The 135,068-nt window shown below is 40.9% G+C and overlaps 12 protein-coding genes and 3 long non-coding RNA genes across 21 annotated transcripts; 7 read left to right on the forward strand and 8 right to left on the reverse strand.

Annotated features, from left to right (window-relative positions):
• The first annotated feature begins 3,004 nt into the window (after positions 1-3,004).
• Positions 3,005-7,944, forward strand: rlbp1a (retinaldehyde binding protein 1a). The gene is made up of 8 exons (XM_047580514.1): positions 3,005-3,126; positions 4,079-4,121; positions 4,530-4,658; positions 4,782-4,986; positions 5,861-6,039; positions 6,144-6,302; positions 6,963-7,073; positions 7,154-7,944. Exons 2-8 carry the CDS (start codon positions 4,113-4,115, stop codon positions 7,298-7,300), a joined length of 939 nt encoding a protein of 312 aa, XP_047436470.1. The 5' UTR covers positions 3,005-3,126; positions 4,079-4,112; the 3' UTR covers positions 7,301-7,944.
• Positions 7,945-8,440: 496 nt separating this feature from the next.
• On the reverse strand, positions 8,441-25,418 carry LOC125005018 (monoacylglycerol lipase ABHD2). The gene is made up of 12 exons (XM_047579914.1): positions 25,245-25,418; positions 22,885-22,960; positions 22,434-22,468; positions 22,065-22,280; positions 19,054-19,229; positions 17,837-18,004; positions 17,445-17,628; positions 16,584-16,676; positions 15,771-15,872; positions 15,497-15,566; positions 15,304-15,388; positions 8,441-12,497 (listed from the first exon to the last, which is right to left on the reverse strand). Exons 4-12 carry the CDS (start codon positions 22,271-22,273, stop codon positions 12,289-12,291), a joined length of 1,296 nt encoding a protein of 431 aa, XP_047435870.1. The 5' UTR covers positions 22,274-22,280; positions 22,434-22,468; positions 22,885-22,960; positions 25,245-25,418; the 3' UTR covers positions 8,441-12,288.
• A 2,502-nt stretch (positions 25,419-27,920) lies between these two features.
• On the forward strand, positions 27,921-38,440 carry LOC125005781 (lactadherin-like). Of its 2 annotated transcripts, none has more exons than XM_047581352.1 (10): positions 27,921-28,122; positions 31,419-31,544; positions 31,634-31,765; positions 34,150-34,263; positions 34,446-34,627; positions 34,705-34,860; positions 34,964-35,108; positions 36,533-36,717; positions 36,819-36,974; positions 37,829-38,440. In XM_047581352.1, exons 1-10 carry the CDS (start codon positions 28,047-28,049, stop codon positions 37,970-37,972), a joined length of 1,416 nt encoding a protein of 471 aa, XP_047437308.1. In that variant the 5' UTR covers positions 27,921-28,046; the 3' UTR covers positions 37,973-38,440. The 2 variants fall into 2 exon arrangements, with proteins under 2 accessions (XP_047437308.1, XP_047437307.1); XM_047581351.1 differs by having other exon boundaries at positions 27,922-28,122; positions 36,515-36,717.
• On the reverse strand, positions 38,146-41,187 carry LOC125005783. Of its 3 annotated transcripts, none has more exons than XR_007112486.1 (3): positions 41,038-41,187; positions 40,720-40,894; positions 38,146-39,553 (listed from the first exon to the last, which is right to left on the reverse strand). It is a non-coding gene; the product is annotated as an uncharacterized LOC125005783 (long non-coding RNA). The 3 variants fall into 3 exon arrangements; XR_007112485.1 differs by having other exon boundaries at positions 38,146-39,736; XR_007112487.1 differs by lacking the exon at positions 38,146-39,553 and adding an exon at positions 40,009-40,608.
• LOC125005782 (hyaluronan and proteoglycan link protein 3-like) lies at positions 39,608-43,605 on the forward strand. Of its 2 annotated transcripts, none has more exons than XM_047581354.1 (6): positions 39,608-39,965; positions 40,482-40,637; positions 40,739-40,961; positions 41,070-41,215; positions 41,790-42,092; positions 42,405-43,605. In XM_047581354.1, the coding sequence occupies exons 2-6, from the start codon at positions 40,520-40,522 to the stop codon at positions 42,692-42,694; spliced, it is 1,080 nt and encodes a 359-aa protein (XP_047437310.1). In that variant the 5' UTR covers positions 39,608-39,965; positions 40,482-40,519; the 3' UTR covers positions 42,695-43,605. The 2 variants fall into 2 exon arrangements, with proteins under 2 accessions (XP_047437310.1, XP_047437309.1); XM_047581353.1 differs by having other exon boundaries at positions 40,485-40,637.
• LOC125005784 lies at positions 41,971-44,422 on the reverse strand. The gene is made up of 3 exons (XR_007112488.1): positions 44,355-44,422; positions 42,305-42,672; positions 41,971-42,102 (listed from the first exon to the last, which is right to left on the reverse strand). It is a non-coding gene; the product is annotated as an uncharacterized LOC125005784 (long non-coding RNA).
• A 6,044-nt stretch (positions 44,423-50,466) lies between these two features.
• mibp2 (muscle-specific beta 1 integrin binding protein 2) lies at positions 50,467-53,036 on the forward strand. The gene is made up of 8 exons (XM_047581401.1): positions 50,467-50,742; positions 51,369-51,459; positions 51,656-51,704; positions 51,909-52,101; positions 52,193-52,264; positions 52,382-52,488; positions 52,591-52,681; positions 52,763-53,036. Exons 1-7 carry the CDS (start codon positions 50,717-50,719, stop codon positions 52,674-52,676), a joined length of 624 nt encoding a protein of 207 aa, XP_047437357.1. The 5' UTR covers positions 50,467-50,716; the 3' UTR covers positions 52,677-52,681; positions 52,763-53,036.
• Positions 53,037-60,855: 7,819 nt separating this feature from the next.
• bloc1s6 (biogenesis of lysosomal organelles complex-1, subunit 6, pallidin) lies at positions 60,856-65,881 on the reverse strand. Its single transcript, XM_047580551.1, has 6 exons — positions 65,730-65,881; positions 65,428-65,528; positions 64,039-64,198; positions 62,599-62,686; positions 62,440-62,526; positions 60,856-62,366 (listed from the first exon to the last, which is right to left on the reverse strand). Exons 2-6 carry the CDS (start codon positions 65,489-65,491, stop codon positions 62,247-62,249), a joined length of 519 nt encoding a protein of 172 aa, XP_047436507.1. The 5' UTR covers positions 65,492-65,528; positions 65,730-65,881; the 3' UTR covers positions 60,856-62,246.
• A 19-nt stretch (positions 65,882-65,900) lies between these two features.
• Positions 65,901-76,488, forward strand: slc30a4 (solute carrier family 30 member 4). The gene is made up of 8 exons (XM_047580549.1): positions 65,901-66,053; positions 66,367-66,892; positions 67,868-68,014; positions 69,196-69,349; positions 69,573-69,807; positions 71,250-71,355; positions 71,482-71,616; positions 75,164-76,488. The coding sequence occupies exons 2-8, from the start codon at positions 66,499-66,501 to the stop codon at positions 75,316-75,318; spliced, it is 1,326 nt and encodes a 441-aa protein (XP_047436505.1). The 5' UTR covers positions 65,901-66,053; positions 66,367-66,498; the 3' UTR covers positions 75,319-76,488.
• Positions 76,489-79,879: 3,391 nt separating this feature from the next.
• Positions 79,880-81,623, reverse strand: c3h15orf48 (chromosome 3 C15orf48 homolog). 2 transcript variants are annotated; one of them, XM_047581634.1, is made up of 5 exons: positions 81,470-81,623; positions 81,302-81,360; positions 81,076-81,164; positions 80,848-80,908; positions 79,880-80,433 (listed from the first exon to the last, which is right to left on the reverse strand). In XM_047581634.1, exons 2-5 carry the CDS (start codon positions 81,338-81,340, stop codon positions 80,365-80,367), a joined length of 258 nt encoding a protein of 85 aa, XP_047437590.1. In that variant the 5' UTR covers positions 81,341-81,360; positions 81,470-81,623; the 3' UTR covers positions 79,880-80,364. The 2 variants fall into 2 exon arrangements, with proteins under 2 accessions (XP_047437590.1, XP_047437591.1); XM_047581635.1 differs by lacking the exon at positions 81,470-81,623 and having other exon boundaries at positions 81,302-81,463.
• Positions 81,624-81,770: 147 nt separating this feature from the next.
• Positions 81,771-85,725, reverse strand: spata5l1 (spermatogenesis associated 5-like 1). The gene is made up of 11 exons (XM_047581633.1): positions 85,590-85,725; positions 84,742-85,360; positions 84,476-84,661; positions 83,878-84,162; positions 83,600-83,785; positions 83,204-83,362; positions 82,897-83,106; positions 82,591-82,818; positions 82,362-82,496; positions 82,089-82,214; positions 81,771-81,997 (listed from the first exon to the last, which is right to left on the reverse strand). Exons 2-11 carry the CDS (start codon positions 85,333-85,335, stop codon positions 81,860-81,862), a joined length of 2,247 nt encoding a protein of 748 aa, XP_047437589.1. The 5' UTR covers positions 85,336-85,360; positions 85,590-85,725; the 3' UTR covers positions 81,771-81,859.
• A 714-nt stretch (positions 85,726-86,439) lies between these two features.
• On the forward strand, positions 86,440-98,893 carry LOC125005103 (NAD(P) transhydrogenase, mitochondrial-like). The gene is made up of 22 exons (XM_047580100.1): positions 86,440-86,602; positions 87,299-87,450; positions 88,219-88,448; positions 88,554-88,753; positions 88,843-88,930; positions 89,035-89,123; positions 89,230-89,417; positions 90,270-90,403; positions 90,501-90,692; positions 91,233-91,383; positions 92,048-92,209; positions 92,298-92,408; positions 92,517-92,662; positions 93,097-93,292; positions 94,037-94,270; positions 94,786-94,946; positions 95,047-95,226; positions 95,317-95,476; positions 97,251-97,332; positions 97,791-97,909; positions 98,270-98,385; positions 98,489-98,893. Exons 2-22 carry the CDS (start codon positions 87,321-87,323, stop codon positions 98,633-98,635), a joined length of 3,216 nt encoding a protein of 1,071 aa, XP_047436056.1. The 5' UTR covers positions 86,440-86,602; positions 87,299-87,320; the 3' UTR covers positions 98,636-98,893.
• Positions 98,894-99,064: 171 nt separating this feature from the next.
• Positions 99,065-103,082, reverse strand: dtwd1 (DTW domain containing 1). The gene is made up of 5 exons (XM_047580101.1): positions 102,943-103,082; positions 100,817-101,119; positions 100,556-100,693; positions 99,591-99,864; positions 99,065-99,446 (listed from the first exon to the last, which is right to left on the reverse strand). Exons 2-5 carry the CDS (start codon positions 101,072-101,074, stop codon positions 99,217-99,219), a joined length of 900 nt encoding a protein of 299 aa, XP_047436057.1. The 5' UTR covers positions 101,075-101,119; positions 102,943-103,082; the 3' UTR covers positions 99,065-99,216.
• LOC125005106 lies at positions 102,993-123,434 on the forward strand. Its single transcript, XR_007112419.1, has 4 exons — positions 102,993-103,110; positions 104,533-104,748; positions 105,769-105,858; positions 123,290-123,434. It is a non-coding gene; the product is annotated as an uncharacterized LOC125005106 (long non-coding RNA).
• fgf7 (fibroblast growth factor 7) lies at positions 109,791-119,560 on the reverse strand. Of its 2 annotated transcripts, none has more exons than XM_047580103.1 (4): positions 119,418-119,560; positions 113,820-114,443; positions 110,821-110,927; positions 109,791-110,736 (listed from the first exon to the last, which is right to left on the reverse strand). In XM_047580103.1, exons 2-4 carry the CDS (start codon positions 114,103-114,105, stop codon positions 110,521-110,523), a joined length of 609 nt encoding a protein of 202 aa, XP_047436059.1. In that variant the 5' UTR covers positions 114,106-114,443; positions 119,418-119,560; the 3' UTR covers positions 109,791-110,520. The 2 variants fall into 2 exon arrangements, with proteins under 2 accessions (XP_047436059.1, XP_047436058.1); XM_047580102.1 differs by lacking the exon at positions 119,418-119,560 and adding an exon at positions 114,754-114,992.
• Positions 123,435-135,068: the final 11,634 nt, after the last annotated feature.

Raw genomic sequence — 135,068 nt, forward strand, 5'->3', positions numbered from 1 at the left:
GTGATTCTGTTTGCATTTGTATCTGACTGTGTCCCAGAAACAGCAACAAGAAAAAAAAAACATTAAATTGTGTCTGATGAGATGCGCGGAGGCCTTGTTAACCCATGTTTGTCTCTGCCAGGGAATAGGAGGCTATTCATGAGCATCCACTAATGAGAGGTGCTGATGGAGGAACAATAGTACAGTAAGTCTGCCAGTTCTGGACGACAGAGGCCTCAGTGTGTGGAGGACGGAGCCCCAGCAGAGCTCTGAGTTTTAGTGCGGGATGGACGCTTTCTCTGTTCGCCCTCAGCTCATTAACTTCTTCTCACTGATGCCACTCAATACTGCAGATTGTTTTAGTAAGTGTGGATAAAGCCTGCTTTTTCAGACACACGGTTCATCATTTAAAAAGTAGGTATAGAGGTTTGATAAATGCACAAATATAACTGGACTTACATGTGTCCAATTAGTAAGAAGACAGACCCAGAAAGTGGTTAGCTGTTTAAAATTCTGTAATATGGTGAATTAGCTTAGTTTTTAGTTAAATAAAGTTTTCCACTGTTCATACAGGATTCTGTATTTCAAATCTGTCCCATCAAAAGAACAACTGGTGGTTTAGGAAATCTGCCTTGTCCACATGAAGCCAAAATGTTTCTATGTTTATGAACTTCAAATTTACCTCGTCGATACTGCTGATAGCAACAGAGGCTGGTGACTCAAGAAAACCACTTATAAAACATTAGGAATAATTACAAATAACAAACAATAAGGAGTGACTTTGTGAGATGCTTATTGTCTGTTATTTATTTACAGATAGAGGCAAACATGTAGTTTTCTTTATTCCAGAACAATACATAAAATGCTTTAAACTCTCAGGAAAAGCTGGGAATGCAGAGCTGCCAAAATATTCAAAGTAAAATAGTTTGTATGGAACAATGAGGGGAAGACTGTAACTATAGGTGGATCAGACAGGCTGGCTGGTTTCATTGGAAATGCTGGTAATAAAGGATCACAGAAAGGCAAACAGTCTGAAGTGGGTTGTTTACAGGAACAAAACAGTCCATGAGGAAAAAGAACGACATGACAATCTGTCAAAACACTGGGGAAAAAGTGTGAAAACATAAATGTCGGCTGTTTAGGAAATGGAAAACAAGGGATATGGAAAGTGGAATGTGGGCAAATATGTTAGGAAAAAGGTGAGTAGGTAGGTGGACTGTGACGAGGAGAAAAATCCGAGGACATCTGGTGGTCAGAAAGAGAGTGGCAGGAGGCAGAGGGCAGGGGAAAATGGTAGAGGAATAGTTTTAGTATTCCAACAAGATTGACTGCAGAGTTTCCACGTACAGTACATGCACTTAATGGATGGATGTGAAACACAAACTGGGCTGGAACATGAGGCATTATAGACATTTAATATAAACTTAATGAGGAAAATGTGTGAATGTCGTTTTAAAGTCTCTTTGTCTGTGTTGTGTAGCTGCCTCGGGAATACGGCTGAAAATTAGCATCTGTGCTAAGACTGGCGCATTTACACTGATGTTGATTAATGTGCACTGTCCCAATTCAGTAAATTAATAATAATAATAATAACAAACAGTAAATTAACATCTGAAACACACCAACACACACATATTTGCTCATATATACTTATAGCTAAATGCTGACATTGACGAAATTCTGTTAAACAGCAGGTTTGCCACGTTAGTTAGCATGTTAGCTCCCTAGCATTTGTTAATTAGCACTAAATGCAAAGATCACATGAGGCCAGTGGGAATGTCATTGTCCTGAATGTTTGTTTTGACCAGATGATATTGAGTTAGAAACTGGCCTATATGTAAAATATAAAGGAATTAGTAAAGAGAAATGGTTAGAAATGACACAATGCTTGCCATTTAATTCCTCAGCCATGCCTGGCTATCTTATAAAAGTAAAAGCATAAAGCGACAGGCATATGTGTTTAATAAAGACTCAAATTTTAAATGTGAACCCTTTAAATGATTAAAGTCAGTAGGGCAAACAGCTGTCACCAATGCTAAATTTTTAATTTCTGCTGCAAAAATGACACCAAGAGAATTAAGGACAGTAAAAAAACAAAGATGGAGGTAAAATTACATTTAAAAAAAAGACCCCAATCCCCCCAAAAAAGGGCAAAATTAGGAGCACATTAACTAGTATAATTGATTTTTAATTACACCAGTTAATGGCTGGCACAAAAAACAGAGGCCGGTCTCTCTCTTTGATGCTGTGCAGTCATGGGGAATGAATCCGTAATCTGGGACCCAAAACAAGTGGTCCCCTCTGAGGAGGATATTTCAAAGAATGTGCAGAGAGGAATGTTCGACGTGAACACGTTAGTGCTCCTTCACAGGCGGTCGTCTCGCTCATATGACATTTGCACATGAGCATCGAGTTGAATTCCCACCTTTCATGTCACATGCGCCGGGGATTAACTTTCAGTCTGACACAGAAGACGGAGCAGCGAGAGAACAACAAGGAAACTCTCCAACAGTTTTGTGTGTTGTGTGATGTTTTGGGAGGTAGAGATTGTGGAGATGAAGGCAACCCTTAGGCCTTAAATGGTGAATGGTCTTTTTATTTGGATGACAACAAACCTGCTGCAGTGGTGCTTCTTTGTTGACCATCAGTCCAGAGTGCAGTGGACTGGAGGAGCTGAGCAAAGGCCAAACAGGACTGTGTTTTCTGAACTAATTAGTTTTGAGAAATAATGATATTTACCCTGATCAGGCATAACATTATGACTACCTTCCTAATATTGTGTAGGTTGTGTGCGTTGCGGAAGAACATGGTCACAGTGTTATTTACCTCTCCTGGTTCTAATCTTGTGGCTGATCCGTTTCTATCACTATGTTGTTGTGTTGCGTCCCTTAACATCACCACACACCATTTAGTAGTCCGAGCCTGTGCCCATACCCCTCTTCTTCTCCTCCACCTCCTCCTCCTCCGTCCCAGCTCCCTCTTCACTTCACGGTTTGCATTATGTAGATTAGCCGCTCGTTGTAATCCACTGTGTCATTTTAATCCTACTTTGATTGACGTTTTTGCTAACTCCTCCCCTCCTGGTCCTCCCTGCTCCTGCTGTCTCCTCTGCCACTCTCCGAAGGTCTCTCATCCCGGCTGCTTAAGGTAAGGCTGCTCTTTAGCCAAAACAACCTCAAGATAGACCAGGAAATAAAGGCAAATGCGTGCAAATATTATACAGGTTTTGGTTTGAAGTAGTCATCAGGTAAGGTAAAAAAAAAAAGTACATCCTCTCATTGGATGCTGATAACTAGTGTTAAAGGTAGTGGATCATAAACTGCATTGTGTGTTTAGTATGTTCACATTTTTAGTTGGATAGATATGACCTGTCCCATGATTCTTGGTTGGCAAATGAACATTTTTTTGGACAAAATGCATTATTTATTTATTTTTTTTAGTAACTTCTTTTGCAAATCCCTCCAGTTGCCTGTTTGCTCCTCTTGTGCATTAATATTACGTTTAAGTCAGAAACGGAAGCACTAACTCACAAACCGGGGGCACTTTCAGAAACTCTCGTACTAGTTTTAGTTTAGAAATATTCTGCCTCACTAAATAAAACAAAGATGCCAATGGCATTTTTTCAATTTGCACCAAAAAAATTATGAAATCAACAATTAAAGAAACAAAAAACAATATTATATCATACATTATGATGCTTGTGCTTTACATTGTGTGTTTTTTGGCATTTCTTGCCATTTGACAATGGCAACATTTGTCAAATTAAGCATTTTAACTCATTCATTTTGCCAAAACAACAGGATGCTTAGATCTGTGACTCAGATTTTACTCCATTGTGTCGGCCCATTATGTAACAGGAAGGCTACTCCACTAATGAGCAACTCTACATTTGGGCTTCACTGAACCATGATATTCTCCCCCTCCTCAACCTGTTTATGCAGTTTCTCTATGTAACATATCAATAACTAGAGTGATGTTTTTTTTTCCCTCTTAGACATAAAAAACAACTTGTGGAAAGTTTTGGTAGAAAAACTGCGGACTCTCTTCACGGTTTGATGTGCTCATGCTCTGTTTGTGCCAATTCTTCTTTTCTTCACAGCGTTTTAGCGTAGCTGTTGTGAGACGCTGCAACCATGGCTGCTGTAAGTTCAATCACTCTGCAACAATTCAGAGAGACGTCTCACTTTGTTCATGCTGGCCCCAGGTTCAGCAGTTAAAATTATCTGGGGCCGAGCTTTGTAGGTTTGACTGTCAGCGCATGATGCTGCTTAACACTGTTATTGTGCCAGTAGATGCTGGCTCTGGGATGGACCCTTAAGCTGTTTTTAAGAAGTGACTTTAGAAGTTCACTCTGTAATCATGTGAAGCAGATTAACCGGCCGTTCGCTGGTGTGCATTGTTTGAGATTTGGTTCCGGCTCAGATGGGCTGGAGGTTCACGTGTGTGAGCACCAATACATGCTTCCAAAAAAAATTCAGACAGCGATTTAAAAGATTTATGGAAACACCAGCTCACCTGCATGAGCTCATTACACATTCATCTTTCTGCAGACTGGATCTTTCCGTATGGTGTCGGAGGAGGAGCAGGCCATGAGGTCAAAGCTGGAGCATTTGACGGTGAAGGATCATGGGCCGGTGTTCGGGGTGTGCCACAAACTGCCCGGTCACACCATGCAAAAGGTGAAATAGTCTCATTTCTAAATGGCAGCAGATCCAAACATATGTAAGGCTCGTGTTGTGTTTTTCCTTTTGAATAAAAGAGTCTGTTTTAGATGTTGTTGTTTTTTTTTTTTAACCCTGCAGGCGAAGGATGAGCTGAGTGAGACGGATGAGAGACGGGCGTCGTCCCTGAAAGACCTCCGGGCCACGATGAAGGAGAGGGCGGCGGAGGGAGACGACCTGGCCAAACTGGTGCTGGAGCGCTTCGGGGACAAGCCGGACTCTCTGCTGCTACGTTTCCTCAGAGCCCGCAAGTTTGATGTTGTCAGAGCCCATGAGCTCATGAAAGGTGAATAACAGAGGCGTCCACACAACTTCCCAGGTTAGATATTTCTACTTGTGGAGAGAGAAACCAAAATCTCCAAAAGGTAATATTTGATTCAGTTTCTTTCCAACGAGCTTCGGTAATTGAGGGCGGGACCTCTTTTGTGCTCCTCGTCTGCATGAACCCCGTCCATCTCAGGGACAGGGAGGCAAGTGTTCATTAATTGGAGGCTTTGAGATGCCTCCGAGTTTCCCCCAGACAAAGCCCTCCTTTGTGCCCAAATGGGACACAGCGAGTTGACTTTATTTGTGAACCCCCGGTGTTCGGCTGGGAACTCGACTCGCTGCTCTGGGAGATTTAAAAGCAGAGCAGTTTGACACGAGCACGAGTGGACGCCGTACGACCTAGTTAGTGTTCATTTGTACGCTTTAGACTTGCACTAAATATTTTTGTCCATTTCATGTTCATGTACAAATACTGCTAATTGTTGTTGCAGTTGATTAATTATCACAACTGTAACATCCACTCATTAGATAAACCGACACCTTCATCCGATATATTTACTTTCATACACAAGCACATTTTTGCTTTTGTTGTTTGAATATTTTCTTCCTCATAAAAACATGAATATTAAAGAGGGAGAAGCTGTTAGTGTGAGAGGGGAATGTGAACCTCCTCCCTGGGGTTAATTGCTCCCCGCTGAACGCATGCACACACACACATTTACTGTACTGTGGGTTAATTGGTGCCTCAGTGGTAGTAGACAGTAGCCTCATTGTGTTTTAACATCAGTGATGCTCTCAGTCGAGGTCCGGAAGTAGAACGTGGTTAACCTTTTAAGTTGTCATGCTTTTTTTATGTGTGTGTGTGTGTGTGTGTGTGTGTGTGTGTCCTCTAGGCTACGTTCGCTTCAGGAAGGACTATCCTGAGCTGTTTGAGAACCTGACCCCCGAGGCGGTCCGCAGCACCATCGAGGCCGGCTACCCCGTGGTCCTACCCAGCAGAGACAAATATGGCCGCGTGGTCCTGCTCTTCAACATCGACAACTGGGACCTGGAGGAGATCACTTTCGATGAGGTAGCCGTGCCACACAAATGAACCTTAAAGAACCTTAAACTCCTTTTCCAAAGGACTTTGTGGAAAAAAAAACAAAAAAACAACAACACATCTCTGTTTACCAGATCTTGAGAGCCTACTGCGTGATCCTGGAGAAGCTGCTTGAGAACGAAGAGACCCAGATCAACGGCTTTGTCCTGATTGAGAACTTCAGAGGCTTCACCATGCAGCACGCCTCAGGAATAAAGCCGGCGGAGCTCAAGAAGATGGTGGACATGCTGCAGGTCAGAAGAGGCTCAAAAAGACATCTGAGAATTTCTTGTAGCGACGTGTGGATTTATACTGAAATATCGATACCGCCAATACCAGATCTTTATGCCCTAAAATCAAAATATCGACACTTTCGATACTTTTATTCGAGGTCATGTATGAACACAGTGGAAAACAACTAAACTATTGAGTTGTGGCAACACAACAAACCTTGTGAAACACCTCAGGTTAAACCACAACACAGAATACGAGACATTTATGATGAGGACAGAAGAGGAGAGGACAGTGGCAGAATTAAGATGAAAGTTTTCACTTTTAAAGTGAACAATTAAACAGTCATTTATTTTAAAACTCTCATTATTTTACTTATTCTTTTTTTTACTGTTTGAAATGCCATTTTCACATATTTTATGTTCTGTTTGTTTTATCTGTTGTTGTATTATCTTGGCTTTATAGTAAATGAGGCCACTACCTCAATAATATACTTCAGAGTTTAAATAAATTACTCCGTTGTCTTGTTTTCTTTATGAAAAGTATTTGCATCAAGCATCGTATCGGATCTATATCGGCGATAGCAGCCTGAAGTATCAGATCGGAAAGGAAATCGGTCGTATTTTAATTTCTTGACTTTAAGGCTTGGGGGATGTTTTTAAATCTCAATCTGTTCTCTTCAGGACTCGTTCCCTGCCCGTTTCAAGGCCGTCCACGTTACCCACCAGCCCTGGTACTTCACCACTACGTACAACGTGGTTAAACCCTTCATGAAGAGCAAGCTGCTGGAGAGGGTAAGGACAGGGACTAATCACACTCCGCTTGATCCACTGTAATTTACATCTCCTCTGAATATTCTTTGAACTTCCCCCAGGTCTTCGTTCACGGCGACGAGCTGGACAACTACCTCAAAGAATTCGATGCCGACATCCTGCCAGTAGATTTTGATGGAAAAGCCTCTGTGACTGACTGTCAGGCCATCGCTGCCAAGCTTTTTGGCTCCGAAGACACTGCTCTCTAAAGGAGCGACGCTCTGCTTTCAAACCCAAGAGTAGAGCCCTTCACCTCAAACGCTTCTTTTGTCATCACATCAGACATGTGGTATATTTTAAGATAGATTTTTTTATTATTATTATTTAGTTTCTAAGAGCAGAAATAAGTATCTAGAGTTAGAAGCAAGGGGTGGTTCATTAATGAGCCATATGAGATACAAATGGGAAAGAAAAAGGATGTTTAGATATCGTGGAGAGAATAATCCATAGTAGCCAGAACTGGCTTTTCTTGTCATTGTATGAGCGGAGGAGGAACGGGAAAGTTGGTAAAGTGATGATGTAGATCACAGCCAGAAGAACAGTCATGTGCCTACAACACTGTCAGATGAATGAGTTCAGAAGATGCTGTGGTACAGTTTCTGTCTCAAGGGTGGATTTTAGAGCTGTGTGCAGAGGGAAAACCAATAAGGGAAAAGGCCGCATTAGATTAGTGTTTCAGGAGCAGAGGCCTCCCGATGCAGTGCCTTTGGAGACGTTTCATTACGAGCCTTGTTTCAAGATCTGCAAGTGTCATGTGGGTCGTGATACTCAAGATGCCTGAAGTACCATAAAGACCTATTCAGAAATGTGCATTGGATTGAGAAATGTTCATTAAAATAGATTTCTTTTGTCAGCGTGTCTGTTTCTTTAACAGTCTTCTGGTTCTCGTGCTCGTGTTCTTCCATCTAACCCAGGAGCAGGATTATAAAGGTTTAATTTAGAAGCATATCCTGCTAATTCAGTTTAATGAAGCAGGTTTAAATCAGTTACCATGGAAACCTTTTTTTTTTTAATTTAGTTTTGCACACATCCTTATATTTAACTGCATCTAAAATGAAGATACGACAATCATACAATGCATTTCCTCCATTTAAGTAACACATTTACAAAAGCAGAGAGAATATTAAATAAAAGTAGAGAACAGCAAATCTCAAGATAATTAAACTGTGTAAATTACGGGATCTCATGTAACTTGTTCTAAATAAAAAGCAAAACTATGCAAGCTGAAAAAAATAATAGGGCTTCAATTCAGTCATCATTCACAGGGTTGATCCACATCCCCTTGACTAATCCCCACATTTTACATCAAACTAATCTAACGGATAACGAAAATGAAGAGGAAACATTTCTTTTCTTTTGAGAAAATAATTTATTTTGGAACACAATAACCATTTCCCTCACATATTTAGATCACACACACATACACCACTGGTTTTCTTCAACAAAAACGCCCAGTGTTCGGTAACGACAGTAGGTACATCATGTTGTGTGACGTTGTGTGCCCTTTTCTATTCCTCACCGCGCCTCTTAACCGTCCTTTAGCAGGTTTGTAAACACAAAATTAAAGCTGTATAATGATCAATATAGGTTAACACACTGCTGGGCTCACATCCTCTTGCTTGGGGCTGTTTTTTAAAAAAATGAATAGTTTGAAGAACGACACTCTGAAATACAATGCGCGTTTTTGTATCTGCTGACATTTATGGTCATGGGAGATAGACTATTTGAATTTTTCAGTTTCCAAGCAATTAAACATGAGCCCACAATCTTAATGCCTGAAGCATGAGGGTTAGGATAAATACAAAGGAGCACATTCTTTTTATCAATACAGTAAAACATTTCAGAAACCACACTCCATGGGGAAATTACCCTAATGTACGTGACATGTCTAATATACTTTGACACAACACATTAGTGCTGAAATAATAAGATTATCCCTCCTGGTTTGTTATTGCCTTTATTCTTATGCCCTGGTCACTGGTCCCTATTCAAATATACAATATCTTTATATCTCTATTTTGCCGTTTTCACCGTCAAAGTGATCAAGTTTTGGTTTTTGTTGATCAGAGGTGGTGATATGACACAGTATCCGTACGTTTACTTATCAACACTCACACTCTGCAGCATTTGCACAAGAATATAACACGATAAGTCATCGTAACAATACAAAATACAAAAAAAATAATAATAATTCACAAAATAATCAGCTAGAAAAAAAAAATACATCTAAATAATACATCCAAACCTGCATTTTTGTGCAAAGTTGGGGCGAGGCAAAAATCTTAAAAAGAACACAGGTGGCTCTTACTGCAGAAATTGGGTTTGTGCTGGTGTCACCGATACTCATCAGATTGTTCTATGAGCCACAATAAACCCAAACCCCACCTGTTTTTTTTTTTTTTTTTTTTTTTTTGTGTTATTTTTTAATTTTTTTTAAAGAGGTTGAACCCTATTATCTGACTGTGGGTGGATGAGAACATGTTTGCCAACAATGAATGGCAGCTGTAGTTAGGTCTCCCTGACAACAGATGGCAACAGTGATTTGTGGTTTGAACAATGCTGGTTGATGGTTGTCGGAGAAAAAGACAAGAGGGTGAGTGGATCAAAAATTATCCAAGACAAACTGCAATACAGCGTTGCAGCATTTCCACTCTTTCGTGTCAATTTAAACATTACAGTACATGAAAAGGATTCAAATTAGTGGAAAGAGGACATTCGTATTGGACTGTTGCTTGGTATTAGCAGACGCCCTGAGTTGAGGGAGACCAAGTTGGATCAGTGATTTTATATAAGAAAAACAAACATTGGTGAGATTAATACCTGGATTTCATAGTATTTGCTGAGAATACTCTCCAATGTAGGAGCTTAGGTTTAAGTAAACACAGCTAAATACACAAAACAAAAGAATGGCTCTCCAAAAACTGTAGTCATGCAATACTAATGTTTGATTTCAGTAGAGAAAAAATAAAATACAAATACAGTGCTATTCTTTTGAAAAAGGCAAAAAAATCTCAACCTGAGCTACGATTTCTGAGGTAAATGAACAGCTATGATTAAAGTTTCAGTGTGTAGGATTTAGCGACATCTAGTGGTAACTTAATATCCTTTTCTTCGCCTTAATAAATCTCCCCTACTTTTCAGTGAAGGCGTCAATCTAAAATATTGAAAACATAACTACGTAAATACTGCATTGCATTTCAGGAAAAAAAAAAAAAAAAAAAAGATCTCCCTAAATCCTACACACTGTCCCTTTAAGCCACAATGCTGACGCAAATGGACACCAAGACGTTCCAGTTCCTCGTGTTTGGTTTGCAGCATCAGTGGCGACGCCAAAAAACTCTCTTTAAATTGAAATCCGTAAATACTACCACCCAGGTATCATGAGACACAAACCTTGGCCTCAGCAGCCAAACAATATTCACTGTTGCCAATCTCTTGAGCATTTCAAACCACCCTTGTGTCTCGTCACAGTGTTCAGTAGCAGGTTTTAGATCACAGATTTCTTGGCTGGACTTTGCTTTGGAAGAACCTTCCTAAGCCCTTAAAACAAGGAAGTTGTTAGTTAGATTTAGGGTTTTAAAAGTCCACAGGCCTAAGTATTGCAGTGCGATTTCTCCATGCAGGTTTGTGAACACCGTCAGTAGTTCACCTCAGATTTTCAGTCTGTGCTGCAACACACTCAATGCACAGCCCAGTCAAGAAAATCTTCAAGAAAAGTCTTCAGTACAGTCTTTAAAATAAACCCTCCCCTTTTCTTTCTCTCTTGCATGCTGCATCTACCTACACAATAAAACAATCACCAGCACTTTACAAACACTCCTCTACAACAAACGTTTGGTTTAGCTTTGGGATCTTTAGCCCTCCCACCCTACTCATCAAACCTCACAGCTTAGACTATCTTCAATGGTCATCGCATGGACCAATCAGCAGGCAGCGTTTTTTTTTTTTTTTTTTTTTTTTCAAGATTTCAAAATGACAGTATCATCTGCATCAAATGAAAAACGGTACTAAGGTGTTTGCCTCTGTGCAGTGGCAGTATGTCTGAATCTGTGCAGTAAGAGAAGAATATCTCGGCTGAACCTGCAGCTGATCAAAGGCAGAAGACAGAGTAAGAGGGCTCAAAGACACTGACAACGGACAACACGGGGAACATGTGAGTCATCTAACGTTTTGTTATCATCCTCGCTCCCGCCAGTTCTTCCTCTGTTAGAAGTAGAGCTAAACCCAAAAAAAATAATGAGGAAATAAGGGAGGGAAAAAAAGAAAAGATTGTGGCATACAGGGTGTAAAGTGCATTGAATCAAAGTGATATAATGTGACCGTGGGAATGTGCATGGACCCATCTGGGGTTGATCCCTGGTCATGTCTCAACACTTTTGTTTCAAGTGCTTAACATAAGTTCCAGGAGGATGTTATGATGTGGAAATAGTGTGTAAAATCCCACCATAACACTTTCTACTGTACATTTTCTTTTTTTACAAACAACAGAGTGACAATACACCCAAACAATCTGACATTATAAGGGCTAATAGACTAGGAACAGAGAAATCGGATCACACAAACCAATCACAAAGACCACATGGTCTGTCATGGGTCTTTAACTCTCAGTCTACACAGGCGCACACAGACATACTACATAGAAAGATGCTGTGTTGGTTAAGACAGCGGACTAGGCTATATGGCCTTGGCGGTGATAAGCAGTGAGCTTCTTACAGGTGCAATAAATGGGCACCGACTGCAGCACAGTCCTTGTTTATTGTAATAGGAGGCTTCTTGTGTGCTCTTGTTTCTCATTGGACTATTGTTTTAGTGGTGCTCTCGGGTTTCCTTTTAATTCCGGTTTGACTTAATCTCTTGTCATGATTGGTCAATGGCTCCGTCGGCCAAGTCTCATTGTTGTGGCGGTGTAGAGAAACAAAATCTTTTTTTCCCGCTTTTACAGCAGAAAGGGGCACAAAGGCAGTTAGTAACTATGTTTGTTTGTTCACATACGGTAAGGTGAGGGTGATTACAAAGAGGAACTGTGGTGAAGGCGTGTGACCGGGAGGTGTGGGTTGGTAGTGGTGAGTAGCACCGGAAGGAGAAGGCAGAGAAGAGAGAGCAGTTTAAGGTGTCTCCTCAGTGCAGTGTCGGGACAGCGGAGTCGGAGAAAGAGAGAGGTACAAGGGAAGAGAAGGAATGAGAAAGATACAGAGGTTTAAGCCTTTCCCTCCACGCAGGAGCTCTCACTCAGGGGGCCGCTTTGACACGGGGGCTTCTGTTTCTCCCACTGGCACATGGCATTGGCGTAACCCACAATCACTTTGTCCATCCAGGTGAGAGGTTGGGGGAAGAGCACAGCGCCCTCGAAGAAGCCCAGGTGGCCTCCATGAAGCGTCAGGGCAAAGATCACGTTTGGCTTCTTTGCTGAAGGAGGACACCGTAATTAATCTTTAGTACTGTGCACAGTGCCAGATCAGCAACATATGACAACCGACACTAGACGCGTTCCCAAATATGGCCTTGCTGAGTGTTACATTATGCCTGTTGAAGATAGCGAAGGCGTGCTTGCAACGGTCAAGTAGATAACAACATGACTAAACGTCTGAGGCATAATGAGGCAATCAATAAATTGCTTGATACTGCTCTAATAAAAAAAAAGACAAACACACCTCAGTGTCGGGACATAATCATACTTCTCTACTGAGATGATTTGGAAAAATCTGTCTTATAAACAAAAGTTGGTAAAAGTTTGTGGACATGCCTGGCTCTGACTCCGTGTACCCCAAAGGAATGTTATTTTGCACAGCACTTTTAACGCTCATAGTTTTTGGATACAACATGTTCAACTTGATCCAAACCTCCTTATTTGTCACTGAAGGGAAATGGTTTCATAGCTACCGCCACATATACACTGATCAATCACAGGATTAAAACCAGTGAATAACACTTATGATCTCATTTGGATGCAATGTTCTTCTGGGAACAGTTCTGGGATTATTTTCTCTGCTTCTCTAAACACACACGGCTCTTATAAAGACTGCAGTGTGTAACCTTCTCCTTGTCCTGTAACCTCTCTACAAACACATGTCCACATACTTCCGGCACAACATATTGGGTAATAGATTGAGCTTCACCAACGTGCATGATGATTGTTGCTACTCCATTCAAATTTCTATCATTTTTAATAAATAAACCGTGAAATTCAAAGCAGGCCATCTCCACACTGAACAGAAACAGTAACCCGTTTGAAATTGCTTTACAAACGTCCTCAGGGTGCTGGTGCTGTGGACGACCAGGCAGAGGGGTCTCGTGAAAAGCCTTGGCCTGGATCTCTTTATGTTCTTATCTGGGTTAGTGGGGGAGCCTGTTACGGCTGACTTGTGACTAAAGATCCCTCAGGGCCTTCACCACTGTGCACTACTCATAACAACTGCTGAGCTCAACCAGACTCCGGAGACACTGTTTCTATCTGTGCTGAGTGACAGGCAGGAACAGAACAGTTTGAAGACATGGTCATTGGAATATGACTTTTACTGCATCTATCTGTCCAGTGATACAGTGGGTGTAATTGTCTTGAACCCTTTCCTGGAAATGGTGCGTCTGAGTCACCGCGTCACAATTTAGGACAAAGTGGAAGCTGATCCACTTTTCTATAAGTGTTGCACTCTAGAGACATACATATGTACATATATATATATATATATATATATATATATATACATATATATGTATATATATATACACATATATACATATATATGTATATATATATACACATATATATATATATACACATATATATATATATATACATATATACATATACACACATATATATATATACATATATATATATATATATACATATATACATATATATGTACACATATATATATATATATATATATATATATATATACATATATACATATATATGTATACATATATATATATATATATATATATATATATATATATATATATATATATATATACATACATACATATACATATATATATACATATATATATATATATGCATATATATATATATATATATATGTGTGTGTGTGCGTGTGCGTGTGTGTGTGTGTGTATATGTATATAGTATAGAGTGGCAAGTGCTTCCTGTCAGGACACTCCCACCCACATACACTTACATGAGGAATTTTCCTTTTCCAAAATAGTTTAAGTGGTCGGTCAGTCAGTCTTAAAATAGCACCCGCTGAGGAGAAGTACGCCTTGATGGACACCATGTAATGTGCAGCCAGTCAGAGTTGATTGACTCCTTGTGTTAGTAAAAATAAGGCTCTTGCTTCACACACCGTCCACTTCAGGATCAAATGGTTTTTGGGAACCAGTGACGGAGTTAGACTCACTTTAAACAGATGGACAGTGCGTTATATTTATAGGCGAGCGTCACGGATGCCGCCGTGCCCTGTCCTGCCCTGTCCTGTCGTGTCCTGTCATGGTGAGGGTGTGAAGCAATTTCATCACAAGGCATTTTGGCCATGGAGCCATGTTTCTTTTGAGAAAGCAACTCTAGGAAGCTGACTATAACCTTAAGTCAGACGGGACAAGCCTGTTTCGTTAACCTACACTGGAATGTAAATATTAGCAAAAGGTTATGTCACATGTACAGTGTATGTACACAGATTCTAACGGTCTATTATTACATATGCACCATTTTCTGAACACTACTTCAGTTGTATTACATTATTTTTTGTCTATATGTCATTTTCCTGTGTTGCCAAAGAATCAATCCACAATTTAAGAGTAAGATTAAAGTAAGATTATTATAAAGTTAGAATACCCACTGTAAAGTTTTGTACAAGAGTTTTACTATTATGTTTTTCTATCAACTCACTGAATCAGTCAAAATCTTAGTGACAAGGGTGTGACTGGTGCCAACGGTGCAGGACACACCGGAAAAACCAGGGTCACTGACACTTAAACACATGTCTGCACCGTAAGGGAGACGCCTGGCTGCTTGGTGTGTGTCAAGGCCCTACACTCCTTTAACTTTAAGGTTATTAGAACAGCCCCACTGCCTCACTTACTGTTGCCCCGATTATTCAAACTTGAGGAAAATCATATTAAGCACTTAGTGTTAAGCAAATTAATTGCTAGTAAAATACCGAAAAAAATCTCAAAAGTGTGCTTCATGGACGCAGAGATGCACGGGTTATTAAAATCTGCAGCTATTCTCAGGACACATGCTGGTGATTACCTGCTAGTGTGCGAGGGATGGTGAGCAGCGTGTCGTGAACTAGAGGATCGTCTGCAGAGTTCACGAGCAGAAGTGGCACGTTGACCTGGAAATTTAAGAACACAGTTCCGTGCATCAACGAATAACACAAACAGACCAAAAAGAGAAAGATAATGTTAGATGGTGTGAAGTGTATACAAAACGCAGTTCTTACATTGTGAATGTAATGGACACAACTCTCCTTCTCATAGTACTCTTTGAGAGAGCTGTGGCCGTGGAATTTTCTGTTGAAACCCAAAACAAATCCACCGTCATTAATCAGTCCACAATACAGTTAAGAATTTCAGGTTCAACGTCAACAAACACACATTCATTTAGATTAAAATAGTGACAAGTAAAATAGAAACAAGTTCCAAAACATGGATCTACATTATACTATAAAAAGTGACTCCACTAGATGAGATGTTAAACCATTTCCCCACAGATACCTCATGATGTTGTCGTCGATCTGCATGAGGGATGTTGCCGTGTACAGCCGACTTAGATCTGCATCGATCGCTTTGATGGAACTCCCTCCAAACAGACTGTGCCTGTAAGATAGATGAACATGCATGTGAGATAAATTACAGCTGCATTACCAATTACCATCAGTACCAGCCACAACTCAACACTGTTTACGCTAATTAATACCAAAATATTGCAAACAGACTTCATAATGAAATCTGGCCTGCATCAGTCTTAACTTTTGTGATGAATGGTGTCATTAGGTGAAGGTTACAGCTTTAAATAGTTTCTTCATTCATAGATTATACGTTAAAATAAGTTTTGATGGAGAAAATGTTGTTTGGTAGAAATTGTAATTATTATTTAGAGACAAATTAACCAAAGGAGTAATTCACTTCTCAGAAAATGATCAAGGCAGTAGATTAACTACTGAAAGATAATAATTTTGAGTTTAGGTTGTCAATTAATTTAACTTGACATGATGAAGAATATAAGACCAAGTTTAAGGTGTTACTTAATTCCACACACTAGAGCAAAATATTAATGCATGTCTCTGCACACATATCTATATTGTACTCCAATTGAAACTATAATTATCAATATGAGTCATTTTCTCTGACTAAAGGTTGAAGTTCCATGTGGAGGTAAACGTACAGATTAGGACATTGACCCACGCTGTGTAATGAAAGCACTGCCTCCATTATACACCATAAAAACAGCAGTGATAGTCAGCTATGTGCATAAGAAAATGTTGGGAGGGAATAATTTTTGCATATTTTTTTGTGAAACTGCGATACCTGTGTGAGAGGATGATTTTCTTCATGTTGTCAGCCATGAGAAAGTTATAGAAGCGTCTGAACTGATCCCACTGTAGGAATGTCTCCTGGGCCCTGAGAGAGAGAGAAAGACAAACACACAGGAAGTTGGCTTCGTGCAGCAGGTCCACATTCCAAAAAACGTGCTGAATGTCCTGTGTAATCCACCAGACAAAGAGTCACACTGGTGGGAAATAGTGTCAGGCATCGATAACGCAGCCCCCCGACAGAGAGGGGCTGAAGCAAAACAACTGCTAGCGATATTCAATACAAGTACAACTAAAGGATAAGATGTGGCTGGGTCAGCTCTCAATGAACACGTGAAGAGGGACAGCTGAGGTCTGGACCCTGATTAGTAATTCATTAAAAGGGGAAACTAAATGCAAATCCAATTTCACATAAGGCCAGTCTGTGCAACACACCCTTCCCCCTGCTGTCTAAGTCCAAACTTTAACAGATCCAAACCGTCCAGTCTGCCAAGAGATGCTGGCTGCATTTAAAACACAGAAGGTGGGGCTCAGTCTAGACACACAGGCACACACACGCACAAACCTTTTAAGCACATCATTACGATTTGCGTTTCAGAAATGTACACAGCCTGAACACGGGCACAAATCCACCTCTCCTGTCTCTCTATTATCTATCAACCGAGATTAACTCAGTAAACACAACAGTGGAAAGAATAACTTGTGACTAATCATGTGATAATATTATGCAAGCACTTTTGTGGCGTTATGCTGACCTTCATTTAGATTTAGAAATGAGTGGGCATCAAGTGCCGGTGTTATAAAGCGGCTTTGCTGAAACCGTGCATTTAATAAGAGATGAGAGACAACAACCCACCTGAGAGCGCTGTACCCTTGACAGACGCTGACACAACACAATACTCGCTCCTGGTTTGTCCTGTTCTCGCCGAGAAACTTGCAAACAATGTTTCCACCCAGGCTGAAGCCGACTACAATGAGCTGAGTCTGCGGATATGCCCGCTTAATGTAGCCAACCATGGATGCAAACTCCCATGTGCAGCCTGTAAAAGAAACGGCATTGGGTTACGAATCAATACACACAACAATACTTCTATAGGACAGGACGGCTATTTTTTTCTCAGCACTTCTGATGGAAGGTGCTTTTAGGTCATCGGATCAGATTTGTGTCTCTGTGACCTAGGACACATTACATATGCCCAAAATAAGGCCCATGATATTATAGCATTCTTATAATAAAGCTGAAAGTACCATAGGTGAACATGCGTGGAGACGTAAGCTCGATGTTGGGAAGCGCCCCCAGGTGGTTCAGCACAGCACAACGGTAACCGTCCTTCTGCGCGTAATCCACAAAGGTCCGGATGTAATGCTTCTCGCTATGGTTACCAATGCCAGGGCATATCACCATGGTGATGTCATCTGGTGAAACGGGCAGGTGGATCACAGAAACATTTGGCAGTGAGTAACATGTAAGCACAGAAGAGAAGGAGAGCGCGTAACTCTCCTGAACAAGAGATCACCACAGTAAAGGAATAAAGGATCGATGCAAAGCACAGCAGCTGATCCACACAAAGGACGAGGTTGTCTGTCTGTCAAATATAGCTGCACCGCAACAGGATGGAAACAGTAATGCTACTTTTTTTGGGAACCGAATGTCATGTGAGGCTTAAGGACTAGACGATCAGTTTGGTAGGATTAGGGTTCAGGAGAGGACATCAAAGAAAGGAATCCGCCTTTAAAAAGGTCCTCACACATCTGTTTAACACATATTATGCCTGATATAGAGATCAATAAGTCCAGAGAGAGTTGTTTTTTTTTTAAACCAAGTGGCAAACCTTGACAAAAATCGTCACAGTCAGACGTGATACTATTGCCATAATTTCTTTTATTTTCCAAACATTTCAAGATAGACTTTTTATATTAAAAGCTCTATATAAAATCCTTCTAGGACAAACAGTTGCCCCATTCACGTCTCTGCTATCTATTCCCGTTTCTCAAATCTAATAAGGTGGAACTCTATCAGGAACAACAAAATAGGAGAAACCTCAGGACGATCAGCACAGGTGGGGTCCCTCGCTCAGGATGGACAATAGGTCTTGCATGAAAAGACTAGACAGAAGTAGCAGCAGTAGAATTATAATATTATGAAACAGAATTCAAATAAGACGTAAAATAGAGATTTGTCATGAAAATAAAGAATCAATTACTTATAACTAAGTGAAGTAAACATTAAATGAACCCTTTGGAACTAATAACACATTATTATTGTATTTCTCATACTGAACCACTGTTTAATGTCAGTGTCTTGTAGGAAAAACGTATGTGACCCTTGACACTACTACTAGACTAGACTACTACTCTGCATCCTAAGAATATACCCGGGCTGAGAACCAGGTACCTCCAAAGGGTTCATATACTTTTTATGCCACCGTCTGCTCCAAACAACAGTTCTCGATTAAAAGCATCACCTCCTGTCCGATGATCCCCCAGAGGCTCAAAGAGGTCAAAGGTCGCAGTCGCCCCGTCCTGCATGGGTAAATACTTCCTGATTCCACTGGGGTGAGGTGAGCTCACCCGACCCAGTTTCCCATACAGCGCCGTCTGGAGGTGACCGCTCTTACCCCACAGTAAGGGAGGAATGTACCTGCAAAACACAAAATGTGATTCTCCTGTTACATTTTTTTTTTCTAGCAATGTGAGTTTGTTTGCAGACGTGGTCAAAAAACAAAACAAAAACCAAAGGTCAATGCTGAGAAGTGACGTCAACACAAGGTTATCCACACCGCACACATTTGCGTTGGTGGTTTATGACACAGACATGAACTTTGTAGCACAGAGTTTGCATATTAAGTCAAATTTTTGTGGCAGCTCTGTTCCTATGTTCTGCTCAGCACTTGAAGCTACACCTCTGTAGGAGTTAACTGTAGGAGTCAAGTCTTTGGATTATGCAATACTCCTTTGAAACTCTGTAGCTTATGTTGCGCATTATCAACAATCACCATCTTATTTCTAGACTTAGGAAAACCCCCTTCACACGATGTTTTAAACTACCAACTCTCTCACATTAAGTACTTAATAAGCAGAGAGGATAACAAATCACTTATCATGAAATAGTGCAGTCATTAAAACATGCCGAAATCAATATTAAGCTCATATAACGTTATATAACATTTTAATAAAGCACAGAGAGCATGTGAAATATGTTGCATATTTAGTTGTAGGCATTTGTCCTGGAAGACTTCTCAGAGGTGATAAGATGAGATAAAACTCTTACGTCTGAGTTGTGTGTGGTGCCTTCACACATGATAAGCAAACTCATATGTTTTACTCACATCACGTCAACATGATGTTCTGTTGTTCTGTTACTTTCTGCTTCTGCACCACTAGATTTATTTCAGAGCTTCAGATAGCTTGCACGTAATAAAAAACAAAGTATTTAACAAATAAAACAGACTGTACGGACATCTGTGTTTGGAAAAATGCGGTAGGTAAGGTTGCTATCTAACTTTTACTTCACAAACTACAGACATGGCACAAGATAACACACTAACAAACTCTGCCATTATCACAAATTACAACAGGTCCCTTGGCGACACCAGTCAGCTGCAACACAGACGCTTGTGTCCATATGGAAGAAAACATGGAGATAGTAAATAACTTGATGGGGTCAAGGGCTTAGATATATCAACAGTTGTAACACAACGCCTTCCACCCTGTGTTTACACATCTTCTACAGTGGCTTCAACAATTAGTGCACCTGAGAAATGCACTCTTACATAAGAGAGCTGTCAGAAGTGGACACCTTCCACTTGACTACAATGTAACCGGTAATCACCTCCGGCATGTGCTGTAACTGTACCGCACCTTTCTAGAAGGAACTCTCCAGGCTTAATCTACGACTACATGAAGAGGATAACCTCACTGCTGTAATGTGGACAGGAGGATAAACGCACCTCCAGCTTAGCTGGGTCCATTAGTGGAAGGCAACAGACAACCCACCTCAGGAGTAACTTAAAAAGTAAAAAAAAAAAGCTACAAGTGGGCTTGTGGACATAATGAGAGGTTTTACTTAATGTTAATCCTAAAACTCAGTTTTCTCCAAATCTTAAATTAAGATACGACAGTAACGGTAGCAGGGTTCAGTGTCCATTTTCTGTTTATTTAGATCAGTGCCTGGACTTTAGAGTGGTTAATGTCACCTTGTCACACAGAATGTGCTGTTGTCCTTCATCTATTAGGCAACAGAAAATGAAAACGGATGTGTCAGTGTGGTTTGACAAAGCTAAGATCTAAAGTCCAGATCAAAGTCAAGAGTTCACTGTGTGCATGGTGACTGCATGAAGATAATTTTGCTAAAATCCCTTCAGAAAAACTAAGAATTGTACTTGCTAGAATTTTAGTTACTAGCCTGTTTACTGCTCTTTAAATATCAAGAGCTAAAAAAAAACAAGCTGTGTCCTTAACACTCAGATATATATATCTATATATATATATATATAACCTGTATTATATCAAATTAAACTAATGACGGCAAAACAAGTTTATGCAGAGAAGTGAAAAGTCCTAAAGTTCAATGAAAAGTGTTGTGTTTTCTAGTTTCCTGTGTTAGCCAAAATGCCTGTGTGCATGTCCCTAAACACAGCCAAAGCAAACCGCTCTTGACTGCTAACCTTACAACACCCCTCCACTGCTTTCCACTGTGTAATTGATCTATTATGCAACAAAGCAGGGTGTCATTACCGCTTGGAAACGTGACTTCTCTGCAAAAATGATGTCGCCAGCGCGTAGATAGGTTCCAGGACACTACTTATCAGGCAAAGTACACACTGGGGTGTAGGTATCTTCCTGCTGAACAGAATGTCTCCATTCAGGAGGGAATGATAACAAGCTAGATACAAATATAAACATCAGTGTGGCCTTTTGATTCGGTGACCCTGCAGCTGAAAGGCAAAGGAGTCTGTAACAATCGCTTTTATAAGCAAACACTTGTAATGGACGCTGGGAGAGAGTAGCCCTACAAAGCTGAAAGTTCTTATTGATCATAACAACAACAACAACAGGACGTGTGCAGTTTTACCTTCAAGTGACAGCAAGTCATTCCAATAACGGAATAATTATTTAACCTCAGAGGGAATATTCAAACAATAGCAGACATCAGAGAAACAACTTGTTTTGTCAAAAAATCCCCTTCCTGTTTGGAGAATGAGTCCGTATATATTATAATGCAAGTGTGTCCAAACAGGGTTATCTTTGGAAAAATGACAGCCTTGTATTTAATTCATGTTATAGCTGATACAGCCAGACATCTCTGGTACAGACAAGCGGCACACTCAGGAACACTGATGGCAGATGGGACCACAGCCAGGCAAACTACTGCCTTCCCCGCAGTCCCCAGATGGCCAAGCAGCAGCAGCATTAGCATCATTATTACCGAGGCAACACTTAAAATGACAAAGAGAAAATTGAAAACACAACTCACTCTTTGGTCAGCTGAGGACAGGACTTCAAAAGGAAATGGTTGAGGGGCGTGTCCTGGAAGATGAGGTCCGGGGGTGCGGTGGGACTCTTGAGGTTCAAGCAGCGGACGATGACGTAGAGCACGGTGGCCACCGCCGCCAACTTCATGCCGTCGAACATTGCCGGCAGCTCGGGTGAGATGGTGTGCACGTCTGCTTCGTGGGTATTCATGATTGTTCTGGGAAAAACAGGGGTTCATTTAGTGTTTAACACATCCATAATTGGATAAAGATTTCAAAAAAGTCTCCTCAATTTGTAAAAAAAAAAAAAAAAAAAAATTAAATCAAGCAAAGAAATGTACATAAAATATATCTGATGATTTCTGACTGACCCAAATATTCTTCTTGGTGCCCTGTAGCAGCAGATCTGTGGGAATATACAGCAAGAGAAATTCAGATAAGGCGCAGTGTGTTATTTAATACACTCAGCTTAATTACTTTACAGCTTAAACACGGCAAATAGGAAGCCAAGCTACAAAGAGGACAGAGGCACTGACATTACCATAAATAATTTACAACATACAGCAGGTAAAGGTTGGTTCCCGGATGAATATCACACATATCACACGGGAAGCAGCACATATATTTACCACCACATGTGTGTTTACTCATGTTCAAAGCAGTAAAGTCATCTGAGCTGAGAGTTAAAAGAAAAAAAAATGAGGAACTGTACAACACCGCAAGGACACGGTATCTTCCGAGATATCAAAAAATAAAAAAAAAGGAAGGGAAGTCAGTATTGTTATGACAAAGCAGCTGCAATAACAAAACTATTTTACTTACGTTTTATGTTCAAGTTTGTTTTCGGCAACAATTGTCCCAAAAGGTGTGAGGTCAAGTCACAGTGATGGGGTCAAACCTACAAAAAAAAAAAAGCAAGACAAACAGAATATGTACAGAGACACTGATTAAACCAACAGATGGATTGACTTCTCTCCTTTTTATAAAAAGGGTTGTTGTGTCTCATTATTGCTATTTCAGAGCACTTGCCCTTAAGGTCTTTGTTCCTAATTCAAAGCCTCAACGCAAATTTAACCGTTAAAAAAGAAAGAAAAATAGCAGAAGTGAAGAAAACTAGTTCTCATTATAAGAACCTGCACTCATTTTTCCACTGTTTTGATGTAATTAAACGCATATTACGAACCATTAATGTTTTGAGATTGGACTGAAATACGGTTTCATTAAAACACGTGCGACTTCAAAGCCACGTCCGGACAGAGAATGACATACACGCACTTGTCAGTTGATTAATAGGTACACTTGTGAAAACAGGTGGATTTGAATGTGACAGTCCTGCACTAAATCTAAGCTTCATGAGGGTATTCAGCATCTGCTTAATATAACGGAGTGCTTTTGTTTCAGTTGTGTCTTTCATGAAAGCATTTCACTTGTAAAAATCACTGGGGAAAATGAAAGCAATCTAATATAACGGTACCGCTTCGCCGAGTCTCCCTGAATGACTGTTGTAGCATTTAGTTCACGGTGAAACAATGCAAGAAAGGTGGCAACTCATCTGTGTGTGTTTCTCGGGAGGATTTAGTTTGTGACATGGAATTGTGATCTATTGAGCTGACACATGTTTCTATTAAATTAATAAAGTGCTTTGGCACCATGTGATCATCTTGTTGCCTTGTCACGCGACTGCTTAATTGTTGAAATGAACACAGTTGAAATCTAATCAGTAATACCATGAAGAAGACTATGTGAACGAAAACACATTGGTTATCCCTGATTATTAAAGAGTTTTGGCATTTGAAGTCTATCTTCCTTTTAAGAGAATCATGGGATATGATGATAAAAACGCCTTTCAATGGAAACACAAACAAAGCGGAATTGTACTGCATCATAATTTAAGAAAATTCGCTTTCATGTTGCGAAAAAAAAAAACAAACAAAAAAACTGTAATGGGCTTCTGAGGCTGTTTTTAGGTCTTCACACTCATAGCCAGTTCCTTTGTTTTCATCATTTCTTGCTCAGAAGAGCACCTGAAGCTATATATAAATATATATACCCACACACACACACACAATTTTCATTAGTCCATGACCTGATTTGCAGCACTGCCAACTAGTTCATCTTCATCATGTTTCTATTATTTCGAGATTTGATATAACAGCTGAGTTATGTGCAGAATGACCAGAGTTGATAGGCTGTTTACATTTACTGACAGATTAGGACAGTATGTACAGTCCACGAGCCTGGCTAAAAACAGAAACACTTTTAACTCAAGACACCACCACAAACTACATCCTCCAAAAACGATCATGAAGATGAATTACCACCGTTCTGGCAACGCGTCAACATAAACAAAACATTATAAGAGTCATGAAGAGGGATTTACTGCAGAAATGTGTTTTCAGTCGTGTAAATGCTTTTAAGGGAACTTGGTAATGTTTGCTGTGTTTTCACGAGAGGTGTGTAAGTATTAATTCAAGGAAATTTGGAGTTAAGAGTCTTTTAAAAGGACACAAACTTTGTACACATTGTAAACAAAACCCCGCTTCAGACAGACATGGTATCACCATTATCCACAGCTGCATAAAATTAGCTTCATTAGTTTACCCGGGCCCACAAAATCCAGTGACTACACCTGTCTGACAGTTTGGATAATGACAAGAGAAAGTGTGTTTTGCTATAAGCCGCAGTGTGTCCCTTAATAAAAGAGGAGCCGCTAATGTTAGCTCTTTTGTCACGACTCAACAACTAGACAGAGAGAGGGGAGTTTTACAGCCACGGGGGCACGTAGCGTTAAACCAACAAACCTAAGCGAGACAGAGAGATGTTACTGGAGGAATTATAAAAAAGAAAAAGAAAAAATAAAGCAGGACGTAAACCAATTTGTTCATCTGTGTCACGTTAAACTAAGAGAAGGCCAGCGTCGCATCTTCGTTCGTCCTGGTCCAGAAAATAAAAACCGTGTCGGGTGAATTTGCGGTCCACCCATCCTGAATAATTTCAGTAGCGTCCTATGTTTGCACGGAACAACATGATTTTCTTTCTTGACATAGTTTACATATTATAAATATTATTTTAAAACAAGGCATAGTATCAGATTACTAACGTCCGTATTTTTTTTTCCGTTAAATATCGATTTAGCATCATTTGAGCATCGAAAACTGACACGGCATCTTCAGCTTACTTACCTCAGCTGGAGAGAGAAAAAACAATCAGCTCCCTGCTGCTCGGATGCCACAGCTCTTATTTATGTTCGTGGCTTATCATTTGATTTTTGCGTGCGTCTGCGTGTGATTGTAAAGCATGGTAGGCTAATGTGAAGCTCGCCCTCCCCGTTCTGGTAGTGAGCTAGCTGAAGTAGCAACTGCCTGTAGCTTTGACGTCTCACTTCCGGATATTATTTGCATACCGCCCTCTGATTGGTGGAAACTTCGAGCAGTTTCCACGCCCTCTCGCGAAATGTCACCGCTCACATGTTCTGTCTTGTTTTTATTTTAAACACCCTGTGCATTTTGACAAGATATAAGCAATCGAGATATTAACTATATCTATAATTTGCATCGTTATATCATTTCCTTTGTCTGTTGATAAGTATTTTAGTGTATTTTTAACAAACAGCGAGATGCTTCCTGAACGTGTCAGGAACGTGACCGGATTCCTGTTACATAACATCTCAGCTACGCTTATTTCCATTTTAAAGCCTGGTGCCGATATTGTTATCATTCCCTGAATACACCTTTTTATATTTTCAGATCAAATATCTTCTTTGGTTCTTTATTAAAAAAAAATGCATAAAGCTTAATTAAAATCCAGACAATATCTACTGGAGACACTCCCTGATCAGAGGTTTCCCCTCTGGTAGGCTCAGAGTCATGACCACAGTAACTAAATGACTCAAGCACAGCCTTTTCCCTATGGCTGTGAAAAGGCTGCTGAAGACTCCCCTTGTTTCAGACAGAAATGATATGACCTCATTTTTATATTTATTAATATATTTATTATCTTATAGGCCTGGAGATTGTTGCCAACCAAAATTTTGTTAACTTTTGTGCAAGTTCTTCATCTTTATTGCCACATCCACTATATGTTAATAGAGCAGATGTCCACAGCTTTGGCACATATGTGAAAGCACTACTATTTCTGCTACTACTACCACTACTACTATTCCCACACCACTTTTATTGTTGTTACTATAACACAGAATACATAAATGTATACATGAACATTAGGTACACAAGTGGGATCTAAAAGTGAAAGCTTGCAGTGGATAGTGGATGTATACTGTTAGCGACATGTACAAGATAACTGCAAAGTATACATACAAACATCTAACTTATTATGCTGGACAGTTGTATATATTAATAAGACTGTATGACAAGCAGTTGCAAGAGCGTGTGGCTCAGAAATACTGCTATGTAGTCAGATATATTATTAACCACGTATAAAAATGTAAAATCATATGAATATAATTTTTATGTTAAGGCCAGCATTTCTATTAGACTTCCCAGTTGTAATTGCAGCATAACCTCCACTTGATGGCGACATATTCTAAAAGATTGTCAATAATCTACTGTTCATTTAACAGAAAAACAAAGGTTTAATCACACATAGCTAAACTGTGAAACGTAACAAGATTAAAATTTCCTGTTTTCCACTAACAACTTCTACCATTTATGTAGTTAGTAAAAGACGTGTTTTGTTTTTTGTAGTTAACACATATATCAGTGAGCAGAGCTGAAACAAGACCAACTGGACATATAGGATTTCTTGAAGATGTTTCCCCGTCACTCATCATCTTCAGAAATGTACAAAATAAAAAATAAATAAAAAAGTAAATGTATAAATAAAGTAGAAACAGCTATGAAATATGGCCAGCTACAGGCCTCTATCATTGATGAAAACAACTGGAACATTTCTAGTATTTAGAACACTTTTGTTTGTTTTTTTAGTTAATGATTTAGTTCATTTTAGTTAATGAAGTGGGTGACTTTGTAAAACTCCAGCAGAGACAAAGGAAAAAGTGACCTCAGAGCTAGAGTGCTGGGCATTACACGGTGCCTAATCTGCTCCTAAATAGTTATATTAAGAAAACCCAAACAGAGATTTCCCACAGGGATTAATTCAAAATAAACCACTCATTCATTTGGAATGGTGAGGTCAAGACACCACCGCTAATAATGAAATAAAATATAATAAATCGTTTGATTTAATTTTGCTCTTATGTTCTTGTTGTTGTGTGTCATTACACGTCGTTGTGACTTTCAGGTATTTTTATTTTCACCTTGAATGTCGATGGAAACAAATTCGTCAATAATCCCTGGAATTAATTCAAAACTCCGCCCACTTTGTCGATCTGGGCGTGTGCTGGCAGTGGTGCCTTCAGGTGTGCATCAAAAACACGGGATTTGGTCTCACAGGCAAATTTATCGTTCTTTAAATCGCGGGTTGACATCGAATAAAAGGCTTTAGCCGGTTTAAGTGATTTTGTTTAAGCTTTTTTTTTTATGTATCGTAGCTGTTTTATGACAAAGGGAACTAATTATGCAGGAAACAATGTCTGTGCTTGGTGTAGATTCAGACTAGTTATTGATTTAGAGTAGTTTATTAGCCAAACTTCATGATGAAAAAGATTGTAAATAGTTTAGAACAAAATTGTTACGTGGTTAAATTGAGTGTACAGCTGTTGTTTCACATTTTAAGAGTTTCTAGTAGAAGTGCGGTTTTAAGGAGCATAAATCATGATACTGTGGACAAAAGGGTTACCGTGAATGATCAGCTTCCTTCTCTTACCCCTTCCTCCTCCGAGTTTTCTCCGCCCATTAGATCACATGTCATTAACTCGGGTATTACCGAAAAATCCCGACTCCCTTATTTATCACCTGCTCCTGTCTGGATTGCGATATTTCCGACGGCACTTTAAGGCGGCATTAGTTAGACGTTTTGCGTCGCTCCTGACAAACAAACCACTGGAACAAACAGAGTAAACAAATATGAAACGACCTGGAAATGTAATCACAGTCTATTTAGGAACATTTACTCTTCTGCTTTGCCTGTATTCAGTCAGAGGTAAGTGTCCCTTTGACAAAACGACACGCATTCATTGAGAACTCCTCATAGTCTCTCTGCTGTTTATGTTGTTGACTCAGTGTCTCAGATTTTTCTTCTGCTTTTTCTTCTTCTTCTGACACCAGAAGACTTTTGTTTACTGTAATTCACTAGCGGACTTTGACACTTAGTCCGCCGCCTAGTCTTAACTTTCATGCTCTTTCTTTTATCTGGGTTATAGGCCTACTTTTTATTTGTGGATACTATCAACGTTTGCTTGTAATAAAAGAAGACATATCCAGGTTTCAATTTCATATCTATTCTACTAAGTATTTTTCTAATCAAACCCTGGTGATTATCCTTGCTAAATGTCTTCTTCTTCTTCTTCTTCTTCTTCATCGCCTTGTTTTATTATATTATAATAACAGGTCTGTTTCATTTATTTTTACAAAAACCTAGACATTTTCTGTCATTTAATTCATTGTTAATTTTTTCCCCCTCCTAAAATCAGTCTGTGTGTATTGGCTGGCCTACTCCTCAGTGTCCACCTTATTATTGTTATGGCAGAGTGACTCATTACATGTGAGTCTGCCATGTTATTTTTGCTCTTTAAGACTCTGTTATTACTATCTTCTATTGTGGTTCTTGTAAGAGGCAGGTTTGCAAACGACCCGTCCACGTGTTTTGCTTTTTCCCTCATGCACCCAAAGTACAGAGTGAAATGTAATCATATTTACAGATGCGTTTTTTTTTAAACAAACAAATGGTTTCTCCTGCTGAAATAGTTTTATACTGTCTTTGTGGATACGTCTCTGGTCACACCAGGAGGAGGAAAATTACACCATATGTGTGCTTGTCTGGAGTCAACATGAAGCAGCTGTCCACTCACCTAATTTTAGTCTGACCTGCAAATGTGCGGCCAAACTGGACTTTAAATGCGTCCGTTAATCTGTTTTGACTTGTGTATGCGACTTATTTTTCTGCTGCTGCTGTGGTGTTTGTGTACGGCCAGTAGCCTGTTTCTTTGCTTGTTGCCCACCTGTCAGTCAGGTGTGTCGTGTGTCCTCAGCCAGTGATGAGCTGCTGCACTGTCATGTTGTGTAACTACTCATTCCTGAAAGAGCCGCAATGTTTCTGTGCAGCACAGCTAATCCTGCAAGCTCTTAATCCTGCACATAGACGCATTCTGCTGTCGGCGTTAGCATCATGCAACGCCTTGAAACTGTTTTAATTGTGGTTAGTAAATCATACTTCCAAAGAAACAGGAAACACCAGCCGTTCTAACAGATAGTTTTCCAGCTCACACTGGTTCGGGCTCATTCCATCATTTGATGCACTTTTTTTGTGGATTCTGTTTCCTTGTTGTAACACACTTATTATAACAATTTTATTAAAATGCATCACATATAATATGAGTCACATTTTCCTCTAGATACATTTCTCTTTCTGACCATTTTCATTATGAAAATGGTCACATTATGATTCATCCTGAAACTTGTCCCTTCACTAGCACAGCCAGTGTCTGCCCGGCTCCAAGAACAGCCGCCAGACGACCAATGTGACAACATCTGTAAAACAGTTTTGGTGGTGCACTTTCCAGAAAGAATACAGTGTTCCCATTTTTCTTCACTTCCTGTACCAAACAACATGTCAGCACACCTCAGGAGTTCCACCTGTGGCTGCTTAAGTCTTGTAGGGTGACTCTGACGTGGCTTCTGATGAGTCAGATGGTTATTGAAAAAAAGAAAACAGTGTTTTATATGTTTGACGTCTCTGCTGTGACTCATAAATCTGTGCCCCAACTGCTCCCACTGGAGATTTTTGCCAATATATATTTTTTTTGGTTTGATCCACTGTAGATGTGTGACTCAACAGTAAAGGCTTCACAGTTAAGCTGTGGCACGACTGTTGTTGGGTCAGAAAAAACACACACAACAAACACAGTAGATGAGTCTTTAACTCTTGAGTGCAGACTCTGATAACAGTTAAAACTCATTAAATTGGCTGAGTAGTAAGAGAAGATCCAACAAAGCTGTACGTGTGTCCCAAACTCAGAAAAGGCATTTTTTTAACAGTGTCCAACAAAAATTTAATTGACGCACAGTATATTTTGTGAAAGTTTGTGAAAGTGGAATACTAAAGTGATTAAGAGTACTTTTTAAATAATTTTCAGCAGTAACATAACGATTTGTTCTCTCTCAGAGTTTATTAAGATGTTGCAGGCTGGTTTTTGTAAAGCGTCTTGAGACAATTTGTATTGTCTACATAAATAAAACTGCGCTATATAAATAAAATTGAATTGAATTGAATTGAATTGAATTGAATTGAATTGAATTGAATTGAAAATTCCCATCGAGGAAATTCAGACATGTGAATTCATATATTTTATTGATTAACCGGTGACGCACCTTCCAGACACTGTGTACAAGTCATCTCCATTTCACTTGTTGTGAAACTAGCATCAATTGACTGGAGCCCTGTTGAAGTGGCCCAGTCACTTTAAACGAAATGAACAGTTGAAATCTATTTTTACTTTGTAAATAAAGGCAATTTATACTGACCATTAAAAAAGAGGAAAATAACCAAGTGTTGTAGGAAATGTATTTAACAGGAAGTGAATGTCCAAATAAGGATGCTATTGAATTGAATTTTGGGAAATGTAGTGCTGCTGCACACTTACCCTAACCTCCTAACCCATGACCCACTCTCGAGACTCAAAGTTCTGATATGTCCCTACCCTCTGCTTCTTCAGTCTTGGCAATTTATCCTCAGAAGTTTGCAGAAGTACGATACTAAAGAGCAACGTCTGTAGACGATTCTCACGTATCCAAGTCACGGTATATGCACAAACACAAAGCAAAGGCAACAAAGACAATCTGGCTTGTTTGAGTTTTCTTGATGGTTCACCACTCATCCATGCAGCGTCTTCAGTTTAAAAATTACTGCTGGGAAGCTTTTAATTGGGGCATCTGTAGATTGGTGTCAACTTGAAACTCACTTTACCAGACAGACATTGTTTATTGGAAAAACCTAGAGGCCTCATGGATGACGGTGAAACATCTTCAAAGAAATTAAACAAAATCCAGTCAGCTGTGTTTTTTGGAAAGCAAATTAATTGACAGCTCACATGTGGAACAATTCAATTCAGTAAAAATAAACTATTTTCTGAGATTCTGCGTAGGCCTGCGTTATTGGATGCATGTCTGGTTTCTATGGCAACACGCCATGAGTGGCATTTGTAGTAGCGTAGTAGAGTTGTTTTAATTGCTTTTTAATAATTGTCACTCTTTCTCTTTCAATCTCATTCACTCATCCAGGTGACTACTGTAAAATTAATCTTTGTCACAATGGGGGAACGTGCGTGACGGGGGTAGGAGAGGACCCCTTCATCTGTATCTGCCCGGATGGCTTTGGCGGCGACACCTGCAACCTGACGGAGACAGGTAGAGAAGAAAAGAGGCACACGCCCTTAAAGGAAAAGCGTGGTTAGTCTGATTTGTGCTGACCTCTGCCCCCCCTTGCTCACGCTCAGGACCTTGCAGCCCGAACCCCTGTAAGAACGATGGGTCTTGCGAGTTCTTCAGTCCGGTCAGACGAGGAGATGTCTTCAGCGAGTACATCTGCAAGTGCCAGCCCGGCTTCGAGGGAGTGCACTGCCAGATCAGTAAGTTACTTCTGCCTTGTGCTCCTGAATCCAACATCTTTGTATTTCTTTCAAGGAATTCTGAGTTATTTGTCATTCATGTGGATATTTTACGAATTAAAAGCACAGCAGCCACATAAATGCAAAAACGAATAAATCCAAGAAAAAATTGAAGGACATAGGAGAAAGAGTGTGAGAGAACAACCCAGTGAGCAGTTTAGCACAGCTACTAGCTGCCTTCATCAGATCCTCCGTGTGAACACATGAGGAGTCTGTCCATCCTGTGACATCATTTGTGAAAGAGATGCGTTGTCCACTCAGCGGTTCCATGAAAGGGTCTCATTCAGTCAGTTCTGTGGTTACTCTGTTTGGATAATTAGTTAAAGACCACTCCAAGTCTCTTAGCATGCAGATGCTCTCCACACTGGGTCAACACTGCATCTATTGGTGTCCAAGTTTGACCCAATCAGATGAAAAACTTCCTTATCCTCTCAATAAAAGCCGCCACGGTGGCTTGTCGCTTTGTATTTGTAGAGGAAAAATACTCCTCTGAGCCGGGGCCGAGATACGTGATTTTGGATTTAAACACAGAGGTTATTTGTGTGTATGACTGCTGAGAGCAACACGTCATGTTATTGCTTACGAGGCATGTTTTTGTGAATGAACGCCTCCCCCTCCCTCCCAATGCCCACAGTCTGACCACCAATTGTAGCGTTGGTGCAGTCTGGGTCGTCCACTCCCAAACTATTTCTAATTTTGAATCCGGCTGATTTTAGAGTCTAGAAGGAGGCTGAACAAGTGCGTGCCATATAATATGCGCAGAAAATGCACACACACAAACCCATGCTTTTTACTAATGATAGTGAAGTCCTCATGTAGCATTTGAGAAGTTCACATCCAAATACGGATGCAGTAATTCATGGTTATTTAACATAAGCATGTGGAAAATAATCACAGTAAACAAATCATCACTAGTTTCTCAGTCTTACTAGCTGCCTGCGTGGTGCCAGTGTTGTCACAGCCACCCAGGCATTTGTTTTCTAAGTTGTGACCAATCCTCTTAGCGTTAACGGGAACCAAAATTAAACAGACCCATGTGGCATTACGTCAACCGGTCACCTGCTTCAGTTCTGGAGTTCCTCCAGGTTAGTAAGACAGGTGAAATGAGGCATCCACGATGCATTCACGGTTATACGGGGACAATCAAAAGCTACAGCTTTAGGCATTTAGAGTCAACACAGGTGTGTTTTTAATTTGAAGCACTTTGGGCTGCATCTTTTATAAATGAAAAGTGACATATAAATAACGTTTGACTGGTTGATTTTATATCTTTGAAGTTAGGTGGCATTCAAAAATAATATCTCATATTGTCTCAGCTACATGGATAAAAAGTATTATATTATTTGTGTAGCAGCAAAACATATAACGTAAGGAGTATAAATAGCAGTAGGAGACAGTTAAATTCCATTAGAGGATTCAGATACAGATGCAGACAGTAGCTTATTTACACATACTTATACACTTACCTCCATGAATAGTTTGATAAGTTTGCTTGACTCATTAACTCTGGATTTTGAGGGGATCATTTTAGAAGGAGCCAAGAGAGGAGCTTTAGTCAAGGCCGATCTGAATGCATTGATTAAGAGTTAGAGAACAAACACTGCAGAACAGTCTTAAACAATAATTCCCTTTTGACCTTATTTAAGATATTTATCCAGTTGAAACTGCATTTCTGTTACAGTTACAGTTTCTTTCCCTGGGCTGTCGCTCTGACGAACTCTGATTTTTATTCTTATTTATGTTGTAGTTTTCTATTTCTTCATACATTTTTATTTTATGCTTATTCAAGTGTTTGTTTGTTTTTATTTTCTTGGACCATTGAACCGAGTGACCGGAGTCAAATCCCTTGTACTCGCACAGATTATTCCACTGCACTAAAGATTTAGACGTAGAGTGTAACTGTGCCACCTTGTGGACAGTAGGGAACATTAAATGAGAATGTTGCTACTTCATCTCTTATGAATCAGCTGTAATACAAAACATATTGCATGACTTCCAGTTTGTTCATTTTGTCCTTGACCGTGAGTATTTGAGCTACTAATATCCTGTAGCTACGGTCAGTTTGTGGGTTATGATATAAATGACAAAAACAAGTAATTATCAGTTGTGACCTCTCAACTTTAACCATCTCAGGACCATTTCTGTCATCACGCCAGAGAAATTACTTATATCTTTATGTCTGAGACATAGTGAGGCTATTGTGGTCGTCCATCTGCCTGAGCCGTTTGTGTGCAGGTGTGCATCACATCCGCCAACACTCTGTTTCACACTAACACTGTTTCACTAACCTCTGATTAAAATCAGTTTGAATGACAGCAAAATGATCATGTTGTTGCGTTTTCCAGACGTGAACGATTGTGCCAACAAGCCTTGTATGAATGGAGGGGTGTGTCGAGACCTTGATGCCGACTACACCTGCCAGTGCCCGTCGCCGTATGTCGGAAAGCAGTGCAACCTACGTACGTTCACCACCAGCCATGTTACTTTCCCCCACACACTTACAGTGTGATGTCATATATATTTGTCAGAAAATTGGTGCAAAGGTTTTAAAGGAATGGAAAATGGTTAAATAAAGTGTGTGAAATGTAAGAAAAGTTCCTTGCCGGGCGTCCAGAGGCAAAAATACTGTACTGTTCCGCAGGTTGCATCTCTCTGCTGGGGATGGAAGGAGGATCAATCGTGGAGTCCCAGATTTCTGCTTCCTCCGTGCACTACGGCATGATGGGTCTGCAACGCTGGGGCCCGGAGCTGGCTCGACTCAACAACCAAGGCATCGTCAACGCCTGGACGTCAGCCACCCACGACAGGAACCCCTGGATCGAGGTGAGAGAAGTGAACGCGTTCAGATCGGCGAGGCTGATCGATGAGAGCCGAGACTGATTCTGCTTCTTGAACAACAGATTGATATGCAGCAGAAAATGCGCCTGACGGGCATCATCACCCAGGGAGCCAGCCGCATGGGCGCGGCCGAGTACATCAAGGCCTTCAAAGTGGCGAGCAGCTTCGACGGAAACTCTTACACCACTTACAAAGCGTCTGGCCAACGGAAAGACATGGTTAGAACATGACCCTGCATTTAATAAGAGTCTCTCGCTGTTGTTTTTAGTGCTTACATTCAAAATAAATGCTCTTTTCCTTCATTTCCCTCGCGTACTGCAGGTTTTCGTGGGCAACTCAGATAACGACAGCACCAAGACCAACCTCTTTGACCCTCCCATCGTGGGTCAGTACATTCGCATCATCCCCGTGGTTTGCCGCAGGGCCTGCACGCTGCGCATGGAGCTGGTGGGCTGTGAACTCAATGGTAAACACAACTAACAACATCCGGTGCATTTTTAACACTCTCAGCAAGTAACTCTGCAGACAGTAAGTCAGTTTATAAGCCAACTTCAATTGTAGCTTGAAGAATCCCCATTTAGACGGGGCTGCTGTGCATCTGACGACAAACATCATGTGGAGATTTTAGGTTCTGTCCCCACCAGTCCCAACTGGTGCAATCATAGGTCAGATAGGAGGAGGTCTAGGAGTGGGCTGTGGAGTTTGTTGTTGTGTTCTCAGGCTTAAGGGGGGTTATGCAATTGCAACATTTGCCTGGCACCCCTGATGCTAACCATGAAGCTACTCACACAGGACTTAACACGAAATGACCCAGTAATATAGAGTGTACACCAATCAGGCATAACATTATGACCACAGACAGGAGAAGTAAATAACTTTGACCATCTTGTGACAATACAATGTTCTGGATGCAGCCTGACACAAACAGTTTAGGAAAAACTCAAAAAAAAACACAAAAATAAATAGCATAAGGTGTTTCCCTGGCCTCCAGGTTTACTAGATCTCAAACTGATGCACTGGAACAAGACCCTCCCCTTGACTCATAGGACTCATAGACCCCCACTAACAACATCCTGTTGCTGGACACCACAGGACCCCCTCAGAAGTCCCACGTCTGTTCTCTGATGAGTCACAACTGTTTTAGAGGCACAAGGGAGAGACCTACACAATATCATATATCATCATATGTCATCTTCTAGCAGCAGTGTGAGGCTTTGGGTTTATTAATTAAAAAAAAATTAAAAAACAGGATGGATGACGTACATTTGATTCAAGTCAAGTTTTAAACTCTGTGAACTTTCCAATCTGGACCAGGTTAAATAAATCCCTGGAATGGTGGCGTGGTGTCTATCTTTTGTTTACGGTTCCCTCGGTCTCTGGTTTTACCCTGATGTCTGTTCTGTCTTGCTGACAGGATAAGTTACAGTCAAAGAGTCTATTTGATCTGCATAACATCCAGCCATGGTTGGACCACATAGAAAATGTGTGGTGTAAACAGTACTCTGTGGGTAGCCCTCGCTATGCAATAGGAAAAGCAGATATTCCAAGCACTCGCAGATAAAAACACACATCTGTGTCATTGTCATCTTGAATCATAACAAAAAAAAAAAGGAATTTAAAGAGAATCAGCTCCGAGCACTTTATTGCATGCTTTTTCTGGGAGCCCTTTTCCATTCCTTCCACTTGGGGGTGTTAAATTGATTTGAATCAGTCTTTGTGAACATTCCTCATTTCCTTTAAATATTGGGTGACTCTGGTTCCTCTTTTCTTTTGGTGTACTCACTTGTCTTCCCCCTCTTTCTTATCTTTCTCCTTCTGTCGCTTTGGTTTTCCCTCCCCGCCTCTGTCTTCCTGCCCGATTTTCATCCACAGTTTATTCAAACGCCGCAGGTTGCTCAGAGCCTCTGGGAATGAAGTCCCGCCTCATCTCGGACGAGCAGCTTTCGGCCTCCAGCACTTTCCGCACGTGGGGCATCGACACCTTCACGTGGCACCCTCAGTTTGCCCGGCTGGATAAAGTGGGGAAGACCAACGCCTGGTCCCCCGCTCATAACAACCGCTCTGAGTGGATCCAGGTGTGAAATCTTAGCGGGCAAAAGTCAGCATCGATTAAAAAATGGAAGCCAGCATATGCTTCAAATGATTCTTTTTTTTTTTTTCTTTGCTCTGTCTCCAGGTTGATCTTGGGAAGACAAAGCGCCTCACAGGCATCATCACTCAGGGGGCAAAGGACTTCGGGGTGGTTCAGTTTGTGTCAGTGTTTAAAATCGCTTATAGCAATGATGGCGAGTCATGGAGAACGGTGAAGGAGGAGGACACCAGCAAAGATAAGGTAAAGGACATATAAGAACACTAGAGATTTCTTTCTTTTACTTAGTACGTAGAAATACAGACATAATGCTTCTTAAGTCTTCGCTTCCTTTTATTGGTGATTTATTTTTGGCTCTAGCTGGAGGGGTGGAAAGGCTCGCCTCTTCTTAAGGAGCCCAGACGATTCATTAACACTGTGATGACAGGCTTTGATGTTTTTACTGAGCGCAGAGCTGCAGGCTCATGATATAATGATGCTGTCTGAGGGCGAGGGGGGTGGGGGTTTGGGCTGGGGGGGTATAACATTACGACCACTGACAGGAGAAGTAAATAACTAAACTAACATAATTAAATGGTGTGTGGTGATCTCAAAGCACAAAACGTAATAACACAGTGATATAAACTGATCAGCCATAACATTAAAACCACCGACAGGAAAAATAACTTTGGCCATCAGTGTTTGGACCTGACATTCATGTGGATGTTACTTAGACATGCCCAGAGCAATGACCCCAGGTGTTTGGGAATAAGTCCAAAAAAAACATGAACAACAGCACAAGGTGTTGACCTGGCCTCCAAATTCACTAGATCCCAAACTGATCAAGTATCTGTGGGACGATCCACAGAGACCCCTCCCCTCATAGACCCTCACTAACAACATCCCGTTCCCAGACACCACAGCATCAGCTATCATGCAGCTGTAGCTTGATCGTGTCCATTGGACTAGTTTGACTATTCACCCTCTCTACTCCAGCTGTTTGCTTTTGCGGCAGAACAGTTTTTCACAAATCGAGCAAAATCAATCAGACCAGATTTCACATAAATATAAATATATATTTATTTTTTTAACAATAACCCCCCCACATTTGTTGGCAGCTTTTCCAAGGAAACACTGACAACAACTCTCACAAGAGGAACCTATTCGAGTCTCCGTTCTACGCTCGCTATGTTCGAGTCGTGCCCTGGGAGTGGCACGAACGCATCACTCTGCGCATGGAGCTGCTGGGCTGCGATGACTAGAGCCTGAGAACGGACTCGTCTCTTTTGCACTCACGTTTCGTGAATAGCTTGGACTTTAACACTCGTAGCACTTTCTGATTAGTGACTTATTTGTTGGTTTATAAAAGTGTTTCATATTGCAGCTTTTCAATGCTCACACGAGTCCCCTATTGAGCTTTTAGTTATTTTCTTTTCGTCTATGTAACTTTTGCACAGATTTGATCTGTATAATTAAGTCCATCTAAGAATGCAAACACAAACTAGGATAATTATGCCGGGACCGTTCAATACAGATTCAGGAACAGGAAGTGTGTCCAAGAGTAGAAAATTGATTTCTCACTTGAAGTTTGCTTTTTTTACACACTCTGACATTTTTTTTTTCTGCTTCATTATTTCATGTAATTTCATTGTAATTTAATCCTTTTTACAACTAATGTGAAATGTGTAGAAGGATGTGTCGGGGAAATAAAAGTTGTTTTACATTTTTCAGCTGACGTCATTTATTAAATGTCAAAATAAATCCATAACTTTTCAATCAAGAGTCAGTTATACGTGTTACTCATGCTTTTTGTATGAGCTGTCACATTGGAGGGCAGCTGCTCTTGCTGCTGGTCGCAGAGAGTCCCATTTAGTCAAACGACGGTCTGAGGGGATGTTGTTGATGGATAACTTCTGCAGGAGCAGACTTGTCAGCAAAGTCACGGACAAGGTTGACAAAGTGAGACGTGAAGAAGAGGGTAAAATTAACAAAATAATAAATTGTTCACGGGGTATAAATAACAATAAAGCTGGAGAAGGTGTCTTTTTTTTACATTTAAATGGGCCACGTTTTTGCATTTCAAGACATCTTAGTGAGGTTTAACTGTCTTTGCAAATTTGTTACTTTCATATCCGTTGGTTATCTCCATCAGCAATGCCCCAACACTGCTGCAATCTTACGGGTTTTTCTTGTAATCCTGAATGCAGCACAAAGTAAGGTAAACTTCCTCCAGGACTGTGATGCTGCTGATGTGCAGAAATGTACAGTATGATAACATAGATGAGCAAAGTATTTATCCCAGGCCATACAGTAAGTAATTAAAGTGCAGAATAAATGAAGTGTTTCCCTGGTAACATTTGGGGTGCCCAATATAAGCGCATGCGTAAAAAGAGACTTGTGTCCATGTACACGCTGACTGACTTCTGTGCATCTGCAAAGACGTGACATAGATTTCAACTTTCAACTAGTTTTTTAAAAAATTAACAGCACTGTTGCTCATTCGGGGTAAAGGAATCAGTCCCCAAAGTGGACTCAAACAACCAAATCAGACAGAAGAGACTGCACAGAGCTGTATAGAATTAAAGCAGCATGTTATTAGTTCAGTCACATCTGAAGGCCCCCGACTGCAAACTCTGACCTGCTGTTTACAAGAGTAATTACACCTTGTTAGCCCCTCATCACCTGGTGAAGCTCACGGTCCTGGTATGTTTGGCCCCTGGCAACAGCTTTCATCTGAGAGACATACATGGCGTAGAGTATACCTCTAATGCATCTCTCTTCACTGTGCATGTCCAACGTATGCGGATGTGTGTTCCATGTTTTCCATAATCTAACAGGGTTTCCTATAAAAGATCACAGTTTTTTAAGACGACATAGTTTCAAGGGCAGGAAGCCAGAGGTGTGCAAAGACAGATGGAGACATGAGACATGTGTCTGTGTCTGTGCAAAGAGACTGATGTACTTCAGAAAGAGTTGCTGGTGCAAGGTCTCAGGTTTAGGGGCAGGGCTTCATTACAAGCGTGCCACTGTGAGAAGGAGAAGGATAGAATACTTCATTATTAACTGAACTGCGCCTGTTTCATCAGTTACAGACAGGAGGAGGAGGCTAAAAACACAGGACTGATGCCTGGTGTGTGAGAAGTCGTGTGTCCACTTGTTCTCAGGAGACTTTTTACCATATCTTTTTCTCCTTCAGTTCCGTGAAATCCACGTTTTCGAAAGGATTTAAAAACACAATACAACAGTGTGTTTGCGGTAAGTGGAAAATTCGATTAACAACATGATGGTGCGCTAATTTGACTTTCATTCAATTCACATTTGTTGAATAATCTTCTGAAAATCTTTAAAAGTTATATATTACAGTTATTCTGTTTAATGTGGGTATTATTTGTAATCAACCATGCTGTAAAAACTTGTCACAGCTTGACACAGATGTTGGTTTTAACAAGTCTTGCCAAAGATAGAAAAATCTAACTCAAAATCTGAAAAGGTGTGAAAATGTTGTAGCCCACTTGCTATTTACAAAACAACAACAAAAAAAACTTATAATATGATGTCAATTAACAGCATTTACTACTTTTTAGATGTTTTGTGTTTTGTAGTGGTTCAAGCTTTAACTCGCAACACGCAATTATTAAATGCATTACAGCTTCCTGGCGAATAGAAAAGGTCAAGGTAATGCCGCTTTCACGTCACAACATCCCATGTCAAAAATACAGGATGGGAGTTCATTGAAAACAAATGCCTTTAAAGTCCATCTGTGTCTGTTAGCAGGTTCTCCTCTACAGTCCTGAGGATTCAGAAGCAGGATGAAGACTCTGCTGTTTTTAGTGGCTCAGCTGGTTCTCTCATGGGCCACGACTGTCCCAACGACCCCAGACAACTTCTTCTACCACGACTTCCTCAATGAAAACGGCAGCAAAGAAAGTGTGCACATTTGACCATAACCTAAATAGACGTATGAATGAGTAAAAAAAAAAAAAAAAAAAATCAAGCTCAGTTTACTGACCTTTATATGTATCCTGCAGTTCATTTCAGTGGCGTGAAGCTCCACGTGGACACTGCTCAGCTGTCGGTGTTTGGAGTCAGAGGCGGTAATGCCACACTCCCCTGCAGGTTTTGGTATGAACCTGAGCTGAGCTCTCCAAGGGCGGCCAGAGTTAAATGGTCCTGGGTGTCTGCCGCTGGAGGACAAGAGACAGATGTGCTGGTGACTTTTGGCTCTCGTAGTCGAAGTTTTGGCAGATTCAGGTTAGTGATCCCTATTATTAATATAATATTTTATTATTTGCAACTGTACTACTTTGCCTTTTTACTATAAACCCACCTTGTGTGTGTGTGTGGTTGTCTGTCGTTCAGGGGTCGTGTGCAGCTCAGGCAGGAATTCACGGGCGATGCTGCGCTTGTGATGTCAGACCTCCAGCTGAATGACACGGGCCTCTACAGGTGTGCGGTGGTGGACGGGCTGGAGGACAAGAGCGCTACAGTTCATCTGGAATTACGAGGTGCAATGTCTCCAGCAACACCAGTGAAATATCCATTTTAGAAACAAAACCTGTTGTTTTAAGCTCAGTGCACTGAAGACGTAGTAAGAATAACTAACAAATAAGGTTTGCAACTGAGATCATAATTATTTTGCTGTTATATTTGTGTTTTAATCTTTAATGGCCATTCATGGAACTAAATGTATAATATCACTTTTTTTAATGCTTGTAAACAATCAGATTTTCTTGACTGGAATAATATTAATTCCTTCTGTAGTTGTAGCTGTAATTACAATCAATAATAAAAGTGCAGATTTTACTTATCATGAGGATAGATGTTGTATTTTTCAAGTGTCTCAGTGCAGTGAATTGTTCTTTTTTCTGCTGTAACATAATAACATGTCATAATAACAAGAGAAACACAACTCCAATGAATATAAAGCCTACTAATAGTGATAATAATAGCTGCAGCATCATTTAAACATAATGCAGAGGTACTCACAGATGGACGGTTAAGTTAACAATCAAAAACAAACTACACACTCCCACTGGATGTGACAGGACATTCTGATGTCTAATTAATTCCTCCACCCAGGTGTGGTGTTTCCCTACCAACACCCCCGTGGCCGTTACCATCTGAGTTTCCTGGAAGCCCAGCGGACCTGTGAGGAGCAGGACTCCACACTGGCCACTTTCACGCAGCTCTTTCAATCTTGGGAAGAGGGCCTTAACTGGTGCAACGCAGGCTGGCTGGCCGACGGGACGGTCCAGTACCCCATCACCCGACCCAGGACGGAGTGCGGCGGGCACAACGTGGCCCCTGGAGTCCGGAGCTACGGCAGACGTCACCGGCACCGTCAGCGCTACGATGTCTTCTGCTTCTCCTCATCACTCCGAGGTGAGGTGGTCTGTCAGTGTAAGGTTGTGTGAGACCAACATTGTCACAGTTTCAGTGAGAATGAAATTTTTTACACTATGTATCCAGAGCTCAAGATCATCAGTTACAACGTACAAGCCATCATATGATCTAAAACTGTTTTATGGCATAACTCTGAAGATAATCTAAGAATTAATCCAATAAATGTACGGTTGTGGTTGCATAAATAGTACCTCTTTTTCTGGGTGCATGATCTGGAACGAACTCTGGTCGAATGTTTCAGAATCTGCAGAAATATCTCCACATGTCACAACAAATGTGTTTGCTTCGAAGGGAGAGTCTACTATCATCAGCCATCACACAAGATGAATCTGACCGAGGCTCAGCGGGCGTGCCAGGGGGACGGAGCAGAGATCGCTAAAGTCGGGCAGCTCTATGCTGCCTGGAAGTTCACCGGGCTGGACCACTGTGACGGCGGCTGGCTGGCCGATGGAAGCGTTCGGTATCCCATCTCCAGGCCACGCACTAACTGCGGCCCATCTGAGCCAGGGGTTCGCAGCTTTGGCTTCCCGCCACCCGAGCACAAGCACGGAGTCTACTGCTACAAGTCAGAGGATGAATGAATTTAGATACTCAGTCCTCCTCTGATGGATTAGAAATATAAATCTGATCACACGTGTTCATAAACACACAGTGAACCATCACTGGAGCTGCAAAGAATCTATGGAGTCACAAGAAGGGGAAAGTAAATGTAGATGAAAGCATTAAATTGTACTTATGTTTTCACTGTAAGGTGGTAAATTTTCCAAAGAGATCAAAAGATATGACCAAAGTGAGCAGAAAAAATACTTTTACCTTTCTGTTGTTATAAATAGCACGAACAAATGCAGTGAAATATAATCAGAAAGATGGTGAATTTTCATTTGTTTGTCTGTAACACTGATGTATTCTCCTCCTGATGTCTAAATACTGTTGTATTTTATCGACAGGATGGTCTCTTTGATTTTCCTTATTTGCACATTTACTTTACTGTGATGCTGTCACATCCTCTACGGTGTGAACTGCAGACACTTGTAATGTTGTCTGTTGATGAAGGCCACACATCTGAACTACTAAGAGTTGGTTTACTTATTTTGAAGCATTTGAAGCAGGCTTGTTTTTAATGTAAGCGAAGCTTTAATGGTTATGAAAGTAGTATTAGTATGAATTAGGAACCATTAGATCCTCATTTCTGTGGCTCCACTTATATCACAAGTCCACAAATAAAGCGCTTACATGCTGCATGCCCTGAAAAATAAAAACCCAATGAAGGTTCAAGCTGAAAAAATATAACCTGTTTTAGGTCCAGTCAGTCTAGGAGCTCAGTTGCGTATGAGAAGCTCAATAGACGGTGGCCTGTGTGTCTGAGATTCAATTGCAGGTACAGAGCAGTGTGCAGAGTTTCTACACAGCTGGAGAAGTGTGTAACGGATGATTTTGCTGAAAACTGTCAAATATACCAAAGATCTTGAACAATAAACCAATGTACAAGGTTCTCTTTTTTTTCTTTTTGGAGTTGAATTGTGGGTTTGAAAAGTGCCTGTGAACAAAATGGGTGATCAAATTTGCCTTGAAAGCAGCAGCTATCTTTGGCATGGAAGAAAGGGAAAGCCCTTCTGGGTCTTCAGTCATAAACACCTCACTCATCAGCTGCAAATTATCTAGTCTCGCCCTATGCTCTTATTGAAGATGAAAATCAGACTGTAAATTTGCACATCTTGTGACTTTCCGTCTGCAGGAAGTCACGTGATGTGCACGTTTGCAAAGTGTGACATGGAAGTTTCCATGCTTTAAGCCATGAGGCTAAAAAAAATGCCTGCTTTATTAAGACTTTTTAAATTTCTTAATTTAGACTTTGTTAGCTGCTGTTGACAAGTTGAGTTATTTAATCTGGTGCACGGCCCATGATAATACACAGCCACATGTGACATTAGTTTTCTTTAGGTTTTAAGTCCTCATGGGGCCCTCCTGCTGCAGCATACATTACACGCTGTTAGAGCTAGGGCTTTAGACTTTTGAGCACTGTCTTCTTCTGCTGCTGCTGTTTTAATGTGTCACTTTCATGTGATTCCTTTACAATGCCTGTTGTCTCACTCAAGATGCCGGGTAATTAGTACTTTCTGTGCCTCATCCTTAATAAGCGGAAGATGTCATTCAGGCAAACATCATCATATCTATCATATCTCAGCTGTTTCTTATTTGTTGCCTTGTGCACATTTATCACTCTGTACCAGATATGCTCACCTTACCACCGGCGTATCCTATTTTATTCTAAAGTGTTCCTCTGTTGCTGCATCTTCCTTCTTTCTCTTCTTCTTCTCCTGTGGATTGGTACACTGGAGCATTACTGCCCTCTGCAGGACTCAGAGTTAACTAGTTCAATCGCATAGAAAAAAATGTATAAAATGACTAATCAATTAATATTTCTCATTTTGTCTTGAGAAAGATTTCAAAAACTAACTTACTTACTCACATGTGAATTACCACCGTCCACTGAACTGGAGAGGACTGATGTCGTAGTTAAACATTTGTCTGTTAAGAAGGAAATACTATTGTCCATATTGTCCTTATTATATTATATTTTCCTCCACAAGTAATAGTTCCCTTTACTTCTCCCCTCACAAGTTTGAAGTAAATAAAGACATTTGAAGGATAACTCAAGTGTGAGTGAAAGAGAAAGGAAAAAAGGAAATCAGCCCCCATTTTAGATGGATATATAGGAGTATCTTTGCAACACACGAGGGTCAATACGCTACGGACGAGCACTTCATGTGACATAACATTTCCATTCATTAGTTCATGCTTAATTTGTGGAAGCATGGAACAACTCAAGGAAGAAAACCAAGAAGTTAACAAGTTCACTTCTGTAAGATTTTGCTTTCAGTAATACCAAACCACTTCATATTCACATCCCAACACCACTCTTTAAAACAACTCAATCAACTAAAACTGCTCAGCGTCTCTCTTTGCTGCTTTTTTAATATTGACTCAGGATTTACAGTTTAAATTTAAGCCTGACTTGAAGAAAGGACAAAAAATGTATCCAACAAAGGTTTCATTGCATCCACCAGGTGGCAGTCAGATATTCGGGTGCTTTCTATCAACGGTGGAAGCAGAAGAGAAGGTGTAGAGTCTGCTAAACCGCTGCTGCCTTATTGCAACCCCACAGCCCTGAAACAAATGCAAGATTGTAAGATCACAATTGACATTTACGCAATTCTATTCATGCCTTTATTTGATACAGAAGCTGGATCATACATCCAGACTGGATAACAGAGTTCTTGGATTTCATGAATTCATAACGAGAAACTGTCATGCAGAAAATCTGTCATTTATGGAAACGCAATCACATTAAACGTGGAGAATGCAGGGTGATCTAAATGTGACAGCTGATGAGAAAGATATTGGAAGGGTGAGGAAAAATAAGAAGTCACGTCCCCCCAGACCCTGCGGTATCTCTCGGGTCTGTGAGGCATTTATATGTGGGAGGGGGGCAATATTAGCGGTGCCACTGATTCAGCATCTCAAGTCTCGTTAGATTGACATCAGGGAACACGGTTGAATGGCTGCATTAGCTGGAAAATGTCATGTGAAAGTTTAACATGAAATTTAGTTTGGCCTTTACATATGGAGCATGACACAGTATTCGTGTGAGTGGATGGAGTCATAGGGATATCCATGACTTATTATCCTACGATTAGCTTGAGTTTCGTCGTATGTTTTTTCATGAAAAGGACATATTGTTTCTGTTTGAGCATTCAGGGAAGCGTATGCTGCGATTTCTATGAATGAGTTATCAGATGGTCACAGTCTGTATGCGTTGTTTAGTATTTAGTTAACATTTCACTCATTTTTGGCCAGATATATGGTCATTTGTATTGATGGCAATGGTTCTCGTTTTTTCTTTAAAATATTAGAACACTGCATAAGCACGCATTTTGATTTTCATGTTATTTCCTGCAAGGACAAAATGTACAGTTCTCTCTAATAAATTTATCCGACCGACACAGGTACTAATTTGCTTGCAGATAAATATTTTACATGCAAAAACCTGAGCAGGTTACAAAAAATTAAAGCGTTATCGATAACTACTACTATCCATCAGTGTATAGAGCAGTGCATCAGTAATAATAATCCAGTATTGTAATAGGACTGATCCCACCCCCATCGCACTTGCCACATTTTGACACCTTATGTAAACACCAATCAGCCACAACATTAAAACCACTGACGGGAGAAGTGAATGACATTGAACACCTCGTGACAATATAATGTTCTGTTGGGAAACTATTGGACCTGGCATTCATGTGGATGTTACTTAGAACCACCCACCTTGACCAGACCAGGCACCCCCAGCCCATAGCCCCATACCCCTTGATGGCAGCAGACATCCCCAGTAGGATGCAGGCTGACACAGACACACACACACACACAAAAAAAAAATGGTTTAGGAACAACTAAAAACAAACAAACGTGAAAAACTGCACAAGGTGTTGACCTGGCCTCCAAATTTCCTAGATCCCAAACATCGAGTATCTGTGGGACGAACTGGAACAAGCCTGATCCACAGAGTCCCCTCCCCTCAACCCGTGGGACCCAAAGGCCCACCCTGAGAAGGCCACGTCCATTCTCTGATGAGTCACAGCTGTTTTGAGGCACGAGGGAGACCTACACAGCATTAGGAAGGTGATCATAATGTTACGCCTGATTGGCATATTCCGCTCGCTGTACATTACATTATCTGCAAATTGAAATTGCCTCATAAATACACTGTATATTCTCTGTATTGTGGGAAAGTTGGTCAATAGTGTTTATTCAGATTCTGGCATAATAATTTACTTATATATATAATTTCACTTTGTTGTGCAATGGTACATTTTCAGATTGCGATGTTCTAAGTTGGACTTTTACGTTTACTTTCAGTGATCTATGTATTTATTTTACTACTGGTTAAGGTCCTTCTTTAACATCACAGTATATGTAACGGTGACGGAGCCACCGCACACTTACGATTTCTATTTAGAAGCACAGGAATATTTCCTGCGACCTCCCATGCACGGCTATCACAGCATCACAAGTTTGAAACGCATGCAGATTCACGTCACTAGGATTTGTTTCTTCACCAAATGACTGCGTGACAAACGAGATTAGGCGCCGTGCATGATGAATCTCCCAGTTACACTGTCAAGGTGATTGTGTTGCCGTTTTATCACATGGAAGTCAAATGGGAAGAGAGCTTGGAAGCTGTCTCTATCGGCCTATTGTGGCAGTTGAGTCGAAACCTGAGGACTTTTAGTTATCTCGCTTTGCCCTTGTTAATAGATTATACTTATATTAGATCTGTGCATTCGATGTACAGTGTGGCAGACTTCAAGAAAATCTCTGACTCCAAGCCGAGCTGAATGAAGCCGAGCGAGACTATGAATAGAAATGTTACAAGCTGAGCTGAATTCCACACTTGGCGACTTCCTCCTCATAGTTGAGGTTCTGGAGGGTGTAAACCCCAATTTAGGCAATATTTCGGTGTAACCTCAGGAAACGGTGTCATGAAGTCGGTTGGGGAAGTTTCTAAACAAAACAGAGAGAGGTCAGCTGGCTGGTGAAATGAACACCACAGCAACGCGATTGTGTCCAGGGTATTATTTGTTTCCTTTTGTATCTCAGACTTAGACACTCCTGTGTGTCCATGGCATCAGTGGCAGACGTACCCATGTATGTAGGAGTGGGAAAAAAAAATACAATTCATCTGAACCAGCGTAGAGCTGTCTATTGTGAACGTGCGTAAGGAACAAGAGATCCTGTTTTTACGGATTAGATAAAATGTATTCATGCCTGAATGTGCTTTTGAAACTAAATGTTTTTTTACACTGCTTTCCAAAAATTTATGGTGGTTTTACGTCACATTTAAGCAGTGGTGTAAAGTAAATGTCAAAGGCAAATACTGAACTTTTTTACTCGCAGTAACACAGATCAGCCATAGCATTACGACCTAGTGCCTTGCATGGTGCCTCATCCGTCGCGGCATGAACTCCACTAGACCTCTGGAGGTGTGCCGTGGTATAGCACCGAGGTGTTATCAGCACATTGTTTGACGTCTCCAGGTTGCAAAGTGGGGCCTCTAGCACATGCAACAGTTGCTTGATTGGATAGAGATCTGGGGAATGTGGAGGCCAAGTCAACACCTTGAACTCGTTGTGTTCCTTAAACCATCCCTGAACCATTTGTGCTTTGTGGCAGGGTGCATTATAATGCATCAACCAGGACATACCATTTACATTGCAACTTTTACTTCAGTAAAATATACAAGACATCATTTCATTGTTTAATTTTATAGTGTACCGCTGTCGTATTCAAACGCATGAGGATAAAGGCTTGATCTTGTTTCTGGCGAGTCTCATCAAAGATTCAGCGATGAACAAACTCAAGTGCAAACGGCTCCAGAAGACGAGTGGCTACATATGATTTTTCACGAATCTTTCAACTCATTAACAAGTGAAAATAAAGCAGGAAAAGTTGTAGTAGAAGTAAGAACGTGTTGCTTAAGTTAATTACCAGTGCTTTAACATTGTGGTTTATTGATTGAAGAAAAATGACTTTCATCTTATGTTTATTACCACATTAAAAATGTTGGTCAACCGACGCCAAACGCCAAATTATAGGGTGGAAGAAGTATTCAAATAGCAACATGCACTTGTTATGTAAACTGCAAATGTCAGATAGCAGGATGTTTTGATTATGATGCTTTACGTCAGTCTACATATATAGATGCAAACATGTGTCCTGTGTGTTAATAAGTTAACTTTTATATTCATCTGAACTTCTTATATTCTACATTTTGCATTCACTCTGACATAATTACTTAATTATTACATCCGGAAAATAGAAAAGCAAGTTAAAAACAACATGGCAATGATAGCTAGGTGCCTATAGATTGCCAGGTAAATAAATATTGTATTGGGATTAGTAGAATATACAGTAATTTGGCATTATTTATGTGACTTTCCATAGAACAAGCTGCAGCCAAGAGTAATTCAGTGCCTGTTTTCTACACAGAAAAAGACTTTCATTGTTTTAAGCATTTGCGTGACAAGCACAATCTGGTCGGCATGTTATCCTTTCGTTTCTAAGAATTTCTCAGTCACATTTTAAAGATGGTCGTGTTACGCTTGTCATGGCAATCGAATGGGGTTGACATTTATATTTTTTTGCTTTCGGTGTTGTCTCGCAGAGAAAGTGGAAAAAGAAATAAAGTTTAAAAATGTGATGCAGATCAGTTTATACTATGATGTCTCTCTCAAACAAATAAGTTGGTTCCCACTACGACTGCCACAGATTTCTTACTGTCGGCTGAATTCAGTTATTCTGATTTAAATTTGTTTAAATTCTGTCTTAGGCAAAATCATAAATAACATCCACAAGTATATCCCTCATGTATGTAAATGTATTTTATTACTTTAACGTGGTTTTCATGCAAGAATATTCAATCAGTCAAACAAACAAAGGCAAAAAATGTCAAAGATATGAAACATTTGAGCTTACACAAGAATTATTGCATCTCTCTCAAACTAATCCTTTTGTTACCACTACTTGTGCCACAGATCTCTTACTATAGGTTCAGTCTTAGAAGGTGTAAACATGCCTGAAACTGGGGTATTTAAATATATGGTATGGTCTGTTGCAATATATAAATTTGTCACAGTGTCTGGCAGAGAAAGCGAAGAAAGTTAGAAAATGCGATGCAATTCAGTTTATTTTAATGCATCTCTCTCAAACAAATAGGTGTGTTCTCACTACTACTCAGTCAAACAAACAAAGGTGTATAAAAGTTTTAAGATATGAAACATTTCACTTTATATAATAATTTCTGCATCTTTCAAAACCCTTTTGTTGCAACTACAACATGCCACAGATCTGTTACTAGAAAATGTGATGCATTTCAGTTTATTACATCACTTTCAAACTAACAGAATTGACAAAAAAAGACAGAAAAACAACTTAAACCTGTTTAGTTTATACAATTATACCATCTTTTACGAACTAATCCTTTTGTGTGCCACAGATCTCTCACTAAAGGTTCAAACTGAGTCCCAGAATGTAAAAACATGCCTGAATCTGGGGTACTTTAAATATACGGCATGATCTAGTGATGCAAAAAATAAATTTGAATTTAAAACTGTTCTACAACCACTCAGCTGCTCTGTTTTTTATTTATTTCTGCGGTCAAGGATTAAAATTAAACATGGTTTAAGGTCAAACGGAGGGAGGAAATGGGGAGGGGCGTGGCTGTGGTGACGCTCGCCTGTGATTGGCTGTCGCGGGTGTCCAGAGGTGTTTATATAGCCAATCACGGTCCTGGTTGCAGTAGATCTAGAAGCAGCATTGAGCTCCGGGTTCTCTCTCTCTCGGTGGAAGACTGCGGTACGAGTGACAGCTCGTCTCTGCCTCTCTTACCTTAACTCAACGCAAGTGCCATGGAGGAATCAAGTAGTTGACGTTTCCTGTTGCAGCCTTCTCTTTTAAGCTTTCTTCTCGTCAGATCATTGAGCTCCTGACTTTCGTTGACGTTTCCAACTCTCGACTGACCCGTTTTTTGACCATCCGCAAACATGAAGTACATCATCGGCATCGGCGGGTGAGTTCCACTGGATGAATGGATGCTTGAGCTAAGCTAAGCTAAGCTATGCTAGGCTGCTAGGCCCTAAAAGCCCGGGACACGTGGGGGAGGGCGGTCATGACATCCGCTAAATTCATGCTTCCTTTTTTTTTGTTCTGCTATTGTTTAAGCGATTTCGTGTAAAAATATATATTTGCACAAATCAAACTGTGTCTGTAAACCGCGAAGCTAATTGATAAACAAAGGCTAAGAAGCTAACAGTTAAAAACGTGTAATAGAGACGGTTGAACTTGCACCTTGTTGACCCACCCTTTTTTTTTTGAAACGATATAGATTTTAACCTCTAAAATACATGCTTATTTTATATTAAAATATTTCTTGTTGATCTAGACGTGTGTTGAAATCGGTATTTTTTTTGTTTTGTTTGGGGATCAGTGATAGAAAATCGTGTTTTAAATATATTTTAGCCCTCTCGGACCCGGAAGCGACAAAAACGCTTTTTAAAACTAAAATTTGCATTAAAAAAAAATAAAATCTGCGATGGTCTAGTTTGTGATCGGCCTGTTTTTTTCTCTACTCTTACTTTTTATATGGATTGCATCATCCACCATTAATTTCCTCTTCATTCCCTTTTTTCCATGCAGCGTAACCAACGGAGGGAAAACCACCCTCACCAACAGACTCATCAAGAACCTGCCCAACTGTTGTGTGGTTCATCAGGATGACTTCTTCAAGGTGAGTTGCACACACATCTCGACTCAGTGAATTTTGGATCTAGTTAACCGAAAGGGTTTGCTGTGAGTAGCACAAGTCGGTGGGGTGTTACCGCTTTGCCGCTTGTGTTGCAAGATAGTGTAAAAGCCTTCCATATAGCACAGAGTGTAGCACTAGTGAAATGTACCTGGGTACATCTCATCAATGTATGTTTCAGCCCCAAGATCAGATTGAAGTTGGTGAAGATGGCTTTAAGCAGTACGATGGTAAGCCCGGGTTTTTATGAAAGGGGTGGTGTGTATGTGCGCGTGGCTGATTGTTATGTTTTTGTGTGTTTGAACTAGCTGCAGTGTGTGATCTGCATGCAATATAGATAAAGTTGTACTCTGAACACGTTTCTTACTCACTCTTTGCAACTTTCTATGCGCTTCTTTTTCCTTCCGTCCTTCCTGCTTTGCTTTTCTTTCCAGTCATCACTGCTCTGGACATGGACGCCATGATGAGTACCATCTACGCGTGGCTGGACAACCCGGTGAAGTTTGAGAAGTCTCATGGAGTTAATAACACCCTGGACACTGAGATCGTCCCAAAGTCAGACACCGACAACAAGGAGGAGGAGACTCACATCCTTATTGTTGAGGGATTCCTGCTTTACACCTATGGGTAAGAACGTGTGTGTAACTGTATTTCCGTTAGGGTTAATTATTATTTTTACTGTAAAAAGGGAAATGACATATTTCTCTCTGTCCTTCAGACCTTTGATCGACGTGCTGAACCAACGTTACTTTATTTCCATCCCGTACGAAGAATGCAAAAAGAGGAGGTGGTAAGTGTTCAGACGCTCTTCTTATGTGGAGTTTGTAGTTCAGTCTGTGGTCTTGTTGACTCATAATAATAATAATAATAATAATAATAATGATAATAATGTTGCATTTTTCTGCAGCTCTAGGAACTACGCGGTGCCAGACCCCCCAGGCCTTTTCGATGGCCACGTCTGGCCCATGTACCTGAAACACAAGAACATCATGGAGACATCATGTGTTGATGTTTGTAAGTCCGCACTTTAATTCTTTCCTTATGTCTTTTACGTGCGCAGTCAGATTAACGGGCGGAGGCTGATCATACTGATTTGATTGTGCTGTGTTATTACAGTGCAGCTAGATGGGACCAAGTCGAAGGAACAGCTGTTCAACTTTGTCTATGGCAACATCCTGAACAACATCCAGAAGTCTCTCTAACAAAGGTGCGTGAATCATCCAGTCGTACTGTTTATAGCGTCTTAATAACCAAGTGTATGTTACTGATTGTGTTCTCTGTATTGCAGGTCATCCGATCGGCTAAATGGAGCATATACTCAATCTGCAAGCAGAAGACCACCTTGCCTTAAGTTTCTACCTGGCAGCTGACTGCTATGAATATTTTTTTTTTTTTTTTTTTTTTTTTGTAAATGTATAACTGACGGTATGAAATGCTGTCATGATTTTCTATCTACCATATTTATTGCTTTGTTACAGCCTACACTCCAACAAGAGTTGATGGATATGTTCAGAGATTGATTGCACTTAGTTGCAAATGTCAATAAATGACTCTCCTGACAACTTGGTGCTTGTGTAATAACTTTTAAAGGTAATAGTTCTGTCTGGTTATTACAAGGGAAGTGTCAGTGTATCCTTGAGTAATGAATTTGTAAATGGTTAAAATACAGCGAGAGTGCCAGCCCTGGGCAGCTGCTAAGTTTGGTGACGTGCACAGATGGCCGTCGCTATCTTGCTCCCAGGCAACAGTTGGTATGAGTGATAAGTGGAAGGTCGGGTCTTGTGATCACGGGTTTTGAGTACAGTTTATCTAAAGTATACACTGATCAGCCACAGCATTAAAACCACTGAAAAAATGACGTTGGCCATTAATGACACTCCTTGATAGCAGCAGTATACAAGGAAATATGGTTTAGAAATAACTCAAAATCCACAGAAGCCGACCCCCCCCCCCACCCCTGTCACCAGACACCACAGGACACGATGTCCATGTCCATTTTCTGACGAGTCATAACTGTTTTGACAGCACAAGGGAGACGTACACAATATTAGGAAGGTGGTCATAATGTTATGCCTGATCAGTGTACAAACCAGAAGCTAAAACCCTGATGTCCATTAAGTCAGTGGTGAAATAAATACACAGTGGAGCCTGAATCCACTTGGATTTAATTTGAAAACTAGTTGGCAAAACATTCCAACACACATAGTATAAATGCACATGGTTTATTAAATTTTTAATAATTTGAAATACTCTCTCACACGGTTTCAGTATGAACTGAACATTATAAAAGCCATAAAGATGGATTTAGCGCAGGGCTGTTATATCAGGGCACCTTCACCTAAAGAACCAGCGTACAAGGGTAGGTAGGTCAGCAGAGCATTGTTTATTATCGCGGCCGAAAACGGTCTAAATTCCAACATCTGGAGTTATGAGTATGTGAGGCCCCTCTGTGGGCGTGAATTCTCTCCGTTCTTTCTTCACTGTAAGAAAACGTTATGTAATGTTGCTATAGGAATGTATGGAAGTAGGTCAGAGGTGTGTGTACAGTATGTCCTCCTGACCTAAATGTGAGAAGTTCTTTTTTCCTCTTTTTATGAAACAGATGCACACACACACACATATATATATTATATAATAATATATTAATAATATATTAAAATGCTTCAAAATCCTTTTGGTTAACAAAGGTTATATATATTTAACCTGCCTTTCACAACAAACCACGTTTTATTTTTAGATCCAACCTTGTGAATCATATTCCATTTAACAGTCACTGCTCCATGTGTCATCCTGGAATGAAAAAATCTTAAATGTTAACATTACCCTGCATGCATGCATGGAGGTCCGACAAACAGAGCACGTGTTGTATTATTCACCGGGAACAAAGCAGCTCTTATGGCTTCCAGACAGACTGCACGATTATTGACATATCGCTGCCTCTGCAGCAACACACAGACTCACAGTGGACATGTGTCCTTAATGGGAGTCATATTAGGTTACAACACATGTATTGTGTATTGTATTTGGTTATAGTTTATAAAGTTTTATCGTCACATTCACCTCGGCTTTTTTCTTACACTTCCACCCCTGCCACCATAATATTTTGACCATCTGCCTAACATTTTGCAGCCAGAACATCCCTGACCCCCATGTAAACATGGACTCCACAGACCTCTGACAGTTTGTTGTGTTGTCTGGCAAGTTTCGAGCCTCCATGGATCAGACTTGTTTGTGGAGCATATCCCACAGACACTCGACTAGAATTAGATCTGAGGCATTTGGAGGCCAAATAAACACCTTGAGCTTCTTGTTGCGTTCCTCAAACCATTCCTTAAACATTTTTGCTTTGTGGCATTGTACGTAATCCTGCTGACAGAAGCCACTGGCCTTAGGGAGCTCTGCTTTCATGAACATGAAAGAGTCGTCCGTATCAGTGCTTGGGTAGACGGCACGTGCCAAAATAACATCCACGTGATCCAAGGTCTTCCAACAGAACGTTGCCCAAAGCATCACACAACCTTCACCAATCTGGGCCCTTCCCATAGCCCATTGGTGTGATACATTTTCCAGGTAAGTGACACACAAGCACCTGGCCAACAACACAACGTTAAAGGAAACGTGATTCAGCAGACCAGACCACCTTTACAGACAACCTGACTGGTCTGTGGCTACGCGGCTCCACACGAAACCAACTTTGACGCATTGTGTATTCTGACACCTTTCTCCAAAAACCAGCTTGAACAATAATTTGTCTGTTGGATCCAACCACACAGGGCAGCCTTCAGTCCTCACATTCATCAGTGAGGCTTGGCAGCCCACGACCCCCTCACCAGTTCACCACTTTTCCTTCCTGGGACCACTTTCGATAGATATTGACGTCTGCAGACCAGGAACACAAGAGCCGTAAGTCACCAACATAAGTCGACCCACGGCAAAGTTGCTCAAATCCTTCCACTTAAAATTTTTCTTCTAACACATTAACTTTGAGAAAAATGTTCACTCACTGCCAAATATATCCTGCGAAAGTAACAAGATAATCAGTGTTTATTCACTTCAGAGGTCACAATCTTATGGCTGATGGTGTATCTGCTGTTTGCGTCATCACTAACTCTATTTCCATTTCTTTTAGTATAAAACTGTAATTGTTCAATCTGAAATGAGATTCAACTTTGCTTTATAGGTTACTGTAAGAGTTAAGGTTGTGTAACTCAGACTGGTATTCAGGGAGGGAGTGAAAAAAAAAAAACACAGACAGAGTAAGATAGTGAGATAGTGAGATCTAATTACTACCTTGTCCATCTTGGAAATTTCCAGAGGCTTCTTTTAGCTTCAAGCAGGACAAACACCCAAAATACTTCATCCCATCAATTTACTATTCAGATCCTCAGCTTGGACCAAACTTTTTTTTTTTTTTTTTTTTTTTTAGGCAGGACGTTTCACTTTGTGTTTTGCATCCACCTTTAAATGTGCATCCATTTGCGTGCGATTATACGTGTTAACGGGGCAGAAATCTAACAGCGACTCATAATATGCTTAACTTCGATGCCAAAGATCGTTTTGGGACGGTGTTAATTTCCTCGTCGGGCAGCTAACTCATTCTAAAATGGGCGTTACTTCACAAAATGTGCAAGCTAGACACGGCAGACTTGAATGTGTGAGATAAGCAGTTATATAACTCTGACTGCTGCTGCTGGCAAGGAATCCAGGATAAAAAAAAAAGAGAGAGAGAGAGAGAGAAAAGAACAGAAAAAAAGGAGCAGTGTTCCAGATCTGCACTCAGATACGACTGAATATGTTTTGTTGACTTGTGCTTCTCCGTGACTTTACGGCAAAGTAAAAAACAAACTGCTATACTTTGAGTGCAGTTTCTCCCGGCTTGCAGAACCAACGCAAAAACATCTCAGATAAAAATGCTTAAAGGAGCTCTGTGGTGATAGGAAACAGCATCTCTTGACACCCGTATCGCCTCCGGGCTACAACAAACCCTGCAGTTTTCCAAACCACAGCAACCACCACAGTGAGGGTTCTGAGAGCTGCAGCACCGGCTCTCACTGGATCTTGTTTGTGTATGTAAGTTTGCGTATCCCTGTGTTTCTGTCTGCCTCGGCGTACAGTGTGCGCGTCTGTGCTGCCTCTTCGTCTGACTCCTTACACACCTCTCGGCAGTGTGTCCAAAAAGCAGAGGAAGCAACAGTCTGCTGCGGTCGACCTCAAATAGTGAATATAAACAACCCCATAAATCCTCCGTCCAGACCTCTAACTCCATACAGTTAAGGTTTGGATTATCACATCTCCACCTCACGCGGGTCAGACAGGGGCACAGCCGCGCAACCGCCGGCCAACCTGGCTGCAGACGTGACTGCAGGTCTGCGGCCGCCGCCTGTCAGAAGACAATTTCTTTGTCTCACTCAAGTCGTCGCAGAGCGCACTTTAACGTATTCCCAACCAAGGAAAACAACAAAGACGGAGAACATTCATTTGATCAAATCATCCTTTCCCTTCCACCGCAGCTCTTCAAAGACCGCCTCAGAGCCTACGAGCTGTTTCTATATTTACTGCCTTTATTGCAGTCTCGGAGGAGCCCATGAAACCAACCATTCGTGCCATAAAACCTTTGGTCGCAAGTGCTGGCTGCTGCGAGGATTTGTTTTGAAAATGTGACCCTCTGAAAAGAAAAAGCGTGGCAGCGACGAGCGGGGCAGGGTTAATGCTGCACCTGTGGGGCTGGAGTGAAAACATCTACTGCGGTTCACCCACTCTGTCTGTGTTTACACAGATTGGAACAAGCCTTGGGAGGAATTACACCGCAGCGCAGACACAACAAGACAGTGTGTAACCCCGTACATGGCATCGGATGCTTAAGCCGAACACACTGCGCTGCTGTTGCTGCTGCAGCCCTTCAGGTTCACACTGAAATAGTCGCATACGTTAAATGAGTCCTTAACGCATTTACACAGATTGTGTGCTATTACTGAAGTATCACCACACATTCGTCAGCACGTCAAATGGAGCTTGAGGTTTAGTGTGTCGGCTGGTCTGCAGTGATTCGACTGGAAATCTGTGCACCACTAACATATAACAATAGAGGGTTTTCACGGCGTAGCATCAACCATGATGGAGGCACTCGGCAACAAAGCAAACAGAGCACACGGACTGAAGTAGATCACCGAAAATGGTGAATTATTGCAATGGTTTAGGCAGGCCGTGAAACGTATTTGGAATTTTAAGAAGAAAAGCTATTGCAAATCAGGGAGAACGGTGTCAAAAGTTATCGGAGGAAATGAGGCGCTTGTGGTTAGCGAAGTTAAACCAGGATCTACAGGCAAAAGTTTGGAAAACATCGGAATTAGTTTGGAGCAGCTCTTAACTAATTTTCTATAGCCGGGGTCTTCAATGTTTTTCAGGCCAAGGACCCCTTGGACCCCTTTTTAAATTTCAAACATGTGCAGTAGGGTGGCCGTGCTGGAAAATTGTCAGGGAAAAATTAAAAGAAATGTATATAAAAAAAAGTCTGAACAACTAAACTTTTTGTGACCCCCTCTGCAGTACCTCCACGGACCTATAATGAAGACCTATGTTCTAGTGTAATAATGTAAATCATATTTCAAGCTACCACATGTGGCATTATTGACTTTTATCTGATTCTGATCACATTTAATAACCTGCTACAGTAGCAACACAGGTTTGAATTACAGGTTACGAATTATATTATTATCATTACACTAGAAAATTACTTAAGCTGCTATCGACATTTCAGTTACCAGACAAGAAATGGGCCGAGCACATTCGGATGTCGTCCAGACTTTTGTCTCGTAGATCCTGGTTTAGCTTCACTAACCACAAGTGCCTCCTTCCCTCTGATAATGTTTGGCGTTGGTTTGCCTGATTCGTGATAACTTTTCTTGCAGTCTATAAAATTCCAGATGTTTTTCACAGCCTGCCTGGTTGGGTTGATATAGCCAGAACAGAGTTGCTTATTAGCAAATCATAGTTATGAGTTTCAGGTGCGCACCTCCTGCAGATATTCCTTATATAGTTTATTTTTTTTTCTTTTTTGCATAAAACTAAGAAACCCAGTATCAAAGTATCAACATTAATTATTTCAGTTTTGTGCATTTAGACTTACATCTTGCATGCGGTCCTAATACAAACTGTTATAATTCATTTTCACCTCTGATGAGATTAATCTGTCAGCACTGAATCACGTTATTTACTTTATGTTTTATTAGCTCCTTTGTCCGTTGCATGCTGTTTTATGAGCTTAACACCTGCTTTGTGTATACAATTCCCAAGTGCTGGTCATAACTAGGCACAGAATAGTAAAACATTCGAGTTTGAACTTTAAAATTATTGTTTTGGAAGTATATGCGCTGGTCACACGGCAAACTGTTATGTAAAGATATCCACTCTGAACCATCTGTTGAGTCACAAAAACCTAATTGCTAATGTTCTCCCTGCCCACTTATCCACACTTGCGTATGAACAGTTATATAAGAAGGGAAAGTAACCTCATTCGCTGTCACTTTGGTGGAAAACACCACTAACAGATATGTTTTCCAGAACCACTGGTGCAGGTCTTCGCGTGGTTCTTCGGCGCGCATGAATATTACCATGACGACCAAATGGTAAAAACCTGAGGGAAATAATAATACGATGCAGCCATGCTCAGTGTGGGACGGAGGACCATATCCTGTTGTGGTGGGTCTGGGAGAGGCTTGGTGCTGCCAGTCTGACGCTGACCACAGCCTCCCACTCCTCACCCATCTGAATCACTGTTTACTTAGACAGGAAGGCCGCCCCCGCTAAATCATCGGCTGCTGCTGTTGCTGCTCCATGTGTGACTCGCTTGCGGCTTTAGTGAGGGAGTGGGGGGTGTGGGGGGGTTAGTGTTTTTCCTGACGGCCAAGTTTCTAAAAGCAGACACAAGTTAAAACCAAATGCTTGGAAGCAACAAGGCCCCGGCCTCGGAAACCGCTGCTTCTCTACTTCTGAAGCCTTTTGAGGCCCTTCTTTCTGGAAGAACAGAGCTCTCTTCGATCAAAGCATTAACTAATTAGGAGCAGATCCCATTACGTCGGAGTTTGTGTATTGTTGAACGAATGATGCATCTGCTAGTTATTGGCCAAAATCTTTGTTCATATAAGATCATATTTTCAATGCTTGCAGCAATTTTTGTTTCCATTTGTGAACATCCAATAGCCGCCAAAAGTAGAACAAAAGCAGAACTTAATTTTCTTAATCCATAACTTGAATGTTACACCGGCATGATGTCTCTTTTTGATTTTAGGAAAACCTCCCCTGAGCGGCTCTTAATCCTATAAACTACATTTCCAAGGATAACACTTCCTTCTGTGGTCCCTGCATTACATTGACCCAGAAAATGAAGAAAAACAAACATAAATTTGTGTTGGGGCAGTTGCAGAGAGACCAACTGTGTAGTTAGGAGGATCCAGGAAAACGTCCAGCAAAACCGAGTCAAAATGCGGTTTCCATCGCATTGCCTCACTTTCGTCAATGCGGAATCAGGGTGCCCCTCTCCCTGAGTCTGGACCCCTCCACGGCCACACTGTGGTGCAGCTTCCGCTCCACGGAGGACTGGGTGGGGACGGAGCGAGTCATGTTGGTTTTGACTGAGTTTCCTGCTGTAGTAGTAAGTATAAAATTAGAGCTTTATGTGAAATGGAAGGCGTTGGGACAGACACATGGCTGTGTTGAGACACAGAGGAATGTAACCTACTTTTCTGTCAACAAACTCCTGTTTGTATGGCTGGCACGTGATAATACTACATAAAAAGTTAAGTGTTTACCAATTCAGAGACAACTGTCAGGGATTGTGCGGGGACAGCGGAGGCGGACTCGGTAAAAAACAAGGGCGAGAGTCAGTAAACAAAGATAAATGCTGCTGCTGCTGCTGCTCTCTACTGATTATAGCTGCATTCACCTGACACTGATTGTGATCCAGAAGGAGGAAATGAAAAAACAGACTAGAATGAAGCTCCTAAAACATTTGCTTACACTGCAAATTGGTGAATACAAGAAAGATGCAGCAGATTAATTATTTTTTTTTTTATCAAGTCCAAAGATTACACTGAGATGTAATAGGGGTGAACTCTCTAACCTGATCATAATACATTTGTATAAACTCCACAGGTCGTTTGACATTAACTGTTCTCTGCTGACCCCTGGTGGATAGAAATGGATTGTGCATGTGGGACTGAAAAGAGGATGTTCAGTGAGGACGTGACCCTTGTGCACTCACATTTTATATTATAAATATGTGTGACTATGTGACATGGAACTAGGAAACACACACCCATTGCACAGATTAGAAGACGATGTGCTAAAACCTTAAAGACTAACTTTAAACGTCGGACACACCAGTTTTCTTCTGCTTTTATTATTAACTGTACAAATAGCATAGTTTCAGGCATAACTAGTGCATAGAAGCTTCTCAAAATGTCTGCCGAACACATTTACAGATGCAGTGTGTAGTGAGGGCAACGTTTGATTATCGTATAATCTCAGACACGTTAACTGGACCTCGGATACTCAGTCAAATTTAGTGCAGAACTATTTTAACAACATGCCTGTTTTTATAACATTCAACACTAAACAGGGCACGGCGCCCAGGGACAACATTTAATATTTTACAAAAGACAGCGGACGCAGTGATTCTCCTAAAGTGTCTCGGAGCAATTTGTTCTGTTCTCAGTGAGACTGCACAGGTTTGCGTGTCGTCAGAGGTGGAGAGCGGGTACCAGCATTTGATGATTTAGTCCATGTCTTTGGTTTGTGGTGATCTTGGCAAATGTCAGACGGGAACACACATCAGGGGTTTTGCAACTTTTGGCCGATTCGCAAAGAATAACAAAAAAAACCCACCAACCAGCATATTAAGCAAACCATTTTCCAAAGTGAGTTTTAACTGATTCTTACTTTCTCAAAACTCTAGCCTGTTCCAAGTTTGTTTCCTAATGAGGTCTTGAGTCTAGGTAGAAAATTAGGTAGAAAATTAAGAAATGAAAAGTGTTAAGCTACAGGAGTTTGAAGCCATTTCCAAAACTTTTAAACAAGGTCAGCAGTTAATAGGTGGCAAACCTGTCCTCAAATATACCACATAAACCTACCTGATATAGGTAAAAGCTTTTATCGTCTTAACTGTATGTATTGTGCAAATCAAACCCATGAAAATGAATGAATACTGTCAAGCGTATCATCATGCAACAAATATATAAATTAGATGTGATTGATTACATGCAACACACCAGTGTGAGGGATTTACTGTTTTTCTGTTAGGAGAAACTGAATATGAGATGCATATTTCTGTTTCTAGTAAAGTGTAAACTCCTTCACATCAACACATGGAGCGGGTCCTCTTTCGAACCGAAAACCGGCCTGACAAGAGCCCTTTCACAGCTGTCGTGCGTCTGCCACCATAGGTTCTCCTACACACTTGGAGGAGGAAGAGTGAGACAATGGGTGCACAGTTGCTGCTAGATGCCACAAAAATCCTACAAAATAAGTGGAAACAATGAGCCGCAATGAGCTCCATCCCATGCACCCTCCCCCTGCACTTCTTCTGCACTCCATCCTCTGATTCTCTACCGTGTTTTCGTCATAAAAAAAGGTAAAAAAATATCTTTAAAAAAATACGTTGCGCTTTGGAAAATGGTCCGCAGTTATGAGACGCATGGCTGATGTGTAATAAATCGACTAAAACATGCAAAACCACCTGCGGGGGTCCTTTAATACAGCGCGCGTAACAGAGGGTCCTACATTCTCTTAGCGGGTTTGGCTGTAAGCTGCCGTTCTCTCTCGAGCTCCTTCTCGCGCTGCTGCTCCTTCTCCAGCGCCTCCTTCTGCTTTTGTTGCTGCAGCTTCAAAGCTCTTTTCTGAAAGAGAACAGTGTGTTAACATTTGATCAGCGCAGGCCTGCAGTCATCTACCGACTGAGACGACAGATACCTTTAGCTTTGTCGTCCGCTCGTGGAGCATGATCATCTCTTTCCTTATGTTCACCAGTTTGTTGTGGTAAATCTTTGCCTCTGTAAACTAAAGACGAGAAACGGGGTTACAATCCTTCCCTGCTCACTGGAAAAGATTTTAATTCACTCAAAAACATACCAGGGAATTGAGGTCCAGCAAGGCGTTACATTCTCTGAACTTGGTGACTTCCTGGTCCAGTGTGTCTAACAATATCACCTGATTTTGTCTGGTTGAGAAGAAAAAAGAAAAGAGAGAAGAAAAATATTAAAAAAATACCTCCGTTTAATTATATCTAGTTATTTCTAGCATTTCAAACAACAACCAGATGGATAATAGCACAGCTTTTTAAATCTCGTACGTAATATGCGTGCTACTTATGGTGCAGATAAGATATACGATATCCCTCAGACGGTTCTTCTACCGGCTCTGTTTACGTTCTTCTTCTGCAACCGGTGTTCTTGGATGTTTTTGTTCCGGGGTCAAACGCCACCGCAGCGGTTGTGGAGCATGCGCACACACTTTATCCGATTGTAGTCCGATTATACATGCAGGAGAATTCCATTCGCATTTCTCTGGGTGTCTCAATCGGATAAGGAGAACTCTGATTTTAGTCGGACTAATGTGTTTACATGCACTTAAGTTGTCCATTTTAGAGTCCGATTAAGACAATAATTCGTTTTTTTTTTTTTTTACGTGCATGTAAACGCACTGAGTGATTTTAATGTTGTGGCTGATTGGTGTAATTTAGTAGTAGTATAACTGGAATGTGAATTCCAGGATGTGTGCAGATCTATCCAGTTCTGCTAAACGCATCATTACCTGTACCTTGCCTTTGTTTACTGCAGACTAATGTCTATGCACACGCTCTTCTCAGTTCATTGGATACACTTGTCTATGTCTAAGTTTATAACAGTCCTGCACTAAATCTTTGCTTTATGACTCAAGGTTACGGTAATAAAACTAAGCCCAAAATAGCTGAGCGAGCTGTTTATTTAACTGTGTTTTCGTTTTGCAGGCTGTGGTTTGTGGTACTATCGTGTTGTATTGTCTTGTACTGACACATGTTTCCATTATTGTGACAACCGCGTTGTTGATGGAGGACAAGGCTCCCTGGGAAACGGTAGACCATCCTCGACATTAAAACAACAACTCCGGGAACAACTTGTGATGAACGGTCACAAAAGGTTCAGTCTGAGTTCATTCTTTTTTGCACATTAGTCATCTCCCTCGAGTCTGAATTCTTTTGCTTCTCCACAATTGAATTAATTCATTTTGTAGTGGACACGGGAGACAGTTACGGCTGATCAGATCTGGCCTGTGTGTATTAACCCGGCTGAAACCATCCCAACAACTGCAACCACAACAGAATCATTGATTCCAATCTTTAGCCGGCGGTAAACAGGCAAAATGTTAACAAACGTGCCCTGATCCAACTCCTTCCACATGTATAGTTTTCCTGCTTATGTAGAATGGGTGAGACGGTACAACAGGCGACATAAATGTTGGAGAACTCTGCCGTAACCTGTGAAGAGTTGCTTGGTGAACATTAGTCGAGAGATAAAGCACACGATTACTCACGTGAGCTCTTGGAGGGCTCGTTTAGAGTTCTGCAGGTCTGGTAGGTAGTGAGAGAGTAATCCTTCTGTTAGTTTGTCCACAGCTTTCTTATCCACATACACGTTCTCTACGGGGGCTGAGCTCTTCAGATGTAGTGATTCCTGCTGTGGCAACTGGGGATCTGTCAAATATTCAACAGAAAAAATAGTTAGGACCTTTCAAAATAACTATTTAGCACAACTTTCCCCCGACACTTGAGATGCAAAGCTGCATCATTTTAAGTGAACTAGATATGGTCACACTCTTGACATTGATAGGGTCTGAAAGCCGCACTAAAGACAACGTATAGTCCATCTCATTATTTATTTGTTTTTCAGCAAATCACTTAAAAAAAAACTCATCTAGGAAAGGCAGCGTTTTACCTGCTGTCTGCCATTAGAGTAGTCTGCCATACATAGATCAGTAAGACATTAAAACCATCAGCTGGTGAAGTGAATAACACTGATGTTAAAATCTACTGGGAAACATTTTTATTTACCAAGTGCATCCCCATGACAACAACAAGGGGGTGTCCCTCGCACCCTGGCAACATATATTCCCCAGACTGATAGTGACAGACATGGACCCGGCTATACATGTGGTGGAAAAGAAAACTATCTTCCATCCCTCTGTCATCCAGTCGTGATGCTGCATATCATAGAACAAGGAACAAGGGTCTGCATGGGCACCCTGACAGCAGCTGTGATCCTTTCCTTTCCTCGAACCACTTTCGATGGAAACTGACCACTACAGACCGGTGAACAGAGCACAACAGCTGCGGTTTTGGAGATGCTCCGACTCCGTTGTCTAGCCATCACAATCTGGTCCATGCAAATAGAAATTCTGTCTTCAACATCACACTCCCTATGTGCATTGATAATGACACATTCATAATGTAATGGCTGATCTGTGTGTTTTGTGGTAATACCATATCACACCAGTTAATAATTAATTATGGCACGTTTAAAACAACAGCGTTGAGACCAAAGTGCTTTACAAGTACGATACAGATAACAACTCAGGTAAAAACATACACAGTGTCACAGGAAGAGCACCTATCGCTCAGTCTGTGCCTGAAAAAGCCAAAGAACAAAAATGTGTCTTGAAGCATGATTTAAACGCTTGTGCGTTTAAAATGAGTGGGAGTTTGCCTAACATGGATAATAATCATGTCTTAGACGATGACGTGAAACTTATTTGTAAATTCAGGACCTGGTATTTAACACAAGAATGTTATTGTTAACAGATTAAATCAAACTATGCAAGTTATGCTTAATCTTTGACTCACCAATCTTTACCTGTCATACAACGAGCCGCAGCAGGAACCATCGACTCTATAATGAAGTTCAGGTTAATCATAAGTACACAAACCTTCACTGTGGGGAAGTTCACTCTGGGACGATGCTCCCTCCTCCTCCATCCCCTCTACCTCCATTTGCAACGACTCTGTTGACCCAGTCTGCTTTGTTTTCCTACAAAGAGGTACCAAACAATCAGACTGTTGGATCTGAACAGGTTTAACTGATAAAAAATTATCAGTTCACCCACAGCCCTCCGGGTTAATGCATGTAGTTAGCATCAGGAAGTCGAGCTAGCTCCACTCATGATGAGTGGAGTGACACGTTAGCCGCTGTAAATATTCTGTAAATATTTCACCTTAGTCAACATCTTACCTGTTTTACTGTCTATTTTAAAATTATCACTGGCCGCGATGAGCTCACTTATCGCGTTGAGGGAAGAAGGAGAAACATCGGACAGTTTTGTTTTTTTTTGGATTTGTTGCAGCGCCTGACAAGACGTCATGTGACTCCTGCGTCATCACGTGACTGCGCGATGACGACACCGAATTCGCTGGCGTTACTTCCGAGTGCGGAAGTGAAAAAAAAAAAAAAATAAATAAAAATAGGCAGAGACTGATGTTGACAGCAGTTTCGTACCATGGCAGTTTCTTTTTTGCCCACGAACTAAGTTCGCACCACCGGAAAGTACATCTACAAGTAAGTCCGGCTCATGCTTACTGATAAACTAGCCCACTACAAATGTTGTCTTTGAGTCGTCAACTGACAAGACAAGATAGCTAACCTATCCGCTAGTTACTGTTTAGCCAGAGGACTCTTGAACTCAGAGTTTATTAGCTCACTTAGCAATCTATTTGACTCAGGAGCGCATCTTAACCCATAATCAACTTCCTAGTGATGTTAATAGATCTACTGAATCCGTGTTGTTGGAATTGCTGAGCTGTGCTGACGTGAAATGGGGGCTTTCTGTGTCTTTTGGTATCAGTTTCATTTAATAGTTGTCTTCTCCTAGGTGCTAAGAGTGAGAAGAAAATGAAATCCTACCAACTTGCCTTTCTACAAAAATGTGAATGATTACCTGGGAAGACAGCAACTGACGGACCGTGTGCAAGTGGTTGTAACCTTGCCCTTATAAATAATCAAGATGTCAGGAGGGAACCTCTTCAACAAGATGCGGTCTGCCTTCAGGAGAGAGCCCCGAGACTGGGACCTGAGTGACACGGCTCCCTTTGACTTTTCGGACGACCTGGTGGACGATGAGACACCGAAGTTCAACAAGCTGAAGGTTGTGGTCTCCGGAGAGATGTCAGACTACTCTGCTGGAGCTCCGTCCAACGGGGTGCCGGTGAACACGATGGTGGTGGACGATGACGACTCCCTGCTCGACTCCTCTTCCAGCCTGGGCAGCCCGGGGTTAAATATGGACCCCTGTGACAGCTGCACCAAGAAGAGGGAGAAGATCAAGCACAGGAGGGTGATGAAGAGGCTGGTCATCGCAGCGTTGCTTTATTTTCTGTTCATGATCGGTGAAATTATTGGTAAGTATGTGCAGACCAGACTTCATATTATACACATTTTATTACTCCTGATCAGTCAAGGTCTTGTGATTGCTGGAAACTAATCTGTCTTAAAGAGGCAGAGAACAAACTGGAAAACTGTTTACACAAACAAAGAGAACTTTGATGAACTTGATTTTTGCAAAGTAGCCTCAACATTCAGAATAAACACAATGTAGCCTAAAGATATGAGTGTGTTTATATCTGGCTCTCAGTTTGAAGACATAAGAAGCAAACAAACACACTGGTTATTTTTTTTACAGTTGGGTGATGAATGAGAAAAAAAAAAACATGAGCATCAGTTTAAGCCACATGTGAATTTGTTTTCATGCGTCAGCGGTGAAATAAGAGGGAAAACGAGTCAAGACAACAAAGACTCGTGTCAGATCACCGTAAAATATTAACCTTTAGCAAAAGGTTATATAAAACAGCACGTGCTGTACTCATAACTTATCGTGATGTAGTCATCACTTATCTGATGTAGTGTCAAAAAAACATAAAAAGTATTTAGACTTTTGTTTATCTGTTTCAAGGCTTTTGTGTTTGACATCAAGATTGTACTTGTTGCAGTTTGTGTCAGTCAAGATAAACTTGCCAGCAGTCAGAAACAATGTCACAGAAACTCTAACACCAATCTGAATTACTTTTTTGTTTATTATGTTATATATTTATGAAATAACAAATATATAATAACATATAATGAATAGATAATTTACTATTCAATAGATTTTATTGTATAGATATATAATTCCAGGACAAAAACATGGCACAAACATAAGTACACCGTGTAATACACCAGCCATTTTTAAAATTATTGTGTTTACAAGTGCTGGACCCAATGGTGCCTATTAGGTCCTAAACTGTTTTTTTCTGTTTTCAGAAAACATTTATTCAAAAAAATGTAACCATCCATAGCATGTCAACCGTGTAATGCTTCTTGTTGTCTTTTGCTTTCAGGTGGTTATGTGTCAAACAGTTTAGCCATTATGACCGATGCTGTGCACATGTTGGCTGACGTCGTGGGGATTTTGTTTTCTCTGCTGGCCCTGTGGCTCTCCACCAAGCCGCCCACCAAGAGATTCACCTTTGGGCTGCATCGTCTCGGTGAGAGCAAGACGGCTTCACACTTCTTCTTTTCTCTTCCTCTTTCCCGTGCACTTCTGTTCTGATATAGTGAACAGATATATATGTCATCCTGGTGCAAATGAATCACTTTCAGGATAGAAAGCATTTGCTCACCGCGCTTGAAACAGATACGATACATGTCTGCCAGAAACTGATAGATAGTCACTCGTGGAGGTCAGCATCGAGTGCCTCAACTCAGACAGAAACATAGATTATTTTTTTTGTTTCATCATAACATTGTTGGATATCTTTGTTTTGTTCTCCACTTACGCCACTTTGATTCATTTCTCCTTTTCTTTCCTTTCTCATTGGTCTCCTAACCTCTGTCAATTCCCAACGTCCTATGTTACTTAAAAAAAACAAAATGTTGAAAACCTGAAGTCATTTAAACATGTCATTGTGTTTCTACAAAAACACTTGGACACAGTGGAGGAAATAACTGGGAATAAAAACTGGTGAAAGAACAAGTAAATCTTCCAGTGTCTGCTAACGTTACATCTAGACTCCATTACAAGTTTATGTTTTTCTATGAGACTGGACCCTCTTGGGGACTGACAAAGGAATGGAGCAGATCAGATGGAATGACAGCAAAGGGTCACGTGCATTTGCTGGAGATTTCCACATCTGGGGTTGAATATCATACCTGTTTTTTATTTGGGAATTAAGGGTTTCGAAGATGTGCTGTTGATGTGACGTCATTCCCATGTCGCTTCACAAACTATTTAATTCAGTAAGAAGCACTTCAGAATATCAGTATCACTCATAATGCCTGTGCTCTGCCTCTTCTGTTTTTATTTTTAATGTTCTCATGGCATCTCCATGGTTGCACATCAAATAAGATATACAAATTTGTTCTTGTTAGGAGAACTAGGGAAAAAAAGGGAACATAAAAGAGGAACACTTAATCTGTGTAGTACCACAGACTGTTAAATACTTCTGATATAATTCTTGTGGCTGAAAGACTGTAAAGTAGTTATTAGAATTGCTCCTATAGGATTATTTGAATGGCAAACAATTAAATCTGAATATACACAAGTATATTGAGCAGTATATTCAAGTTTGTTTTTACCCCCTTTAGCCTTATCTGCCTTCCTCTTTCTTCTATTTGCATTGTTGTGAATATGCTTTGTATGTACAACTGATTATGACTTCTGGTGTAGAGGTGGTGTCTGCGGTCGTGAGTGTGTTCCTCATCTATATTCTGACGGCCTTCCTCCTCTATGAGGCGATTCAGAGGACGATGCACCAAGACTTCAACATAGATGGAGACGTCATGCTCATCACGGCAGCTGTGGGGGTGGCTGTTAATCTCATGTAAGTGAAACCACTCGATTTAGTAAAAAAAAAATGTTTTCACAAAAGAAGATCAGTAACAGTAGTAGAGTAGTTCAAAGTACTGCCTACACTGCACTTCATAGCTTCGGGTTGTTGCGTAATGTTTTACTATTTTACAACCAGTTAAACGTAATGTCTGTTGTTCAGAGTAAACGTGATGCTGATGCTTGAAATAAAGCCGTCTTTCTTGTGTTTTTTTTAGAATGGGTTTCTTGTTAAACCAAGGCGGTCACCTCCACTCACACGGCCACGGTCACTCTCACGGCCACGGTCACTCTCACGGCTCAGCAGCTCCCGTAAGTTCAGAGTCGTCGGGGTCCGGTCAGCAGCAGAGGTCACATGGCAGCCTCGCTGTGCGAGCCGCCTTCATCCACGCTTTGGGAGACCTCCTGCAGAGCGTCGGGGTGCTCATAGCTGCCTACATTGTCCGGTTCAAGGTATCCAGCTGTTTTTTTAAAGAGTTCTTCGATATAAATGTAAACAAGACTTTAAGTGGGATGTTTTAGTTGATGTAATTTAACAACTGTTTGTTGACAATGTGTTACTTTAGACAGTCTGAGCAGTATATTCGCATGCCCAGGACAAGATTATATAAATATTGACTTAACTGTCATCATTTTCTGACCCTTAAACCTTGCCGTTAATGTAAAACAAAACTACCGAAGACTGCCTCCACTAATGGTAAACACGTGGGCTTTACCAAAAAACAGAAAGAGAGCGCACAACAGCGCTGGTGAGGTGTTGACAACCGGAACAAAATGGGAAAGAAACAAGGTGGAGTCGCACGCTCGTAGCTCCAATGGTGAAAACCAGGACTATTTTAATGAAAAAGTTGCAGACATCACCAGCATTTCGCCCCGTAGGTCTCGGTCAAAATACAAAGTGACAAGGGTTTAAATGGATGCAGGTGGGGACAGACAAGGAATAGAGATGCAAACTTTCAACTTATTGACAAATGTCAGTGTCAAGTTCAAGATATAACGTCAAACCTATTTTGTAATATAAGGACCCACATGGGAGAAGAAACGTACAATAGGTATACGATAAAATATACAGGCCTACAAGAATACTAAGAGTAAAAACAAGAAATACAGCCACCAAAGAAATACATATATGAATATTTTTCATTTTATTTTTATATATTTATATATACAGAGAGAGAGAGAGAGAGAGAGAGATTGATGATTTTACATCTTTTTTTGTTGAATATTGAAAGTATTAAAATTTCAAGAGCACTTGTGGGTGGAGGGAAGATGCTGGAAAATATAGATATTTAAGAAAAATGTTTCAGGTCCAAGTCCATGTTTAGACCGTTTGGAGTATTTAAATAGAAAAGATCCAAAAAGACTCTCTTTTGAGAAGCATATTGTCTAAATCTCCTTTTTCAACGTCTGAGCTACAAGTGTGCGACTTCCCTTTCTTTCTGAAACACGTGAGCTTTACCAAAAATACCTTCTGGAAGTAGTGGCTTTGAGCAGTCTCTCATTTTCGAGTAATGCATTACTGACCTCAGTGGAATTTATAGTAATTACATAAGAAAATGTGTACATGAAATGTTTGGCATTCACAAGGTAACGTGACCTGTAAGTCATGAGAATACCGGTGCACGCAAGTGTTTACATCAAAACAGTTTAGCAAGTTAATGAGCAGGTAACATAATAAAGGACAAACAGAGGTATAGTGAAAGGATGAAACAGCCCATGTGACCACATTTCAGTAGGTTTATTTCTGAAGAGGCTTGCAAAACTGTCATAGACTCAGCACTTTCAAAAAGGTTTCATTTTCAAGGTCTAGATAGTTCTTGTGTCAGCATTTGTGGTCTAAGAAGTGTAAAAAACTTTAAATGCAGCAGCTCTGATGAAATCCTCTGTCTTCACAGCCGGAGCTGAAGTTGGCAGATCCTATTTGCACCTACATCTTCTCTGTCCTGGTTCTCTGCACCACGTTCCGCATCATTCGAGACACAACAGTCATTGTTCTTGAGGGTAAGTTTGTGGCTTTTAGTCCAGAGTCCCATCAGGTTACGTTTGAGCGTTTTAGCTTTTAGAGTGTGGCGTGGGTACTTATCATGTATTTTATTTATTTATTTATTTTTTATCTTTCTGTATCAGGTGTTCCCAGACATCTGGACACTGCTCAAATCAAAGAGGAACTATTGAAGCTGGAAGATGTCCAATCAGTGGATGAGCTGAACATCTGGGCGCTGACGGGGGATAAGACTGCAGCACTGGTGCATCTCCAGCTCAGTAAGTAGTGTTCATGAGTCCTGTGAAAAGTATTTAGCGAATTCCAGTCAAATCCAAAATATATATTCAGATAAAGCTTTCAACTTTGCCAAATCGTGATGAGCAGACAGTGGGTAAAACTGCAGCTCTCATGCAAAAGAAAAAGAGGAGTGCTGATGCACACGAATACAATGTGATCTCTAGTAGATAAGACGTATAAACATATCTACACTGTGTATTTTTGACTCATTTGCCGCTCTCAGTGCTCGTTGCTTTGTCTACGTTGTGAGCCAATCTGCACTTGCACTTGTCCGACAGATGAGCCACTGTAGTTTACACCACACAGTCGGTCGTGTCCATGCTGACCCCTGTCCACTTCTCAAAGCGCCTACAGTGGGCACGCAAGCAGAGCTGGACAGCTAAGCAACGTGAGCTGAAGGAGGCCCGTTGTGATGAGTCAAATATTCTTTTACATCAAGGGCATAGCTGGGTACACACGGGATGCAAGGAACGCCCCCCCACAACAATGGCAACAGGAAGTCCCTTGCATCCTGTGCTTGGTCTCCTGAACAGTGTTCAGGTTGTGGTACTTCTGTGTATGTGTGTGGTACTTTATCTGTGTAACATCTACACAGTGGTGTGAAAAAGTGGTGGCCCCCTTCCTGATTTTTTTATTTTTTTATTTTGCATGTATGTAACACCTAAATGTTTCAGATCATCAAACAAATTTAAATATGAGACAAAGAAGTAAACACAAAATGCCTGTGTGAAAAAGTGTTTGCCCCCCCTGTTAAAACATGACTGTGATTTATCACACCTGATTTCAATTTCTCTGACCACACATGTTCTCAATCAAGAAATCACTGCCTGACAAAGTGAAGTAGACCATAAGAACCTCAATAGCAAGACATCATGCTGAGATAAAATCATCATTAATTCAGGAACAAATGAGAAAGAAAGTAATTGAGATGTATTAAGTCTGGAAAAGGTTATAAAGCCATTTCTAAAGCTTTGGGACTCCAGTCAACTACTTCAGTGAGAGCCATTATCCACAAATGGTAAAAACATGGAACAGTGGTGAACCTGCGCCAACTAAAATTACCCCAACAGCGCAGCAATGACTCATCCAAGAGATCACAAAAGACTCCTCAACAACATATGTAGGCCTCACCTGCCTCAGTTAAGGCCAGTGTTCATGACTCCACCCTAAGAACGAGTCTGGGCTGAAACATCTTGACGATCCCTATGACTTCTGGGAAAATACTTCCAACTGTGGACTGACGACACAAAGAGCTTTTTGGAAGGTGTGTGTCCCATAACATCTGGACATACAACGGTAACATCTGGTGGTGGCAGTGTGATGGTCTGAGGCTGTTTTTTTTTTTGCTGCTTCAGGACCTGGAAGACTTGCTGTGATAAATAGAACCATGAATTGTGCTTTCTACCAAAATATCCTGAAGGAGAATGTTTCGCCGTCTGTTTGTGACCTCAAGCTGAGGAGAACTTGGGTTCTGCAGTCGCACAATGATCCAAAACACACCAGTATGTCCACCTCTGAATGTCTGAAGAAAAACAAAATGAAGACTTTGGAGTGGCCTCGTCTGAATCCTATTGAGATGCTGTGGCATGACTTTAAAAAGGCAGATGATGCTGGAAAACCCTCCAATGTGGCTGAATTACAACACATCTGCACTCCACGGCTTTATAAGAGACTCACTGCAAGTTTTGACGAACGCTTGAAGCAGTTGTTGCTGCTAAGGGTGGCCCAACCAGTTATTAGGTTTAGGGGGCAAACCCTTTTTCACACTAGGTTTTGATTTTGTTTTCCTTTAATAATAGAAACCTTCATTTAAAAACTACAGTTTGTGTATACTTGTGTTACCTTTGGCTAATATTTAAATTTGTTTGATGATCTGAAACATTTAAGTGTAACAAACATGCGAAAAATAAATCAGGAAGGGTGCAAACACTTTTTCGCACCACTGTAAATGCCACCACACAGGTTTTGCAGTAGAACATTATCTTAAAGTTTTATCTTCTGGCCAGTGTACGTACATCTTAAGTGCTCTGAGACACAAATCTCTTTGTTAAGAACCAATTGAGAACAACTAAAGCCAAATTATTACCACAAAATATTACATAGTTGAGAATGGAGCTTTATTTTGAAACCATTAAAAATGATTAATTAAGTCTACGTGTCAGAAATGTTTGGCTCATCATTCAAGTGAAATGTTTTCTCAAGGTTAAGTAAAGAGATTCTCTGAAATCTCCACACCCCAGAGGAAATTTACGTCACTGTAGCAGCTTATCTGGTTTTTGGCTCAGCCGCTTGGATTTAGATTGTTTCCACTGTTGATCTGGCAGCGTGCGAAATGTCAGCGACCTGTTGGAACAGAGATGTTTGTGTAAAGTATTCATGTTACGGCCTCCTTTAGAATTTGTTTGCGTTCAGCTTTGATCTTTGTTTTAGCAATGCTGCCACCATCAGGCTGAAGAAGGGCTTTATCTAAAGAAAGCAGCGTGCCACTTCTCTCAAAAGAGGACATTTGGATTTTGTTTGAATTCAGGTTGTTTGCAAAATGTAAATGTTTAGTAAACCTTTCTTAAACCCAGCGTAGTTCATTGTACGTGTTGGTTGTTTCTCTTTGTATCTGAGCCTCTTGAGATGGTTTATGGCCGGGGTCTTCAACGTTTTTAAGGCCAAGGACCCCCAAACATTGTTATTATCATTTTGCATTCAATATTAAGCTCTTCAAATGATACACAGATTCAGATATTCATTTTTTTTTTGTGCAAAGGTAGGATGCAACTACTGTAAACGTATACATACCTGACTGGTATACACAACTGACAGATAAAGACAATAATTAACAGATTCAAGTTTTAATTTCACGTGGTGTGTAACATGTGGCCTTGTGATTGGCTCAGCAGCAGTGGGGGCGGGGCCAAGGTCTTGACTAGCATGTGTGAAACAGTGCATTGTTGGGAAGTGCGGACTCTTCTGCAAATTAAAAAAATAAATAAAACTGCAGTACCTCTGTGGGACCCCTAGGGGTCGCAGACCCCCTTTTGAAGATCTATCGTTTATGGGTAATGTCCATATTTGTAGTTTCTCCACAGGGGGGAGCTGTTGAGTCACTGCTAGAGAGACATTAAAGATTAAACTTTAGACTTTTTTATATTGTCATTTAGATCCAAACACCGACTGTGCCCATTACAATTAAGTTTCATTTCACTGTCTTGCAACAGCAGCTATAAACAGAATGCATAACAAACATGGGAAAAAATAATGATATATTAAAATAATTATAGGCATCTGTGTATAAAAATGTATGTGTATTCTGCACGCTTTACTGTGCTGCTGATCGACTTTATTGCTTCACAGGAAAATGGACCATATTTTTTTTAATCTTTGTGAAGTTTCTGATTACTTGCCATGATGAGCTTGGACATCATGATTTGATGACACATAGATTATTTAACTGATAAATTACTCTTGCGTTTCTCCTGCTATGACACATCACAATGTGTTGTGAGATGATTTAAAAACGAGTTTCTGTGCTCACAGGGCCATCTAGTGCTACCAACTGGGAGGACGTCCAGGCGAAGGCCCGCCACCTGCTGCTCCACACCTACGGCCTCACCAGGTGCACAGTGCAGATCCAGACTCACAGGCAGAGGGTGGTGCGCACTTGTGCAAACTGCCAGCTGCCCAGTGCCTAGAGAGACTCTCATGCTCACACTGACTTCCACTGTTCATTTAATCGGAGCCACACAGCAGTCAGTACAACACACAGAGGGACCTGCGTGGCGCGTCGCTGCTGCGGCTCAGTGCCACTGCAGGCGACACGGTATACAAGGTGTAAGTGGAACAAATAGTGGTGCCAAAAGACAGTCAGTGGGGTAACAACAGATGCACGTTTCTAATTAAAGGAGCACTACAGCCTCCAGGGGACTGATGCTCTTGTGCTTGCAAAGCCTTTGGAGTAAAAGCTGAATGCTGCAATGGAGAAGAATGTAAAAAAAAGAAAAGAAAACAAAAAAAACTTGTCCTTAATTCACCATTAAAGCCTACTCCAACAGGTGACCTTTTTTTTTATGTATTTACGTTTTGATTTATCACAACTGACTGATGTCTGATGTCATCAGATGTGACCTTTTGTTACAATGTGTGAGACCTGTACGCTTAGATTTTATTTTATTATTTTACAGAGGATTTCAGCAAATGAAAAGGTACCTCATGGTGTTTGATAATAACTGTGATCACACGGTGACATATAAGCTGCTTGTGAGCTGCACTCATGATGCACAAACCCTTTACCGTTGCTTTTCCTTTTGCAGACATCACATCTCATCAGATGCACCTAATCATGAATAGATAAGTATGTACGGCAGATTTTAAAAAGGAAACACACAACATAAGATGTTCTTAAATTCTGGAGGTTGTCTAAGCGGCTCCACTGACCAACACTTTACTTAACAATAACTTGACATTACTGACACCGATGTTTTATTGTAGCTTATCAATTAAATGTGATCAGGCAACTCCCGATCAAAGTGTGATTGGCTTTGAATGAGAATAACCTCAGCCTTGTTTCATCCCCATACTCTAAACTCAGCCCCCTCTGCCCCTCAAATACCCTTGACTGACAGTATAGTAATGCAGAGTGGGCTGAGACGTCCTCAGTATTTCACATTTGCAGTGTTTTTGGAGGAGGAGCAGTGGTTTGAATTTTTGCCAGTTCACGGTGTTTCTAGTGTTTTCTTTGTCAAGTGTTAAGAGGCTTTAGGGGAGTTTATGGATAAGCCTTACTATGCCTCTGATATTAATAATCAAAGAAAATCAGGAACTGGATCACTGTTTTTTGTTTGTAATAAAGTCTTTAAACCTTTTATTGTCTCTGTATCTTTTTTTTTGTATCTGGACAAATAGAGTAATTGTGTTTGCAACTTCATACGTATGTATATTATCAATTAACAAATAATTATTGTACATACTGTTTAATATTTTGCAAGAAATATAGCAAAAAGAGCTCCCAACACTGGATCTGAATTTTTTTTGGTGTAGCTAAATGCCTCATGTACACCAATCAGCCATAACATTATGACTACCTTTCTTGCACAGTGTGGGATCTAGTGAATGTGGTGTTTGTTCATGTTTTCTGAGTTGTTCCTAAACTTGACTTGTTTTTGTGTGTGTATGTCTCTGCTGGGAATGACTGCTGCCATCAAGGAGTGTCGTTGCTATGAGCCGGGGGTGGGTGGTACTGCTGTTTTGGCCAGGTCTCCCTCAAAAATGACAGTGGTGAATAACCTGGTAAAATAAAAGTAACATCCACACATATGTCAGATCCAAAGGTTTAACTGCAGAAAGTTGTATATTCACAAGATGGTCAATGTTATTTACTTCACTTTGTTATCGATGTGCCTGATTGGTGTATGTGTCTACTATCACTTTTCAACACTAGATGGTGCACTCTCATAAAAAAACAAACAAAAACAGAAGCACATCTCTGCTTTCAAACTGCCTTAAAATCTTAACCTGTTTGATGGATGTTAAGTGGTGAATCCGGTCTTAAATTTATTTCATTTGCAGCATGAAAATGAAAAAGAAGCAGGCAAATTATGAGGCTGATATTGGTCCTTCAGTGTGTGTCTAGGGGTGTTAAATAGACAGACATAATTATGTTAATGTGGCCTATTATACTTGTTCGTCTTCCATTTATAGCGTCGACTTGTCGCATGATAGGAAGTTAATATTTAAAGTGTAGACAATTCACGGGTTTATCATTGACAGCATGAATAAAATGGGAGTGCCTCGGTTTCCAGGCAGCAGTTGCATTCAAGTGAAACCCCTGAACCAAAGGCTGTCAACTTTGTTTGTCTTGCAGAGGAGACAACGGTTAAGAGCATTCACCTGGCCTGAATTTACCTTAAGAATCGTAATGAGTCGCACGAGGCCCTCTGAGCCACTCGTGTCTAAAACCTAATTACGCTCTAATTACTACTTTATCATTTCTAAATCAAGGGAGAACTTTCGAAGCATTGAAGTGTGTCACTCGTAACACACAGGGGACTTCCAGGTTACGTTATTTGCTGGTCACAAGGCTCTGTGGTGTTGTGTCTGAGTTACAGTCACGTACACAAATTCCAACAGCACGCAGACTTTCTACGACCTCCTCTCTCATTGTTTCCTTTAATAAACCCCCAGCTACACACAGCTTGATAAGTGAAATTAAATTATGACTGGCGACACCTCCTCCGGCCCGCTGGTAGTACGTTCGACTACACGAACGCTTGCACCCACCGCTCTTAATGCAAGTTGGTGCTCGTCCACCGTGTTTACATTCTCCAAAGCTGTAAAATGTGATTGAGGTGAGAGAGAAATCCATAGCTGGACAGGCAGCAAAGGGGAAGGAAGTGTTTTAAAATGATAATTGCCTTTGCTGACATATACAGTATGTAAGTGAAACTAAATAGAGAAAAAAGAGGCTTCCTGATAAAACGGCAAGTCAACCAGATCAGGAAACAAAACACATGCCTCACCCTCACTCCTTCTCTTTCCTTTGTTCCCTTTTTAATAAATCATGAAGAATTGATTCAGCCCCCCGCTGCCACCAGCAGCCCAGCCAGCTGTGTGTGTGCCAGACAGCGCCATGGGCACAGACTTTGTAGGAGACGTGTTTTTGCTCTTTTTTTCAGATGAGATGGCCATTAAGAGGATTGTCTCTTATTACACAATGGAGGCCTTGAATGCCCACACAACCATAAACTAAGTAGATGAGTGCTTAAACGCATTGCTTTGGTGACAGTAATCAATTTACAGCTTCCCGCGCTGACAACACTTGTCCATTTCCTGGTCTGCACACGACATCCAAACCAACGCTGGCTACGTCTCTTACTTAAAACGAAGGAGATTAAAGTATAAAGAAAAGAAAGCATGGTGTTTTCGTATGGTTTCAATTTTGATCCCGTAAACAACATTTGACAAAACAAGTTCTTCTTAAAAAAAAAAAAAAAAGCCATTTGGTTGCTCCTCAGGAATTTCTTTTCAGCCTTTCATGGATGTAATTTGTTCAGATAAACAAATGTTCAAACACATCCAGCAGATAAATAACGTGATAACTTAGTAGACTGGTGATAAAATCCTAAGATCAAAAGCTTCACAAAAAGCCGTTCTGCCAAATAATTACCATGATCTAACCGACTCCTTAACTCTTTAACGTTTTACTGGGTCGTATATGGGACAGCAGTGGCTTTTTGAACCAATCAGAGCTCTGCACACGAGTTGCGTTGGAGTGAGTGCTTCATGCATTATGTAATTTTTATTCTGATTTCACTGATAAAAGCCATTGTATGATTCAACTGACACATTTTTATCTTAACAACAAACAACTTTTGTGATAGAAATGTCAGACTTTCAAACGACCAAAACCAAGCCCATGCATGAGCTGGAATGATAAGAGGTTAAAATTGTTGTAGGTTTTCCATGATGATCCTACTTTTGATACGTTAAAGGACAGTTGGATCATTTATACTGGACTAATTCCAGTTCGACTGGTTGGACTGCTCGTTGGCTTACTGTGATTTTTTAGTTTTGCAGAGATATGTCACTGGAGAGGCGTTGTTACAATGATACGTTACACATGCTCTTGCCTACTTCACACTACTACACTGAAGGCAGTTTGCCAAACCAAACTATCCGCAGTGAAGTAGCGTGAGATTGAATACAACGTGAAAGAATAGGCACTAACCGCTTTGACAATTCTTGATAATTCTTGTTTTCTTATTTCCATTTCTGCTATTTCTTGTAGATTTCTACATGTGCACATCATGTAAAAAAATGTTTTATTATTATTATTATTGTATAATATGTAACACATATTTTTACTGGTGATTTTGCACCTGATAGAAACTGCACACAGATTTTTGTCTGTGGCTAAATGAGAAACAAACTGTGAAGTGCTTTGGCTACTATTACAGCAGAAACGACAACAATCCACTGGGTATACTTGACATATCACATTGTAGTAGTCGAACCATGACAGTATTCAGGTTTTGCTGACTCACTGTGACAAACCCAAATTCAATGTTGTGGGATTCATAGTATTTGTTAACAGTCAAAAAACAGACACAACAGTCACAGAATATTACCAGCCTTGTCTTTTTGTTATGACTCCATTACACGCGCATTCGATCAGATGATGAGTCTATGCAAAACACAACAGGCTAAAGTCCAAAGATAAGAATATCTCTAAAAAACACAATAAAGACGAACAAAAACTGAACATATAAGAATTATTTATTCACGCTGTACAGTACATTACTTACTGAGTTTAGATTTTGTGTCTTTCACATACAGACACTGAACATTCACATCTAGTGCAAGAACGTCCGGGTTGCTATGACTACCAGCCTCCCTCACAAATGGACCACTCCCACTAATTCAATACACTTGTAGCTCTCCAGTTGTAATCAGAGAACCCAGAGTAATATAATGTTTATACACTGCATTTCACTTCACGGGCAGTAATATCACAGTAATGCGCAGTTAACAAACACTTTCTGTTCTACCGATGTGAGTCCTTGAGATGGGCCACTACAGAGCAGGGTGAAACCCCACCAGTTGAGCAGAAGCATTTCCGCACACTGAGTGTCAAAGTGTCCTAGTTTGTGCAGAAATGATTCTGTTAGACTGATGGGGGGGTGGGTAGGCAGGTAGTCAGACTGTGGATTATAGGAGACGTCCGCCGTCGTTCTTTGTATTTTTTACTTGGTGAGACGCCTCACCATCTCCAGCTCCTCCACAGGTCTCCACTTCTGGTTGATGGTGATAAGCTGCGGGGAAAAGCCAGAAATGAAAAAAAAAGGTGACCCATTTTAAAGTGTTACACCGAGTTAAAGCAATAGGGGACACATAGCTTCACAGTGCCTGTAAGATTAAGTGTTAGCAACATAAACATGATTTCTCTGATGTCACAGTAGACGGCTGGACCGAGCGATAACGTCTTTTCCTCAGTGACTCGACAAATATCAGCTGCAGGCTGGAAGTTTCTGTTTGTGTTTGAGAGCCAATAAGAATCTGAAGGGTGGCCGTGGCACAGGTGGCAGAGCAGCTTGTTCACTAATGGATGGCAGGTCATTCAACTCGCCTGCTCTTCATGTGTCCTATTGTCCTTAGGCAAAGCACTGAATCCCGTCTAATAAAAGTCAGAAAGTGTACAATAAACATTACAGGGTGTTAAAACTTACCTTTTGTGGCTTTGATGGGTCCACTCTTTCCCATGGTTCAGGGTTATGGGTCTTATTCAAACTACAAACAGTGAATTACATTATTATTATTATTATTAATTATTATTTTCACTATCCAGTCTGATTCAGCTACAAAAAAAAACAAAAAAAAACAAAAAAGACAAAAAAGGACAAATATAAAACTGTGCATATTGTAAAATAAATACAGTGAAATGTCATAACACTCACATTACATCATTTTTAGTAAGCAGAAAGTAGATGGATGCAGAAGTGGCTCCTGTTGCTGCAAAAGCCATGAACCCTATGAGAGGGATCAGCTGGAACACATATGTTAATCTTTTTATTTTATTTTTCTCAATATCCAACGTAATATTGAAATGTATTTAAAATCCTACACTTAATACAATCTCCATCTCATATATCTATAATCTCTATTACAATGTGCACAACATACCTCCTTTTTCTTCCTCAACATCTGGAAAAATCCTACCATTTTTCAAAGAGTCCAAGTACCTAAAAAGAAATGAATTTCCACTCAGTGAGGAATATTCTAGAGCCGAGCATCCGTTTCCAGAATTAAAGAGGATGAGCTGTGCAGGCAGCTGCGTGTGTCGGCTCTCACCTGCTGCTGAGAAGTCCTTGAAGTCTCTAAAGCGCAGTATCACGGAAGCCCGGCTGGTGTAGGCTGGATGGGATGTTTGTACGAGGTGAGAGGCACGTAGACAGACAGAGCTTCCTGCAATGTAATGCAGCCACTTCATGATAGCAGATTCGTTAGGTGATCAGCTATACATTTTCTCGGTGTCTGGCGCCCCCCTGTGGCCGTCTTACAACACTGACCAGGAAATGGTTTCAAATACAGATCTTCAAAGTAATCCCTGTTTGTGCATGTTTGTGTCAGAAGAAATGACAGAAAACACTGGTGAACTTTGAATTATTTTATTTCCAAGTTTATAAGAGTATTAATAATATAATTTATACCTAAAAAAAAGACAAAATGATATGTTGTTTATCAGCTTGAAGGTTTTTGATATGTGTGGATCTGCTGGGCCGTGAGAGACGGCCTCATTTTGCTGAGGGACCGCAGAAAATATGTATGTTTGATGGTCAGAGCCTCCATGTTCTCATCAAGTAGAGCCAAAAGAGCAGCCTGGAAAACAAAGACACGTTCAGGCATTCCTACTCCAGCATGTTTCTCTACAACAACAGACCAGAAGTCAGATTCTTTACGCGTGCTTTACCTCTTTGCAGAGATTTTCCAAGTCAGCTCCAGAGTAAAGTTCAGTTTTTGCTGCCAGCTCCTCCAGAAGCACATCTGCAGCCACGGGCATCGACTTTGTACACACCTTGAGGATGGCAAGCCGTGCCTGGAATAAACAAACACATAATGGATTTAGTAATTCAAAGATGCACTGATACAATAGGTATGGTAGTTATGGTCTTTTAAGATCACGTCTTAAATTGCTCGATGCTATAAGTTTGCATGTTTTAAATCCGTTTAATAAATAATGTACCTGTTGGTCAGGTGGTGGGACGTAAATGATGTGGTCCAGCCTGCCAGGTCTGAGGAGGGCGCTATCTAAACAGTCAGGTCTGTTTGTGGCAGCTACAACCATCACATCCTTGTTGCATACTTCCTGGAAGTCGAGCTGTCAAAGACCAAAAGTGGATTTAAGCACAAACCCTAAACCCAAACTAGATCACTTTACTCTGATCAGATCTAGTCTTTCCATAACATCTGACCTGCTCCTGTGTGACAGTCTCCTCGACTCCTTCCGCCTGCAGGATCTTGTCCGTCCCTCTCCTCTCGAGCGTCTTCAGACCAACCCCATCCATCTCATTCAGGAGCACGGACAGCAGACGCGTCTGCACACTGTTTGGTGTCTGACTGTTTGACCGGGAGCCAATCACAGTGTCAATCTCGTCGAGGAACAGGATGCATGGAGCGCAGGCCCTGGCCTGGCGAAACAGCTAGCGCGGACAGACGCAAGTGTTAAAACTGAGCCAACATAAATATCGATGTCTCCATGTTACAGACTGTGAAAGTACCTGCCCTAAGGCCTTCTCCGAGTCTCCGACATAAGGAGAGTAGAGGTCAGCACCACTGACAGAGAGGAAGGTGCAGTTGGAGGAGGCGGCTGCAGCTTTAACGAGCGTCGTCTTTGCGCATCCCGGAGGTCCGTAGAGAAGCACGCCACGAGGACGACTCAGACCCAGACGAGCAAACGCCTCGGGGTATCTCATCGGCCACTCAATGCTCTGATGTGGAGACACAAGAGAGGACAGATAGAGAAGATGTAAATGAATTGTCATTGATTTATTAGACACAAGAGACTGTCCAGCATCACTGAGGTACCTGTCTCAGTTTGAGCTTGACCTCCTCCAGACCTCCTATCTGCGCCCAAGACACTGGAGAGACATCTGTCCTGCCCAGGCTGCTCCTCAGGCAAGAAGGTCCCACTGATTTCAGGGCCTCCTGGAAGTGCTTAATGCTCACAGTCTGCTGTCCTGAACCCTGCACACAACAATGTTATAAAAACACAAGAATGAGAGTGAATAGATTTTTGTGGATGGTTTTAGATTTTACACGGGGAGTAAATTTAACTTTTTCAGCGGCAGTTGCAATTTCCCTAGAGATAAAATCAAGTGAAGCAAAAAGTTCTCTGTATATTGTATATTTAAGCCGATGTTTTCCTAAAACTATTCAAATATCGTTGTGTTTTGTTTCAGTGTGATATCTTCCTGGATTTACCTTTGAGTTCTCCCGTATAGCGTGCATGGCAGCCTCCCTGCACAGGGCGCTGAGGTCCGCTCCCACATAGCCTGTTGTATTTTGCGCAAGCTCTGCCATGCTCACACTGGGGCACACAGGCATCCTCTCACACAGCACGGACAAGATAGCCTTTCTCTGCTGCAAGGTCGGAGGACCGATAATAACCTGAAGGAAAGAGAAATAACATTTAGATCCACCCATTAATTCACCTGGATACTTACAAAGAAAAACATACAGGATGAAATGGGACTCTGTACCTCTCTGTCAAATCTTCCAGGCCTGCGTAGTGCTGGATCCAAACTGTCCGGCCTGTTGGTGGCTCCGACTATGAGGAAGCGATCCGACTGATTCATCCCATCCATTAAGGTGAGAAGCTGCGCAACCAGGCGGTTCTCCGGTGCAGACGAGTCGGTTCGCCTCGGACACAGGGAGTCCAGCTCATCTAAGAACAGCACACAGGGACCCTCTTCTGCCGCAGATCGAGCCCGGTCAAACACAGCCCGCAGCTTCTCCTCGCTCTCCCCTGGCCGTGCTCCCACCACCTGAGTTATTATTCACATTCACGTCAGTATTAATAAAAATGTATATATTAGTAATACAAAAAGCATTGTCGAAATACTTAAAAAAATAAAATAAAAAAAAGGAAATTTGATAAAATTTTGAGAACATGTTTTCTTTAAGCTTCAAGTCATTTATGGAAATCAACTGCAATAGATCGTTCAACAACAGAAATAAATACATAACATAAAATAGAAGTTAAAATTTTTGCTATACATGCAGCTATCGTTGCTTGTTCTATGAGACAGTGAAGATGCAAAAATGTTCAGCATTTGAAAGTGTCGCTTCTTGTTTTACCTCTGGCCCTCTGACCACCACCAGGCTGGCTCCCACCTCTCCCACCACTTTGCGGACCAGCTGGGTCTTGCCCACACCTGGAGGCCCCACCAGGAGCACACCTCTGGGACAGGACACTCCAAGAGAGCCCAGGGTGCATGGATAGAGGAGCGGCAACTGAAGCATCTCTCTTAAAGATGCACTCACCTAAAATAAAAAATGAAACATCACGTGGTGGAAATTTTCATCGCGGACGAATAAATGAATTACGGAGACTTTACACCGACCTCCTCCAGGCCTCCCAGTGGCAGTGAGTGCTGGTCCTGCAGCTGACTCCTGTAATGGCGAACTGTTTGAATGCCAGACATCTCCACGCCAGTTTTTGAGGAGATAAACCCAGCGGTGGCAGAATCTGGATTGATGCTCTCAATAATAACGTATCTGATGTCTGTATCAAAATCCTCCAGGTTTATCACATATCCCTTATGGACATATAAACCTTTCAGCATGTCTTTCACAAGCTCATGAACAAGACGAGAAGGTGTATGTTTCTTAAACTCAACACTCTGGACAACCACGCTTATCTTGACACTTTTCAGTTTGAGGCAGGGTACAGGTGTGAGCAGACCGGGGTCCAGCTCCAGGTGTGTGGGGGTCTGAGAGATCAGACTAGGAGAGAAGCATTTTAGGTCCATCTGCAGGAAGCCCTCTGCCAAGTCAGGCCGGGGCCAGGCGGTGCACAGGCAGCTTCCCCCTGGAACAGACACCAGGAGAGGGGAGCCCAGGCGCAGACCCAGCGAAGACATCAAGCCCGGACCCAGTCTGCATCTCTGAGAGCCCCGGTCTGATGGATCCACCGACAGCAGCCTCAGAGACTTCATCGTTCACCAGCAGCCACGGGCCACACTGACATAAAAATACAGACACAGAGGCAGATAACTACAGCGCTTCATTAGCAGAGAAGTCTGATTCAACAGAATAAAAACAGACAAAACAAGGAAACCTTTATACCATCATTTAAGTTGCAGCGTAAACTTTATAGGCTACATGCTACTAGCTAACTATTAACTGCAAGGATCCTAAACACGCTAATCACTAAACACTTTTAAACAGGAAAAGAACCACAGTGACCCACCGAAGAACAGGCGTCATCGGCTAGTTACAGACGAAAATGCATCTTTATTAACAGCGCTGACAGCATTCGAGTCCGTAATGTTTACAAAAATCCATGTGGCCTGAAAACTAGTTGGCCAATCAAAACGTTTCCCTGCGCGGCGAGCAGCGGAACTTCCGCTTTAGAACATCCGCTATATTTCAAATAGCGAAGGAAGAAAAACATCTATCTAAAATTAATTATTTTTAAACACGAAATATATGAAACATTATAATAATATTCCGAAATATTAATATTTTATCTTCAACATATCTAATATAGCATATATGATGCACAGTTTGTGACCAAGCATAAATTGAACAAGCCTCTACTTACTTTAATTCATAATATAATATAATATAATATAATATAATATAATATAATATAATATAATATAATATAATATAATATAATATAATATAATATAATTACTTTTTATTTGTTTTTATCTCATTCAGAGTGAAGAAAAATGTCATGGTCGTCCAACGATTTAAATTTTACGTCTTTCTCTGGTACGTTGGCGTCACCTTCTGTGCAGTAAAGACATTGCATTACAACTAAAAATTTAAGAAAATAAATAAATAAAATAAATAAACAAACAAACAGACAGAACTAACATACGAAGAATATTCCATATTCTATGTTTAAGTGTTTTACAGCTGTCCAAGCGAGAGGAACTATAGCGAGACAATTTATGGAAAAAAATAAAATTACTACTGACAACTGTTTGTGATTCCTGACACGTTAATCCAGCCTTTAATTCGCAGGTAGTCTCGCCGCACGGAGCATATGTGCTTCAAGGGTGGTCATGAGTGAAGTCACGTGGCTTGCTATTTATACATAAATAGTGCGCCAGTGATATCGAAACTGCGGAAGGTCGTCTGTCTGTCCCTGCAAGCAGACGGACGGTTTTTGGGGGTAGGACGTCTCACAGGTGACCCTGCTGCTGAGGGGGAAGTTCAGCCATTAACCTGCTCTTTCTGGAAGTTTGAAAGGCAAGTCTGAGAAATAACAATGACGCCGCCAGATCAGGCTTTCAGTGTCTGCATTAATTAGTAAAAGGTGGAGAGTGAAGGACACTGACTGACTGTGTGATTCGCTGAATGCATGAATGAAAGAATCAGTGGATGAATGAATGGATTAAAAAGCAAATGTAGTATCAGAAAATTGAGTCAAAAATCAAAACACAAAGCATAGCACTAAGTGTTCACAATATAGTTTTCATATGGTTTTATCTGTGTGGCTTTTAAATAATATATATATTAGTGTTTTATTAATTTATATACATCAAATGTTCTCATCTTTGACTGTCCAAGGAAGTGCTTGCCTTTGTCTTGAGAACTTTAGCCCCACAGCATTTTCTCTGAAGGCTGATTCCTCTGCTCCTGCTCACAACAACCAGGCCAGACTTGGCACAGTTTCTTTTTGTGCCGTCATAATTCCAGATCTCGCGAACAAGCCCGGAGTTTGTGATCTAGCCTCGGCCCCGTGCCTGTGCCTGTGTGTGTTTTGTGTCCTGCAGAGCTGAAATGTCACTCTGCTGTATGTAGGCCTCGCCGCTCCAGTCTGTGCCTGGGGAGACTCAGAACCTACTTGAGGAAATTATTAGAATGCCCTGTGTAATTTGACAGCAGATGCAGAAGTTGTGTTAACGGATCACCTTCCTCTGCTTGTTTTTGTTCATAATCAAGAGCTAGAGGGACTCCCGGGGCCATGTCGACCCTCCTGCGCTGCATCTCCAGCTCCTCTGTCGTCTTGTTCCAGCGAGGTGTCCGTCAGAAAATCCCTGGAAAGAGACAGTTCAGGACTTTCCCTGTGTTATGGGACCAAAAGGCCTCCAGAGGTAGGAAATCTAGAGGTCAAATAAAATCTCACTAATTCACTGTGTGGTACTTTTCAGAGGGCAAAGAAAAGATTTGCATGCTTTCTTTCTTTGGCTTTTGGCTTTCCTCTGTGTCGGAGTTGAGAAATGAGAGCGCAACGGTTCACTTGAGGACATGCTTCTTCTGGCCAGGAGAGTGGAAAACTCCACAGATCATGAACTGTTTGCAGCGTGTTGCTAGAGAGGTTCCCAAATTAGGGAAAGCTGTTGTGAACCAGGCCCTAGCTTTGTTCACAGAGCCGTAGGCGCTGCTAACATGTGAGCACAAATGAGAGGTCAGTTAAAGGTGACTTGTAAAAATCTGAGCTGTCGTCTGGTAGATTCCGTTGACAGGCGTCTGTTTATGTAGCCGCTGCTGTTTACCCGGAGACAATTTACAGAGTCTCTGTGAAAGTTTTGTGAGTCACTGAAAAGTTTTAAGTTTTAACTTTGAGCGTGTCTGTGTAGGAGCTCGGGCCTCTCTGTGTGGGTGCTGGCTCGGCTCCAATCACCTGCTAATAATGTCTCCATGGCGGCGAGGTCAACATGCCATGTATGGGGAGAAATGTGTAACCTGACACAACTCGCAGCCTCGCTCTCTCAGTTGTGCATGCGTGCTCTTCCGTGTTGTTCCACAACAACATGATATAATATTCACACGATTGTGTTTTCCATTAAGACCTCTAAATGAAGTCCGTGCCTTTTTTAATCAACCGTACCCTCAACGTGCGTGCTGGTTTGTGTGTTCAGGTGTGCTCTACAAGGACGTGGTGGTTGGAGTTCCTAAGGAGACTCTACAGAATGAACGGCGTGTGGCCTTGTCTCCTGCCGGGGTCCAAGCGCTGGTCAAACAAGGTTTCAGGGTTCAAGTGGAGAGTGGAGCCGGAGATGAAGCCAAATTCTCTGACCAGCAGTACAAAGATGCTGGAGCTACCATCACTGACGTCAAGGGAGCCCTCGGTTCAGACTTGGTCCTCAAGGTTTGCACACATTAGGTCTGCTTACTGACTAATTTTGTGTTCAGTAGTATGGACAGATGTTAATATATATATATTTTTTTTCCGGTTTTCTCCTATTGGCTTTAGGTTCGAGCCCCCAGTTTGAGTGAGATAGACCTCTTAAAACCAAAGTCTACCTTGGTGAGTTTCATCTATCCGGCACAGAACCAGGAGCTGATGAGGAAGCTGGCAGAGAGGCAGAGCACTGTGTTAGCCATGGACCAGGTGCCCAGAGTGACCATCGCACAGGGCTACGACGCTCTCAGCTCCATGGCTAACATCGCCGGGTAAAGAAAAATATATCAACACTCTGATAACTAAATTCGCAGCTGTTCAGGAATGTCTATAAAATGTGACTGGAAATTTTATTTTGTAGGTACAAGGCTGTGGTTCTGGCTGCAAACCACTTTGGCAGGTTCTTTACTGGTCAGATCACAGCTGCAGGAAAAGTACCACCAGCTAAGGTAACTGTCCTATGTGCTCTTCTTCTTCTCCTCAATGAAACATAAATAAAAAAGTGTGATATGGACCATGAGTCTCCTCCTGGATGTTCTGTTTCTATACACAGGTCCTGGTTATTGGAGGTGGAGTGGCTGGTTTAGCAGCAGCAGGGGCAGCCAAGTCCATGGGAGCCATCGTCAGAGGCTTTGACACCAGGTATAAGGGGAAAACAAACAAAGCACACACCACGTCTCCGGTTGAATAATGAAGGTGTTGATGGTTATGATTTTTGTCAATAAGCTGACCGTGTCTCGTCTTTCAGGCCAGCAGCTCTGGAGCAGTTCAAGTCATTTGGTGCAGAGCCTTTGGAAGTAGACATCAAGGAGTCTGGCGAGGGGGTGGGCGGTTATGCCAAAGAGATGTCAAAGGAGTTCATCGAGGCTGAGATGGCCCTTTTCGCCAAGCAGTGCAAAGAGGTCGACATTCTCATCAGCACTGCTCTGATTCCAGGTCAGTCGCACGGTTACTGCGTCTCTCCTTTTGTCTTTTATATTTATGTATTTACAACTTCATTCATACATTTTGTTTTTTGCACCTTTAAACCACATTACTTATATGAAAGCCATTCAGCCCTCTTATTATTTTTGGTTTAGTAGCTTGGAAATTGTCTGTATAACTGAGACTTGGATGCTCATTAGTATTTGCTGGCACCTGGAGGCCTCTTACTGTACCTGCTCCTAGTGGATGATGACTTTTACATTTGCCGGTGGACACATCAGTTGATCATGCAGCAGCTGAGGACCCAGAAATGTTGAGACGCAGAAAGAGTTCAGAAACATACCTGGTGGAATTTGCAATGTCGAGTGGCAGACAATGAAAGATGATTGTAGGTAATTATTTGCCATAACTACTTGATGAGCTTGTTTGTCAAACTAGGTGCAGGAAGGTGTTTTCTGCCCCCTTGTGGCCCAAAATCCGCCAGTGCAGCTTCATTTTGGATTCTCTGGGAGTTTATTAGTAAGAAACTACCTGAAATTTAGACTTGGTAGTTTGACAACTTAGACTCTGAAGTACAGACTTGGTCTGATACCTCAATGTCAATACAAATCACCTCCCATAACACCCTCAATTAGTTAAGTCAAATTTCATTTCTAAAAGCAACCCCGATTGACCAAAGTGCTGTACAGAGGTACAAACTAATGATACATGCACTTAATAAATAAAACAGTAGTGGAATAAAAATGAGCAGTGAATGAATAGTTTTTAAAAAGAAGATAAGCATAAGAATAAAAGGATAAAAAAATAAAGTGAGAAAAGAACACATTTAAACACTCGCTGTCCACCTCCGTCTGTTGCATGCAGGGAAGCGGGCTCCCATTTTGATCAAGAAGGAGTTTGTGGACACTATGAAGGATGGCTCTGTGGTGGTGGATCTGGCTGCGGAGGCTGGGGGCAACATTGAAACCACCAAGCCTGGAGACCTGTATGTTTATAAGGTGAGGTTTCTGCTTAACCAGCAGACTGTGTTAATTTGCATTGGGGGGGAAAAAAATTCCTAAATATTTTTCTTTTTTCTTTTCCTCTTTTGAAAAGGGAGTAACACACATCGGCTATACGGACCTGCCCAGCCGCATGCCCACCCAGGCCAGCACTCTGTATTCAAACAACGTACTGAAGCTGCTGAAGGCCATTAGCCCAGACAAGGAATACTTCCACTATGAGCCAAAAGAGGAATTTGACTATGGAACAATTGACCACGTCATCCGTGGGACTCTTGTAATGCAGGTGGGTGGGTTTTTATTATTTATAACTAACTTCTGGCGGCCTCCATCTCTGCTGGCATCCCGCCTTCTCTCTCAGTGTGAGCTATCAGATCCCGTCATGGTGGGATATTGCGCCAAATGAGTACTAAAACCTGATCCCAGCTGGGAGTTGCTCATGCTGGATCCTAGCAAGAATGTTATGAACGTTTCAAAATATACTTTTCCAGGAATTCTGCCTTTGACACATTGTTTATGGCAGAGAAAGCATGCAACCTCACCAGGACATATCGGCTTACTCATTGTTAGACTAAGCATTATTCATGCCCCTTTAAAAGAGAATTTGTCTTTCAAAACCACTGGTAACTGGTTCATGATTGCTGTTTGTTCAATATAATCTCCCATAAAGCCCGGGACTTTGTATTTCGAGTGATCCAGCCATCCAGTCTAGATCTCCCACTATGAAAAACTCCAAAAGTCTTGATGTCTGTTTCTCACGCAAAACTTTGTGGATGTGCTCCGCGTTCTCACACTAGTCTCATTGTGTGTTTTCTGGTGTGTGCAGCACGGAAAGAACATGTTCCCAGCACCTCTCCCTAAAACCGTCCCGCCAGCTCCAGTAAAAGCGAAGTCGGTCGCCGAGTTGGAGGCCGAGAAAGCGGCAACCGTTTCTCCCTTCAACCGCACCATGACCTCCGCCGGGGTCTACACCGCAGGTGGGACACAAATCCACGGACAAGGACATTCACACTTCAACACGTGTCACACGCGTTTAGATGGAATAAAACTGCTAGGAGGGGTCATTTAAGTTGCAAAATGTGAAATTTAGTTTATGCTGTAGAAGAAATCAAACAATTAACCATATAAATATATAAATATTTAAAGGGTAAATTAAAAATCTTTTTCATCTGATCGTCCCAAGTAAAGAAACCCTGCAGCTATTTTGATAATCAGTTAATTGATAGATCAGCTCTCAAACAAATGTTATGATTTTAGGTTTGCTGCTGAAACCTGACACTGCTTTTCTTTGTTTCTTTTGCGTTTATGGAAACTCAATATGGACAACAAAAAAAAACATGTGGAGTCATCCCAATCCCAATCTTTCTTATTTACTTTTTTTTGTTACAGCAGTCTCTTTTGGTAAGATCTAATGAGATTTATAAAATCAGTCCACTGTAACTAAGCACAGCAGGGACTATATTTGAGTTAATGTCTTTCAGAGAAACGTGAATCATAATTCTTGCAAAACTAGTTAGACAAATGTGATAGTTTTCTTCCACTCGGTCATTCCGTTGCCTCAGTGGTTTAAAATGTACCGGAAAACACGCGTTTCTCATTAGGGCAGTGGGGACGTGACACGGCTCTGCTCTTTCTCTCCAGGAGTGTCCACCTGTCTGGCTCTGGGCATCATCTCCCCGAACGCAGCTTTCACCCAGATGGTCACGACCTTTGGTTTGGCCGGGATTGTGGGATACCACACCGTGTGGGGCGTGACCCCCGCTCTGCACTCGCCCCTCATGTCCGTAACCAACGCCATCTCAGGTTAGAAGTCAATCTAAGACCTTTTAATTTTATTTTATGTTTTGTTTTGCGTTTTTTTTCTTTTTCCTCATGTTTGGCTCTGTTTCAGGTCTGACTGCAGTAGGAGGTCTGGTGCTGATGGGTGGAGGTCTCACACCCTCCACTCTGCCTCAGGGTCTCGCCCTGGCTGCTGCCTTCGTTTCCTCCATCAACATTGCCGGTCTGACGTTAAACACAAAAAAAATATCCATACAGAACATGATTTCTTAATTGCCAACTCATCCTGATCGTAACTGTACTTTTTTTGTTTGTTTTTGTGCGTTTGCAGGCGGTTTCCTGATCACCCAGAGGATGCTGGACATGTTTAAACGTCCTACTGACCCTCCTGAGTACAACTACCTGTACGCGCTGCCTGGGGCTGCGTTTGTTGGAGGATACGGAGCCTCTCTGGCTGCTGGATACAGCATTGAGCAGGTGATGGAGAATCTAAGTGGCATACACTCGCATTTATTTACATTAAATCAGCATTAAATAGCTAATTAGTTAGATAACTGAGGTACACAGAAGGCTTGCAGTTTGTTTGATTTTCTTTAAATGTCAGTGCATTCACTTTAAGACATGGTGCTATACAATTTATTTCATTTATATTTTAGAATTTGATTATTTGGGTGAAATTATGAGCCTATAAACTCAGACTATTGAAACCTTTAACCTGTTTTGCACAACCAGTTGTTCCCAAACACATATAGTCAAATATTATTCAAGCAAATCTGCTGAAAATTGATTTAATACAATTTATTTTCTGTTTAATTATAATTATTATTATTCAGTTGTGTTCAAATCAGTAGTTTTAGAACTGTGAGTGTCTTAAGATTTGAGTGACTTGTTCTCTTTCTCCCTAATCTTAGATGATGTACCTGGGCTCAGGCTTGTGTTGTGTCGGGGCTCTGGCGGGCCTTTCTGCTCAGAAGACCAGTCGGCTGGGGAACGCCCTGGGGATGATGGGAGTCGCGGGGGGCATCGCCGCCACCCTCGGGGCCCTCAAACCCTCCCCAGAGCTGCTGTCTCAGATGTCCCTGGCCATGGCCACTGGAGGAACCATGGGTCTGTGGCTCAAACTACAACCGAAATACACGTGACGTTAGAAAGACCTGTGGTGCCGGATAATTGCCTGCTTAAGGCACTAATTTAGTTTGAGAACAAATTTTGTTGCCGTCCGCTGTCTAAACTCCTCTGGGATTTCATATATCATGTCAAAGAGGCTCGCGACCAACGGTGCACTTCTGCACTTTCAGTCTCCATATGAAAAGAAACTAAATATATAAGGGCGTCGGGCGTGGCTCCTTTTGATGTTCAGCAATTTGTTAAGACAACTAAAAGACCACCGTGAATGAGTTGCATCCTATTAACTTTCCGGACTTTGATTTATTTAGCTAATTCATAACAGAGCATCAATCACCCTGTCCACATGCGGAGATTAGTGGATTCCGTCATCACGTGTGAATGTCCTACATGATAATGGCAATTTAAGAAGCAGGATGATAAATGATGTTGTCATCAACATACATGCACACATGGGCCGAAAGCCATGAGGGTTTGCTCTGTGTTCCCATGTTTTCGAGAAAACACAATTAAATACTTAACTTAGAGCTCATCAGATTGGCTTTGAAGATCAGGCCCCTTAACTGAAAACAGGTGTCTGCCTTTTAACCATTTTTATTCTCTTTTGTCAACTTTTTATTGTCCCTCCCCTCCTCCCCCCCAGCCTGTGTGCACGAGAAGTTTGATTCTGGCTTTAGATGTAGCCAAAAATGGGTTTCAGTAACTCTCTTCGTATATAAACTGCAGGTCTGACCATTGCCAAGCGCATTGAAATCACAGACTTGCCGCAGCTGGTGGCAGCCTTCCACAGCCTCGTGGGGCTGGCGGCCGTCCTCACCTGTGTTGCCGAGTTCATGATCGAGTACCCCCATCTGGACGCTCACCCAGCCGCAGGTGTCGTGAAGACCGTGGCTTACCTGGGCACCTACATCGGCGGCGTCACCTTCAGCGGATCCCTGGTGGCCTATGGAAAGCTTCAAGGTAGTGTACGGACGCTGTGAATGTGGGACGGTGTCCTTTTTCAGGTCCGATCATTGTTCTTCTGTTGACACAGACACACTAATAGCTCTGTAAACACGCCAAGCTTTGCGTCCTCTTGCGCTGATTGGCCCTTTCATCTAGTTAAAGCCAAAGATCCTCCGTTAAATCCAGGCCTAGACTCTGGGATTGTGTGCATGTGTCGGCAGTCTCTAATTTACATGGACTGATCAAGAGGAACACATGAGAGGCTTTCTGGTAATTTGTTACGGGCTGTGCAGTGGCTGCGTGGCTGCGGTGGGTGGAGGGTCGCTGTCTGATTTGTGGACGACTCTCAGACAGCTGATTAGAGGCCTCCGCAGTGAAGTCTCGTGGGTTCAAAGACATTTTGCACTGATTGAGAGACAAGTGTGTTACTTGTTTTATCTCGTCAGTCGTGTCCCTTTATCCCCACAAAGACCTGACAATAATCTCTTGTTTCTCTGAAAATGTTTTTGTTTTGTTTTTTTCGTCTGTAGGCCTCCTGAACTCTGCTCCACTGCTGTTGCCTGGACGACACATGTTAAATGCCGGTCTGATGGCGGCGTCCATGGGAGGCATGGTGCCCTTCATGCTCAGCTCCAGCTATGGCACTGGCATGGGCTGTCTGATTGGAGTGTCCGGGCTTTCCACCGTTATGGTGAGTTTTTAAAAATAACTGAGGATGGATGACATTAAAATAAATGGAAATTTCAAACTTGGGTAAGGTAGGACTCCAGTGAGTAATGTTGTACACACAGGGTGTAACACTGACGGCTGCCATTGGTGGCGCCGACATGCCCGTGGTGATCACCGTGTTGAACAGCTACTCTGGATGGGCGCTCTGTGCCGAAGGCTTCTTGCTAGACAACAACCTCATGACGATCGTGGGAGCCCTCATCGGCTCCTCTGGTGCCATCCTCTCCTACATCATGTGCGTGGTGAGTAGACACGTTTCCGCCACAAATAGTGACGCGAGGCAGCAGTACTCGTGACTCTCTCATTGAGTTACTGTCGCCGTCTCTTCCGAGGCCATGAACCGCTCCCTGCCCAACGTGATCCTGGGCGGGTACGGCACCACCTCCACGGCGGGCGGAAAGCCCATGGAGATCGTCGGCACTCACACCGAGGTCAATGTGGACCAGACCATTGACATCATCAAAGAATCCAACAGCATCATCATCACGCCAGGTACACAAACTGTACACGCAACACAAAAACTGAAGTTGTGTCCAAGATAAAATAGTTAAAGAATTAACCAAAACTTATTTTACATACCATATTGTAATTATATTTTTAGTTCTGCATTTTAAACTCAAAAAAGGGACAAATAATGCTTTATTTATTTATTTCCTTATCTGAGTCCCTGTATCACCCACAAAGCATCTTGACTTTACCCGTGCAGTCCTACTAACAAAACCTCTAAACAGATTTTACATATGAAATCTGTGGATTTCTTCTCCATATGCTTCAGCTAAATCCAGTTCCCCAACAATTTAATGAAACCACCATTTCGTGTGAATATATTTGTGAAGGTTCTCGGTCATCCAGGTAGTTGTGTATATCCAAAAAGTGGGCAGCTTGACCTGGAAGAGTGGTGAACCTCAACATGTAGCTTCTTTTGTTAAATCCTCACTGACAAGTTGTGGTTTGTTATTGATAATTGTATTTGGACATTTTGTGTGTGGAGTCTGACAAAGCTACATCTTTGATATTTTTCATAATATTTTATTTTGAATAGCTTGTGACCTACCACGTTCAGGAAAACCTACATTTACCAGATTTTGGTAGAACATTTTTAAGCTTCTCACACATTCCTGGGGGAGGAAAAAAAAGGCCGGAGAGACAAGTGTAGAAAGAAGGAAGTTTGGGATGACGTAAGAGACTGAAGTGGAGCACAGATTTTAACATAAGATCCTTTTATCAGAGCGCAGCGAGGATTCTCCTCTGCTCTCCAGCTGCAGCGTTTCAGACTGACTGGATCAATAAGATCATCCATCTTTTACTTGATTAACTTCAGCTGACGGCAAGGCTAGGGCCTGAGCTCTCTGCCAGAATGTGGATGAAAACAGCAGCTCTGGGAATTCTCTTTGTAGAGGGTTTAGAAGTGTTCAGGATCAGGACCGATGGTAGTGATTAATTAAACACTGAATATTGAAGCGTGGGTGCCACAAGAGGGTGTAGTTCGTTCACAAATGATCCAGCCGGACACCTGCCTACAAAGGCTGCCGAAAGATGGTTTTGATTTTTGAATGGGAGACGGTCTTGATTTATTAACTAGAAAAAGGGCCGACTCGTCTGACAGCTGAGTAGCTGTTGAGTGGCCGTGGAGCAAGAGGAACCACTCTGAATAATTTGGACACTGGGATTGCTGTTGTTTTCCGATGGCTCCGAACCAATGCGAGGACAGCTGTGTGGTCCAACATGCTGGTTTGATTAGAGGAACAGCGAAAAGTCATAAGAGCTATTGAGTCCAGACTCAAGACGTCTCTGTGCGCTGTCAACAACAAAGCAGGGCAGCGAGGAAACGGAAGGCGCGGGTTGTCTGGGGAATTGGACAATCCGGGTTACAAGTGAGTGGCTCAGGGGTAATGTTGAACTATACAAGGTATCTGACCACCAGGGTTAAACGCGGGTTACACAGACACGGGGAAAGCAGTTCTTTGCACGCAGGGGACACCACACATGCAAAAGTTTTGCATATAAAAATGTCTCTCTGACCATTGCGCGGCCATGATTTAATGGAGAGAGGAGACTTGTGGTGGATGAGAACAAAAGAAAGAATGAGCGGTGAAGGGATAACTGTTTTCATTTATTGTTCTGCTGGATGGCCGGGCTTTCAAATGAACAATGGACAAGTCAAATGCTTATCTTTTTCAAATGAAGGCCAATAAATAAAACCACACATCCAGAATATGAAATGCTGTTGGATAATCAATTCAAAGATCCTTATTTATGTCTATAGGGTGGGGTCTGTGCGCAGCCAAAGCCCAATATCCAATTGCAGACATGGTGAAGATGCTGAGAGAGCAGGGCAAGACTGTCAGGTGAGTGTCCATGCTCATGCTCTTATTTATTTTATTAAAAGATCTGAATGTGTCTGTCATCACTGCTGAGTGCTGCTGAGTTTTCGGTCCAAGTTTGACAGGCCGTGATAATTCTGCATCGTAGGTCTTCAACAGGGGGTCCATGGAGGTACTGCAGGGGAGGGTTGCAAAATTGGTTGATTAGACATTTTATATATATATTTTTTTTTAAATTCCCCCCCACACAAATTTAAATTTCTTTAAATACACATTAACATAAGTCCAACATATTTTAGTCAAGGTATAGGGGATAGCTTAATATTGAATGCAAAATGATAACAATAAATAGCACTAGGCCGAGTTTAATACAGAACACCTATAATGGGTAGTGGGGCCCTTCTTAATCTCTCCTTAATCAGTTTGGGGATCCTTGGCCTGAAAAACGTTGAAGACCCATATTCTACCTCTATCTTCAACAGGTTTGGTATCCACCCAGTCGCTGGTCGTATGCCGGGCCAACTGAACGTCCTTTTGGCTGAGGCGGGAGTTCCTTATGATGTGGTCCTGGAGATGGATGAGATCAACGACGACTTCCCAGGCAAACCTCCACCTTTTTTATTTTTTTTGTTGTTTTTTTTAAAATAAATTATACACGGGAACAATAATCTTTACTGCTGCATCGGTTGTCACTTTGGCAGGGAGTTGTCGGATAGTATTACCGGATCAGTTGTGTCCAAGAAATGCTTCTCCCTTTCATCTACGCTTGGAGCAGCCACATATTGCGTCTAGCTGTTTAGACATGCCATGTTATTAGGACAACAGCCGTTGTTCTCTTAGCAACCAGGCATGTGGTGTGAGACACATGGTTCTGCTTATGACGGAGGGAGATAAGTGTGGTGCCGGGGCTCGCGTGCTCATCCTTCTTGCGAGTTAATGTGTGAACGTTTGTGACCCACAGAGACGGATTTGACGCTCGTCATCGGTGCCAACGACACGGTGAATTCTGCAGCACAGGAAGATCCCAACTCTATAATCGCTGGCATGCCTGTCCTGGAGGTGTGGAAGTCCAAACAGGTTTGTACACATTTAAAATGAACTTTACATGTACTCATTTTAGCAACTTGGTCCAAAATATGATTATATGTCTCTTTTCCTTTTTGTTTTTTTTAAACTACAGGTGATCGTGATGAAGCGTACCTTGGGCGTTGGTTACGCTGCAGTGGATAACCCCATTTTCTACAAGCCAAACACATCCATGTTGCTGGGAGATGCCAAGAAGACCTGCGACAGCCTACAAGCCAAGATCAGAGAGACCTTCTACTAATTACTATTACATGTATTGTGTACAGAAATCTCAAGCACAAAAGCAAATGAACAGAAATTATATTTCAAGCATTGGGTTTTAGGATGCATATTTTTCCAGGATGAATTTAATGGGTCTCACATACGAATGTGATTCCATTCGTTAGGTGGGAAAGATTCATAAGATGATTCATTTTTTTTCTCCTTTGTTGAAAATAAGAGACAAGAAAAGCACAAACGTGTACTGATTTGTAAATAAAATATTTAAATGTGACTGAAATTAATTTCTTTGCGCGTTTCATTCAAAATAGTAAATTTGCAAATCTTATTCTGTTGCTCAGATGGACTCGGGTTATATATTCTATCTCCTTTCTAAATCAGTAACTTTGAATCTGAGGTCAAGACGTTTGTGTTTGTAGGATTCTGATTTTAGAGTGATGTACATCTTGAGTTCATTCATGTATCAAACCTTTAATTGTTTTATTGCAGACTTTAACACAAGATGATGCCGTAGTACCCCTTAAAAAAACAAAACCATTACAGCAAAGACGTAAAACAGGGCATAGTAGGGCTTCAGTTTCTTCACCAAAAGTTCAGTATTTCTTAGCATTTTCCAGCAGAAGTCTTGGCTTTGTTGATAACCGTGTGGAGGTAGGAGTAGAAGAAGAGAAGGTTGTCGTATTCTCCGTCGTACCCCGGAGTAAGGCAATGCTCATGGAAGTCTTTGAGGAAATAATAAATGGCCTCAATAGTAGCAAGGTAAGTGTCCGGCTTTCCCTTCTGACGCCGCCAGAAACATGTTTTTCTCATCTTCAGCTCTACTTGCAGCAAATCTGGAGGGAGAACCCGAGTCAGTAACAAAAAAAATAAATGAATAATGAGCCCACGTTAAACAGTGATGTGGGTGAAGTAAAGTTGCCGCGTGTAATCACCAGAAGTCTTCAAAAACCCGCACAAACGCAATTTTTCATGATTACCTTGCAGTCGCTCGTCAGTGCTGATCTTGTTGGTCTGGTTCCATGTGCTGTCAATGAAAACCACCCTCTGCAGGGGATGAACCTTTGACTCCGAGCCCTTTGCTTCATCTGGGTTCTCTGCGGTGTGTGTGGCACCCTGAACTCCTTCACTTCTCAGCCTCTTGATGCAGGGTTCATCAGAGGAGTCGCGTGTTCGGCTGTTACTCCTGTCACGTAAACACTGCATCATGTCTTGAACTGAGACAGCCCCTGGCCCAGGAAACACCAACACCACCTGGAGAGGGCACAGAGACGGAGTGGAAAACCACCGATACAAATCAAGACCAGAGTGCACAAATTAAGATATATGCCTCTGCAGCACAGTGATTTATATACGGCTAAACATAGGGAGCAATGAAAGGGAGTTATACAGTTTGAAAACAGTGAAATAAAGTTGAAAAAGTGAAAACACAAGATCAAAATAGATGACAGATGAATAGGGTAAAACAGATGAGGGAAAAATATATTAAAATAAACATACATGGCTTGTGCACTAAACTGAAATTACAGAATCTGATACAGCTAGTACTGGGAAATCTAAACTTGTCACGCATAAAATATGAAAATGCTAACAAGCTTTAACATCTGAATGTATTACAACTCATATATTTGTTCATTTTAGAACAGTTTGTTAACCATGGCTAATGCCGGCTTTTCTTTGTACTGTACATGTGATGGTAAATTGATTTTTGATAAGTGAACACGTGACACGAGATTGCTGAGTGGGCACATTGTCTCGTCTCTTCTGTTTTCACAGACCCAACAGTTCATAAACGTATCGACAAATAATAGGCTGGTGAATGAATGATGAATAGATTGCTTAGTTAAAGCCAAAACATTAGCTTCACAAGGCTGCATTTATATTGTCAAAGAAAAATAATGAAGTCGAAAAATATTGAAGTCGCCCACGTTAAGCAACAACTAACCTTGTCCTTTTCAAACTCAGGTATGCAGGGGTAAGTGTATATGGTGACGTCGCCGGGAGCGAGTATCTTGGCATGGATTGCAGTGCTCTTGCCATCTGTCTCATTAGGATGCTTTATGATGTCTATCTTCACAGGAAGCTGAGCACAACATACAGAATGTCAAGTACAGAGTCAACTACAACATGCGAATATAGTTTTACATAAAGCAACCCGAAGGCCCTACCAAAAGAACAATCAAGTGAGTCCCAACCTCTTACTGACCTTGATCACAGGGATTTCTTGCAGACTGACACCCACTAATGTGCAGCATGTGTAGCAGAAGAACATCCTTGATCCTCCGCATTTCGAGCACTTCAACCTGCCTTTCTTCTGTGCTTCCTCCAGCACCGCATGTGATGCCAATTTCAGACCTTGGAGAGGTTGCTTGGCAAGATCATGGGTGTCTGATGAATCACTACAGACTGTTGTTTTGTCACGGCAACTAGGATAGAGATGCTGGTTCTGATCCAGGCCGCTCATGCTTGCGCTTTAAAAGTTGGCAGTACTTAGGCCCTGCGTTCACAGCTGAACAAGAATGACAAAACAAATGATCCCAATATTAGCAGACATAAATAATCCAACACTTACATAAATAGGGCTGCAATAACCGGGAAAAGCCATCTATCGAGCTCAGAGTTGTCATTCAAAAGGTTAAAAATGAGTCTTTTTTCAGATACATCATTTGATGTAGCATGAATGATGCATTTCAGTTAAGTAAGATAACCAGAATCCCATGCAAAATCTAGGTCATATCACAAGTTTCAGGTATCTCAGATCAGGCAACAAAATTATCCCCAAATTATATAATGCTATACTCTAAACAAGAGAATACAGAACTCATAAAGAAGACAGAAAATTAAGTAAAGGTAACGATCACACAGGAGCAGGAGGAACATCACAAGATTTCTTTGTCACATTCATTCAGAAAAGACATCAAGGCAACGGGGACGCTTGTTGGAGGCTTTGTGGGTCTAATGGAGCCAACCTCTTTCATATTTTTTGGGACTGCCAGGCAATAAGACCTTACTGGGAAGAGATCCACAAACACATAAAAAAGGTATTTCATGTAAACATTACGTTTAAGTACCAAACTTTGTATTTGAGAACTCTATTGTTGAAGCATGGAACATCAAAGACAAAAAAAAAACTGCTGGCTATAGTATTGACAGCGAGTAAGAAATCCGTCATGAGGAAATGGTTAAAAATAAAACCACCCAACATTGATGAATGGATTGTAATTGTCTAAGATTTATGTTATGGAGAAGATATATTTTTTCCTCAAAGTTGAAAAAAGATCTGGACCAAATGGACTAAGTATGTAAAACCAACCAGATCTGATTTTATTTGACTGTACTTGTATTTTGTGTGAACCTATTCTCTTTTTATGTGATATTTCAATTGCATGAGGTGGTGCGCTCCCCTGTTCTGTTTTGTTTGTTATTGCTTCTTCTGGAATAATTAGTGGCAAAATAAGATCGTGGAAGGGCAGTACAGACATAATCACTTAAATTTCCTGCATCCTTCTGTTTTTCTGTTCTAGAATAACTAAGGCTGTAATAAATGTATGTGATGGAAGTTTGCCTTTCCAAATAAAAATATTATTAACAAAAAAAAAAAGAGGCTGGGTAGTCCTTACTATATGCTCTGTATGTCTGCAAATTTAGTACTTACACACAGATTGTTGAACACTAACTAACATTTCTTGGACTTTAATATGGTTACTTGATATATATATATATATATTGTTCTTGTTTTCTTTATTTGACGGATATAAACTTTATTATCATTAGTGATGTCATTTTCCGAACTCATTTTGTTAAAGTAATCATGATGGTCTTCACATTAGATGAAGATGAGAGCAGTGACATTCAGACTGAAAATACTGTCACAGTATGAGCAGATTCACTGAGTCTGACGAGTTATCTTCGATAATCAAAGACAAAGTAGGAAATACGATATAAAAAGGGGCGAGACTTTTTGCACAGACTGCAAAAACTGCCCGACAAACATGGGATGGGAGCACGGTGAACATGCCAGCGCGTGAAACCTGAGGACTGCATGTGAAAGGAGCAGAAACATCTTTCTAGCATATTAACGGAAGAGATCTAACGGAAGACAATAATCTCCACACATCTGTCCCAGATTTATGCGCCCTCATTCATTGTACCGAAGCTAGCTCCTGTTAGCAAGCATGGTATTTGGTCAACATCTGTAACTGACGCAACAAACGTTAGCAGAGACAAAACACACAGACTATACGGGATAGCGAAGATAAAACTGAAAACAGACGGCGATGTTTTGTTAAAATCGCTGAGTCCACTCGCTGAATTTAACAGAAATACGCGTACCAGAAGTAAACATGGACACTAGCCTGCACGTCTTCTTCTACGCCGGAAGTAACAGACCGAGTGGAGGAAATGGAAGTGTGCTGGTGAGACAACCGTTGCTAGGCACCGAACGCCTGTTGGTTAGACAACCGTTGCTAGGCATCGAACCCCGGATGACCTTCGCAGCAGGTACTCGTATACAGCTAATGTGAATTAATGTACAAAAGGCGAAGTATAAGTTACTGATCTTAATTAAAGCGAACGAAACTTGACTTACCAGTTAAATAAAATGCAACTTTAGAGTTAGGTTATTTGTTGACTCGAAGCAATTAATTATAATTCTGGTACTGCCTAGCTAACTAACGTCAGCTATTACATAAACAACAGTTGCACCGTTTATCATCTTAAAAAACCATTAAGAAATAAAATAAATTACCCATTAAATGTTGTAATGCTGTTAAAATGACAGAAAAATACAGGCAGAGTTTTTTAAAATTAATTATTTAAAGTACGGCCCTGGCCTAAACCTTTACTTTCCCATGTAACTACCTGTTTTATCCATTAATTATCGTCGTTTAAATCAATTTAGTCGGAAATTAGTCAAACCTCGTAACAATTTTCTTAGTCAAATTTCCTAACAATTTGCTCTTACTCTGTGCTCTGGATGCTTTTCTAGCAGTTTTAGTACAGACAGTGCTGCCCTTTAAAGTTACTTCGCCAAATTCAACATCTGTTTGCCACGAAAGTCTGAATACAATTATTATTATTCTTTTCATAAAACGTGTGAGAGATCAGGTATCTTTAAAACCTGGCATGATAAATTCAGTTTTTCATCACACCAAGTGCATCTGGCTTGGAGACAAGACAAATGCACATAAATATTTTACACCAGTTTTCCTTGAACTAATCTTGCAGTCATATTGTTGTGCAAGCCTGCCTGTGATAACAGAAATGTTCAATATGTGTGTTGTGTGGTATGTTAGTTTGATAACTGCATTAGTAAATAAGAGTTTATCTTTATTAATCCTATTATACACACTACACCTACCTTACATTACATATGTATAAGAGCCTTAGGTTACAAACACTTCTCTGATGTTTTGTCTATAACCTTTTAATGTAATATCAATCACAAATATTTCATCTGCAAATCTGCATATAAAGAAAAAAAAATTGTCTAATATAGTTTTCATCTGTATCACATGTTTTTGCCAATTCTAAATACTGTCAGACAAATAAAAGATATAGAAATTATGTGATTTGTTGCCTTTCAGGTGTACCCTTTGCAGCCTGAGCCAAGCAGTCAGTATAGTATTTTATTCAAAATGAACAGCTGGTTGACAGCTTCAAGAAATACCTGGTGAATGTCTGGACCTCTGATAACCAGACACTCATGATACATACAGTTACGTTCACATATATTTAGACACTGACACTGATCTAAGCTGTATACCAAAACATGTTAAATATATAGTTAATAATCAATATGAACTTAACAATATGAACTTAAAGTGCAGACTCTCACCTGTAATATGATGGTATTTCCGTCCAAATTGGATCGAAGGGTTTAGGAACTGAAACTCTTTAATATGTTGCTGCCTCTTTTTCTAGGGACAAAAAATAACTGGACTATTGACTCAAACACTATATCATGGGCTCCGTGGACTACTCCCTCGTTAATCCTCATAATTAACTGGTGAGCTCAGGAACTCAAAAACACCTGGACATCTATGGACGACAGCAGTGGTGGATGATCATAGGACCCTTTCCATGGTGAAGAAAAACTCCTTCACAATATCCTACCAAGTGAAGAACACTCTCCAGGAAGTAGGTGTATCACTATCTAGGTCTATAATGAACAGAAGAATTTGTGACAGTAAATACAGAGGGTTCACCACAAGGTGCAAACCATTCATCAGTCATAGAAAGGCTAGATTAAAACAAAGGAAACTCAGCAGCCCAGTTCTGGAACAGCATTCTTTGGATAGATGAAACTAAGATAAACCTCTACCAGAATATTGGGCAGAAGAAAGTATGCTGAAGGCTTGGAACAGCTGATGATCCAAAGCATACCACATCTTCTGTAAAACATGGTGGACGCAGTGTGATGCATGGGCTTGCAGGGCTCCAACGGTACTGAGTCACTAGTATTTATTGATGATATGACAGAAGATAAATTCTAAGGCATATAGGGATATATATTATCTGCTTAGATTCTGCCAAATGTAACAATTTATTGGGCAGTGCTCAACAGTACCAATAGACAATAACCCAAAACATACTATAAAACCAACCCAGGAGTTTAAGGCTAAGAAGTGGAATAGTCTGCAATGTCTGAGTCAATCACCAGACTTCAAGCCAACCCAGAACACATTTCATTCAGAACTTCAGAAAGACCCACAAACAACCAACAAATGAAGACAGCTGCAGTAAAGGCCTGGCAAAGCATCACGAAGCAGGAAACCCAGCCTTTGGTAGTGTCCATGGATTCCAGACTTCAGGGAGTCACTGCCTGCAAAAGATTCTTAACAATACTTAATAAAGTGAATATTTTGTTCATGGTAATGAACTAATTACTTTTGAGCCCCTGGAATGAGGAGACTTTGTTTAAAAATTTATTTTTATTCCTTAATGTTTCATAAGGTATTTTTGTTTAACCACTTGAATTAAATGTATAAATGAAGGTCTGCTCTTCCATTGCATCTCAGTTGTTTCATTTCAAAATCTAATGTGTTGGCATGCAGAGCCTAAATCTTGAAGACTGTCCAAATATTTCTAACTGTACCTGTGATTCTTCTCACACTGACAGAGTGAGTTTCTGATCAGTTGCATGGTTTATTTTTCCAGGTATGAAGGTCAAAAGTTTTATGGCTGTGCAGGAATGGAAGTTGATTTTGTACAGCTGCTGGAGATGAAAGAGGAGAGCCCTCATTCATGGTGAGAGATAAAAATACCTACAATACCCTTTTGTGAATACAGTTTATCAAGATAATGTCCTAAAGCTCAACCCAGTTCTTGGAAAAAACTTAAAACCAAGTTAAAACTCTAAGTACTGATACACCAAGTGCATGACTGCATGTTGACTGACCTCTCTCACTTCTTCGATCATTAAAATGTGTATTTTGTGCCAGTAATGAAACACATTTGTGCATGCAGAGTTAAGAGATGGTGACTCAATAGCTGTAATCCACACAAGCTGCACATGGAGCAAGTAATAATCCCTATAAAGATAAAGAAACATTAAAGGTCAGAGTTTTGCAACTTTAACAAACATACTAACACGCACAACGTATATGGTCCTTTACAGATTTTAAAAATGTGACCCTGAAGATTGAACTATATTTGAGTGATAGAGTTTCAGAGAGGAAGCTGTTGTCAAACTATGAAATAAAAAAGGGTTCTGTAGCATCAGATTAAAAAGCTACTCTGCAGTGAAATTAATCTAAAACCCAACAAAGACAACAGAAGTTAGTACACTCAAAATGTCAAATTATTGTGGACAGAATACAAGTTCTGATTTCCTCACTTGAAAACGTCACATAATTTAATCACATTTCAAGCCTTTTGGGACAGGTAAAAAAACTGGACCATTTTCTAATGTTCATGTTTAAACTCTAATCATGTGGAATTGTGGACATCAAGCCTTAGTATTTAGTCATGCGATGTTATAATTTGGCTTTACTTTAATTTTGAAGGGTTATCATTTTATTAGTTGGTGGTCCACAATCGTTTCCTGTGTGAAAGAGTTAAACAGCCTAAAGCTAACAGTGCCAAATACTTTACTTTTTTGGTTTCTACAGTGTTCTTCTATGTGTTGACTAAATTCACTGTCAGTAAAAAAAAAAATAGTGTAATTATGTGGTGAGCAACCGTCCCTCTTTGACAAATTTCTTGTATTTTTCTGGAGGGGTGGGGGGGCAGAATCCCCTCAGTTGCATAACAACAGATTTCCTCTGGGGAAATGAAGGTTTATGGCCCTGAAATGTATCAAGTTCAGCTGCGTGTTCGCTCTACCCCTTGGGGCCTCCCCTTTCTCCCGCTGCCCCAAGACCACCTCTCTGCCTCGCACGAGACTCCGAGGCCTCTCTCCCTGTTTCCCTCCACTTGCCTTTCTTTCTCATCCTCCCCCTTTCTGGGCTGCTAGTGTAGACTTCATCCTTCTTGTGGACGTTTCCTTTGTCTGCAAATGTAGCTTGTAATATAGGACACATGTGGACTTTTTTGTTTATGCTTCCACGAAAAATGCAAATTTGTTACTGCTGTTCTGAAGCAATGCGATGGATAGTGAATCATTGTTACAGAGTCATTATTCTTCCCAGGAGGTCAATCAAACTGCACAGTAGCTCTAAACTGTTGCTTTATTTTGGAAATAAAGGAAATAAAGAAGTGGACAGTTAACATTAGTCTGATATAACTTGTAAAATTACATTTTGTGGTGTGCTTTAAACCACTACTGGAGTGCTGTCAGTTAATAAGACACAATAAAAACCATTTAGACACAGTGTTTAAACAATCCACTCGAAAATATTCAGTGGCAATGTTACAAGGCAATATATTTTAAATTAAATCTATGTCATAGCTGCCAAGAGTTAGGTCGTATATTTTACATTTCATCGTCTTTTAAAAAAAAATATTAATGAAGTTTTTAAGGATTTATTACTTGCAGAGCATTTTATTAAACAGAACCTGTTAGTGTTGGAATATCTTGCAAGCTGTAACAATTCATGTTTTTGATGTGCCTATGCTGCGTCTTATTTCTTGGAAATCTACGGCTTCACGTCTGCGACAGTTCTCTTTCATTTCATTCTCGCTGGCTTCAGCTTCGCCCCGTCCTGGTGGGAATACACAGCCTTGAGTCTGAAATGTGTTTACATTTTGAGCATGTTACAAATTATCTGCTAAGACTAACTTTGCGTGACTTGGCAGAAGCCTTCACCTTGGTCAGATGTTGTTTGGGTCAAACGTATTTCAGAGGTTTGCTTTCTCAATTTGACTGTCTTTATCTGACAGGGGTTCTCCAATCCAGATGTGAACCCGGGCAAAAGGTAACACTCGTGCTCTACGGTGGTGTGCGTTTGTGTGCCTGCACGTGCTTATATGCATAAACACATGGTGCAGGCACCCTGCCAAAATGTCTGCAATATTTCTCTGCTCTGACAAGACTCGAGTTTTACTCAATACGGTATAAACTCAGACGGAATGAATGCAACATTTGACCATGTTGATGTATTTTTATCTTCCATCATAACTTGTTTCTAGGCCAGCTTTATCAGTTTGAGTGATCTTACATCATGTCCAAGGACATCAGAGTTTTCCCAAATCCCCTTGTATTACGTATTTAATCATCTTAAAGCACAGGCAGCACAGTGGTGTGGTGGTTAGCACGGATGCCCCACAGCCAGAAGGTGGTTGTGGGTTCGAATCCATCTGCATCCATCGGCCTTTCTCTGTGGAGTTTGCATGTTCTTCTTGTGTCTTCGTGGGTTCTCTGCAGGTGTTCTGGCTTCCTCCCACCGTCTAAAGACATGCTCGTTAGCTTGGTTATTCTGAATTCTCCATGCGTGGTAGTTTGTCTCTGTGTTAGCCGTACGATAGACTGGGGACCTGTCCAGGGTGAACCCCGCCTCTCGCCAAGTGACAGCTGGGACAGGCTCCAGCATAATGTTGATTGTAGATATTCAAATATTTGAACAACACGTTCATGTTTGTATATATTTAGTTATTGAGGGCGTACTGAATTTAATTACATCTCTCTTCATCTTCGTCTTCGTCTTAACTTACTGCTTGACTTCATAGATTCATCAGTGGTAGAATAAAGACATGGCTCACATCCAGTTTTTCTTGACAAAGTTGTATAAAGCAAGATTTAATACACTGATCAGCCATAGCATTATGACCACCTTCCTAATATTGTGCAGGTCTTTCTTGTGTCTCAAGAGCAGTTGAAGGTGTCCTGTGGTGTCTGGAAACAGATTGTTAGTGGGGGACTTTTGGTTCTATGGGTTGAGGGGAGGGGCCTCTGTGGATCATGCTTGTTCCAGTGCAGGTGAAGTGAATAACATTGACCATTTTGTGACAATATTGTGTTCTGCTGGGAAACCTTAGGGCCTGGCATTAGTGTGGATGCTACATAAATATATAGCACCTACCAAGACCAGACCAGGCCCCCCCTCCCCATAGCAATGACACAACTCCAAAGATCCCCAACTGATCAGGTATCTCTGGGATGCACTGGAAATTTTTTTTTTCGTGGAGAAATTAAAAATGAGTAAATTTACTATATATAGTTCCTTGCTTAAGTGATAAACAAGTGTAAACGTGTATTTAGATCATTATAACATATGTACTGATTTAGGCACTTGTCAACATTAACATTATCACATTAGACAACATTACACCACACCTTCGTGGTACCTAATAAAGCAGATATGCTCATTGTTAATGCAGAGGTGGATCTTGCAGACCACTTTTGACTCTGATTTGACCTGAGCGTGTTGCCTTGATCTTTCCTGATTGGCTAAAAAGCTGTGAAAACCACACGCTTCTAAACATCATCTGAGAGGCACAGAGATGCAATTTAAAAGGTTTGCTGAAGTTACATAGTTCCTTGCCCTATAAAGGGTTAATCCTTACCTGTGCTGTATAAAGAAAACAAATAACATAAATGATGAAGTTCTGTAATGTTATAGCCAGTACTGGGACACTGCAGTTACATGATGAAGATAGAGTTGGACTTTAAGATTGAAACATGATAATATGTGATAAAATAAATCTTTGTCATGCATAACAAAAGTCTGACTTTGAAAGTAAAGAAAGTTTGTGTCAAAATAAATATGTAATGTGTAAATCTAAAATTCTTCACACTGGGGTAAAGGCTTTGCATAGCATACACATTTATTATGTTGTTCACGTCGTATTATAATCTGTATATCTTTTCAGCAGCAGCACAATATTTTTACTATTTCAAAAATTTCAAAATCACACATTAATAATGAAAAGGGAGTCAGTGAGCAGCTACAGTGCATTTGACCAGAGAGCGGTCGTCAATGCAGGAACGACAGACAGATCCAAAACAGATCATTCACAAATCGATCGTCCTATGTACGCTATTTGTTTTTCCGCTAAATATAGTGTTGTAATTTATTGTGTCTCTGTTTTATGTGCTCTGAGCACCATGAAAAAAGACAAGTCCAGCTTGCTTCAGCCTATTCTGGACCTTCTGTTGATCATACAGGTTGCCATCTGGCTAAGTGTAGATCATCTCTGGAAAAGAATAGTCCTGACTGTGTGTAGTACTATTTTATGTGATAACATTTAACTGTTTTATAGCATTTAATTCAATATAACAATTACATTGAGTAGCTTTAGTGGTATTTCCATATTTTCAACATCTTATTCGAGGATGGACAAACTACTTTAATGTGTTCATCTCATACTTGTTGCTTTCTACTATGAAAATGGCAACGTATTATAAACATTACACAGCTAGTTTACAACTGGAGGAGAGTGGAGTGTTGGTAATGAGTTTACATGTGTCTGTTAACATATATAATATGTGGCTGAAATCATACACGATTAGCAAGTAAGTCCTTTGCTTTTTCAGTCCACTCTCCTCTCCTCCTCCCTGCATTTCATAGGGATGAAGTGAGATGCTACATGCTCCCTCCTGGTCTTCTTCCCCCGTAGTGGCCTTCCCTTCTGAGACAGGGCTATGAACATTTCCTTGCCATTTTTAGTCCACTTTGCAGAGGAATAAGCATTGAAGTAGTTTTCTAGAAAAACCTCCTTGAAGTTGCAGTTTTCATTGTAGATCCTCTGCAAATGGAAACACAGCAAACCATTAATACCATGCAGTCTGAAAAACAGCATGTGACTTTTCTCTCAGAAGAATAATATTACCTTGCTTTGCAGCTGTCCAGCCTTGTTCATACAGATATAGTACTGGCTCTTCACGCCTTTGATAGCAAGTATGCCCCCCTCAGACACTGTCCTGATCTCCAGGATACCTGCCAGACAGTCAGGCAGTAAAATGAGACATATTACAGGACAGATAAGACCCTGTCAACATCCAGGGCTCACTCCAGCTCCACATTGCAGTCAACATTCATCTTCATTAACAAACAAGATGGAAGTTCCTGCGATTAATCAGTCTGTGGTCTCTCTGGCTTTATTCAAGCCTTGTTAACTGGCCTGGGTGGCCATTACACAAACCACAACCTATGCCATTGCACATATGGGAGACAGATTAGGCCTCTCTCCCCTGGGATTGAGAAAACTACCCCCTTGCATATGCTTTGCACGCTACGTTTCCAGCCTGCTCTTAAAATCTGTTGGAGAGGGAAAAACACTTTTACTTGACTGTTTTGGTTTGTGATTTTGTGAAAATTGTACATTTGACTGTATGCAGTGAATTATACCCCACTAAAGCCATTAGTATTTAGCTTTGTGCTGAACTACAATGAATGTAAAAGTTGGTTTGAAAAGACAAAAGAACAAGCCACAGTGTGCAATGGTGAAAGGCTGGAATAAACATTGAAACTAAACAGCAAACTCTGTGTCCACAGAAAAATATTCCCTAAGAGCAGGATTTTCAAGTATTGTGTAGAGATGTTTCACATGTCCAAAAAAATGGTTCAGGTATGATTTGAAAGAAGTGCATTTTACCTAATCATTTATTCACAGATCACTTATTATTATTCGATAAGTTAAAGGTTAAAGAAGTTAAAAAATACCCAACATTTGTTCATTTGTACAAATTACAGAAAATCTTTGACAGGCAAAGAGGGAGTCTATTAAAACCTTTCAGACTGACACTGGCCATGCTGCGTTTGAGTGTTTTCAATAGATCACAGACAGATGACCGATATCTAACAAACTCGAAATGCTGTTTGTTTTCTGTATGCAGTTGATATTAAACTATCATTACTGCACTTTAAATGATTGCTCATGTGTATTTAGGCCTTCTTTTCTGTTCCACCCTGTCTGTACTTTGGTCGGAAGTGTAGATTTCCACACGCACATGCACACATGTTGACATGCTGTTAACATTTTTGCTCTAACTTGGATAGCATTGCAAACCACCCTCAGCTTTAACAGACTGGCAATTACTCGCTGCTTATGTGTGCAATTCTCAAATCGTCTTTCTCTGAGCAATGTTTACACTCATGGGTCAGGATGCTACAGATAGCCTTCCAGGAACTGCAATTATTCGGCAATTGGGGATTCATATTGACTGACTCAAACTAAATACCTTTTAAATTACGCAATATGACAACACGTGAGGTCTTTTCAGTTTTTTCTCAAAGCCAAAACTGCAAAAATATTATATATCTTTATCAGATATGCCATATTTAAGATGACATTCACATAATTACACTGAATTTATTTGTGGATACAGATGACGTGAGTGTCTCTGTTATCTGGCTACACCTGACATTGGATCCATGATAGAACAGCAGTGACTTAGTGACAACCAGACTAAAACATACTTTCTTTTTATATAAGTTGTCTTTGAATTATTATTATTTTTTCTGGCTGATGTGGTTCTTCTTCTGTGACTTCATTCAACAGTTAATCTATATGTTCACATGTTGTCGTCTTTCACTTAGACTCAAACAAACGTATGTCTCCACTATTTAGCTAGAACTAAATATCCGTTGTTTTAACCTGACAGGATTTTTTCATGTGAGGATTTGTTTTCGCATTCAGAGCAAATTTTGCTCTAGAAACTGGGAACTGGCAGTCCAAATATACCCTATGATGCTTTGTATCGGCATTAGGTTGTCTCCATATTGCATTTACTGAAAATGTTCAAGACTTTTTGATTTTTAATCAAAGTAAAAGTTTGAAAACAAAGTTCACTGAAAGTAGGCCAATATTTTTGTTATAGACACATGGAATGTGGAGGCCAAAAATAAGACCGCTCCAAGTTTCTCATTTGGGTTTCTTCTTTTGTGCTTTCTCTTTTTGAATCAAACAAAAAGGGGGGAAAAAAAAGAGAAAAAAAACCCTTCAGGCAATCAGCTTTTAAGGACCTATTGTTCACTGCAGTCTAAAGTATTAACCACTGATTTATTACATATACAGTACATCTGCACCAGACTAATCTAGTCAAAGCATTATTGGTTAAATTTGTGCTTGCTTTTAGCGTGCGATCCATGGCCACATATGGGTGTATCAATTTCTCTTGTTTTCATTGCCAATTGTTGCACAACAGTCTTTTCCATGAGGCATCTGTCTTTCAAGCCAACATTCCAGACACGGCCGCACTGTCAGATTGGAGGAAATGATAACAACTTAAAACATCCCCACCATGACAGAGACACTCAGCAGTGTCTCAAAACAACAACTTTCGAAAATGTTTTCTCCAGAGCATCGATTTGATCAAACCACTGAGTTAATGTGCAGTTACATTGACCAGCAAATAAAATGTGACATTTGTTAATCAATTAGCAGTTCTTCTGCGGGACATTCTTGCTTGTACGTCATCCTAATATCTCATTCTGATGCTGTATATTTATGAGAGAATAAATCAGGCTGAGCAAATGTAGGTCTGTGTAGGTGTGAGTCTGAGGTCACCTGGGACCTGGTAAGTCTCCAGGTCCCTTCAGTTTACTTAATTATAGCCTGTATTTAGACAACGTTGTAGTTTAACAAGCTAAAGCCTCCACCTACTTCACTTTATGTCTGTCACTTTGGCTGCTCTAACAGAGACACACGACTCAGTAATTCTGTCACCTCAATCAATAAGCCAAATTTTGTTTTACTGACTCAGTGGAAAGATGTCAAGCTGAACCTCAAGGACCCAGATATTCTGGCAAATTAGTCATGTTTTTTACTATTAATACACAAAAGCGTCACCTTGCGCACTATAACTACACAAAAAGAGTGATCCTTACTGTAGCAGTTGGTGGGATCTTGAGTCCCATTGATGTTGCCAGAGTCATCAATCGTTAGGAACCACTGTGTTCGGCTGAATAGCTGTCGGATGCGCACATCTCCTCCTTCCATATAATCATAGTTCCTGGTGTGGCGCTCATGTTTGGAGCAGTTCATGATGGCAGCAAGTTGCTCTGGAGTGCAGTCACTGTAGACCACACACACACTGCCAAACAGAAAAATTGCATGCAGGTAGAGTCCCGAGAACAGATTTTGAAGGTTCCATGTCAGCATCCATTTGCGCATTATAATACAATGCAGTGGGGATCAATGAACAACATACTGAAATAGAGATCTGCGCGCTATCCCTCAGCCCAGCGCCCCCTGGACCTGTGACTTATGACCCCCGGGTCATATGGGATCTGATGGGATGTAGAAATAGGGGTAGTTGTGGAAGAGACTAAGTGAAGGCTGTTGATGCTGGCTGGTGCGAGCTCTCAGGCAGAGGATGGCTGGTGATATCACAAGTTGATGTCCCTCTTTAGTCCTCAGTGACAGTGCGTGTTGATTTCTCCATCGCCTTGAGACCATACTCCAACAAGGGCCATCATAATCCAGCTCAAGAAATGTTTTGGAGGGTGTCACTAAGAAAAGAGAACAGTCGAAGTTACAAGTTAAAAATGCGTCCAGTTCTGTCGTGGAGCTCCCATAAATTTACAGGTAGCTGCTAGTTTTCTGTATCAATAGAAACATATAGTAAATTGAAATTTACTGCTAGGTATACTGACGGAGGTATGCCTCGCTGTCATGGACCCAAAAGTGTGAAATTTTGCATCAATAATGTCGGATTGCTTCACGAGTCTGCGGTCTGTGAAGTCTATGGTAATCTCCACGTTATACAAAAACAAACATAATATACTGCTTTTCTTGTTAAAAAGTTCCGTAATGACTTACATTTGCTCTGAGTCTCGACAGGAGCTGGCAGAGGTGTATTCTTTTTCAGCAAGAAACTTAATTTGTAGGTCTGAAGCTGTAGTCTCAGTTGTAAACCAAGCCCAATATTGAAGTGAAGCTAAGCGAGAGCTGGGAGCTCCTGCGAATTCCCATGTAGGTTTCCTTGATTCTGGCTGGCTGGCTCTGTTCATCTTCCACTGTCGCTGTGCACTCCGCTTAGATAAATGCCTCCTGCTGACCTCACTTGAGAGCAATTAGATCCCAACCAGTCAGCTGTCCCTGGTCGAGATGCAATAGAGAAACACCCTCTGCCTGCCTCTCAGTGTCACTCACCCACCAGACATGAGAGGGAGCTATAAACTCTTGGAATACTGGGTTCTCCCTGGTATGCTCTCCCAAGTACTTTACGAACACTTGCATGCACACTTACCCTTGCAGAACTTACTACAATTCCTTTTTTCTACTTAAATTGGCTGTGTGCGTTAATAATGACTCACATTCACTTCACTGATCATTATTTGCTCCACTGACAGAGCTTTAAAGAAATTCTTTCCTATCATTTTAAATGTCAGAATTAATTAGTGGTTTTACTTGACTGCACTAAATCATTGGAATGGATTTATTGACTCAAGTAAAAAAAACATCAAAGGGGTCCTTTGGTTCTCATTCTTATTGAGCGTAATAGTGGGAAGCAATAACTTATGGCTGGCAGGTATCCATCCAAAGGGAGAAAAACAGAAGACATAACTGCTAGGAAATAGTCATCTTTGTGACAGGGGTCGTGCCCTCTTTCACTTTTCGTGTTAGTATTTAGTCGCAATTTATTGCCTTACATACCTGGCCTTTCCTTGGACTCACTACTTCAAAAGTTTATATGGGCCCTAATGACGCGCTCCCCTGGGGAGGTCAGGGTTGCAGGCCTGAGAGAGAGGGTCTACTGGCCGCAGCAGGTCTCCTTCTCATCTCCAAACTTGTGGTCGTAAAGACCTGATCTATTAGGTGTCATTCTGTCACCCGAGAGACTCTCTGGTCTTTTGAATGCATAGGCTAAGTAGACATTGTGAAACATGTCAATTCAGGCTACCACTAAACATAGACCGTAAAATTATTGCTAAATTTTATATTTTCATAAAGTAATGCCTTAATCTTAACAGAAATATAATTTGTATTGACACATATGGACAAACTGAAATATTTTTTTTTCTTTCTTGGTTGACTTATTTTACAGGACCATAAATAATCATAAATTGCCACTTTTAATGTCAAATGAGTTTGCCTGATCCCAGGAACCGAGTGGTCTCGGCCAGTTAGCACCAGGTATGGTCCACTGAGAAGGGCACAACTTTGTTCTTTAAACAGGGCTTCCAGGTGTGACCTTGGTGCATTGTTGGAAATGTGAGCATGTGTTCATGTTCTGAAAGAATCTGTTTTGGTAAGTAGTAACATGTCATTTTAGAGGCAAAGGTACTATTAAGTACCACAAAGTATCATGAAGGACTGACCCTTAACTTTGTATCTGTATTTCTACAGACGTGGTTCCAGAAAGAGTGTTGAGTATGACCCTGGGGGTATGAATAAACCATCTTTCTGGTCTGTCTCAAAGCACAAGGTGTTGCATGAAGTTCAATAACAGTTCTTTCCAATTAAATTCTGGCTGCAGTAAATGAGTGAACAAATTAACATATTTTCAGAAGAAAGAGTGTGGATGAATCTTACTGCTCTGTAAAATCAGGCTCCTTACTTAAATTTGACAACGACTAACTGAAAGAGAGAAAATCGTAATGTCTCCCAGTGAAGGTTATGATAGTATGTCCATCTCTGTTGCAAACCTAGATCATCCTTGAGAGATGTCATGTAGCTATGTCCATACACTGTATGCACTAGCCTAGGGAGAGCTTAACACTTCTTAAATCTCACGGTCTTGCCCGTGCGGTGCCATGATTGATTGAAATTGATTGATTGAAAAAAAGTGGGCCATATTTCTATGCATTCCCCGATCTGTGCGATTTCCTGAACATAATGTAGGGCCATTTCACCTATGCGCTTCCATTAACAATCGTGTAACAACACGTTTGATTTGTTTGATTAAATAAATGGACGATAATCTCTGTCCTTCAGATATTGGTCTCGGGAGACCAACAGGAAGACTGATCTTACAGAAGTAGACCAAAACTTTGCAGTTACATCAACGTCATGGTGTGAATTAGTGGGTCGACGTGGGATGCCTGTTCACACTGCAGTCGAGCCGAGACGATAAAATCCTGGGTCAAAATGCCGGGTCAACCCTTTCACACTTTTTTTGTGCAGCGTGAAAGGGGCTTTAGTAAGAGTAGGACATGTCTCAAGAGGACTTTTCACAGCCTGACAAGAAGGAATGGTGGAAGATCTCCTCTAAAACTTCTTTTTTAAAGGATATCTGCATGTCTGACCATTCAAACTATTAACTTCTTAGGAAAAAGTCACTTCAAGTTCTACTAATCATCCACTTTCTAACCATTTCAGGGTGTTCGGTATGAGGTTTGAATGTTGGAAGAATGGTGAGTATCAATCACTAGACAAGTAATTGTTGAACCACTGACCCTTGTTCTCACATGTGAGAGCATGTGTAACTGCTTTGCTGCTGTAACTGAAAACCAAAATGTGTAAATGTAAAGGTGTACATTTAGGTAGCTGGGGATGCAGCTGGAGCACCTTTAATAGCTGCATGCAGCCACTGACAGCTTCACAGGTCAAAAGCAGCATCATTGACCTTACATGATGAGTAGAGGGGGGAAAAGGAAGTTGTGGACTTGGCAGCCTACAAATTTTCCTCAGCATATTACACCCTCTCACTTTGTGTTTCAAAGTTGTATGGACTTACCCATTACTTTGACATAAAACCTGTCATATGTACTTCTAACAAATCATCTATCTCTTTAGTTGCAGAAAATGTTTTTATTGCTTAAGCACTCGCTGCTCATTGAGACTATATTTTTAGCTGTCTTTGTCTTTTCGTTTATTTTTCTTGTTCCCTGTAGTCATGTAGGTAATGGAAATACTTGTTCCTTGTAAAATCTATTATAGGACTGCAACTCCTATTTTATTTTTTTTATTCTTAGGAGTTGTAGCCATATTAGTAGCAGTTGTAACATTAGTTCAAAGGAAGTGAAATTGTCAAATAAAGCACCGGTCCAACAAGAACATCATAACACTGCTTAGTTATTGGTATTTCTGGAAATTGAGACCTGCAACCTGTGTGTTAGTTGACATGCCGCATAAAGTATATAAACATTGTAATCAGAATTTACTACTTTAATCGTGTGTTAATGTGTGTGCAAGCATCTGTGCACTTGCAAACATGCGTGTGTTTGCAGGTCGTTTGGTTTTACAAGCTGAATGGCTGCCTGCTGCCATTCAAGGATCAAAGGCCCAGCACTGTCTGGAGTTTACAGTAGCATCGGAAGTGCAGTGGCCGTGAGGCAGGCACACTAGACCTGCGTGAGTGAGCCTCTTTAAATCTCAATGACTGAATGCATTCACTCCCATCTCTCTCCTGCTCTCTTTGAGTGATTTGCTGTTGTTGTGATGAACTGAGGCCAACATTTAAAATCTTACAACTCTTTTTAATTGATTCCCATTGTTGAATGTTATGGTGAATGTTACTGGAACCAGTGCAGTCTGCAAGGGTTTAAATGATTACAGTGTAACACGCAAATGTGAAGGCTCACCATGAGCTCTCCGTTCCCTTTCCAATTACAAATTCAGATTAAGCATCGGCTCTAGTTTCAGGGTCTTGATGTGTGCCTGGGAACTTTACATGGGATAAAGTTCAGCGATATTAAGACCAGTTGGTCTCATTGCTGTTGAAGATTTTATTATATAATCCCCACAATTGTACCATTCAACTGCACCAGTAAGCAACTGTTTTGAATAGATTTGCCTTTTTAAGCAATTTGTAGGACGTGGTGGGTCCACACAACTTAGTTATCTATGCTTCGTGTTTCTGAACCAGATTCAGTTTTCTATGGATCTTTACTTTATTGTCTGATGGTTCAACAGATCATCAGTTGTTTGATGAGTTGTTTCCAGTCCTTCGATTGAAGGACAAGAATATTGCTTTTTGATTTATTCCTCTGTTGCATCTCAGGAACCTCTTATTTCCACAGTTTATGATAGTTTCCACTATTACTGCAAAGCCATCTGCCTGTACACAATATCTGCTCTCAACACTCTAAAAGCATTCCTGGAGAGAAGAGCCTCCGTGTCTCACTCTTTCTGTGCTCTTTACCCTGTCTTCTAGTGAGATGGCTGCATTTATGTTGGGAGAATGGATCATCTCTAAGGTCACTCTATTCTTAGCACTGTTTTAGACTGTTTGGGTTTAGCTTTTGCTTTCTAAATTCCATGATAATTGGGGATCTCTTGGGATGGAGCCTCACAACATTAACTCCAACTATAAATAACTGTAGCTTACAAACACGCACACTCGTACACACACTGCATGCTCGTACACAAACACTATTAAAAGTTTTAATGACGTGGAAATTTTACCAAATAAGAGATGTTGTACAGGAACAGAACAGATGCTTTGTTGAAATTCCTCATAGAAATCATATGAGCGCAAAACGAAATTTTTGTGTTCACTAAAACAGCAACGGGTTTCAAGCATTTAGGGCTGTACTCACCACTTAAGTCAGCGAACCTTTGTCAAGAGAAAGAGCGAACCTTTGTCTGTGGCAGCAGGCTTTGCAGTACTCGGGCTATCACAGTACGGATACAGTTCACACACTGTCGCTTTGCTCGGCTCTTTGAAGAGTCTCTCCCTTGCTCTGGCTGACACACCGAGTGTTAGTGCTGTAAAAAAGTGACACATGGCCACAGCTGATAATGTTCTTGCTGCCTCTGCCTAGACTGAGGTGTGAGAATAAGGTTTGTGCCAAAGTGAAAATGTGCCAAATCAGACAGATTGAGCCAACCCTGATGCTAACATCGCACTGATGGATTTGTTTGAAGTCCATTAGTAGCTTTTATCTCTAGATTCAAGATACAAATAACTTTATTTGTCCCCAAGGGGCAATTACAGAGCACGTTGAGCATTCAAAGGCAACACAAAAACATGAATAAATGAATGTTCAGTGCATAGAAGTACAGTCCAAACCTCATCAGATAATGTAGCTAGTCTGTATCAAAGTGACAAATCTAATATAATCATCAGTTCAAACTTTAATCAATTGTATATATGCAAACAGAGACTATTCCATCAAACAGTGCTTCTCCATCCTTTGCAAACTGTATATTAGTTGCAGAGCATCCTTCTTATTTTCACAGTGACAAAGGTATCACTGTACAAATCGAGGATTTAATGACAGCTCAGCGTGGCTGCAAGCCATGGTGGAAAAATACAGTGTATATCAAAGGTTTTCCATTTTACTTTGCTGCTTTGTTGAAAGACACACTTCATGTTGTAGGCAGTTACACTGCGCTAAGGTCGGTGTAATCAGCCTTGTTAGAGAATGTGAACTGGCGTTGTGCTTCACTGTCAGGGGACTACTCTGATCCCATCTAATGCCTCAACAGCTGTTAGGGATCACAGTCTTAACTACTCACCGTATCTGCTCATGTATCATAAAAAGCAGAGCCTTGCTTATAAAAGCACGCTCTACCTTAGTGACTTTAAAGGAGAAAGAGTCTCTAAAATAAGCACTTTTGAGTTTCCGAGTCAAAACAGTGGACGGTTTACATAACCTCTAGTTAAGTTCATGTTTATAATCTGAAGCATAAATGAAGAAAAGTAACCAGCTGCTTTATGTGGAATAAATATGTCAGTTTTGCACCCTGTAATTTTTCAGAGGCTGTTGACCAAATTAAAACAAAACTAAAATGGGATTAGATTAGTTTAGATTAGATGAATATAGACATGCGATTCTCTGTGATTCATTGGATGCCTAAATATTTTTTCATGAAGAGAGAAATACCACATTTTACTCATGTTTCAATTGTGGTTTGTGTCTGTGTGACTTAGTTGTCTCCATAGATTTTTTTCTACAGAGACACTGAGTTTGGGATTCAAAAGAGATAGAAATTTGAAATTTTGGTACACACACTTGTACTTTGATTTTTGACCAGATCCGTGCAAAACTTACCAACACAGTGGGTGGTAAAAGGTAATTTTAAGTGGTTGTTGTAACTCATTTGTTACTTCTATTTTGGCATCATTTTTTTTTTTTTAACTTCACTGCCAATTCATGCTAGGTTAAATGGCTGTGGTCACAACCACATGAAATAACTGTGTTTTGGTGAACCCGTCTGGTCCTGTAACATTCATGGTACAGTTGTTTGCTGAGGTAAATTGTTTATTGGAAAACATGCCTACTGGAAAAAAAAAAAAAAATATGAATGACAAACTCCATACCACATTTCTGTTTTAGTATTAACTGCATATTGGTTTGATTCTAAAATTTCACATTTGTGGGTATGTGTACTGATTTTAAAAGTTTGTTATTGATAAGTATTATACTAAATTATCACTAATATGTACAAATATCAATTAAATGAATTGCATCCATCAACTTCTATCTTATCTAGTTCCGACATTATATATAGTTTTCCAGGATTGTCTCAACTCTATCCTTTAATCAGCTCCCACTTGGACAAACTACACGGTGGCATGTTAGTTATGCAGACGATACATACGTGTATTTAATTGCCAGTGTCCTATAGACAAATGGGCGATAATGCAAACATTACAGATTATGATTACACAAATCAAATTGTAATGGCTGATGTAGTGACAAAAAGAAAACATAAAAACAGCAGTGACTGTGTCTGAATGTATTTTTCATCTAATAATGTGTTGTATGGACATTGTAGACAATATTCACACTTACTGTTTAAAAAACAAACTAAAGCTCTCATTTATTCTTATCTTCAAAGCTTGACATTATTTAAACGTCAATAAACCAAACACCTGCTACATTTCTAGCAAAAAACAGCAGAAAGTCATCACATCACAGCAGTTTCAGCATCTTTGCACTCGCTCCATGTCATTTTTACAACAGATTTAATGCACTTATGCATTCTTTTTTTTACACACAGCAACTAGGGCAGCAATTTGTAGTAATGCATTGTGAGTTTTGTTTCCTTATTTGTTGTGGAAAACTGTCATTAGGGGATGGAAAGTTAAATATCAGGATTGATCTTAATAACTTCCAGCAGCAGTGTGGTATCACAGGAGATCTGTATTTAAATAATTATCTGAAATTAATACATCAGATAACAGTCTGTGCTCTAGGAGATTGCTGTCATGACTATTTTCAGAACCACTGTGCTTTCCTCTTTGACACAAAACGCTTCCAGATGAGTTTTTCATTATTGCAGTCTCAACATTACCCTCTCTGTCCTGTTTTCTTTGCTTCACTGCCATCTCCTCTTTGTCACATTCGCCCCGTCTCTCTCCATGTTTCTGTCTGCGTGCAGCTGGGATGAAGGTTGATTTACAATAATAATTATACTACTGTATTAAAATCCCTTCACAACATGTTTTCAAAAAATAGACCAAAGAAGGGTGTGCTAATAAAATGCCATGGCTCATCAAGGTACAACACTTTACATTCCAGTTTCATCATAAAAAAAAATGTGTGAGAGCTTTCAAGCAGCAGGAGGTAAAGATAAAAACATGTGAGGCTCAAACACACCAAGCATATTAACTTCATGAAAAAAACACAGGGCTTCATTGAGCTAAATGGGGCACTTAATGAATTTGGCTTGAATCTGCAATGGCTGGTGGTTGGATGCTGCGGGGACACAACAGTTTTACACAGAGTTCTTGTTGTGGGGCTTAATCACTGGGGTTTTGTCAGGCTGTTATCAATAAAGTAAATGTTGGCTTGTGTTTAGTTTTTTGGCAAATTGGAATTAGCCAGACAGCCTGATATTGTCAACACTTTTTACAAACACGCAGAGAGAGTTCAAGGAGCCTACTGTGTGTTTGTTCCCACAAACTTAAACCTCATATATTTATTCATATGTTACGTAACAGATAGTTGTATTATTACTTACAGAATACCATTGTAAGAAAACAGAAAACCTTATTTCATGTCTCTGCTTATTTACCTTTTTTTTCCTGCTTTTGACTGTCTCCGTGCTGTGCTACTTGATGCCTTATATTTATATATAAATCCTTTGCAGAAATGCATATTAGGTGTGTCTTCCTTTTTATGCTCAGATGAGATTACATGTTACATGTGGTAAAAATATTTCACAGGTTATTCTAAGTTTGGCCCAGAAGTGCTGGCCATAGACCATTACCAGTGCCATCTGCATTTTGTAGGTCATTGTATTTCATTTGTATGTTTTGTTGGACAAAGGCACCAACCAAATGAAAACATGTAAATATTACGTATTGAGAGTATGTTGCTTTAGTCATATTACCCAGTATCCAAGAGACATGGTTAAAATATCTATAGCAGCAAAAAGTGTATTAATGTGTTTAAATTGATAATGAGAGAAGCTGAGTGTATCATTGTACACTATAATACTTATCTTCCTCTTTTCGCAGGCCTCCAGCCCCTCCGAAAAATGATTTCACCCTTGCACCCCTGTTAGAATTTCTTGCGTTTCTGGCATACTTTTTCCATTAGCCAACAAGGACATTTTTGCCTTATTTGAGAAGACAACTGGCTAAAGGGATAGAAACACTGAATAAACAGCCCCGGTAACATGTCAGGCACTGGCTCACTTTCTATTGTTCTAAGCTGAATGTGATCATACATTGATCTTACAGTATATGTCATAGAGTCCCCAAACGTTTGAGTCTCTTAAGACAGAATCGATGCCAGACTCTTTGCACAGTGGACAAAGAATAACATCTCAAGAATCACATTTTTAGCCATAGTACTAGACTGAAACTTCTTTACACTGTGGGAGTGAGTGAAATTACTTCTACCAATGGTAAAACAATGACAATATGACATGAAATGACCCAGACTGGGTTGCATGACTTGTTATAGCCACTAGTTGAGAAGTCACAAATGCAATTTTGTATTTATTCTGTCAGTTCATTAGGGTCACTAGTGAAAGTGAATGCATTCTAATACAACAGTCCTGCACTAAATATCTTCAGTTTATGTGAAAGAAACATCAGGAAGGTGATTCAGCATACCTTGCAGTGTACATTTTGAACGGGGTAACACAGGTGTGTAATTGGAAACATTATTCATTGAATAAATTAAACTTCACACATAAACGAAGAATCTTTAGGGTTAGTGTTGTAGTGTTGTTTCGAGTTGTTACAAACACAAAGACAGCAATAGAGGCGAGCGAAGGAGGCAGTAACAGGACAACTTCAGCTGGTCACAAGGCAGACACACACACACACACACACACACACACTAATCAGCTGTCCTTTGCTGTTGTATTGACAGTGGTAATTGGTCAAAATAATAAGCAGACAAAATGACTCGTGATCAAAATCAATCTCGCTCCAATGAAAGGCCAAATAAAATTCCTCCTGGGGCAGAGCTTGTTTTGGATGCATCTGAAGTCCTCCTTAATCTTCTCATAGCTACTGGCTTTAGTGGAGCCATAACCATAACACTGAGTCACTCAACTGTTCATTGGCTTCTGAGAGGAATGTCTGTGTCATGTGTTATGACAGAAGTTAATGAGAGCCAGTATTTTGTGCTTTATTTTCATAACCCTCATTACAAAAGGCTGAAAAGTTCATGGATATGAGTGCATGCACATGCGTGCCTCACACACACACACATACAAATCTCAGAGTTAATATGTAAAGATTTCTGGAAAAAAAAAAATACCTGGAGCAAAACAAGAATCTTTGATCACGTTTACATCTATTGCTTTCCACAGTGAACATAATCTCTGTGGTTTTCACACATTTATTTGAATACACAAGTTATGCGTCATTTGTATGTTTGCTTAACTGAATCATCTATGCATTGTGATGTGAGTGAATGTGTGTCAACATGCTGAGGCTCGTCTAAGTTTCTGTGATGTATGCATGTGGTTTTGTTTTTGACAAGTGTAGCGCTGCATTTTGTGACGTTAAGATAACAGTGCCTCTGTCATGCCTCACTCTCAGCCTCATTGTAAGAATGGATGCCTTTTCAATGGTGGAGGTGGGAGAAACTGAGCAGAGCGGGAAAACAGAAACTCAACACAATGCCTCTGTGAATTCCTGAGAGCAGCGAACTCGCCAGGGAGTGTCTCTCTGTCTACCTCCTGTGATTGCCCTTGAGTTTGACAGGTGCTTAGGCGATCATCTTTATTATGGCAGCATCCTGGCTTTTCTCAGTTTATTTTTCGTCTGTAATTCCATGCACATTTGTGTTGCCATTTTTAAAATTAGCGCCGACTCCTCAGAGAAACAGCCTGTACTTTAACTTAGCAAGGTTACAGGTCAGAGTTTCTTTGTGTTTCATTAAAGTCCTCGATCACCAGGAAATCACAATGGGAGCGGTCTTGCGGCGAGACAGAGATGGATGATTAGGAGTTTCTCGTGTGAGGAGCAGGTGTTGTCTGGAGGAAAGAGCATTTGTGTGTATGTAGGTCCAGCAGAGACCCATGTGGAGCCACATGCATGCAAGAGACCAGGCTACAGGCCAGAGGAAACAACTTTTGTGAACACTTATGTCCTGAATTGGCCTGGTTTATAACGGAAGGTGTGCTGCTGTCATCTGCTTGAACAAAACAAACTTCTAAACCTGCAAGGGCAACATATGTTTCTGTTTACCTGTGACATCTGTTGCAGGGAATTAGTCATAAAAAGCACTTAAAACATTTACTTAACTGCCATTTTGCTTAGCAACAGTGCACGCACAGTGAAAACAGTTAAAATTTTCATACCACTTTTAAGCCAATGACTAAGTTAATGCAGATGAACTGCACATACGAGGCTTTTCCCTCCGCTTTTTCACCCCAGTAAACTGCATAATAATCATATAATGTAAAACTGAAAAGTACATGACGAAAGCTAATTTGAAGCAAATTTTCAGAGGTCATGTTGTTACTACAGAAAAGACGGTTGAGGTTTTGTTGCAGGTCGTGTGGAAACGGTTCATTTGTCACTGTTATTGTTTATTTGAGCCAGCGTTGCAGTGAAATGCAGTGGTTCCAGTGTGCTTGTTTTGTTCTGAGCCACATTTATTGGAAGTGTCAACCAGGACAGGTGCAGTTCAGGTGTTGTTTGCTGATAGTTCACCACGTGAGTTCAATTCCATTGAGAACCCATCTGTTTGAGCCGAGTCTGATAAAATATATAATGAATAATGGATGAATATAAGGAGAATTAATAAAAAGACTTGATGAATTTTAACTGTAGATTAGCCTTCAACTATACTATCCCTTGGGATAAGCTTTGAGCAGTAGTTGTTGTATTTAAAGTTGTTTCAGTGACTGGTCAGTATTTCTGAAACATGGATATTTATACATATTAATCATGCAATTTTACATATGTCAATAAAAATGTAGATCAGGGCTTAACCTTGATCTGTGTGACTTGTTGTCATTGTATTTCATTTGTATGTTTTGTTGGAGAAAGGCGACGATCAAATAAAAACATGTAAATATTACATATTGAGAGCATAATGCTTTAGTCTAGCCAGTGTCCAAAAGACATAGTTACAATATCTATAGCAGCGAAAAGTTTTTTAATGTGTTTAAATTGATAATGAGAGAAGCTGAGTATATCAGTGTTCACTATAATACTTATCTTCCTCTTTTCGCAGGCCTCCAGCCCCTCCGAAAAATGATTTCACCCTTGCACCCCTGTTAGAATTTCTTGCGTTTCTGGCATACTTTTTCCATTAGCCAACAAGGACATTTTTGCCTTATTTGAGAAGACAACTGGCTAAAGGGATAGAAACACTGAATAAACAGCCCTGGCTAAATGGAGGGATAGCATGAGTTTACAGATTAGTCCTTCCCACAGGGCGGAGGGCCCTGTTTCACAATGTGCTTTCACTCAGTCCATATCTTGAGTTGCGTGAGAGATTTCCATATCTCACACACTCTTGTAAATCACAATTGAACAGTAGTAACTCAGAGAATGAACTCCAAACACGTCTGCTTTCAATTTGGGACCAGGGGTCCTGCCAAGGCTGGGGCAGCCTGAGACCACCCCTCAGTGCAGATTTACTGGCCTCATCACCTCTTAAGACTGCATGAACGCCGGCGCTGTTCCCGTCACACTGGGACACACTCCTCACACCTACATAGCTGGGGGTAGTTGAAGTGTGGGAAGACGTGTTTGGTGGGGGATTAAGGGGGGGCACACATGGTGAAATATTTAAACCCCATTAAAACGTACGCTAAGGGCCAACACGCAAATGAATTAGGGCAAACACTTTAAGTGAAAAACATTAATTACGCATGCATTGTTAGTTTAGAATAGGAAGCATAAAAGACTTCAGTAAGTGCACTGTGCATGATCCAAAGTGCTGTCTCTTTCTCTTTTCTGTTTTTTCTTAAAATTACACAACTTGTGCAAGCCCCGAGAGTTGCATTGTTTCTCTACAGCTCCTTACTCAGCAGTTGGACAACTGGTTCTGTTTGCGAAGATTAAGAACACCCTGGTTTACGGACTGACTGATCCTACGACTTGGAATGCATGCATGAATACGTTTCAAAGCTCATCAATATAATCTATGCAGTGTGATTTCTATGCGGTCACGCCACTCATCTGGACCATAGACCAGTGTGCCTCAAGGGCCATAAAATATTACAGTGATGCAAAGTTGCAATGTCTGTAAGTGTTTAAGAAAGCTGTTGATTCCAGCTCACCATGGTTCTTTGAATGTTCTGGAAACAGACAGTGTGGCTTGCCATTTCCCCGAATGTGGTCTCACAGTTGTGATCTGCATAAACTGAGGGCATGGTGCTCCGTAAGAGCTTCCTTTAATGTGCTAAATTGAGATTTAAGTGCAGAAAGAAGAATGCACATACACAGGATGTACTACACGGCGCGCAAATTCACTTTGAAGAAGACAACAACAGTATCTAGTTGTGAGAGCTGTGAAACTGAATCATTAGTGTATTTTACTCATGATTCATGCTATTGGAGCGCCACTCACTCAATGTTGACGTATTATGTGTTAATTCCTGGACAAAAGTTCTCTGAAAGGTCAGTCCACATAAATAATAAGATGCAGGTGTGTCCTGGTTAAAGTGCTGACATTAACCTGCCTGATTCATATCTAACTGAGGGGACCTTTACTGTAAGTCATTCCCCGTGTCTCTCTTCACCCTCATGTCCTTGCCAACAGTAAGCCGTAGATATAATACGTGCATAAAGTAGAAGAACTTCTTTGTCATAAAACAAAATCATGGGGCAATAAGTCAGCAATAACTAACGACACAACAAAAACAACAAAAGAAACCAACTACATAGTCTAAATCTTTGTTCTCTATTTTATGTTTGCTTATTTAGTGGTGTTTTAAATCCCCACTAGAGGAGTCGTCAACAAGCCTGAGGTCTCAGACTTTGTCCAGACCTCCGATTCATAGAAAACAGCCTCCTCTGTGGACGTCACAGGACCTCACAGGAATAATGTGTCATTAATCTGACGGAGTCAGTGGCAGTTTATATAGCAAACTGGAAAGCAGTGACGGATCTGAATGCGCCATTATGCTATCTAATTGTACTTGTTCAGTTGTCCAGTGCTAATACTATGGAGGAATTGCGAATTTCCAGACAAAACACAGATCAAACAACACAGCAACTGTATGACTAGAACAAATGGAGGGTGGGAGAGTAAACATAGTTATGTGGTCAGGAAGAACCACACACAGAGGCCATGTGGGATGCAAGTAAGGCTTGTTAAAGCAGAATGTAAGATTACGGACAGCACCTTGTGTAACAGCGGACCTGCCTCATACACGTAGAGGTTTCACAAGGATGTATGTCAACACATGTCTTCGAGTATGTGCCTCTCTCTAAAACTAAAGACCAGATAGAAGACTCTATTACATGAAGGCAGGCAGTAAAAAAAAATAAAATAAACTCATACTCTGTCTGACAGGATGGCATGACAGAATTCTCTAAGAACCTGAATAATCAGCTTACATTGAGGCTAAGTAGGAACAGAGGGTGGCAGACTCATGTTTGCTTTCCATTTTCAGCTCTGGCACAGGTTCAGGCCACCTTGAAGAATCTGAAAACCATTATCCAGGACAGTTGGTCAAAAGTGCAGACTGTATAGGATAACACACTGCTGTGCCTCACAGCTAGACAGAGTGATGGGGATGAAGATGGAGGGGGAGAGAAGAGAGTGGGGAAGGGCGGTATCATGGATGAGATATCGTGCGAGAAGGGGAGAAATTGAGACTAACAGAAGTTCAGCACGCCTTCCTCCATAGACGTCTCAGTTACAGCCAGCTTGCCATGTCATTCATGTGAATGTGTTGGGTTTCAAAGAAACAATGGCATCCTCACAAAGTGATGTAATTCACAACGGCCGTTTGTCCATCTGAAGTTACGTTCATGGTTGTCTGACACACCACCTCTTGCATGCAATAACGGATTACGCATAGACAAGCCTGTAGACAGGCCTTTCCCCCCTTTTGTCTCTTCCACACGCATCCACTGAGCATGCACAAAGAGGGGTCACGCACATGAAGACAACATCAATCGTTCCCTCCATGACTCTGAGTGAGCTGCTGACTGATGCCTTTTAAAAGGGGCTAGTAACAAAGATAGGCGTGCGTTAATGCAGGTCTGTGAGTGTGACCTGATGCATGCTTCTTTAATGTGTGTTGCAGTCGGGTTGGCTCATTGACTGTATGTAACTGGCTCCATAAATGGGTTTATTTCCCAGTTTATGTCACTGCATCTGGAAGCGGGTCAGATGGTGTCATTGTGACCATGTCAGTTGATAACTTGGCTGCAGAGCCATAAACATTTCTTTATTTTGTAATTTGTAAAACAAATAAAACAAACAGCAAAGAAAACAGCTGTTATGTATCAGATAATTAGTTGTTATTATATCAAAAAAAGTACCAGGATATCACAAGTATAATTTCTGAACCAAAAGTGTTTATAATCTGCAGATAGATGCAGATAAATATATGTTTGCCTAAATGTATGATACATATGAATATAGCACAAGTCTGGGTCAGTGAGTAAATCATACAGTTTAATAGTCAGTCACTGGAAATTTGGAGTTGTCTCACTATGTTAGCTCTAATTCTAATAAATGGACTGTTTCACAATGTTTCCACTTTCAATTGATTATATTATCTGAAAGTCCTCTGATTTCCATCCAAGTGTTCTCTGGGGAGAAGGAAAGAAGCCTAGGTTGATTTTAAGAGGTAAATTACCCCCCTCCTCCCCCTTTAATGATAGAGGAGGAGGGCTATATCTTTTTAAAATATTAGGTCATTAAATGAGATCATCTTTAAGCAATCATCCCTTGACAGCAATCATGACAGATCCTCAGCAGTCTACCTCCAACTCTCACGCTAACACACTGATGTCATTTAAAGCGTGCTCTTTTAAAACAATTGCTGTTTTATGGACACTTTATAGACAGTAATGGACTTTCTTCACGGCATGCTGCATTAGAGAACAAAAAAGATGCAAAATCAAAAGACTTAAGTAGATAATGTTATATACAGACATTTGTAACTGAGCAATTTAGTGTCATAAAAACAAACTTTACATCGCATTTGACAAATGATGGTCTCCCCCCCTCCCCTGCTGCAAACAAAAGCAAGTGCGGAGAAGTCTCCGATATATTTTCATACTTTTTTCTTTTCTGACCACCTGCAACTTGCATGTGTCATGCTAGTGCCAGTTAAGACGTAAAGTAAATGAAAGCCAGACCTGTGCTTTGGGGTCTATCGAGTTGTAAGGGGGGGACGTGTAATGGGAAAGCAGCACACTCCCTCTACACTGTACACAACAGTCATTAGGCAACCCATCTGCTCAACGCTCGCATGCTAAGCTGTAATTTTCAGGCTTTGGTGTGTGTGCGTCCATGTTTGTGTGTGTGCGCATGTGTGCGAGAGGCCGGTGGTGGTAGGCTCGGTGCAGAGGGGATGCTTGGGTACGTGTGTGCGAGAGAGTGTGTGCGTGTTATTATCTGGATGTCATCGTAACCACAGAAATCAAGGCCCGATACCATCTCCCCCGCCCCCTGCTCCTATCCCCAGCCAGAGTCACGAGAGCCGAGGGTCTCCTTTGCCCACACACACACCCACACACACACACGCACACACGCGCTGACACTGACACACAGACACTGCATCATGCTTCCACATTTTGTAGGTAAACATCTCCAGATTGGTGAAGCGGGATGGAATTCCCGCCTTTGTGGGAAATGTGCCCAGAACCATTTGTAAACCCTCTCCTCCGCCGCCTCCTAACTCTTTACAGATTGTAAACCTCTGCATTTCTATATTAGGTTACTCTGCTGTGGTGCTCGACCCTTCCCTCCGTGGGTCACGATGGACCAAAAAAAGAAAAACTAAATGCAATCACAGAAAATGCAATATATTTATCTTTTTCTGGCTGAAACCTCACAAGTTTGGTCACTTGCATGGTATTCTGAGAATATACACACACTATGCCATAGCCCGTTGCTTCTGTGTAAATATGTGGTTAGCAGACTTCAACGTAACATAGACAGTTTATGTGTAGACAACACTGTGAATGATATAGATTGATTGTATTGTGTTGTATGTTGTGCATTAAAGGCCGTGCGCTTACTCCAGGGGGGAAAGTTTGGCCGTTTCCCCTTTACAGGCTTAAGAGTCTACAATCACATAGAAGCGTTGGCAGGCGGCCAGCCTTTACTGTGGTCACGGCTAAACCTGACCCATATGCCTCAACTAAAACAGTAATAGATTGTGATGTGTGTAATAACATTTGTTTTATTATACTTAGCACGAATCTTGCGCTCATAAATATGAAATATTTTGGCAACTCCATTTGAGTTCATAAAAATGTCTGCACGCAAAGTGTCATCTGATGCAGCGCTGGCCCTCGTCTCCTAAACACTAGCTCCAGCCTCAGCTCCACCCTGCGCCTCGGTCCCAGCTCCAGCCACTATCCAGGCTTTTGTCTGTTCTTCAAGCCTTCATTCAAATGCTAAACTGCTATTTGTCCGTATTGTTCCTTATCGGATTGCTTAAACATTGTTAACCACACCATCATCTGTGGTAGTTTATGCATGCTCTGTCTGCACGGGGGAAAACAAATGTGGTTTTGATCTGGCTCCTTGTTAAATGTCGGTGTTTACGGTAATCTTTGACAATTAGAATTATGTCTGTGAATTAATATTGGCTTAACTCACATAGCGGCCCGAGTGTTGACTGCTCTGTGTGTCACCTCTGCTGCAGCAGTTTATCTTGTTCGAGCAGTGATATCATCAAGTGTGGGAAATGGAAGATCACAGTGCATCATCCGTCTCGGGGGACGTTGTGCAACAGGACACAACTGACATCCAAACACTTGTTTTGCCTATGAACTAGAATGTGTGCGCCAACAGTCAGTCAGTTTCACTCATACATAGACATTTATTGTTCAAGCATTGTGTAAATACGTCTAGAGCCAATAAATGGCCATCAATCAACTCCGTGGCTGAGACGTAAATGCCCTGTGACATTCCTGGGACTCTAATTTGCTGCCATTTAATATTAAGGCCACTCAGATAGAGATAAGATCTTTCAAAGTTATCTCTTAATAAGGACCTGATTTCCATGCAATGGAAAGTTACTATTCGTGACTGACTGGAAAATGTCACATGCCTCTCTCGCCTTAGACTGCCAGTCTCAGCTCAGAATATGGGCAGCTCAGTAGAGAAATAAACAAACGAGATCCTAATGATGAATTTTAGGGCTTTTATCTGATACAGGAGATACACTCAGACTATTGGAGTGACAACAACTCAGCCACGCAAGACTACAACAGGTTCTGTGCCATATAGAGTAGATTCAGTCACTACAATCTGTGTTATTGCATTGTTTATTGTGTTGTTTCAGCATGCAATTGGGAGCTGTGGCTTTTCTCCAAAAGGAAAGTTCTTGTCAACAAAATGTCTGGGCTTTCTATGGCATAGCCCTTTCCGAGAACATTTACTTTTTTTTCTGCTCAGACGAATGTTTTCAATTCGAAAAACAATGTCTGATGGATATATGTTCTGCCTGAATCTACCTTTGATAAGTTTATTTGGGAAGACTTTATTTGCTGATCTTAGTTCAAATACTGTTGTATAGTTGTGTTTAATTTTGTCTATTTTAGTGCATTTGGTCTAATTTAAGACATTTATCCCACAAATTTCAAATTTAGCTGGTCAAACTCAAATTATTGTGAAACACTTGAAAGCATATTATACATTTCTTAATTTCAGTGGGAAGAAAACACTTCTACAAACTAGTTATATTATATCTTTTTAAACAGGTTGTCATTGTCTTGGAACAAACCGGGGGGATACCTTATGATAATCTTGCTGTCAATTATTTTATTTTTTATTTTTAAACACAACTATTATACAAGCTAAAGTAGTATTTTCATTACTCCTCTTCTGACAAGCATTGCCACAGCAGAGATTTCTCTGTGCTCGGCCGTCAGATAAGGGCTTAAATCACTCACCTTACTCTGACATTTAGCACTGTGGCGACTGAAGGTAGGATCATATACCAGTATCTGGCCCTCCTGATGAACTGACACTGTCAAACGTTAATGAAAACATCTGAAGGTTCATGCCTCCTCTGTCACGGTTCCACTGAATGAGATTGTGTTGTTTTGCATAAATATAAAGTTGGAAACCTCCAGTCCCACAGCCACAGCCTTGGCATTTAAAATATGTAAGGGTGCCTAAATATACCCCTTCTCCTGGTTTGATTTTCTAAACTTAAGTCACAGGAAAGCACAGAAAGGACAAACAGTGCAGGACAAAAGAGAAGGCAAAAAGAGATGGGTATTTTTACAAAGTACCACTGTGCACTCCTCGCATCCAGGACCTGACCTAAAAGCTGGTCCGACTTTTGAGCCACATCTGTTTTTATTTTCATTTGCAGAAGAGAATAATGAAAACAGGGAAGCTTTAGGCCGTTAGCCTGCCATCTCGTTGCTGGGGTGAAAGTCACATCAGTGAGCATGGGTGGGATATTCTGCAGCATGGAAAGCTTTAGCTGGTTTGGTTTTGTGGCATGTTTGCAGTAATGAAAAAACAATAAAGATTTAACAACTTCCTTCGCTTTTACAAAAGTAGTAACTGAATATTTTAAATGTCAAACACGACACTAATTTCTTGTTATTTTAACGCTCGCTGGTTGTGGAGTCACCTTTAAAGGAGGAGTTTAAGATAATAAAAACACACATATTTGCTGTAAAATGATGTTGTTTTCCCAGTGCAACTGGGCAAGAAATAGTCCAGGACATTTACTGCGAAGGTTTACTTTAAACTGCTATTGACATGTTGGGTACTAAACCCAAACCTACATATGTAGCCCAGATGAGCTGAGTCCAAATTAAATCCTGTCAGGCTCAGTTTTATCTAAAATTGCCCAGAAATCCAGTCGTGCTGTGGGCACTGGTTTGTCTGCAGTGCTGTCTCATGTCATGAGCCGTCCTCAAATTAGAACGAAAGTATTTACTGCATGTGTATTTTTCTAACCTCTATACATTTATAAGACATACAAACTCCCCACATATTCCAGCGCTCTCAAACGGCAACCCACATACCCCACTCAAAGCGCATACCACAATACGCTAGCGTGTGATGGAGAAGGGGTGCGTGTGGACTCGGCTGCAGGGCTTGTTACAGCGCTTGGAACTTGGATTTCATCTGAGAATACAGCCCCACATGATGGAAGTTGTTGCATAAAATTGAGACACGCTTCTACATACCTTGTAAAAATGAAAACAGCAACAAAAAAAAAGAAAAAGAAAGAAAAAGAAAAACAAACTGGCTAGTCACGCATCTTGCACAAGTGGGGAAGTGAGCGCAGCCATGAGAGCCCAGGGGTTTTCTGCATACGGCTGGCAAGTCTGCAGGTTCTTTGGGTGTGACCGCGTGCGCATTTGTGTTAATGTATGAGTAATGATCTACAAGGGAGCTGGCCGCAGGAAAAGTAGGCACCCTCCTGCGAGCGCTCCAGTGTGAGAGCTATCGTGCAGAGTATACAAGGAGGCAGCCTGCTGAGAGAGATGCACAGGCTTTCGCTGTCCGATGCCATGCTGGGGCTATATTGAAGCCTCTTGTCTCGTGTTTAATGAACTGTCAGAAATGAGATTATATTAACTCTGTTAAGGTTGTTAGGTTCAACATAAAACTGTTTTTGGCAACCAAAAATTAAACGGCTTATAAAGCCCAGTG

This window comes from Mugil cephalus, chromosome 3 (genome assembly GCF_022458985.1).
Source record: "Mugil cephalus isolate CIBA_MC_2020 chromosome 3, CIBA_Mcephalus_1.1, whole genome shotgun sequence".
Taxonomy (NCBI): Eukaryota; Metazoa; Chordata; class Actinopteri; order Mugiliformes; family Mugilidae; genus Mugil; species Mugil cephalus.

Bases quoted from the DNA above. Each gene is read 5' to 3' on its own strand.
- rlbp1a (XM_047580514.1), top strand. The intron at 6,040-6,143 runs GTAGCCGTGCCA...TCTGTTTACCAG, and splicing joins AGGAGATCACTTTCGATGAG to ATCTTGAGAGCCTACTGCGT. The intron at 7,074-7,153 runs GTAAGGACAGGG...AACTTCCCCCAG, and splicing joins AGAGCAAGCTGCTGGAGAGG to GTCTTCGTTCACGGCGACGA.
- LOC125005018 (XM_047579914.1), bottom strand. From the start codon at position 22,273: ATGAATACCCACGAAGCAGACGTGCACACCATCTCACCCGAGCTGCCG. The intron at 19,230-22,064 runs GTGAGTTGTGTT...TGTGTTTTGCAG, and splicing joins TGTCCTCAGCTGACCAAAGA to GTACATTCCTCCCTTACTGT. The intron at 16,677-17,444 runs GTGGGTTGTTGT...TCTCTCTCTCAG, and splicing joins CAAGGGTACAGCGCTCTCAG to GGCCCAGGAGACATTCCTAC.
- LOC125005781 (XM_047581351.1), top strand. From the start codon at position 28,047: ATGAAACGACCTGGAAATGTAATCACAGTCTATTTAGGAACATTTACT. The intron at 28,123-31,418 runs GTAAGTGTCCCT...TCACTCATCCAG, and splicing joins TTGCCTGTATTCAGTCAGAG to GTGACTACTGTAAAATTAAT. The intron at 31,545-31,633 runs GTAGAGAAGAAA...GCTCACGCTCAG, and splicing joins CTGCAACCTGACGGAGACAG to GACCTTGCAGCCCGAACCCC.
- LOC125005782 (XM_047581354.1), top strand. From the start codon at position 40,520: ATGAAGACTCTGCTGTTTTTAGTGGCTCAGCTGGTTCTCTCATGGGCC. The intron at 41,216-41,789 runs GTGCAATGTCTC...TCCTCCACCCAG, and splicing joins AGTTCATCTGGAATTACGAG to GTGTGGTGTTTCCCTACCAA. The intron at 42,093-42,404 runs GTGAGGTGGTCT...TTTGCTTCGAAG, and splicing joins CTTCTCCTCATCACTCCGAG to GGAGAGTCTACTATCATCAG.
- mibp2 (XM_047581401.1), top strand. From the start codon at position 50,717: ATGAAGTACATCATCGGCATCGGCGG. The intron at 50,743-51,368 runs GTGAGTTCCACT...TTTTCCATGCAG, and splicing joins TACATCATCGGCATCGGCGG to CGTAACCAACGGAGGGAAAA. The intron at 51,705-51,908 runs GTAAGCCCGGGT...TTTTCTTTCCAG, and splicing joins TGGCTTTAAGCAGTACGATG to TCATCACTGCTCTGGACATG.
- bloc1s6 (XM_047580551.1), bottom strand. From the start codon at position 65,491: ATGGAGGTAGAGGGGATGGAGGAGGAGGGAGCATCGTCCCAGAGTGAA. The intron at 62,527-62,598 runs GTATGTTTTTGA...TCTCGTCTTTAG, and splicing joins TGCTGGACCTCAATTCCCTG to TTTACAGAGGCAAAGATTTA. The intron at 62,367-62,439 runs GTATCTGTCGTC...GTTCTCTTTCAG, and splicing joins AGCGGACGACAAAGCTAAAG to AAAAGAGCTTTGAAGCTGCA.
- slc30a4 (XM_047580549.1), top strand. From the start codon at position 66,499: ATGTCAGGAGGGAACCTCTTCAACAAGATGCGGTCTGCCTTCAGGAGA. The intron at 66,893-67,867 runs GTAAGTATGTGC...TTTTGCTTTCAG, and splicing joins CATGATCGGTGAAATTATTG to GTGGTTATGTGTCAAACAGT. The intron at 69,808-71,249 runs GTATCCAGCTGT...CTGTCTTCACAG, and splicing joins CCTACATTGTCCGGTTCAAG to CCGGAGCTGAAGTTGGCAGA.
- c3h15orf48 (XM_047581634.1), bottom strand. From the start codon at position 81,340: ATGGTAGGATTTTTCCAGATGTTGAGGAAGAAAAAGGAG. The intron at 81,165-81,301 runs GTATGTTGTGCA...TATGTGTTCCAG, and splicing joins TGTTGAGGAAGAAAAAGGAG to CTGATCCCTCTCATAGGGTT. The intron at 80,434-80,847 runs GTAAGTTTTAAC...TTTTCCCCGCAG, and splicing joins ACCCATCAAAGCCACAAAAG to CTTATCACCATCAACCAGAA.
- spata5l1 (XM_047581633.1), bottom strand. From the start codon at position 85,335: ATGAAGTCTCTGAGGCTGCTGTCGGTGGATCCATCAGACCGGGGCTCT. The intron at 83,107-83,203 runs GTACCTCAGTGA...TCTCCACATCAG, and splicing joins TCAAGCTCAAACTGAGACAG to AGCATTGAGTGGCCGATGAG. The intron at 82,215-82,361 runs GTACATTATTTA...TGTTTATTCCAG, and splicing joins TCCCACCACCTGACCAACAG to GCACGGCTTGCCATCCTCAA.
- LOC125005103 (XM_047580100.1), top strand. From the start codon at position 87,321: ATGTCGACCCTCCTGCGCTGCATCTCCAGCTCCTCTGTCGTCTTGTTC. The intron at 88,931-89,034 runs GTAACTGTCCTA...TTCTATACACAG, and splicing joins GAAAAGTACCACCAGCTAAG to GTCCTGGTTATTGGAGGTGG. The intron at 94,947-95,046 runs GTGAGTTTTTAA...TTGTACACACAG, and splicing joins CCGGGCTTTCCACCGTTATG to GGTGTAACACTGACGGCTGC.
- dtwd1 (XM_047580101.1), bottom strand. From the start codon at position 101,074: ATGAGCGGCCTGGATCAGAACCAGCATCTCTATCCTAGTTGCCGTGAC. The intron at 100,694-100,816 runs GTCAGTAAGAGG...TGTTGTGCTCAG, and splicing joins AAGAAATCCCTGTGATCAAG to CTTCCTGTGAAGATAGACAT. The intron at 99,447-99,590 runs GTAATCATGAAA...TTCTCCCTCCAG, and splicing joins CACTGACGAGCGACTGCAAG to ATTTGCTGCAAGTAGAGCTG.
- fgf7 (XM_047580103.1), bottom strand. From the start codon at position 114,105: ATGCGCAAATGGATGCTGACATGGAACCTTCAAAATCTGTTCTCGGGA. The intron at 110,928-113,819 runs GTAAGGATCACT...ACTGTCTGGCAG, and splicing joins AGATCCCACCAACTGCTACA to GTATCCTGGAGATCAGGACA. The intron at 110,737-110,820 runs GTAATATTATTC...TTCCATTTGCAG, and splicing joins CTGGACAGCTGCAAAGCAAG to AGGATCTACAATGAAAACTG.